Below are 139161 nucleotides of genomic sequence, written 5' to 3'. Positions count from 1 at the left end.
CTATACTGTATAGTTATCGTTCTTAGTGTAAACAGGCCTAAACTGGCAATATTGCATCTAAAATGTAAGTTACTCTTTATTATCTTGTTTTTAGTGAACTGTTATTGAATGCACAATATTACAATAAATATAAAATATAGTAATAACTATATGTATAATGGTATTGAACTGAAATTTATTTGAAAAATTGCCCAATCCAATCCTATTAGGGAGCCACGGTCCAATAATACATTTAGTCTTACCTCCTTCACAGCTAAAAACATGAGAGATGAGTGACCTTTCCTATAAAAAAAGGAAAAAGGATCTCTAGAGTCGCAATATGACCCACAGATGAATAGTGGTTTGCTGTAATCTGGCCAAATGTATTAGAAAAACTGTGTGTGGGGGGACGTGTTTGTCCTGTCCTGTCTCTCATTGGTTGAGATAATGTTTTATCAGGTAACTGTCAGCCGTGAAGCTTGAGCATTAATGTTATCTGAGACAGCAGTTTATTTCCTCATCCCTGTTATCCTCCCCCATTCGGCTTCACCTTGAGCTGACAGGCTCGCCGAGGAAACCTCTGTGATCTCTTTTGATGGTGGCTCCTTGGAGAGAGGTGAAATGAAAAAGTTGCACGCTCGAAGCGGCCCTGATAAGACCTAATCAGCCGTTGTGGCGACTTCCATTTAGCGCACGGTGTAACAAATCATCTGTCACTAAGCCAGTGTGCAGCTCATGTCAGTCTCCATATTCCTCCACTGAACACATCATTTCTCCGCCAGCGCTGGATTCATATCCCTCGTGAACCCTCCTGACAGGTTTGTTATCAGTCGGCCTGGCTGGTAAACCCCAGGGAGATGGAGCGTAGCTATTAAAGGACGGGAATCGGAGTGTGTAAATGTCAAGTAAGCTGTCATCGGTGGATTTCATTGCTTCCACGGAAGTCAAAAGACATCGGCTCATATTCAGGGTGTTAAACACGGTGACAGTTCTCACCTGTCATGAATAATTTGCAGACGACATTTTGTGAAGCCGATAAAATCGAGCAGACAGGGTTTCTTTTGTGAAGGACACCATCCTTGTCTGCACTGAGACGGAAATGCTGGGGCGCAACAACAGATTTCAAGAACATACGGAGGTATATTGACACACCAACCGTGACCATCAGCCTTGGAAATTCTATACTCTGTCACCGTTGTTTTTGTCTTCATCTCTCTCAGTGAGAAACCAGAGGCAATAAAGCCTTGCTTTCCACTACATTGAGCATAAGGAGCCACTGCCACCTGCCATAAAGCTGATGGATGAACTTGGCTGATTCCTGGGCACAAATAAGGGTCAATTGTTTAATAAGAGTCAAACTCCTTCTCTGACCAATTTGACCATAGTAGTCAACTAATTCCCAAAGCTATCAAAAAAAAAAAAAAACACGTGCATTGAAAGTAGTAGGTCTTTCATGTGACTTTACATAGTAGTATAATATAATATAATGTATAAATATATTTACATATACAGTGATCTTGACAACACTTGCTATTTGCTATATTACTAGATTTACTAGTGCAATGACATTCAAGCATTTTAAGTGTGACTAAAGTGTCTAAATCAATGTTTTTAGTATTATTTATATACTTTTATAATACTTATTAAAATTTTGTAGTATCTTGTATTTTTATATTTTCAGTTTTAATTAGAATTTTCATTATAAGATTAAGTAATTATGTGCTTTTGTCATTTGTATATAATTTCTATTTAGTTTAATTTTTATTTCAGTTTCAATTTTAGTCATTTTAATGCTTCAACATTTTATTTTAGTTACATAACATCCCTCGTTTTTGTTTGTTTTTCATTTAATATTTATATTTTGTTTTATTTCTGCTTTATTTAAAAAAAATAAAGTTTTAGTTTTAGTTTACAATAACAAAACTGGCCTAAACCCGCCAGTTTTTGTAGCTGTCAGCCATAAATAAACAAAAGTAACACTCCAGTGAATGATTATTGAATTATTAACTTGACTAGTAAACATTACAACATGTCAGTAAAATACCTGAAAATACTTTTTTTTTTTTTTTTTTTTGCGTTGTCTGCTGTCTTGCTTTGTAATGCAGTGTATCTGAGCACAGTGATGGGACTGCCAGATGGTAAGCATCCCAAGGACGTTAGTGAAGCCAGGACTCATGCGGAGCCATCGCAGAATACAATTTGTTTCATTGTAACAGCATGCCAAGGCAGGCTCAGCAGTGGGGTGGGGTGCTCTATGCTCTCATAAGTATGCAAGAACAGAATGAAGCGAAGCTCCATCATACATAAAGTATGCTTATGAAGACAGATCTCTGTAGTCACCATTAAGCAGCATACGCAATGACACAATAACTGATTATGAATCTTTTCCCCTACAGATTAACGGAAAGAGAGGTGGTCATCTAGGAAGGGTTGTTTTAACCTGGAAAGGTGAAGCATCTTCTTGCTTTTGCAGGTGGTAAGTGGAAACAAAGCGTTAAGTGGTATTACATGCAATACACAAAATATGAGCCATCACACTTGGAATCTAAGTAAACGAGTGCCAGAAATAATATCTTGTTTGCGCTCTCTCCACCGTTTGTAATGGAGAGCGGTGTCGTAGCAGGGGAGTAGTTACCCACAACAACCCAATTGATTCTTTCCGCTTAGAAAAGCGGAGTGCGTTGGCAGTGTTTTCCTGATCTGTCTCTGTTCTCTCCATAATGTATGAGGTGCTGGAGGAGCCCTTCATTAGTCTCTGTTGGGCCGGCTGGGCAGGCTGGTGATGGCTCCCGGGGCAGTGCTGGACAGAGCTGTAAATTGGATGGCCTGCCCCTGCTGAGCCAGCAGCCAAGACTGCGTGTGTGAATTAGGGAGTGTGTGCCAGAGAGCAGGCGGCGGTGTTTGAGCTCTGTAGGGAAGCTCATGGCTGTCAATTACTCTGCGCCAATGGAGCCCCAGTGCTGGCACGATGATGGACCAGTCCACCGCTGCCATCATTACCAGCTCCAGTGGACTCCCAGCCCTCTGCCATATGCGCCCACTCAGGGGTCTCCTTCTGTTCAGCGTGGCAGGGATCAGGGATGAGGAAGTAAATGGACCTTGAAATTGATATTGGGTGGTAGAACTCACAAGCTCCTTTATTCTCTTCCCAACATCCACAGGCGATATTCGAAACTAATTTATGGAGGATTTTTGTCATTTCTTGTATGGAAATAGCAGACTGTTATTACAGTAAATGATGCATAATAATGGATACTATTCATCAGCCGCTTGTTTCTCCTTGGTTATAAATTATCAGGGGATTCATTTTTCAAAGGCAAAGAATGACCATGCTGCTGTACCTTTAATTGTCCATTCTGTTGCATTACATGGGAGCTGCGCGCAAATAAAAGGTCTGGTCCAGCAGGTTATTAAACCATGTTATTCAATACTCACATATAATATTATATATATCATATCATATAAGTAGTAATTTAGCTTTAGCATTTAAATTTTAAATGTACAGAAAAGCATTGTACATTCAAACTAAATCTGTATTTTATATTGAGTTCACCTTCTCCACTGACACTCCATTATTGGTGCTGAAATCATAAATATGCATCATACCATATTCATAGCTAACTTTTCAACAGCACTTTTTCCAAAATATTAGATTTATTTATTTATTTATTATTATTTATTTTTTTGGTTTATTTTTTTCCGAATTGGAATAATCAGCTACTGGCATTTAAGAAAAAATAAAATATGAGAGCGTTCAAAAAAGCAAGAATGAAAAAAAGTGATTCAATCTAAATATGAATATCTGTGAAAGATTTGGAAAAGAAAGTATAATGTGTAATATATTTTTATATTCAGGATTTAAAGTCGTGTTTCTGTAGCTCAACTGGAAGAACAAGGTGTTAGCAATGCCAAGGTCATGGGTTCAGTTTCCAGGGAATGCAAGTGCTGATAAAAATTTATCCCCTGAGTGTAAGTTAGTTGCTTTTAAATAAAAATGTCTGCCAAATACATAATTTTAATAAATGTACTCTATATTAAATATATATAGAGAGATGAAATAGCTTAAAGCACAGATGGCAAAGCTCTTTGAGGTGATTATATTTAAGCATGGAGAAGACAAGGATATATTGATTAATATAACCACTAGTTATTTACAGATACAAACATAGAAAAACTGCAAAGATTAACAAAAAATATCAGAAAGAGCATCACTGCTTGCTAGCATATTGTTTTTCAATTAAAACTCAATATTTAAATAAAATACAAATGTATTTTCACAAAATGTATGTTTATGATGTATAACAATTAACTAGATTCAGATAAAAAAATATATATATAACTTTGTCTTGTTGATAAAAAAAAAGATTTTTAAAACTGAGTGATAGACTATAGAAGACAAAAAAGTTATGGAAAATAAAAAAGGTTATGACTTTTTATCTTGCAATTTAGAGTTTATCTTACAATTATATATTTTTTAAATTCAAAAAACTCAATTGCTAGATTTAAACTTGCAATTATGGCAAAAAAAAGACAAACTCAAAATTGCAAGAAAAATGTGCAATTTGTGATAATACCTTGCAGTTACCTATTATTTTTTTTATTCCATGGAATCGGGCTTCGATAATAAACAGCAAAATCTGAAGATTCCATTTCACGATTGTCTTTGTTGTGTAAATATACTAATTGCTCAAATGGGGGGAATTAAAGTGCACAACCTTTCCTGTATATTTGCTTCTGCTTGACAGCAAGCGCAAGTGAACTTTAGCATCCTGTAGGATGGTGATTTCTCAGATGGGTTTTTATCTGCGTTACACTGGGGGGCATTGTCACAGATGACATATCACCATCTCCGCACTAGCATTTTTTTTGCTAGTAATTTAAATGTGCGGAGGGGACCGTAATTTGTTCTTCATGGATAATATGACCCTTAGCGGAGCAAGATCATGGGTCGGTTGAAGTGATATTTTCTGGTAATGACGGTCATACATCATTCCTGACGGTGTGGGTTTAGAGGCTAGCACATCACTGCCACGTCCTCTGGGACTCGCTGCCATAAACAAGTAAGACATGAGCACCCTGTGGAGGGCCGTGCAATTTTTACGAGCTTATCCTGAGCCCTTGGTGGCTGGGGGCTGAGCCTCTCACTGTCATGGTGATTAATACCTCTGAAGTCCTATCATCTTTCTTCATGGTCTTCCACTACTGGGGCACTACATTAGGGCTAGATGTCCTCAAGGTGATCTGCTGCAATCACTCTCACCATGTAACAATCAAGGACAGTCTAGAGTTCTCTGAAATATAGTGCAAGCGGATATAGTGTAGACTTAAAGGTTGACAAACACCTGTTTTTGAAGGGATAGTTCACCCAAAAATGAGCATTCTGTTATCATTTACTCAACCTTAAATCGTTCCAAACCTGGATGTCTTTATTTATTCTGTGGAACACACACACACACACAAAAAGATATTTTGAAGAATGTTTCAGCTGCCTGTGCAATGAAAGTCATTAGGGTCTAAAACTAATTTTTTGGGGGGTGAACTATCTCTGGAAGTCACGACTGGCTTGCTTATTGTTCATCTAAAAACCTTTGGACTAGTAAAACCCCACAGGCAGCTAGAGAGCGTTCTTGCTAACAATACTATTAATGACATACTAATAGGGTCAAGATAAAAAAAATTTTAAAATGCAGAGACTTGTCGGGGTTTTTCACGAGCTGTGATTTACCTCCACTTTTGAACAGACCTTTATAGAGTTGACCGTTATATGGCATGAAAGAACTAGGTCAGGCTTCACAAATGAGCTTGATAAATGCATGTTTATGGGATTGATTGTCTGGCCTAAATGATTTGTTATTTCCCTTTAGACATTAACAGACTTTGTAAATTAGGTGTCAGAGTAACAACCAGCATGTAATAAAAGCTGTTCACATTATTCTTCCAAGATCGCTAATAGAGAAGGTGCATAAATCACCCCCTGCCATTTAATTTTGGAGCCAAGGAGGAAAATGATTTGACACCACAAGAAACATCCCATCTGCTTCAGTGTTGCCGTCATTTGTACAATTGTCTTGATTTGACAGAACAAATAGTCTAGAATATATAAAATCGATAAAGAATTATTTGATTAAATGACTAATGAGGATAATCTGTGTTAGGTTTTTGTTTTGTATTGACATTGAAAATTAAATAATTTAGGATAATATTGTGGAGATTATGCACAATATGTCTACCGATATAGAGATTTTTTTTTATTTATGATATCGCTCAGTATTGGATTTTTTTTATTTTTTTTTCCATGCAAATTTTCGCTATTTTTACTTTTTGATTGCCTTTGCTGCCATCTCACTTAAGGGTAATTAAATTAAATTATTTATTATTAAGTAAAAAATAAAACAATAATTATTTGATAAAACTGTTAATGCAATCTTCATTAAATATCAAAATGATTATCCATTTTTCATACTGTAGGCTACATTACAATGTCGTGATGCCTAAATTGACATGTAGTATTTAAATCGATTGACTGTAGTTTATTATTTTTGATTTATTTAAACACAAAAATTTATTTTAATATCTGTATACCATTAATTGGTTATCAGTTTTTCGGTATCAAGGCCCCTGTTTTTGCACGTGCAGCTCCCTAAATTACATGAGAATTTTGTAATAATCTTTAAAGGCTTTGGTTCTAAAGAAAGCATTGGCTTTTGAGTTCGCCTGCACATAAACAAAGCTGAAGGAATGCACTTTGCCCTGTTTGATAGCTCTTTACCCACTCTCCTCCTCCATCTGCGCTCATGACTGCAGTGGGAGCCCGGCGATTATGATGGAAATCTCACAAGCCATTACCATGAAGAGGCTGGGCCCGATGCAGACAGCTTAATGGACTCATTTGTAATTGGTAGGGGGCAATGGCTAAGCTACCGTGGCCTTTGTGTGATTGAGTATAGAGGCATGCATGCAAATGAGACAAATGAATAGGAATTGAGTCTCTCAGGTTTTGTGCGGCTTTCTCCAGCTCTCCGTTCAGCCAGAGTGACCTTGAGAGGCAGTGCAGTAGGTGTTAAGAATCGTATAAAGAGGTGTTAACACTGGGGGCAGTGAACAGAAAGGAACAATTCATGAAGTCTGAAGTGGCAAATTCATTAGCTGCCATATGAATTGGTTTGGAAGGAAGCTGTTGTGCAAAGCCGCGAGGTACACATCTGTTATGAGCACTTCATAAGTGGCATCTGAATGCTCCATGGGCCTATTTACCACCCTGCTAAGCGAGTATAAAAGGGCACTTTCTGTGCTCCCTGTATGTGCCAGTTCTGCTGAAGACCTTCAATCAAATCTCAAGACTTTTCATTCAGTGGAAAACAAGTCCTCACAGGAGATCGCTGCAGTTTTATAAGATTGAAGATGATTTTATGTGCAAGTGCATGACATATTTTAGAGGTTTTGCCTTCGTTGTTTCCCGAAGCCATCAACGTGAGCTTCATTGTCCGAGGTGTTTTTTGTGCAGCATTGGGAAGAGAGCCTGTTCGTCACAGATGTCCAGGGAAAATTACACAAGTGCCTCATTAATGAATGGCTCAACAGTCTCTGGAGGTGGTCTCAGAGGCAGCTCTTTAATGAGCTGGGAACTCAAACACTGCCAAAGTTTACCTCGACCCTGCCTCTTGCGCTCGGGTAAGTCGGAAGAGCAATTCAATTCAGGGCCACTGAAGCAGAGGGGAATGGCCTCACGCTGATTTCTCTCTTGCGGCTCCAAAGGCAGGAATAATACACTTTTGTCACACGCATCCTGGGGAATTACAGCTCCTAATTTGATTAGGGGAGATTTGATTAACTGGAAAATGGGGATTTCACTAAAACTTTCACATGCTTAATTTATCCCTTGCCGAGCAGATGCAACATTGTGTCATCCCAATGAAAGGGCATATGGGAACCCTATTCAGTGGTTAGACACTCTTTGAAATCCAAGAATATTGGTATTTCGCCTTGGCTCTCACAAGTCAAATGCCTTTGATTATCTCTCCCTAGAAATAGCAGCGGCTGTCATGTGAGTTTGCGTATGCTCGCTTGCGAAGCCTACGTTGATCTGACAGCGCGACATCGGCGGCTTCTCTCAGCATTTCTGTTTATGGACTAAAAACTCCTGCGGTGTGGAGTCGTTCCATTCCATGAACAAACGGATCGCACATCTTCCAGTACATTAAGATTATGTATTTCATTTCAAGGCCAATTGGCCCTTAGTAATAGTCTCAGAAGGAGCTTGCCATTACAGACCAGTGGTTATGGAGGACAGAAGCTCTTCCAAAGGTCAAGTATGGAGGAATCCATCCCCATTAAAAATGATCTAGTTAAATCAGCTTTCTCTCAAAGGGCCATCGGGCCAAACCTGCTCTTTGAAATTAATAGCCAGACTGGAGCTGAAGGGCTAAGGCATCAATTTACTCCTCCTTCAGACAGAAAATCAGTGAAAACAACCAGGCCAAATCTGCACTAATGACTTTGCCTTTCAGGGAAGTCTGCAAGAATCTTTCGGTGTTTGAAAAAAGACAGACGGAAAAACTTGCGTGTGCTCATTCTTCATTCCATTTCTTTGTTTTTTAGGGCCTTGGGGTGTGGCTAAAGCTGGAACAGATGTACATACGCTATCATAAACCGATTCTTTGTCATAATTATACAAAATGATTTAGAATGAGCCTACTAGAATGAGTTAATACAAACCCTCGTTCCACAGCTCATTTTCAGTAATCACATCTGACTCCGATTTTCTGCCTTTGATGAGGATGATGATACAATTTAGCAGTGATTTACTATTTTGTTAGTCGTACATGCTGTGTGTTGGTAATATATGATTATGGTTTATGGAAATTGCTTAAACTGTGATGGGACTGTTAAAATGTTCTGATCATTTAAATTTTGTCTAAATCTGATTATGATGGAAAATTGTGTGCAGTAATTCAGTGATTTATATCCACATCCTGAACAAAGTTCAGTTTGGGAGAAATTAATGTTTGATGTTGTTATTATTCGTTCATGAAAATAAAAGCTGTTAAATACTTAGATTTGGATCAAATGACCATTCCTAACTATTAGCACTAGTATTGAAAATATCAAAATTGTAGTTAAAAGTAGTACCTGTATAAGCAGCAGTATCCAAGAATCTTTTAACTTGCATGTGATACAGAAAGATCTATGAATATCAAACATTTTGAATGACATATATTAGACATCACATCGCCATAATCAGGATAATAAAGCACATCAGTAAAATCAGGCTCAGCTAGAACCAGTAGAAAGTACATTGGCTTTTATGTGGAGCTTATAAATTATGAAAAGAAACCCCCCTAATCTTCTTCTGTTTGATGATATTTGATGGCCTGCATACGATTTGGAATCTGTCGTGTAGGTCTGAATGAATTTTTCAACTCAAGCCCACACATCTGCCTCCAGACCAACAGATCGAGATGGAAAGTGTCGTTGCCACTCGCATATTCATCCTCCTAAGGGCGCCCCAGTGCGTGCAGTCAGAAGAAGGAAGCTGAAACTGTTTTTCTGGCAAGCTGAAGATCCACATCCCGCTGAGGAGTCGCAAATCACAGCTACGTCCCAGCAGGATGACCAACTTTAGCTTGAACAAGGCCTTGTTTTGTTCAGGGCCTGTGAAATGCAATTAGAGACTCCCTTAGGGCCGACAGGGGCAATGGCTGAATGAGACCTCCCTGCAGTCCTGGGAGGCCATAGACTTTGAAGTCTTCTGCTATCTCCCCAAGAGAGCCCATCCCCGGTTCAGAGAGGACACTGCATTAGCAACGGAAGACATGAGGCTGACGAGTGCAGGAGCTTTCATGTGCCTCCTCCCATGGGAGTGTTGACGCTTATAATAAATTACATGATATATCTGTTGTGATAATAACCCATCTTGTGATTTATCATCTCGCCATTGCCTTTTCCTGCTGACGTTCACAACCCTCTGTCCGACGAAGAGCTTTGCGATTGGCTGATCTCACCAAGAATTCCGCAACACGGACACATTTATGTGATGCGTTTATAATAACCTGTGACAGGTACAAATGCAACCACTGCATTAAATCATATTATCCTTTTCTCACCCTACAGTAGAAGCAGGGTGGCATACCAGCACAGAAGCATTAATTGGAGCCGACACCGTCACCCAATAAGAGTGAAGTGCCATTTCGGTGCGAGGTGGAAGTGTCTCATCAGCATTGTGAACCTGTCGCCTGTTCCCTCTGGTTATTCTGGGTCTGTAATTAAGAGGATGGCCATAATCACTAGACTGTCTGTACGCATGTGTTGAGCAGAGAGGAGGAGAGTGTTGTAATTGTTCTGTCTCCAGGGTGCCGCTCTCAGGGCTGAGGCGGCGGTGGGAGTGTCCGCTGAGGGAGGGGTCACAGGAATGCACGGTTGGCTACTGAGGGAGCATTCTTGAGCCGAGCTGAGTGAAGCCGGACACGCTCTGGAAAGGATCTCCTGCATGATCACAAACCTGCTTTGATTGGATTTGCGCTTAATCTGTTGGTGGTGAAGCAGCTCAAAGCATCACATTTGTGTTTGGAGGATTTTACTGGATACTGATTCAGTCTCTGGAAAGGATTGGCTCTGGATGGACATGTTTAACATCATGCATGCCCTGATATCCAAAGGGTAAAAATAAACGCTTTGTCAGTGCTCCTAGATTTTGGAGGGACCTATCTTTTTTGTTATACATGTAAGGAAGCAACTTCTTGACACTTCTGATACTGAAGTGTCTGAACTCTGAAAAGCGTTGGATAGTTCGGAATAAAAAAAAATTGCAGTATTTTGGATGCCACTGAGAGGGACCAGAGAGTTTATAATCCTCCTTTCATCGTATCATTGGCAAATCGAATAACATCTAATAAAAATCAAAAAACATAAAAAAATCATAAATGACTAGAAAGAAATGGATAGCTCACTCCAATAATTGTTTTAATTGTTCATTAAAAAAAAAAAGCAAAAAAATGATATAAAACATTAAATCTCATTTTATAATTTTATCCATGTGTTTGTTTCATGTTATGAAGAATGTAAAAATATTTTTTGTGCATTTCCTTTGAAAAGCATTGGGGCTTTAAAAGAGTAAATCTGCTTGTCAGGTTTTGCAGTGGTGAAACACTGTCCTCTTGTGGTTGACTTTGTGTGTTGGCTAATGGAGAATCTTTACTGAAACATTAATATTGCAGGTTGCTCTGACAAAAAATAGAGACATCCCCCATCCCTCCCTCCATTATATCTAACACATATTGATAGGTTTGATAGATAGACTTAATTAACCAATGCTAGTGTCATCACATCACTTCCTATTCCAGTGAGACAGAATCCTCTGAGAACCTCTAAATGGGCATTTTTATGTCTGCTTTGACTCTTCTTTTATATTGTGTTTAGCTCTTATGTATTGGCAATAAATCTAGTGACTAATGCAGCTTCAGTTAGACCACATGCTGTGATTTGTGGTGCATATAAAAACCTTGTCACAAGAAACATAAACAAACCTTCCGGATGTTAAAGCTTGTAATATATTTTTAGCTATTTGATAGGTACAGTTCATTACTTTTTTCTTTTTTTTTCCTAGGCTAAGAATGTTTCCACATTTAAAGGTTCACAGCATCATGACATTTCCGTTCTGTAATATGAAGAATTACAAAACAAAACAAAACATTTAAAAGACATGTTATACTTGCATTAGGCAGATGGCATGATGAGAAATCCTCTGGATTGAGTACAAGGATGTAAAACGCAATACCCTTAGAGCCAATTAGTCCTTGATAACTTAGGAGGTGGTGCACTCAGGCCAAGTACGTGCAGGTTATCGTTCCCTTAACTGGATAGATTGTCAATCACTCCACAGCCAGCCAGCCCACCCAAAACCACTTTAGCCTTGCTGATTTTTTTAACAAGACGTTCTCTGTTATGCATTTATTTTTATTGGCACACTTACACATTTTAGTCATGAAGCATTCATGAAAACCACAATTGTTTCTCCCTATGTCACTCATCATTTACTTCATGCAGCTTTTGCTTCTTAAGAGTGCTGAAATCAAATCAGAGGCACTTAAGAACTTAACCAGATTACTTTCATACAGGCCCCAGCAATAGTTAATGGAATTTATTTTTTTTAAGTCAGAGCAGCTGCTTTGGAGGCTCCTGTCTAGCACCTTTTTCAGCATGGGCCAAGGTTTGGCCACCAGTTCTGGGCTGGAGGTTTCTGGACCGATGGGTCACGGCCTCAGGTCAAACTGCTGCTGTGTACAGAGCTCCTAATGTACAATAAAGCTTTGTGTTTTAGCACTGCTTTTAAATGAAGGGAGTTTTAGACTTTTATTCAGCTATATCTGCACTATGATTGGCTGTCTAAGATAACAGAAGGATGTGAACACAAAGTCCAGCAATATTTTGAGAAGCCTATTAAACCTTTAGCCATTGAGTTAAAGGATGCTTGTCTCAATCATAGGGCGATTTGACAGCTTTCAGGGTCTGTTTTATTTCTCAGCGTTCTGCCAAATGCTTCTCTGAATTGAGTTTTTAAGTAGACGTTACTTTGAATGACACACATCATATTTCTAATCCTTTGAATGTGTGTATTTTTAGAAGCAACAATACAGTTCTGATGACATTTATAGACAGTTTGTCTGAATATGGGTGATTCTTCAGTTAGTGAAAACATTTATCATCTGGAATTTGGTATAATGTGTGATGTGTTAGCAGTTAATTAACTTAAAACAGTAAAAAAATAAAATAAAATGTTTTTAAATTAAATAATTTGCGTGAATATTAAACAATTTCATAATGATACTTATTTAAAAAATAATTAAAAAGTATTATTGACAAATTATTCATAAATTATTAACAAATGAATGAAAAAAGAAGTACCACTGTTTCCACAAAAATAACTGTTTTAAACACTTATAATAAATGTTTCTTGAGCACCAAATCAGGATATTAAAATGATTTCTGAAGGATAATGTGACAATGAATAAAGTAATAACTGCTATAATAAGAGTAATATTATTGTAATAATATTTCACAATATTTACTGTATTTTTGAACAAATTAATGCAGCATTGTTGAGCAAAACAGTTATTTTTTTTCAAAAACATTACAAAATCTCATTGACCCCAAACTTCTGAACAATAGTGTGAATTAAAAAACAAAACGTTTAAAGCAATTATAATATTCTTGATTTTTCTAAAGCATTTTTTTTCTTTAATATTATAATTTCTCCCACTGAAGAATCACCCATATGCACTCGACTATGTTTGACCTTCTGTTGTTATGGCTGTGTGTTGTAAACGCTAATATGAGCAGGATCACTGAGGAGCTGAATAATCTATTCGCCCAAAACACGGCTGTCAAAAGTTGACAGCTTCCCTCAGCACTCACAACCATAACATGTTTCTGCCAGGAATAACTGAACTGCTATTCACAGAGCTGTCTTTGCTTCAGCCCACGATTTTGGCCGATGTGTAGTGACAGGCCTGGATAGAGGGTTTTTCACGTTCCGTCGATGCTCGTTAAGGCTGTGTTAAGATTATATGCTATACAGGGTCCAGAATGCATTTCACAGCCATGATCACTTTCAAAGTAGAAGTGAAACTATTCAAGGCCATAGTATAATCTGTTCATCCCCTGTCCGTTGCAGACATAGGTATACATGTTAGTACAACGAAGTCTGTGAGACAGGCAGTCAGAACAGAGTTGGCATTGTTTGCAGGGTAACCCGAGCTGGGACAGGCCCGAGCGTCAGGGGATAGTGTATAGCCAAGATCAGCACTGCTGAGAGATCAGCAAGACAGCTGACTGTTTGGAGCTTTCAGCACAACTCAAATAAACACTTTGACTATCCAACTTTAGCATTCACTTTGCCCCCAGCTCTCACACACGTTACAGCCATGACTGACCACTGCAGTAAGACTCACAACGAGCCCTTTATCATCAGTGTAGTCGCTTTAAGAGTGTGTTATATAGCTGAAGAACCGAGTCTCTACCGTCCTCCACGACGCTGATTGTTTAACTGGCACTCCAGGGGGCTCGGTTTCTCAGAAGCGGGAGGTGCAACACATCCCACAGGCATCAGGAGACATTGTGTGCATGGCTGGCCTACATCCCCATCACTAATACCACACTGAACGAAACCTGACCGCTGAATAATGAAACAGGTCTATGCCGAGCACCGCCACCCATTGTACTGACTGTGGGAGAACACAATTTATACATGCTTAGCCTGTGTCCTGAACTGGCCTTTCTCATCATCTTTTGTGAAGGGATTACGTTATTATAACAAGAGATGACTTGCTCAAATATGGCTTGATTCTGTCATATGCTGTATATGGCTGATGAAATGCAGTTTTGGAGGAGGAATTGCACTTTTGTAAAAGCTATTTGGATATAAAGCTTTAAAACTGAAGAGAAATACAGGAGGGGGTGGAAATATTTTCTGAAAAGATGAGATTATTATACATAATTTCATGGGAACACATATTCACTAATAATTAAAAGAGTTTTAAATTTACACATTTAGCAGATGCTTTTATCCAAAGAAACTTACAGTGCAATCAGGCTATACTTTTTATTATTATTATTATTATATGTATGTGTTTTGAGTTTTCCCTCAATAAGCTCCTAATTTGCTGCTCATTAATAGTTAGTAAGGCAGTTGTTAAGTTTAGGTATGGGGTAGGATTAAGGGATCTAAAATATGTTCTTATAGTATAAGGCATTCATATGTGCGTTTTAAGTACTTATAAACAGCCAGTATGCTGGTAATATGCGAGCTTATAAGCAGCTAGTTAATAGTGAGAATTGGTCCTTAAAATGAAGTGTTACCAATTCCATTTATCCCAGAGGAAATACACTTTCATAGGTCATGAGATGTAATGAACATCTCAGTTGCATTCCATTTAATTATAAACCATTTCTTAGATGTTTATTTAAAAAATAAAATAAAATGCAAAAAAGAAATAAACTGCAAAAGAGTTTACGCTGTCATTTTCCCTAACTCAGAAAAATGGTGTTTAATCTTTGGTATCTGGCAAATTGAAATATTTTCTCAAACTCATGAAGCAAATGTGAGATTATTGAAGTCTTTTCTAAGAAGAAAAACATGAAAAGCAAGACCTAAACCTCTATGTGCACCTATTGTAATGTTTTGCTTTTTTTTTTGTTAAATAAAAATACTGTAACAAAAAAGCTGTGTAGGATCCCAGTTTCATAGCCGAAAAGCAGCCATATTATCGATTTGATCCATAAAAATCGCAGTAAGCATGAAAATCATGTGCATACCACCCAGTTGGCTTTCTGCTTTGATGTATTAACTGGAAACGAGAGACAGACAGAGAGAAAGAGAGAGAGAGAGCACCGCCATAAAGGAAGTGTTGGCTTAGTCCGTGTGATACCCAACACCACAGACTGTGATCCTGCAGACAGACTGGCAAGTTGAGAAGACAGAGAGATACTGTTCCCCTGTGTCTTATTCAAGAGCTGTTAAACGCCCGCTGAACACTGCACCAGAGACTGCTCTCTAAACCTGCCAGATTACAGCCTGGACCGACTGCAAGGACACATTTCTAGTTCATACACGATTCAGGGGTGTGGACCTATTAGAGTGCAAAAAACAGAGAGGTAGGAGCTTTTTAAGCTGTTTTCAGTTGATGACTAATCCTGAATATAGAAGTTTGAGTATTGTCTTAGCACACTTCAACGATACAAACCCACACTGATGAAATCCAACCACATAGTGGTTTCTTCTTGTCGAGATTGTTGAAGTTTCAAAGAGGTGCAGCTGAACAGATGCACCTTAGCTTCATTCACAGCGGGTTAAAAACCATGTGGGAACCTGTCAGCAAATAAGAACAACTGTTTCTCAGTTTGAGTCATTTGCCAACTGTGCCCTAGCAATAACGCACGTGGCCCTTGATGCCACCAGATGATTTATGAGACGTCTCCCGCCATCTGCAAGTGCAAACCACAGTGGGATGGCTACAGTAAACACGCTCATGATTCGAAGATTATGAGGAGTTTTTAGGAGGGCTTACCTGAGCTCCGCCTGAGTCTACTTTTGTATGCACACAAAGCTCCCTCCAAATGCTCCTTCACGAGATTTAGAGCTTTCCCCTGGCACCCTGTCAAGGACAAAATTTAAAGAACACGAGTGTTTAACCTCCAGCTAATCTTGTCTTTGTGAGAATGAAGGGATTAGACCATTCGTTTCTGCATGCCTGGAAGGGTTAGGCCAGTAATGGGCTTGATGAATGACAAAAATGGCTCGGGGAAGGGATCTGCCAACTGACACAGGAAGACAAATGCGCTGGTGGCCTGACAGCTCCGAAAAGAGGCTTAGCTTAATTCCTGACCTGCATCAAAATAGAGCATTACCGTGCCATGACACTAATTGAAAACAAGCAGTTTAAGCGAAACCAGTCTTATAAACACGAGCCAAACATTTTCATTTCTTCGTTGTTATTGCGTCATCTGATGGAAGGGGACATCAGCATGCTGTTCTTTGATTAAACAGAATGCAAATTAGATTTAAACACCAGCGCCATTATGGCCCAAGGGTCTATTAAGGACTCTCTGTGCTTATTATTTAGCTTTACTCAATTAGTCTGTAGCCAGTTGTGCCATGTGGCCACTCATTACCGACTAGTCTGTTCTCCTCTCTGGAGACTCTGGAGCAATCATCTCATTACGGATCTGGAAGTTTATGAAGTATTGCATTCTGCAAGCACCTTTAAACATTTTGGGATTCATGTTTAATGCGTTTCTCCACACTCATTTACTGTTCCCAGCGTTTGAATGACCCCTGCGGCTGTGTCATCCTGTTCAATACAAACAGCTCATCACAAGGGATTTGGAGCTCAGTTCAGGCGAATAAGTTGCTCCTTGTGTTTCCCTCCTCCGTGGACCCCTGGTGTTCGCGAAAGGCGGTCTACCCCTCGGAGAAGCTAGCAATCCATTATGGGGCTCTCAAAAGACCTTTCACTATAGATACAGCAGCAGTGGAGAAAAGGCCCAAATTGACAGCTCTACACAAAAGAGATTTACTGCTTTGCTTTATGTGCATGAGTGCTGTTCAAAAGGAGGTAATTGCAGGTTGTATAGATGGGCGAATCCTTAAGGGATTTCACCCCTTCATCACATTTGCATTCACTATTAGTGCCCCCGCCCCGGGGAGGGATCAATAAATGTCACGGTGAATCCAACATCATCTGTAGTATGGCAGTCATGAAAAGGCTAATGCTGTAAAAATAGAGATATTCTACTCTGTTTATTTATTTATTTATTTACAAGATCTGCTTTCCTCATTTTACACTGTTGTCTTTGTTTTGACACAATAACTGCAGCCTTGTGTGTGCTTGTGCTATACTGTTAATACACTCCTGTTCAAAAGTTTGGGGGCGGTAAGATTTTTTCAGATGTTCTTGAGTAAATTCTCTAATGCTCAAAGTAAAAAGAGAAATATTGTGAAATATTATTACAATTTAAAATAACTGTTTTTAAAATAACAGTATTTTATTTCTGTGATGGTAAAGCTGAATTTTAAGCATCATTACTCCAGTCTTCAGTGTCACATGATCCTTCAGAAATCATTCTATTATACTGATTTGCTGCTCAAGAAACATTTCTTATCACTGTTGAAAAAAAAGTTTTGCTACTTTTTTTCCAGAATTCTTTGATAAATATAAAGTTCAAAAGAACAGCATTTATTTAAAACAAATATTTTCTAGTATTATAAAAGTATCACTTTTGATCAATTTAATGCATCATTACTGAAAAAAAAGTATTTAAAACAATCTTACTGGCCCTAACTTTTGAGTGGAATTGCTCATTGCACATAAATGTGTGAGGTAATAGTCCAAGAATGCTTATTAATGTCGGTGTTAACTGTAACCCATTTTTCTTCTACAATGTGACATGTTACTGAAACAGGATATTCAGCAAGAAAAAAAAAGAAAGAGAGAAGTTCATTTTAATCAGGAATTGAGCACAAAAGTTGGGTACCAGATGTTAAAATTGCATTAATTTTTAATTTGTTAGTTTTTTTGGTAATTTGACTTCACAGATTGAAGTGGGCAGTGAGTTTTGCCAAGGCAAGCAATGTAATCTTGTACTCAAAGTGACTGAATCACTGTTTGGTATGATGATTCTCTAATTATCATCTGGACTAGTCTACCATGTGTTGACTCAATATTTTTTTGACCTGCAGGTCTTGCTGATGTTGCTAACACCACAAATGCGAGAGCAGAAAACAGTGAGCACAATGCCACAAGGAGAAGACATTTAGAACCCAAGAAAGACTGAAGGAAACCTGAAAGAAAAAGCTGTTTGTAGTCACTTTTGTGCACAGGTAAAGAAGAGCATTGATTCCAAACACCTCACCATGTTTGCCCCGACGACAGCACTGCCTCCTCCTCCTCCCCTCTTAACAGGAAGTACTCTGCCAGTGCCCAGTACACCATCAACAGCTCCCTACACAGGTACAGCAGCACCAATCGGACTGAAAAAATAAATCACATATTTGCTAGCTGTGTTCTGATTCGCTCTGTCATGCACCCTCTAGATCATGACCTACTGCGGCAGGAGTTAAACTCTCGGTTCCTGGCCTCCCAGACTGTCGATCGAGGAGGTGCTCCAGCTCCCCCGGCCTACCTGCGCACAGAGTTCCACCAGCACCAGCACACACACCAACACACACATCAGCACACCTTCTCTCCCTTCTCCCATTCCATCATGCCCAGCCCAGCAGCACCACTGGTGCGTACCCCTGCCAGACAAGTGAGGAGAAATACTCATAATCACTACTCAGAATAATCCATGTTTTGAGCTCAAATTCTACCAATTGCAATGTACAAAGTTCCTAAGTTAAGGTTAATATCTCTTTTCTTGCAGTTTGACAAATACCCCGCTACAGTGGACACCTTCCATAGACACAGTGTAAGTTATATATCTTGTGCACATCACGGACTGTGATTTGAGTGGCATGTTTCTTTTACTGTTTCATCTTGTTTCCGCCACGGAATTAAAAAATTAAAAAAAAAAAAACAGGTAATTGACTTTTTATCTCAATTCTGACCCTTTTTCTGATTAAAGTCCAAATTGTGAGATATAAACTTGCAATTGCAAGAAAAAAAAAGGTGGAATTGAGAGTTGCAGTTAGCTTTTTTTTTTTTATTCTGTGGAGGAAGCAAAAAAAAAAAAAAAAAAAAAAAAAAAAAGAATTGTTGGATGTAAACTGTCCGCATTGCAAGCTGTAAACTCAGAATTACAAGAAAAAAGTCAGAATTCTGAGTTTGTTTCTCGCAGTTCTAAGACGAGACAAAACCTGCAATTGTAAGAAAAGAAGAATTGTGTCACAAATTACCTTTTTAATTTTTTATTCTGTGACAGAAGCTTAAAAAAACTGTGAGATGTAAACTTGAGTTCAACAATGTGCTTTACTTAGGGTCAATTTAGATTTCACTTTAAAGGCCAGAAACAGACATTCTTTTGTGTCCTAAATTAGCATGAACAGACTTTTGTTTCCTGACATTAATGACATTTTTCCACTGTTTCGCTACAGTTGGTCCCGTCCTACCCGTCAGTAATGACTGGAATACCTCCTATGGTTCCACCTGCTGGACCATTCAGCTCTCTCCAGGGAGCTTTTCAGCCCAAGGTTTGCCTGCCACTCTGTCTCTTAGCTTTTTGTTTTGTACAAAACGCAGCATTCTTAAAAGGCCTTGACGACACTGATAGAAGACTGTGAATAACTTGATTTTTCTTGACCTCCCACAAAGAAAGAGCAAAAAAAAAAAGTAAAGGGTTGGACTAGCCACACTTATTACTTATACAAGTGAGAATGTGTACTGAGGAAGAACAGCGCATCTTGTGGATTTGTGTTGATGATAATTTAAATAAATACGGATGCAGTATTCACAAATTTTGTATTTGCAGGCTTCCAACCCTCTAGACGTGATGTCAAGACCAGGATCAGTGGCACACCAACTTTCACAGAAGGACTCCAGAGTAAGTTTCCACGGGTCAAAATCTGAGCCATACAAGTCTTGAAATATTTACAGCTGTTCTGTCTATCATTAAAGAAATGTAAGAAGGATAATTTAATGGATTTTTGTATTTTTTTGTTTTTTTAGCTTCTTGACCCCATGTGTCCTAAACCAAAGGTAAGGTTTGCATGTGATTATTCAACTCCTTTTTATTAAACTTGTAAATCAGAAACTCAATTCTTTAACCATCATTAATTGCTTTTTAAATTTTCCTCAGAAACCTGGAAAGTGGTGTGCAATGCATGTCCACATTGCATGGCAAGTTTACCATCATCAGCAAAAAATTAAGGTAAGTGCAAAAGAAATGTTCTTTTTCAAGAGGTGAAATGTATCTGGTTTTGGACAAGTTATCTGTAATTAATGTTATCCGTAACCATTTTCTATTCCTGGGGTTACAGAAGCAGATGCAGATTGAGCCACATAAGTTAGACTTTGGGTTTAAGCCTGAGTTTCTGAACCGATCGCCTGGCTCAAGCTTCATGGGACTGCAGCCACGTGATTTACCCCGCCCCTCCACCATCCTCTCTAATGCAGGTAGGATTTACAGCATGGATCAAATCCACACTAGTGACTGTAATTTAGCCAAATAGGATGTTCTTGGATCACCAAGTTGTTGGTCCTAGAACAACATCCCATCAACCAATTAGATTATATGGTTATGGCTTAACACTAGGTATATTCTTATCAACCGGCTCCATTGATTTTAAGGTAGTACAGTCCTCCTGCTAGAGGGCCAATGTCCTACAGAGTTCAGCTCCAGCCATAATTAAACATCTGAACTAACTAATCAAAGACTTCAGGATTACTTGAAGGATTGCTTCCAGGTATTTTAGGGCAGGTTGGAGCTATATTCTGCAGGACGCTGGCCCTCCAGGAACAGGACTGGGTTAGGGTTAGGTACTAATGTCAGTGTCAACATTAATGAACGCCCATGATATCATTGAGCAGTGTCCTCTGATTATATAAAACATACATTTCATAAACTTTCTAAGAGGAAGTCTGACAGAAACAAGACTGTGCTCACCAGTATTTGCATCTGTCTTGTTAGGTCCCACACACCCTTCAGTTTCGCCACCACATACTCCAAACAATCTCCACAGTGTAGTCCCCAATCATGGTAAGATTAAATCTGACTTCAGAATTCAGTTCATATTAGATCAACATTACTGCTCAAAATCTAAACTCACGTATTCCTTCTTGTTGTGTAGAGTCTCTTAATAAACCACTCACCTTTGCAGGCCTGAGTATACTGAGTACATCTGCCTTTGGAGGACTAGGAAACCCATCAATAAGTAAGGACATCATTTATCCTGTCATGAAAGGTTCTACTGTAGGTTAAAAAATGTAATCTTCCTCTGACTGACGTTAATTACATTGACAGCACCAAATGCAGCACATGGGACTAAAGATGGTAAAACAGTGCCAACTTCAAGTGGACCACTAGAGTCCTGGAACAGACTGCACCAGACACCCTCATCCTTCCCAACGCCCCCTCTATGTTCAAGGTCTTCTGAAACCGAGAGAGCTCCCTCCATACCGGACAGGGCAGCAAATAACAGAGAATCCCTAGAGAACAAAGATGACAAGGAAAGGTACGTACCAGCTATTTTGCTAGTCTGTCAAGAGCAAGAATGTACATTCAGAATGTGATACATTTACATTTCCCTTCACCTCAATGACAGTTGCTCAATCAGCATGTGCATCCTCAAAAGTCTGTGACCAGGTTGCTGCCATATTTGCTTCATGAGCACTTAGTTCTGGAAAGATTTTCAAATTGGGTACTTCCAAGGAGTCCTGCACTAGCCGAGCAACTGTTATTGAACATTTGGAAATGCTAACGGATTACTTTCTGCAATTATGCAGACCTCTTTGCACACATAACAGTTTAGCAGGGGCTAACTGCCTAAGCCAGGGGTGTCCAATCCTGCTCCTGGAGGGCCACTGTCCTGCAGAGTTTAGCTTAAGTTTTAATTAAACGCCTAAACCAGCTAATTAAGATCTTGATGATTACCTAAAGAACCTCTAGGCAGGTAAGTTTGGGGCAGGTTGGAGATAAACTCCACAGGACATTAGCTTCCATGAGCAGGACTGGAGACCCCTGGTCCTAGATAACCTACCTGATCAAGAGTTCAAATAGATGTTTTATTTCAATCATTGCAGGGAACCAAAAGAGAAATCAAATGGACGGCATTTGTCCCCCATCAGAAATAGTGCCCTGGACAACAAACAACCAACAGAGTCCTTAAAAAGTTCCTCTCCGAATGAGCCCAAGGAAGAGGACCAGGCAAGAGAGAAAACACAAGCCCAAGAGCTTTCTCAACAAACTCGAGAAACTGAGGAGCAAAAACACAAAGAGATCCAAAGTGACAAAATAGAAAAGGATGTGAAAAGTGAGCAGCATCCCACTGATGACAAGCCAGCAGGAAAAGAGAGTTCATCACCCAAGCAGCAGAGAGAGGATCTCAAGCGGCCAAACAGTGATAGCCAACCCTGGGAGCCAGCTGAGAAGAAGATTAGAGTCGAGTATGAACCCCATGCCAAAAGCAGCAAGGTGAGAGTGAAGGAGGAGAAGAGAGACGACCAGGACCGTGAGGTTACAACACACCATAAAGTTTTGGAAAAAACGTGGCAGGATCCCAGAGCCCCTGCTATTAACCCTTCACCTCTTTCAACTCTTCCTTTGCCGATAGGAATCCCAACTGGCCACCCTGGTCTTGACAGAACTAGGCTGGTCTCACCTTTTCTGGGAATGGGACCATTACCTGGTACCGAAAGGATGCCTTACTCGCCTCAACACTGGGAGTCTATGCGGAATGTTTACCGAGGTTTAGATCTTCCTCGTAGGGACTTCTTGGGCAAGGACCTCTTAATAAGAACCGACCCCCTGCAACGTGCCATGATGGGGCACCCTGCTTACCCACGAGAGCCATATCTGCAGTCCATGGTCCTGGAGCAAAGGAGTCAAATGGAGGAACGGCAACGCATGGCCTTCCTGAGAGAAGAGAGCGAGCGTTGCCGCCTACTGGCTATGCATCATACTGCACTGGATCCTCACTTACCGCCTCCAGGACTCTTCTCTGCAGCTTACCCCAGCACAGGGCTCCTACATTACAGCTCACTCAATAGGACTCTACCTGCTGCTTACGTACACACCCAACCACACCCACTTTTCCCAATGCTGGCAGCACGTTCAGGGTCTCCGAGACGGATGACCCCTCTCACAGACAGACCTGTTTCGCACCCACACAGAGACACTGAGACTCGGTGAACTGGACTTCATCAGAATCTGATGGACTCGTGTACGTCAAGCACTTCATGTGAAACAAAGTGTAGTCATGAAATGTACAGTGGTGAAAATGATTTTTTTTTTGTCCAAAAACAAAAATATTAAAATGACTTCTGAGAAAAAATGACTTTACTTGTTCTTTTTGAATGTTAACAATATATTTGAAACTAAAGGGCTTTAAAAAATACACAACTATTTACAAATATAGTAAGGAAACAATGGAACAATTATACAGCACAATATACAAAACATTCAACAAATATCAACACAAATTAATTAGATGTTAGCTATTTATGCTCAAAAACTCGTCCTATTGTTCCTGGTAATTATAAAAATAAAAGCAAAAGTCAATGTTTTAAAACAGAGCTAGAAATATCAAAGGTAAAATTTTGATAAAATTTATTAAAAAAAAAAGTTTTCAGGAAATAAATGTACAAATATGTATTAGAAACCTGAGATCATGTTAAAACCTAAAATAAAACACTTGCAAAACGCTTAAAAAAAAAAAAAAAAAAAAAATGATGGCATACAACATCCTCTAAACTTTGCATTTTAGTTTATAAAAACACAGATCTAATGAAAAATGTTTAATCTATTGAGGTTAAACAGGTTGTGTATTCTTACACAGGTTATTTCTGATGAAACTGCATTTGATAGGTATGAGATTACACCACATCCATTCCTAGACCTCTAGCCACTGCAGCCAGAGCTCTAACAGCCCCTGATGGCCCACCGGGCTGGGCCACTTCCTCTGGATCCCCACTGACCTCAGTCACAGTGTTCAACACACAATACACAGATGTTTCATCACCTTTTAATCCACTGCTGTCAGTACCCTCCAGGAGCTCTGAGGTTGAGGAAGATGAGGAAGGAGAGGAGGGTGAGGAAGAGTGTTGGGGAGTGCTATTGCCGCTGTCGGGATGCAGCATGGGTTCCTTGGAGTGATTAGTTGAACCAGAGACCTTGCGAGGGGTGCGTTTTTCAGCCATGTTTTTGATCAACTCTTCCGTAACCTCTACAGTCTCAAAACGCACCATGTTGAGCCGCAGATACCCATCCTCATCCTTCTTGTACCTGTTCAACAAGCAATATTTAGTCAACAAAGGCAAATGAATAGCTACGAATCAGCTAAATACACTTGAAGATACTATTAATTGCATACCTAAAACGGGAGTGTCCAGATGGCCATTTGAGTTGATGCTTCTTTCGAAGGTGGAGGGTGAGAGTGTAACACCAAGAGAAGGTCTTGTCACAAAGATGACACTTATACCTCGGAACCATGTTGTCCTGTTGCAGACAGATATCATACGTTATTTTAAGGTTGACCACATCAACACTAAAAAATTAAAACAAATTAATACTTTTTTATTTAAATAATAATACAAATGTATATAAATGAAAAGGTAAGCGGAAAAAAAAAAGCAGAAATGCAAAGCTTATTATTAAAGCACTAAAATTAATCAGTAGAAAAGATTTTGATTTGAGCTGTACAAGTGCATAAACTTGAAAATTAAAAAAAAATAAATAAACACCTGGTTATTTGTTACCGACACAATTCAGTCTTTGCACAAACAATGTCAGTAAACACTATGACACTAGTTTCATAGTTCGGTATGGATGTCCCAAAATGATTTCCTGTACTAATCAACATTTTGAATCAAATGCTGTCAGCATAGCTCAAAAAAGTTTTTTTAAACATGAAACATGGCTGAGGTTATAGCACCCTCTGCTGGCTGACCTCATGTACTCGTTTATAGTGCTGGCTCATGGTGTGTGCCATGCGTGAGGTGTATCCACAGCCCTCTACTGTGCAGCGGTATGCTGCTCCCTCATTGTGTGTTTCCATGTGTCTCCGCAGATCGTGCTGGTTCTTGAAGCTAAAAGTAAGGAGACAAACCATTAAATGTAAGAAATGTATTCTTCAGTACTTCACTGAGTGCATGTGGACCGTGTGCAAACTCTGGGCAGCCACCTGCTCTCACAGAAGTCACATGGGAAGGGCCTCTCATCGCAGTGACGGAATTTGATGTGGATCTTCAGGGTGGAAAGGGACGTGCATGTCATGTCACAGAGAGGACATTTTATATGATTCACTGCAAAAAAAAAAAAGGGTAGAAGAAACTGAGGTTTATATATATAACACTGCTGACAACATTGAATGTAAACAAAACTGAACTGAGCTAAATAAAGACACTATTAATACTGTTATTTTCAATTATACTCAATTCAACTGTATTTATTACTGAGGCAGTTCAGCTGTTTTGTTGTTTGTATGTTTTTTGTTTTTGCTGTTCATCTGTGCTTTTTTTCTTTCTTTCTGTCTGTGTTTTACAATACTTTAAAACCATTCATAAAATAATCAAATCAAATACTGTTATTTTCGTGTTCATAACTGTGAAGCTGCTTGAAACAATCTGTACTGAATAAAGCAGTATATAAATAAATATGACATGACATACAAAGCATCTATAAAGAACAATACTATTTTTCAGAATATGTCTATTTTTTATAAAGCATCCTAAATTTAGGGATGCATGGCATTCTGGATAATAATCATAAGCTGATAATTATTTTCATCCTATAGTTGATATTAAAATTCCATACTATTTTGCCTAAATAAATAAAGAAAATATACAGAACATTAAAACTAAACTCTATATTTTAGAATTACATTATAATGTACGATGTAAATTACATTATAATGTAATTTAAATGTAAAATCAGGAAATGTGCATGCACAATTTCATATCCAATAAATTTAAAGAGGTCATGAATTAAGAAATCTAATTTTCCTCAATCTTTTGAGGTCATTTTAGTATTAAAAAAAAAAAAAACATCCTGTAAGTTTAAGAGCTCAAAACTTCCTCGTTAGTCCAAAAACAGCTTTTATTGAAACCAAGCTCTGAAAACGACTCGTTTCAGATTTTGCCACTTTATGACGTAATAGTGCAGCGAAAGACCACCTCTGCAGAATCAGATCATTGTGCCTTTGGCGCCACCCACTGGAGTGTTAGTGAGATAAAGGAGAGAAGAGCAATGCAGGATCATCAAACTAAAAATACCATTACCTTCCAAAGAATTTTAATCATAGAAAAGTGCTTATTTATTTTCAACTGTGTGGATGTCTCAGTAGAGCATTATTTGTTTGTTTGGTACATTTCACTGTGGATTCTTTGGTAAATCAGTCACAGTTTCGGCGCAGGCTTTGCAAACACTTTTACTGTAAGACACCGATCCGACAGTATTACCACAACATGTAAGTAACTGTGTTCATTCCAACACTTAATCTGCGATCAGTGATTTCTTATATGTAATGATTCATGTACAGATGTTCTTTGTCTCAAAATCATTTAATGCTGTTTATGCATCAGCAAATCAAGCCAGTGACTGCTACACGTTGTTTCTCTTAGTAGCATGAAAATAACGTTATTTAAATTGTGATTAAATTATATACAGAAAACGATTAAAGAATGCTCCCTTTATAATAGCTGGAGCTATCAATCACAGTGCAAATTTATGATCAATTACACAGACTACACTGCACAATGAATCTCTTAATAAACATCAGGTTTGCATTGGTAGTTAAGATAAAAGCATTCGTGAAAGCGCAAAACTTGCGTTGCAATGATAAGATCACTTCATTCATGCTCTAAACAGTCTACTACAATGAACCTTTATATTTAGATCTGTGAAAGGAGTAGATCTAAATATAATGCTATAATCAACACTTTTCACGATTAGTTAATCTCAACAGCTGTAATAGTAAAAATGTAGTCTTTTAGAGAGAGTTCCACATGTACTACTTATTTTGTATGCCAGCCAATCATAGCAACGAGCGTTTCACTTGAAATCTCACAGCAGACACCCTTCCAACAGAGCGTTCAGAACAGAGGGCTAAAATCTGGGCAGAAAATGCCTTAATTTGAAAATTCAGTCAACTTTTTATGTAAAAATCATAGTAGCATTATAAGTGCACCTCTTAAAAAATGCATTAAAAAAAAAATAAGTAATGCAGTTCAGGACCCCTTTAAATCTGTCAGCCAGTAACTGATATGGTATTGATATATTGTCTATCCCTGTCTCAAAAGTTTAAATGACTTATCAAGGTTTAACTCACCATGCTGACGAACATGGTCTCTCAGCAGCCTCTCATTGGCAAATGCTTTGTCACAATGTCCACATGTAAGAGAATCTGTAATAAAACGTCTTTATAAAACAACTACAGACTTAAGTGATATTTAATGGACATTCTTAAACATCAGAGTTGCTATATGGTCAGCGAGTGAAGAGAAACTATCCTAAATAAACTGACCTTCTGGTTCTGCTTGTCTCTGGATATGATCAAAGAACTTGGTATTGCTGGAGAACATACAGCCACAGGTGGGGCAAGCGACCAGCCTCTCCTGTGTATGACTGCGCAGATGCTCACGTAGGCGGTACTTGATTTTAAAGAAAGCATCACAGCCTGTAAAAAGAGCAAAAATGTTTCACATAGGAACATTTGAAACCCTGGTGAAACATTCCTGCTTTCAGCGCCTACCTGACCAGCTGCAGAAGAGAGCCTGCTGTCGATCAGGAAGGGGCTGGAGCTCAGTGCAGTGTGCATGCATGTCAACATGACGGTAAAACCACTCAGGGTTGTTAAAGGAACTCTGATAAACCAAAATAAATAAATAATAGACAAGCTCATTATATAATGTTGAAATTAAAGGAATATTTCAACCAAAAATTTAAATTTGCTGAAAATGTAGTAAACCTCAGGCCATCCAAGATGTAGATGAGTTTGCTTCTTCATCAGAACATTTTGGAAAAATTTAGTATTATATTACTTGCTCACCAATGGATCCTTTAATGCGAATGGGTGCCGTCAAAAATAACATATTCATCTTTAACCTTAAACCATCAGTTTGGCCGAAAATACCTGTACATAATCGATAATAACATTTCATCCAGTGGAAAAAGTCCATCCCCTGTTGTCCTTTCAAATCAAAATCCACTAACATATTTGTTTAGGACTGTTTTTGTTTGTAATCAGCGCTTAAATTGTGCGTATTTCTCTAATGATTCAGACAAGACCTAATTTTTTCACTCAAGAAATCAATATTAAAGATAGAGGACTTGATGGATTGGAGTACACTTGTGGATTACTTGTGGACTATTGTGATGTTTTTATCAGCTGTTTAGACCTTCATTCTGACGGCACCCATTCACTGCAGAGGATCCATTGCTGAGCAAGTGATTTCTCCAAATCTGTTCCTATGAAAAGAAAAAAAACTTACCTACATCTTGGATGGCCTGGGTAAATTTTCAGCAAATTTTCATTTTTGGGTACACTATTCCTTTAGAGTAAAACAGATGCTGCAATACTAACATCACAGTGCTGCCACTGACAGACGAACCCCTCAGAGACATCCGGGACTAGGCTGCTGCTGTGGAGGTCCTGAGTGCAACTAGGCAGTTCGGGGTGGGATTCAAGAAGCTGAGTCCCAATGTATTTCAGCTTGCTGTGGAAGATGTGGAAATGGGCATGAGCGATCAGCTCACTCTGGCTTCCCATCGCCAGGAACTCACAGCCCCTCCACAGACATGGATAATCCTCTATAACAGACAAGATATCAGACACAGTCATCCTAAAATATATGCACTGACTACGATTTAAAAACAATTCAAATGTTTTCACAGACATTGCATTCAAGATCTGCCTTATTTGTCTACTTATGCATGCATTACAATGTCCTACCCAGTTCCTCCATTGCATCTCCTTCCCCAAGATGCTCTTTCAGATGTAGAGACATATGATCACTCAACTCCTCCATGCTTTGACTCTTGAAAGTGCATGATGCCCACTCGCACGCCACCACTATTTTAGAGACATTTCTTCTTTTTGCCATCTTAACCTTTTGAGAAAGCGAACAGCTACATCAATAAAAAAAAAATCAGAATACTAAAGATACTAGATTTGGTGATGACAGCACTCTTACCGTGCCTTTAAAACATTATAAACGTCAGCTCGTGCGATGTAAACAAACGTTTAGTTACGTTACTTGAGATGTAAACAAGGTCGAGGGCTTGTTGTTTACTTCACCCTACACAAGCTAACACATCTCAGTACAACACCGTGATAGTGCCAGAGAGGTTATGAAAGATTAAAGTCACTTACTCTGATGTTAACGAGTCACGGACTGGTTTGAGGATCAGTTGCTAGTTCAGTTTTATTAACTGGTCGAGGCTCAGAAGCGCGCGCACACATTCAGGCATCAATGTAAAGGAAAATGACATATTCTTAACATATACTGAGTAACTGGACTCTGTTCTGTAAAACTGCTTCGTTGTTTGGAAAAGTAAATCACCTAAAACTTAATGTCCGTTGGGCGGATGAGGAGACAGACAGGAACGCGGGTAATTTGTTTGTTTGAGAGGATGGTGAAGGTCGTGACGTGTGTTTCCGTGTCACTGACAAAATAAAAGCCCGCCTGAATCTTTCTGCTGACATGGGAAATTACAGAAAGATTAAAGTAAATACAGTTTTACAACTGTGCGGAAGTGCATTACAATTTATTTGGAACAGAACAAGAAGAAACATATATTATACAATTAATAGTATTAAAGGAGTATATAAATTAAAATAAAATGATCTAATTTTATTATTGGTTTCCAATTTGCAAAGTTTGTTACTGGTATTATGTTATATGCATATAATCAAAAGATGTAATTTTTATTGGTTTTATTTATGTTTCAAAATCGAAAAACAAGTGGCAGAAATGCAATCAAAATAACAGCACTCAAAATAACCACTGGAGGGCACGTGAGGACATGTTTTCATATATTAAAAAAAGGATGTTAGGGGAATTCATTACAATGTTCATTCAAATATCATCAGAAGTAATGGGATTTAAGATTGTGAAATTGTGTACATTTGATTGAGTTTTACATGAAGAGTTCAGTGGAACAGTTCCATTTATGCTTTTCACATTTTTTCTTTGAAGCTCCACTATACCACACCCAAACAGTATTTGTCCAGTGACTTGAATTAGCCAACACTATGCAGAGCCTGAGACTTGAATTATTTATTGAATTTTGTGAGGACGACTGAGCCGCTGCTTGGAGTCCTGTGCATCAATGTTTCTTTACTGACAATGGCAGCCGGCAGCACCACCATCACCATCTGTGTTTTTAAAGTGTAAGATTATTTTAGTTTTATCAATAGCATCACATAAATGAGTTTATTTTGTCTCTTTAAAAATTAAAAAAAAAAATAATAATAATTGTGGATCAGTATTCCTCTAGTATGCTTCAGTCATATGTAGAAAAGTCCTTCAAGTCAAAGAACCAGTTTTTTAAAACTAAAATAAATACAATAAAACAAATATAAAAATGAATATACGTGTGTGTGTGTGTGTGTGTATTTAAATACACACACATATGTGGACATATATATGTAGCTATATAGTATAGTATGGCATAGTATAGTATAGAGAGATATGTGTGTGTGTTTTTGAAATAATTATTTACAATTTCCTGTTTAATCAAAAGATGTGTTGATTTGTGTAAAATATATTATTTAATTTTTTTTAAATACATTTGTGGACACACATATAGATACATGTGTGTGTGTTCTAAATAAATAATTACAATTTCCTGTTCTATTAAAAGATTTATATTTCATGAGGCCATTTTCCATTAAAGCATGATGCCACAAGATTTATCAACCATGAAATTTCGAAATCACAAACCACATTGCAAATGTATTGCTTTAATGATTTTAATCTGTTTCATTCAATGCAAGCTCACAACACAAGCACATCACACTTAGAATTATCACTTGGACATCTGATGGCCCTATGTTGCTCAATATACAGGCACTACTGTTATGGAAAGCATAGCTTGAGGATAGCACCTAGAATGGTGTGCACAGCACGTGCAGGACAACCCAGGAGGAGCTCGGGACCTAGAGGCTGTAGATTTACACTGAGAGGGCTCTCACCCATCCAGACCAGATCGGGTCAGAATGATGATTAACATACAGATGACTTTGAAGGGCATGCTTCTGTCTGTCAATCACATGGACCTCAGCTGTATGCTTAACAGCATTCTTCCCAATTTAATCATCCATATTACAGCATATGCAAGAAAAGCAGGTAGTTTTAGGTTTACATCAGTAAATTCTCTTATTACATAGCATGATGCATATGAGAGCACATCTAAATGTTGCTTTATTGAGAGCAGAGCAAGCTAAGCGTAAATATGTCTCCATAGCATAATGCTCTACACTACATGGTAACAATAACACTTTAAAGGGGTACTCCACCCCAAAATGAACATTTTGTCATTAATCACTTACCCCCATGTCGTTCCAAACCCGTAAAAGCTCCGTTTGTCTTCGGAACACAAATTAAGATATTTTGGATGAAAACTGGGAGGCCTGGGACTGTCCCATAGACTGCCAAGTAAATAACAGAGTCAAGGTCCATAAAAGATATGAAAGTCATCATCAGAATACTAGCGAAGAAAACAAAAATAACGATTTTATTCAGGGATTCCTTTGTCAGCGGTCTCCTCTGTGTCTGTCCATATCACCGTATGCTGTGCATACTCTTCTGTGTCATCCACGCCACAAGGATGCACTGTTTTATTTCAAATCAAAGCTAAATAAACGTAGAAACAGCGCATCCTTGTGGTGTGGATGATACAGAAGAGCATACACAGCATACGGTGATATGGAGAGACACAGAGGAGACCGTTGACAAAGGAATTATTGAATAAAGTTGTTATTTTTGTTTTATTCGCTTACAAAAAGTGTTCCCGTCGCTTCATTTAACCCAGATTGCACGTCTGATGGCAGATGGAGTATTCTGACGACGACTTTCATACCTTTTATGGACCTTGACACTTTTATTTACTTTGGCAGTCTATGGGACAGTCACAGGCCTCCCGGTTTTCATCCAAAATATCTTAAATTGTGTTCCGAAGACAAATTGAGCTTTTACGGGTTTGGAACGACATGGGGATAAGTGATTAATGACTAAATTTTCATTTTGGGGTGAAGTATACCTTTAAGAGAGACCATGTCTCAGTTTGTTTAAAAATTACTGGCACTGTTGTCGAAAGATCTGAAATCCTCTTTTTGATGCTTAAAAGTGAAAGCTGGATTGTGTTCATTTGTTAAACGTGGTACTCTTGTTGACTTGTGAGGCTCCTAACTGCTAATTTCAGGCGTAACACAGTCACACAACCTTTAAACATGCAGTTTGAGATGTTAAGACATTCTTAGTGTTCATTGTTGATCATTTGTGAGGAATACAACATTGTTATAATCCAAATGTGTGGTGACAAAAATTACATCTTAGTGTATGAGCAATGCTATTGGTGCATCTAATTAGAGAGGTCCATATATTTCAAATGAAGTCCATAATACATTGAATTAGATTGCTTGAAAGAAAAGACCATTATTTTTGCAGTAAATATTTTTGAATGCAAGATAAAGCAAAAACCTTATCCTATATAATAAGGCATTTGGCCATTTGCTCAGAGGCAGCATGCAACAAGGATCCGTGAATCATCTTTGCCACAGAGAAAGCTATTGATGTATATGGAAAGGGAGCAGACACAGGGCAAAAGCAAAGATAGATCAATAACAGACTGGACAGTGGCCACACAGTCAAGACAAATCAAGCAGACAAGCCTTGATCCAATACAATACATAGGTAAAGACACGATCAGAGTCGGGCCATTAGAGTAAGGTCATGAACAAGGGGATGAGAGTCCTCTATTCTGTATTATAGCCTCCTCAACCCCCCCAAACACAAAAGTGCACTTAATCTTTTGCCTCGGCTAGTCTGTTGATCATTTCTTTGCTTTTCTTGGTGACCCTTCCCTCTGGCTTTGGCTCCTGGTTGCTCACTGAGGTTTTCTTCTTGGCAGCTTGACTCCCAGGGATTGGCTTCTCCTTTGATTTTTTCACTGTTTTGCTATGGCTTGTTGTCTTTTTTGGCTTGGATAGTGATATATTATGCCTCTCCACCTACAGAAACAAAAATTGAGACATTTTGATGCATTATTTCAAACTGATATATATATATATATATATATATATATATATATATATATAATATATATATAATATATATATATATATATAATGTAACTATTCCTTTTTGTTTTTAAAAATAAACATAAAAATAAATATGCTTTATTATTTTTACCATATACACTACAATTCAAAAGTTTGGGGTCTTCATCAAATAATCCTGAAAAAAAAAAACTATCAAAAAGCAAGTTGATCAGAAGTTACTTTAAAAACATTTATAATTTCACAAAAGATTTATATTTCAGTTAAACTTTCTATTCATCAAATAATCCTGAAAAAATATATCATGAAAAAATTATATCATTAGAATGATTTCTGAAGGATCATGCGACACTGAAGACTACAGTAATGGCAGCTGAAAAATTCAGCTTTGCCTTAACAGGACTAAACTGCATTTTAAATAGAAAACAGTTACTTTGAATAATAATAATAACCCACAACATGGCATTCATCAAAAATTTTGAACTACGGAGCCCCCCACATGGCATGCAGGAAAAAAATAGTAGGCTAAATCATGTGCATGATTTACTATTTCGTTCCCTCGATTTATAAATTGTGTGCATGATTTACTAATTCATTCCCTCGATGTACTAAATCTTTTTAATTGTGCGCAAAATTTAGCAAATCGAGGGAACAAATTAGCAAATTGAGGGAACGAAATAGTAACCGTGTGCACATTTTAGTACATCGAGGGAACAAATTAGTAAATTGTGCGCATGATTTATTTATTTTTTCTTGCATGTCATGTGTGGGGCTCCGTATTGAACAGTAGTGTATTGTAGTTTGTCATTTTTACCCACAAACCTTTATGGTAAGCACTCAGACCTTCTGAAGGCCATACAGTTAGGAAACAAATAAATAAACAGGAGAAATGTGTAATTTACAGTCATAACACAATCACTGGCCCTCCAGTGCACACTGTACATTTAAAATGATGTCAATAAAATAATTTTGAAAATGTGAATCATGTTTCATTTAGTACTGTGGCATCCAAGTTAGTATCTCATGACAGAAATACGTGTTAGGATGTGATTTTCCGACCATATTGAATGTGCTAGATGCAGATGACGTGTTTAAAACAAGATGTGATTTGTTCTGCATACTCAAAAAAAAGAGATGCAGTCATTTTTGATGAAAGCTTGTGTCTAAGCCAAGTCCTTTAAAGCAGCTATCAAAATTTGTCACAACAGTTATATAGCATATATAATATGTGACTAGTTTACCTTTACTTTCCAATGATGGAAGATTTCTGCTATTTTGCAAGGTTTCCATATTCTAGCAATGTTGTGCTTCATCCAAATATCTTGCACAATAGCATGATCACAGTGATCAATGTGAGCTTAGTTTTGATACTAATGGAGTGGAGCCCTATTAGTATCTCTTGGCACTCAACCACTTCTGCTCCATGTTTCTGAAGCCAGTAACCCTGCACAAATCATCTGTATTCACTTATAACGGAAACCAAATAGAGCCATTCTTGATAGTGAAGATACTATTGTTTCATGCAAAAGAAAAAAGCATAGTGTTCAGAAAATCCTCATTGTGAAGGGGATTTAATCAGAATTGGTCCCACTGAGGATCTCTGTGATGGTGCAGCTGTATGGTGAAATACTCTAGATCCATGCTATCCAAAAGAATCACTGAACACACCTGACTACAGAACAGAGCTGCTGTCACTGTCAGAACAGTCCTATAAGAGTGAGAGAGGGAGGGGCTACATCAACACATTACATGCACATCAACACTAAAAAAACGGTCCTTGTTTAACATATTTGCTTTTACATTAAAGAGGAATCTTTTGACCAAAAATTAAAATTCTGTTATTTTTATTTCCAAACTAGTATTACTTTCTTCTGTGAAAGACGACTGAAGAAATTTTGAAGAATGTACTACTCAGGACAGAAACCTTAATCTGGAAATCTTAATACTTTACGTAAAGGTGCTGTATGTAGCATTGACACCGAGTGGTTGAACTAGGAATTGCAGTCCAAATTCAAAATATTGGAGAGGCTTTTTTTCACCCGGCCCCTCCTCCTCAGACTTGAAGCAGGTTGCCAGATTAATGACACCAACAGGAACAAGCGCACTTGACGATGAATGAAATGAAATACGTTGTGTTTTCCGCCAACTGGCAACCCAGGTGCCGAAATACAATTGGGTAAACTGGCACTGGGCGGGTTTCACAAACCAAAACAGAGACCGACATTCTGGCCCCGAACACACATTTTCAAAGGAGAATGACTGTAGCATTGTTTTTCAGATAAACAAGTATGTTAACTTAGCATGTTTCTTAAATATCTGCCAACAGATTATGGTATTTTTATGTTTTAGAACACAAAAAAACTAACATACAAAAACACAAATATACGAAATCTTCTAATGAAAGAGATTCTGAGTAATAAAGCCCCCAATGTCCGATCCGTGAACAAATCGTTCTTTTAAAGAAATAGTTCACCCAAAAATGAAAATTTACTCAATCACAGGACATTCATGATTTAGACATTTTTTTTAATTGAACAGATTTGGAGAAATTTTAAAGCTTCTTACAAATGCACAGTTTCTCACTTCAAAACACATTTATGGATTGAAGTTGTGTGGATTACTGGTGGATTATTGTAATGTTTTTATCAGCTGTTGGGACTCATTCACTGCAGAGGATCCACTGATGAGCAAATGATGTAATGCTAATTTCTCCAAATCTGTTCTGATAAAGAAACAAACTTATGAATAAACAAACATCTTGGATGGCCAGAGGGTGAGTACTTTTTTAGCAAATTTTCAGTTTTGGGTGAACTATTCCTCTAACCGGATCTTGACCTAATTAGAATGATTCACGACTGATCTGGTTCTCGTATTCAACTCACAGACTCTGGTCACAGCAGTTAATAGCTCACTGTTTGGGAAGATTGTCAAATGCCACTTTTTGTATTTTTCCTCTCTTTTTTAAAATGGAAAGTCCCATACCCATAGGGGTTAAAGGCATGGCAAATAGCAACCAGTACAATTCTTTAAAACGTCTCCTAAGAAAATAAGTCATGCAGTCAGTGTTGTTATTGTTAACTAAAACTATTAAAAATGTTTTCATTAATTAAAATAAAGTTGAAATAAAACAAAATAAAATAAAATATTAGATGAAAAACTTAAATATAAACAAATGAGAAATTTTGCATCCACAACTAACTGAAATATAAGTTTAGATTGCAGTACTAAAAATACTTAAAAATAAATATTAAACAAAAATAAAAATAAAATAAAACTATATAGAAATATTGACAAAAACTAATAAAAATGACAAAAGCACATAAAATTACTTAGACTGAAATCTGAAAATCTGAAAAGAACTATAATAGTTTACAAATAATACTAAACACTGCATGGAATGTTATGAGGGTAAATAAGTGGATGAACTATCCTTTCAAGATTTCGTTTTTCTATCTCAGAACTGATACCATTAGAGTGACAGATGTTGGAGCCTCATATTAATAAAATATTTCTGAAAAATTCATAATCTTGCATTACAATTTCACCTCTCACAGTATAATTAAGTTTCTGATGATAACCCTCATATCTGAAATTACTGAGTTCATCACTATGGTAAGAAAACAGGGCACCTGAGAAAGCATCCTACCTTGCTGGAATCTTTGCTTGGTTCACTGTACAGGCTTCGTATCCGACGGCGCTCCAACAGCTTGTTGTCTGTGGCATGAGGTTTGACCTGCTCTCCTTTAAAGGTGGCACTGTAACTGGTCTCCAGGTTGGTCTTCTCCTCCACTAGGAGTTTGTACTGAGATTTCGCTTTGATGGGTTTCACTGGTTTGACATCTCTATAAGCCTTGAACTCCGTACTAGAGAAACAGAAATTTTGTAAATTAATCTTAGGTTTAAATAATTATACATATACATATCATAGCGTAATCAAAACTGGTTTATGGTTCATTGTGAGAAAACGAAAACAAATAATATGACAAAAGATAACAGATCAGCAACCATGAGTTAATGTATATGCTTTATTAAGATGCCATCTAAAATTGAGGTTCTGACCTATTTAAAGAGAGTAAAGTCAATATTCAGCATAATTACTCAACCAAAACAGATGCCTTGTAAAGAAATCAGGGCAAACTAATTGGGACATTGAGGTGTTGTATTACAGCTTTATGCAGAGTGAGTGTGCACAAAATGATCTGAAAACTCAAGAATGACTCGACATATTTTGGTGTAAAAAAAAAGCCTCAGACACCCACAGAGAGGAAATTACACTGGTGACTCGATATTTTACAAAGACTGGATCTAAATCTTTCCTTATATCTTGTGCTTAGATAAGGTAATTAGCTGCAGTGATCTGATATACTGAATCTTGGTCTAAAATAAGAAAAGGTACCCAATAATCAGATTGATGTAAAAATGAGGGGTTTTAAAATGCCAAGTTCTAAGGTTGGTTCCCCCAAAACTAGAATATACATAATTACAGCCCCCAACAAGGGAGCTGATTTTGGGTACATTATCAAATTAATCATTTCATGGTAATCAGGTAATATTTGTCTGCTAATATGTATGGGCTTTATGAGTTTTAAGAACAGCCGACACAGTTGAAAGGAGCATATATTGACTGAGTTTTTAAATGGTGATATGTAGAAAACAGAATTACAAATAATGGTGCTGATAAAATGCAGATACATAATGCAACAATTAAATGAAAGCAAAAGAATGACGCAAAACTGCTGAAATTAAAAGAAGAGTTTCATATAATATTTACTAAAAATTGATGTAAAAGTGATTAGACAATGACAGTGTTGGCAGATGCTGAAAACTAACCTTACCAGGATGTTCTGGGCAGCAAAAATTGTTAACTGGGAATGGGCCAATCCCAATAATCTCAAAACAGCTAGATATTTTCTGATTTATATTTTTCATTCTAATATCTGTTAACATTTCTCTGAATTTGTGACATGCATTTTATGTCACCAGCAGGCAATTAAAGCAGGATTACTTAACAATGACAAAGTTTATAAAAATGAAACAGATTTGTATTATATTTACCTATATGAACTTCCAGATGTGACCTCCTCCTTAATCTGCCTGTTGACAACATCTGCAGCAGACCTCCTCTTTCCCTCCACAGCAACATCTTGCTCCATTTTGATCCCCTCTGACACATGCTCTTTTTTGTCTAACTTCTTTCTCCTTTCTTTACTCTCTTTTTCGTGTTGTTTTTCTTCGATCTCACATTTTTCCACACCGGTTTCAACCTCTGAAATGGCCAACTCCTGTTTGGAGAACTTGCTCTCAGCCTTACAAGGTGCAGCAGGAGTGGGTTGTTTGGGAATCCACGGATGATCTCCTCTTTTCGGAACGGGCCATGGTTGGTAATCTTTTTGGTACTGAGTCACGTTGTTGAAAGGAGTCTTTGATGGGTGATACTCGTTTTTGGGTTTGCAGCTTCGTTCCGGACGCACACTCCAGGCTTTGAAATCCTGGCGCATCACAGAAGCGCCTGACCCGTCTTGAGGTGCTGATGCTGCGGCATCAGCAGCGGCGTGAGTCGCTCTGGTCGACGCCTCCTGATGAGCGCTATGGGCAGGCTGGGATTCTGCGATGACCGGCTTTTGTGATATTAATGGTTTGGGTTGAGGGTGCAGATGTTGCACCTCGGCCACATCTGAATACTTCGTGAAAACCAAAGGCACTGCAATGTCACCTTTGTCCAACTCACTCCAGAAGCGGTTGATGCAGCAAGCCCTGGTGATACAGGGCCATGCCATGATCGACAACGACGAGGCGAAGGCTTGGATCTTATGAGAAACGGTTCAGAAATGAGGACCACAGCGCATAAAATCTGTTTTGTTTTGTTTTTTAATCAGAACAGCGATGCTCTTTCCTTTAAATGTCCCTTCTGATAAGAGAAATCCTTCCAGATTGTAGAAATTCCCTGTGTTGTAGCGCACGCGCTTGCGCACTTCTCTCGGCGAGTAATTTCGATGTGCTTGTTTTCTCTCAGTTATAAACGTAAGATTACTTTATAGAAAAGACACCGTCCAGGCGACTCCGTTGACAGCTGTATGACAAGACACCGCCCCGGTCCCCGTGTTTCCTCGGAAAACGCTCGTGGTCTGCGGAGTGAACTATCACCTGCAGCCGACAGCGTCTGGCCAGCATCGGGTGGAGACGCCGCTCGTTTAACCATTTCAACACTGTCACACATCCACATCCACCCACTTCTTCAACCATTTCTGCCAGCGAACGCTACATGTTTCTGGGACTTGTTGATCTGAAGACTGGTTCATAACATATCACATATAAGGGTCTAAAACAGTTGTCAACTATAAAAACATAATAATACAGATACAACTGCCATATACAATATTTTAAACGTCTATTATTGATGTATTATTGAGATTCACTGTCTCATAAAATTGAGCACATATGCTAAAGGAACAACGGTCTCAGTTTGAATTAAGTACATAATGATTTTTTACAAAATTGTATTATTGAATATATTAAAAACACTTACATATACAAAATATCCCCACAGTTACATATGCAAAATATTAAAAAAAATATATACAAATTATGATACTGTATTGTTTGCAACTTTCTATTAGGAGTTATTAGCCAGTTAAACATGAAATGCATGTATGGTTTTGAGATTTGGGGTGGATATCGGACCCACCCTCCATGAATGAAGCTACATCCAATTTTCTTTTGTTCTTTTCATTCTTACATGTGTACAACATACCATCTAGTGGAGCCTGCAATGATAGCAGCATGTGCTTCGTGTGCATGTGTGTTTCCTTGTGTAACCCATGGGGTGGGGCACAGTCAGCTCAGTAGATATCCAGTGATGCTGCCAGTGCTCTGCATATAACTTACATTGCATCCACAATGCATGGCCAAACTGTAAAGTAATACCTTACCCCAATTAAAATATCATGTCAGAAATTCCAAAAGCAGACTTCAAAGTGGCAAAAGTGACAGTAAGAAAAAAAAACTGACATCAGAAACCTTAGTGCAAGCCTTTCTAATGGATTTTTTGGATAAGAGATTATTTGCACACATGCACAATCTGTTTGGCCTGCTGTTCTGTATCCTCAAATTTCCACTCTTTTGTCTTTTCCCTCTAATCAGTAGTGGGGTGAAAACTAAGTATGACAACAATGTACATTTTGCAATGTTTTTTATTTTTTATTTTTATGGTGTATGTGCTTTAAATTTACACACACATGGATACAAACCCTCTTGAAACAATACGAGACCTGCAGCAGCTCCTTGGTGATTTGAAGGTGATTTAAGGTTTGGTACGACCTCATTAACAAACCTTTGTATTGTAATTGAACCCACCCATCTATTGACACTAAAGTAGTTTAAAATGGCATAATTCTTTTAAGAAAATACATACTTGCAAATGGTGCTCTCTTGAGGACCAAAGTGGAATTGACTAAATACAAAGCAACAGATGTTATTCATGCACTATTATGTTTAACATCACTTTTCAGTTTATTTTAAGCATTTGCATTGCAAATAGGTTTTATTGCATTTACAAAATATTTACTAAACATTATTAAAGACAGTGATCTTACTAAACCTATGTTGCTCACAAAATAAAACTATTCTGGTCGCATTCATTTGTTACCAAATTGTGTAAAAAAGATACAACAGAAGGCAGAACGCTATCTGCATGAAGCAGTGCTGTGCATCTTTTGTATTTTTACGCAAAACTATTTAGTTGGAGCAAGACTAAAATTAATCTGTTTAAAAAAGGTTGTTGCATATTACCACCAATATTGATACATGAATGTCCAACCTGTTTCAGTTCCTGTTTTTCATAGGAATAAATATACCAATACATTTCCAAAGAGTAAATGGTAACGCTTAAGGTTTCATTTGTTGACACTGGATAAATACATTAGTCAGCATGAACTAGCAATGAATAACAAATGCTGTAGAAGTATTTGCCTTAACTAATGTTAATTTCAATGTTGTCTAATACATAATTATAATTAAAAGATGTATATTTTGATATATTACGGACCTATTAATATTTAATGGACCTGAAGAACTAACAAAGAACAGTTGTATTTTTATTAAATAACACTTACAAAGGTGAATAAATCCTGTAGCAAATGTTTTGCTTACTGTTATTTAATGCATTATCTAATGGGACCTTTTAGTAGCTACCAAGTAAATATATAATAGGCTAGCTGCAGTAGCGCATGTGTGAGCCTGAGCGTGTATGTCCTCAAAGCGCATGCATGCAGCTGACAGAGCATGTGTCAAGTGCGCATGCGCGGCTGAGAGTGCATCTTGTCTGCAGCCAGACTCTATTGGGGGTAGTGTATACCTGTGACAGTAGAAAGAAATGACATCCGTATAGAAGACCGCATCAAAAGTGCTTTCATTTTATTACACTTTGGACCAGTTTATACAAACACAAACTTGTCTTTAATGGTTGATTTTCAAAGTTATTTTTGTCATTTATCAGTGAAGTCAAGAAAGTCAAGCAAACAAAATGCAAGACCACTCTCCAAATTGCAGATATTTAAATGGTGAATCTTTTGAAGGTCCTCACAAATGTAAAAAAAAATTAGTACTATATTTCTCCAGGGGGAAAAGACACATGAAAATAAACAATTGGCATTGTGATGAAAAACAAAATAATTACACAACTCAAAGATTTTTGCAGTCAAAACTTGGAGAGTCTATACATACACACCTGTTAATTACTCTCACTTTCTTCTGGGTACGTTTTTAAATAACACTGAACCATTTCTTCCAGGTCTGTTTTTATATGATAATTGATGTTCAGCACAGCCAGATTCTTACATCTTTGGTTTACCGCAGTGTCTGTGAGGTAAGCTTGTAAGCGTCTTTGTGCGGTTTCACCGTGATTCCCATCTAGCTTCAACACTGGCAACGTGGCTAATATTTTCAAAAACGCATTAACATTGGGGAAGAACTTCACATCAGAGTGCTGAAGGGTTTTGTGAATGGTGCACGGCAAGCTTACTTCCTTCCCTCTGTGTTTCCATTTTATCCTCCAACAATGTAGTTCAGCAGGGAGCGTGTCTGGATGGGGCAAATCGCTCCTGTAAATGTCGGCATGGGTCTCCTCGGAGGTATTAAACCTCATATGGCCCATGACTGCGGGGACGAGAGACAAGCACTTGAGCGCCTTGAGATGATTCTCAGAGAAGACGTCCTTGACCTCCTGCATAATGTACTCCATAACTGGCAGAGTAACATACTCCTTAAAGAACGACTCCGCATGTATTTCCATGGTCTCCACTGCCTGTTGCTTCCGAAGGAACAACCTCGGGACTTTCACTGGGATCTCCATTGCAGTCGCCAAACTGACCGCCTCTTCAAACCAGAATTCATGGTATACTTCGAGATTGTCCGATACCTCGTGCAATGAATGCAGTACTGCTGTTAAGCTGTTGGCGGCGAAAAACACATCAATGGTTTCTCCTTGTAGGTTCTTACCAAAAGCTCTCGTAAAAGATAATGCGTTCTTCAAAATAACCAACGTTACAATGAACTCAAAGTCCGCCAAGGCCTCAGCAATGGCGTAAGCGTCACTGGTGATTTGGTCGTTCCATTTCAGATCCTCATTGTCGTGTATGCTGTCCATGCACAGCAGAAGCGGCTCCATCAAATCAACGGCCATCTCAAACACATTATGAAGATCAGTCCAGGTTGAACGCGAGTCCTCTTTGAGAATGTTTTCTTTTTCTATGTTTCCCTGACACAGGATGGAGATAGCATTATCAAGTTCGCTCTGCAGCAACGGAGACGCTTTAAAAAACGAATTCGTCTTCTTCAGAATGGACATCACATCTTGCACTCCAGTCAATGGCATGCCATTAGCAAGATGAACATTGAGTGCACAGGTGGAAGTGGGTGTGATCACCGCCATGGGATATTTCTCCTTGAGTTGGGCAGCGATGACCTTCATCTTGGTGCCAAGTATACCAGATCCTGCATGCGCTTGTCCTCTGCAGTGCTCCATACTCAAGCCCCATCCCTTCGTCAACTGAGTCTCCAATCTCTCAGCGACGGTGACCTCCTCTCCTTCAAATGAGAGGAACTCTATGAATTCCTCTCTAAGGCTGTTTGCCTGGTCTACAAAGCGCAGGAATATGGGAAGGTGCTCTCCTTCTGGGAGCTTTACTAACTCCCCTGTGATGATGGAAAAGAAGCGGCATTCTCGGACTTGCTGAAGGATCTCTTCACGGACGCATCTCTCGCAAACCTCCAGCAGCTGCCTCTGCTGGACGGCCGGACAATATTCCTCATTAACAGCCGCTGCCTCAAACCTCCTCCGAAGAAATTCATCACCCGCATTGATACGGTTCTCAATAAGCGCTTGAAAGTTACCTGTAGTCAAAAGCCGTTCCTCCTCCTCAGAGCGCATCTCATCTTCTCTTGCATTACAACTGAATGGAAAGTTCTGCCTTCCTATCAAAACCATGACTTCAAAGGAAGACCTTAAGAACTCTCTCAGGTCTTTTTGCTCAGGCGTCAGCTGAGGGATGTCGTCGGCTTTCTCGCTGTCATCCTGAGCATCACAGTCTTTTTTTGAGAGCAGTTGTTCAATTGAAGACTCCACTAAAGAAACAGAGCCACAAACGTTTAAAGCAATGATCACTCAGAGCTAAATTTTTAATCAGTTTAATCAATTGATCAATTTCAGCTTCCCAGATGAGCAGAGTGATACACAGTGCTGCCATTAACTGACCAATCAGAATCAAGTATTCCATAGAGCTGTGCAATAATCAACTATATCTTACTTACATCTTCTTTCTTTGATTTTCCGAACCTCTTCATCTGTCTGAGGAAAACAGGAATGGAAAGTGTCACTTTATAACATCTGTGCTGATTTATAAAGTTACATTTATTGACTTATCATTAACAATGTGAAATATGACACTTTACAGTAAAAAAATAAAATAAAGGTTAGTGTAGTTTAATAATAACTGCAATGAGAAAAAAAATTCTACCAGAACTTTGATGCGTTTGCGATGTCTACTGTGAGGATTGCCGAGGTGGCTGGTTAAATCAAAAATTGTGGGAATAGCAGTGTCCCTTAGTACTGTCCTGTAAGGGCTCTGAAAAACACAGTAACAATCCTTATGGATTTTTACAGAAATCAAGACCTTTAACTATTTAGATAATATGATAAAACATTAAGGTCCCTCTACTACGAGTAATGTTAAATGCTTATAATTTTAAGTATTAGTATTTAAGTACAGTGCATTACAGTTTTGCATATCATGGCTGGTTCAAAGTGCTTCGCACAGAGTCTGTAGTGCTTGTTCAACTGATCCGGAGTTTTCTCCTCCAGATCTGCCCGGCGACAGTTCTCCACCCACAACCTACATCTGTGCAAATAAAGTTTTAAGAAACACACAGTGACTCATTTCTTGCATAACATTTTTGTAGAAAACACTTATTCACAGGTTTAGCCAAGAAAACTGAACAACAAATAATAATAATAAAAAAACGCTGAGATTAATATGAATGTGTTTTGTTTATGCAAACTACTGTAGCAGCTATATTATGGTCTTTTTCTCTCCAATTTAAACCCTGGATTTTGATGAACAATATATTTTTGTATTATAAAATTCTAAAAAGTTAGAAGTGGTGAGAATTATTCAACACCTGCAACAAAACACTACAGTATATTACTAATATAATGTATGCAAATTGTATAATATTCAAGGTACACATTTCTAGTAATTGTGCAGTTAATTCTCATATTATATTTTCAGAAAGTTTTGAAATATTTGTCCTCTCCCCAAATTTGTCACTACCGAAACACAGTAATAATAATTTAATTTGAAAAGTTATATTGACCTATTAAGATTTTGCTTATATTAACATTGTTTATATATATATATATATATATATATATGTTGCTATTTTCAGAGGTAAATCAATAAAAATTACATTTTTTTTTAATATTTCAAGTGTAATTTAGGAGATTTGTTGTATTTTGAATCCAATTTCACACTGAAAAAAAAGTTAAGAATACAACACTTATAACAAACACAAAAACAAAAAAATCTTAATATACAATTAACAAAAAAACAATCAACTTATTATATAAACAAATTCAGTATACTTTATTTTTGAAAAAAAAAATAAAACATAACTGAACTCAAATTAATTCTATTTCATCAAAAACATCACATTACAGAATTTTAACTCACATTCTAAAACATACTAAAATAAAGCATAACTGTACTCAAATTTTGTTTATTTCCTCCAAATAAGAGGATTATGTGTTCCCTTTTGTCACTACCAAAACAATGATGACATGTTTCGGTCGTGACAATTTTATGGGATAAAAAAAACAAAAAACAAAGATGTCACTACCGAAACGCCACCAAATGTTTTGGTAGTGACAATTTTAGATTGTTTTGAAAATGTTGATCTCAAAGATGCTAATCAGCACATGGTTAGTTCTGAACAGCTGCACACACATAAAAATTTAATTATATGGAATAACTCCCAAAAAAGTGTGCTTAACTGCAGAAAGGTGTTCGGTAGTGTCATTCCTTAGAATTACAGATTTTTCAGACTTTTGAACACATCTATCTCAAAATTATGGGGTCTTTATCTACTCACCCTGTAGCTGTAAGAGACACAGACACATAAATATGTCCTGATCATAAATGTAGGGGTGTAGTTAATTTCAGTCTCAGCCAATGGACTAAAACATACACTGTTTCGGTAGTGACATGGAAAATGCAGGACACTTTTTTAACATAAAGTTTCATAATTTACAAAGAAAATATAAAATATATATATATATATTTGAACTTCACTTTTGAAAAGAATCCAAAAGATATTTTTAAAAACAACAATGGGGGAAAATGTCTGAGAAGTCTTCAGCAGCTTTAGCTTTCCTTCCTCAGGAAGCATTACTTTCATTTCGGTCGTCAGGTTTAATTAACGCCATTTAAACACAGAACGACAGTGATAATGTTATGAAGTTGTAATAATAATAATAATAATAATAATAATAATACTAATAAAAAAAAGCCATACCTCTCCGGATCCCTTGGAAACCTGAAGAAAGCTAAATCGGACTGGGTGCTTTTCCTGGTACAGTTCGGAGCGGCACAGAAATTTGGCATTGTGCATTTAATGTCTGATAAAAAAAAATATTTCAAAGCTTTCTCTTTAATTATGATGCCACTAATACAATCATCGCAACATTGCACAAATGAACAAGGCGCGCAAGTATGAAACACTAGTATTGTTGGAGTGCCAACCCACAATGCATTTCGTTTCGATCCCACAATGCACCAGAGTCGGATCTTTTCAATGATTCGGTTGAACCGGTTCTCAAAACCTGATTCGTTTGAAACGGTTCTCGAGTGAACAGCTCTTACTAATAAGCGTACTAATATCAATATACTGTAAAGTTGTGGATTAAATATATGTGCGCTAGTATTAGATTTGTAGGGTCTGCTTAAATTTTTTTACATTTTACTTTGACATGAAAACTCCTCCAAAATATGAATAAAATAATAAAAATAAGCTATTAACAATATTATTTTAAATGTTTCTTGTACCTAGTTCTGTCTGAAACACAAAATCACATTTTTATGTGTATCACATTATGATACACCTTTGTTAGTAGCTTCGATTGTTGATCAGTAACACTGTAGAAAAATATCTAGAAAAATGGAAAAGGTATAGTAAATTTTACAGGACATTATCCGTTGTAACCCGAAAACACAAAATACAATAAAATAAAAAATAACCCTGTGAATGAACATAGTAGATTGTACCCTATTATTACTTTTCTTAGATTGTAGCATGCTAACTACTAATACACTACTTAAAACTAGTCGTTTAAAAAAAAATGTTATTTCTGTTTTAATATTATTATACTAGTTTACTAGCTGATAAAACTTAAATTGCAATCGTTCAAAAATGTGTGTTCAATAATTCAATGTCGTTTAAAAAAATGTTATTTCTGTTTTAATATTATTTTATGAATTTATATTATTTTACGAACAAATCTAAATTAACATATTTTTGATGAGATTTTATGTAGTGACAATTTTGTGTCGTGATTACGTAATGACGTCATCGCGCAATGACATCACAACATCATTTAGCAAAAAAATCCACCTTCCTTTAGCAACTTCCCCTGAACATTAGTTGATTATTTCAAGCGCTCATTAAAGCCGTGAATCCTGTAGATGGCAGCATCATAGACCGGACAATTATAAGCTCCTAAAATAACTTATTCTCAATCCCAACGTTCAGTGTTCTTTGCAAGTTTGTTTGAATATTTTTATGACCTCAGCAACCTACAACGAACCAACCTGGGTGTCTCTGTGCAGGATTCAGTGCTCATTTTGTCTCCGGGTAAGATTATTTTCATCCCAGATTGTATCTACATTTGGCAAAATAGATTGTTACCGTTATGCAAATGTGTGTTAGTCGAGAACAGCCTTAATTAACACAATGACATCATTGTTTATAACACGTTATCAATTACACACTCGTACAAATACGCAACGTACCCACAACGCTAACACTAAATCACTGGTCTCCAAATCAACAACGTAGCATATGTATTAACCACCATTGTTAGAATTTAAATACTCCAGTTTTATTTAAAATGAGCTGTCAAAGGGCTCTTTAAACATGCCGCGTGATTTCATAACTACGTCATGACGTAACGAATCACTGAATCTGACAGCTATATGACACGCCTAGAGACGTTAAACTGTATTTGTATATGTTGTATCCAGAATTCAGCATGGCAGATTTACACTGAACGCTGTGAGTCTTTAAATTCTTGAAAGAAAACTAGGGCTCGTCCGGGATTTGAACCCGGGACCTCTCGCACCCGAAGCGAGAATCATACCCCTAGACCAACGAGCCGCGCAAAATACAGCCGAAATACCGCCTTATAAACTATAAAACCGACCAGTTTCCGTCAAATTACTGACTGATCTTCTAATTTCCATCGAACTTAAACATATGAACCTTTTATTCATTTAAGTGCATTATTCGATAATCTACAAAAAAACCTAATTTAACACGTTTGCCAAGTTTTTGTAAGAGCTACTGGTACAGACAGTCCTCTAAATTAGACCGAAGAAGTGTTGAAACAATAAGCCAGGGAAAAACATGAAGAAAAAAGCCAAGAGCGCATCAATTAAGTTATTTTTTATATATCATACATAAGACTGTTTGAATATAATACAAAGGGCATTTTCATTATACACAGCAAAGTCTTGACTAGATCTTACAATCTGTGGACACTTATCCTTCCCCCATGCTGTTCAGTTATATAGTGCATGTTGCATGAAAAGGGTCAAGAAAATCTGGAAAAAAAGGGCATAAGATTGTTGATTTAAAATCCACACTCTTGTGTATCTGTGACATTTACCAATAATGCATTTAAGAGAAAGGGGGTTAACAGACCTAGCAAACCATGAGCAGCAGAAAAGGTGTGGATATACATGCGTCATACCCTGTGAAAAGATTCTCTCAGTACAAGCTATAAGCCCTACCTTTAATGTTGTCCTGTTGATGTCAAATGCCTTTGACTAAAAACAGTTTTGGTCCAATGACCAAGACAAGAAGGGTTTAAAAAATAAAATAAAATAAACAGGCAAGCAAACACGTGGCAATGTAATTGACATACCAGCAGGAGCAATGTGGTGAGTTCTATACTTCCTTTATTTAAAAAAATATAAATATATACATAAATTCTATTTCAACTATTAAAAAGGGGCTTCATTTCATGAAAACTGCACTAAATCAAGTCTCATTTAGTAACAGCTGAAACAAGTGCACTGTTTAAAAGTTTCTGTAAGTTTTAGATTTAGATTTTTTTTTGGAATGTGTGTCAACTTCAGCAAACTGCACTCGAATGTTTATATATATGTAACAACATTTTGAAATCAAGCTAACAATCAGGTAAACTTTTTTTTTTTGTTGTTTTTTATTTTGATTACCACTAGCCATTGTGAGATTTGTAAATATACTAAACATGACTCTGGCTGAAAGTGATGTCTTTGTGAAAGGAAAATCTGCAAATGTGAACGCCACACACACTTTCTGGCAGGATAGTGTCCCACTGTCTGTGAAAACTGCTAGATCGAGAGCAGCAGCAAACAGGGATCCTTTGAAGAATTGAGACCTCAAGTGAGAAGCTAGGTGGTGGTGGGGGGCTCACAACCTCAGATATAAAAATCAGAGTGAGCAAAGCCATCCTTCACGTGACTGAACCGTGACTATAAACACTTATCCTCTTCAGAACATGCATGTGCCCAGTGTTTGTGTGGCAGCGCGTCACCTCTAGTTTCCCTTTGAATAGTACATCTGATGCAAGCATCCAACCAATCACTTGATAACAAATTCAACTCAGACTCAGAGGTCACAGCAGCTACAGTAGACTGCCTGAATAAATAAATTTAAGTAGCCACTTAGATTTAAAAAGGTAGAAATTAGCATGTTCATCAAATAAGGTATAAAAGGCAGCATCACTGACTGATAGACCAGGTAAATACAAAACAAAACACTTTTCTCTCCTCAGAATAATTTGTGATCTCTCAGCTACTCTGTAGCCTGCAGAGTAACCATCAGTGTCCCTTCCCTCCCCTTGACAGGAAAAACAAAGGAAAAAGGTAACAAATCGGGGAGGTTTATCCATATATTAAACCAATTTCAGTATTTTGTTAACATCAAAACATGAAGTTCATCAAAAGTTCCAGTTTGAGAGAGAGTATACAGACTAATATGGACTCTGATGAACCTTGGGCTGAAGTGGTGAACTGCTACATTATTTCTTACAGACACCTAGTGCTATAAAAAAACAACTGCTTTGGTATATATAAAAAAGAAAGACGGCAATAAAGAAAAAAAAATGTAATTTGTGTAAAATTCACAGCATAATTCAAGAGGAGAAAAAAGGCAGTCACATAAATCTCATTACATATCTTGTGTTCAACACAAAGAGGCAAATTTATGCAATGTTTTTTCAATGGGAACCACATGCTTGACGGGAAATAAAAAGAGAGAGAAAATTAAATAAAGCCAATTAATGGGAATGAATACCTTCTATGTGAAATCCAACTTCGGCAATTTTAGGAAGTCATGTTAGGGATGTTTGAGCAAGACCCTGCAATTTGGAGTCTCTTAAATGAGAAATCTTTGCTAAATAAAGGCCTCTGATTAACCATTCTCCTTCACCTTCCCCTTCTCTAACCAATTAAGGACTCTTTAAATGTTAAAAATAGAGGACAGCCATCATCTCTATTCCACAATAAAGTCCAGCTCCTTTTCAGTCAAGGTCCAAAAGTCATAAGGCCAAAGGGTTCTCGACAACAGCCCAAGATCCATCTGGATCTGGATCCGGATCTGTCCCCCTCGTCGCTCCTCAGCGCACCTCCTCCTCAAGTTGCTGTATGTAGTTGAAGCCGTCCGGTCTGCTGGAGGACTCCAGGCCTGAAGAGTACTGCACCTGCCTGTCTAACACCAGCTCCTTCTCGCCGCTTGGTCAGCGCTCGCCACTGGAGCTCCGCAGCTATGTGCCCCCTCTCGAAGAGTTACACGATACAGACAACACGAAATATCACTGCAAGTACTGCTTCCTTGACACGCTACAGGTTTAAACACACAGCTCTTTAGAGAAGTTTCACTTAAAGGCTAAATAAAAGAACGACCAGCCAAATTATAATGTCCAATGTTTCACTTGTTTGAACTAAACAAATGTTTTGCATTGCTTTACATATAAAAAGCTGTACGACAGCTCTCAGCTCTGAAATGCTCACTGTATTGAATGAAAAAAAGGGACAAATAAAAACAAAACTCCTAGTTTCCGATGTGACAGATGGTAAATAAGTACTGTATGCAGGTGAGTGAATCCGCAGATGAATGTCTCAGTTTCACCGTGGTTATTTGCAGTATCATTAACTTATCTAGAAATAGACAATGAAAAATGATGGAAATACATAGACTTTTTAAATACTCTTCAATTTGTAGCGGTTCAGTGAAATCTCCCCTCAGAAGTGAGCAGCTTTTATTCTCTATGCACCTTTTGAAAAAAAACAAAACAAAAAAAAACAGGAGAAAACGAAAACACCACCGTAAAAAAGGGGAAAACAAAATAAAAAACAAATTCACACCCATTTCAGCTAAAGTCACGAGCTTGCCATCGAGCTCTGCTGAACACAGACTCCACTCATCGGAGAATCTTCCCTATCAATGCCTTGTCTCATGCCCAGGTGTCCCTCTGCTATAAAGTGACCAGTTCCTGTGTTTGTGGCAACAGGGTACGTGGGTTGTCCGGCCATACCAGTCTCTTGGCGAGGATTTGAGAAGGCACCCAAACCCATTCTCATACTTCCATTTTGGCTAAAGTTCAGGGTGTTGGCAGGAAGCCGGCGGAGCTGGTAAGCCTGGTTGCCTTGGTTTCCTGTGGAAGAGGAAGAAGTGGAGGAAGAGGATGCCGAGGAAGACAGGGATGTCATGGACAGATGACCGTGCACCACCTCCATGGAATCCTGGGTGGAGGCGCTGTTGGTGGGCGAGTTGTAGAGACGCGGCCGTGGTCTCGTTGCTATGACCTGTCCGTGGTGGTGATGGTGGTGGTGATGGGGGTGCAATGCCTTGGGATGCTGGGGAGGCACATGAAAAGTGGTTTCCTGGACTGGATGAGTCTCTACAGTGACAGGTTCTGGACCTACGATTCCAGGCCATACTACTGGTGGATGATAAGGCGGTCTCGCCTGTACAAACAAGGAAAAACATTGTTCAGGCATGAAGGCCAAACTTTGATTTGTTTTAATAACTTGACAAGATCGACCAGGTGGGCTCACCTGAGGGCAAAGGTTGTCACAGTCTATGGGTGGCATAGCTGTGCCAAAATGCCCGCTGCTGTGCCGATGGTGATGAGTTGGATCGGATCTTGCTCTGCCACTGGTGCTTGTTCCAGACGATCCTCCTGGAGCAGAGCAAATGAACTGCATTAAGCTTTACCCAGAAACACTACTATCAAGCCAGTTACATTCAAGAGCTTAGAGAGCAGAACAGATTCAATTGTAGTAAAACCTGAGCTTGAGGATGTACTAGAAGTGGTCCCTGATGACTGTGACTGCTCAAGTGCAGGACTTGTTGACACACTACTGCTTGTATTGGTTCCTTCATCCGTGGTCTTCTTGAAGAAACTGTGCTGGAGGGCATAGTAGGGCTGAATTCGCGTCTTGGGGTCGTAGTCCAGCATTCTGAGAATAAGGTCCTTGAACTTCAAGTAGTCAGCTACTGCGTGTCCGGATTCTCCCACCCGACGACCGCCTGGTCCACCACATTCAACTCCCAAGATGGCATGGAGCTTTCGAGACGCTGGAGGTTTGTACTGCTCACAGAAAAGCAGAAAGATGTTCTAGCACAACAACAACAACAAGCATTTCCACAAAAGCTGCATAAAAACAAAATTCACACGGCAGTATAAATACTTTAAAATATCAATGACACATACCCTTTTTCCATCTTTGGTCTTCTTAATACTCCATGTCCCATCTGACAACTTCTCAAAGAACTTCCTGGCTTTTGGTGCTAGGTCCATAATGTGATTGGGTGGGATCCCAAGTACTTCAACAACTTTGTTCATTTGGTCCACCTTTCATTTAAAGAATAGGTTTTTTATTAGACTGTATTTTTTCTATAACAGTCATTTTTAATTATGCAGAATCTGACTCCTGTATTCTGTACACACATTAAACAATAACTTAGGGCAGGTGTTTTCAAACTGGGGTCCATGGCCCATAACCAGAGTGTCTGCAAAATTATTTGCTATACCATTTTTTTCCGGACTACAAGTCACATTTTTTATCATCTGAAACGTGGTATAGTTTATATTCCCAAGTGACTTATATAATGCATTTAATTTGTTTACAATATACAAAATGTAAACACTTCAGGGATGCAAATCCATCATGGGTGAAAAAGGTGACGATTTCCCCCATCCCCCAAAATAAAACCCTACTATTTTATGCCTTTATTATTAATATTTTTTCAAATATATAAGACACACATGACAATCGCATGCGATTAATTGTGCAGCCCTACTCACAACTTAAGCCTTAAACACTGTTATAATTATGCGGGGGTCCTTGAAAAATTTTCTCCCCTGTAAGGGGTCCCTGGCTCCAAATAGTTTAAAAAAACCCTGATTTAGGGGATTTATTCCCACATTTAAATGTACCGGTAGTTGTCACTCCTAAAACTATGTATTCATGGTATTTAAGGATACAGGAAACATAAAGAGCATATTAGTTCTAATCATCATCATCATCATTAATAATAATAATAAATGATACAGCTCATTACCTCATTGGCTCCACTAAATAGAGGTTCTCCTGTATGCATTTCCACCAGAATACATCCCAGAGACCACATATCTATGGCCAGGTCATATGGCATTCCCAATAACACTTCAGGGGAGCGGTAGAATCGACTCTGGATGTACTGATATATCTGAGGGAAGAGGAATACGTAATCAATAACTTTAAGCATACTGTGACAATCTCCACACTTTCCACACATACAAAAAAAATAAGAAGATTCACAATACCCTTTGTCCCAGTTGGCAGGAGCTCCCAAAGTCCACTATTTTGATGGCACTTCTCTTGGGGTTACATAGCAGGATGTTCTCTGGCTTTAGGTCACAGTGGATGATGCTGAGCTCAGGTGTAGCAAGAAACAGTAGTGCTGTACACAACTGCTGGGCAAACTTCCGTGTCAGATTTAAAGAGACGCCTCTGAAGTTCGTATTCCGTAACAAGTCATATAGGTTGTATGACAACATTTCAAATACTAAGCAAAGATGATTCCGGAACATGAAGTGCCGTTTCAAATGTACTGAGGAAAAAAAAGAAGAAAAAAAAAAAAAAATAACAATACATTAAGATTTTTAGATTTTAATTTCAAGGAATGCACTGTATGCAAAGATTTTGAAATTATATCAAAGAACTGAACAGGTTTCTTACCTATATAGTATTTCATCTCTGTGTCATGTTTGTTCATGAGCTCGAGAAGCCGTACTTCAATTTGAGCTTGATTCAGAAAGGCCTTCTTGTTCTTGATAATCTTAATTGCTACCCACTCTTGCTCAGCTCGGTCGTAAGCTTTTACAACCTAAAAAAAAAGGCATCAATTACATTCACAAGACAATATTTAAGTTTTGTTTACTTATAAGATATTAAAAATACTCTGAAATAATGATTACACAGTGCATCATTTTGGCAGCTATGGATTTTGCTTTCCAAGTCCAAAACAATAATTTAGCCTCTATTTTGTCAGGGCAAAAGCTGATAATATCCCCATTTCCTACCATTTAAAATCTTGAAATAAGTTTTCAAAATAAACTACTTAAGAGACTCTAGACGTCATACCTCACAAAATTACAAATTACCAATTAAAGAATCAAATACACAACTTCACATCCATCCATCCACCATTCCCCATTCTTGACAATGTAGTCGTAGTTCTCATCATCGTAGCCATCGTTGAAGACTTTCCTTTCTTTCTTGTGGCTGGAGTCCTCACTTTGACCCTGTTGATGCCGTCTTTTCTTTTTTGCATAATACACCTATACAAAAAAAAAAAGAGCAACCAAGCTTCACAGCATTAGACTCAATACAGAAGTCCTTGAGCATTGTTGTGCTCAGAACTTTATAATTTATAAGTGTAAAAAATATGTCTACTTATGATCAAGTATCATAATTTTGTTCTTTATTACTATTTTTAGCTTTATTTTATGCTGTACTTCTGCAAGGAAAACAAAGAAACAATACCTCATTGATGTGTTTGTAAGTTTTGATCAGGTCTATGGAGAGCTTCCTCAAAGGAGCTAAAGTGGGGTCACGAAAGCACTGGGGCATGTGCCTCTGCAATAAAAGAAGGGGAAACACATGTGGATTTAATAGGTGACATTTCTAACAAATCCACATACTTTTGACTAAGAGGTAAAATAATCAAAAGGCTAAGTGTCAAGTAACGGGAAGAATTCATTTTAAAAAGCGCAATAATTGAGTGTACTTCATCCATGTTTATTCACAATGCAAAAAAAAAAACTAAGTGCATAAACAGGAGTGGAGCATCCAGTACCTGGCTGGCAGTGAGAGCTTGTGTCTGATCACTGTATGGCAGTACAGTGACAGACTGGTCTGTACTCTGCTGTTGACAGTCACTGTACTGCTGGTGTGAATGAGGCATGGGAGCAGCCATCTGAAGACCAGCAGCATGGAAAGAAAGAGAGGGTGCAAGCCGGACAGACGAGGGTTTGCATGCTGAGGTCTCTCCCCCTAGAGAAAATTTAAGCTAAATTAGTGTGAGTGTTAGAACTAAATTCTCCTCTCTCCCTGTGATCATTTGAACTGCAAACCTCTTTCAGACTATCCTTTTCTCTCTGTTTTAGGAGAGCAAAACCATCTCTGAGATTTTAATTAGGGGTGTAACTGTACACAAACATGACAGTACTTCGGTTCTGATGTCACGGTTCGGTACAGTTTTGGTACAGCAGGGAGAAAAAACTTTGTTTACTGAGCTACTTGCTCTTTCTTTAAATAAACTCAGTTATAATTAATTTTCTTAGAGATAAAAATCTACCTCAGCTTGTGCTCTAAACTAGTGAGCCCTTTTATATTAGGCCTACTATAAGGTTACAGTTAACAACAGAGCCCAAACCTAAAATTACTATACAAAATTACAAAATAAATTACACAATTTACACAATTTAATTACTATCTATTTTTTAAATATAACAAGCTACACTCAACTTAAAAAAAAAGTATGCAAACATGTAAATTGCACATAAAGCCGTTTTTAAGTTTACTTCTAAATTATAAAAATTCTGTTAGTTGTTGAAATATATTCATTTACACAGTGCCTCTCATAACTCGTTTCAAAACAGATTTATTTAAACATTAAATAATTAAGACATCACATATGCCTATATAGTCTAATATTTCGCGAAATACTCTTCTCTGCACTTCATTAATAACGCACTAACGAGCTGTGAACACTGATGACTTCCTGATAAATGAAACACTACATGACATTTTGTTTACAAGCTGTTTTATTGTCGTCTTTCCATGGTCGAAACACGCTTCCGTGAGGTGTGAGATGTTTATTCGTGTTTATTTCGGGTTAAAACTAATCGTAAAGAGGAAGGGATGATCGTGCTCCACGCTGCAGTTTGAACTGAGGTTTACAACGATCTGTCGCAACACATCAAAGAACGCCAAAACGACATTTTTTGTTTGAATTTTCTGAAAAAAAAAAAGGACATCATTTGAAAGATGAGACTGTTTCTTATAAAATAGTAACAATATATAAAACTGGAAGTTTCCAATGAAGTTCTGCTCGTGCACTGGTTCAAACAATGCTTTATTTGTTCGGTAACATGCGTAGTGTGTACCGAACCGAATGGCCCGTATCGAAAATTTTCGGTATGAACACGTGTACAGTTACACCTCTAATTTTTATGTAACAAAAATTAAGCATATGCTTGTAGCACTAGAACTAAAACACAATAGAATAGAAAGCAAATATATATAATTAATGAAGTACAAAAATGTATGAATCTTGTTTATCAGAATATAGCAAAACATCCCTATAAGAGGAATGCCAGAAAAATAAAGGCACTAACAATTAAATAATAGCAACAACAAGACAAAATCATTAAATATAACTATACAGAAATGGGGGAATAACAGTTCTCTTTTCAATTTTTAAATAAAAAGAGAAAGGAGTACATTGCAAATTTCATGTCAAGTACAAAAATATTTGGTCAGAAATCTGTCTTTTTTAGCTGTAAATTGTGATAATTATAAGGAGCTTGCTCATATATAAGCATCTCTTGCCAGGCAACACAATGCACCACAGCCACACAGAATCCCACCACTATTCAGAATCCCAGCAACAGCACCTAATTAGCATAGCCTATCACCAAGAAGATACAGTGTGATTTGGCAAGCCCATCAATGTTCAAGCCAATCACAGAAGGGTATGCAAATAGCCTACTTTTGTTGCCAGGGCAGAGCTGCTCCCATTTTCCAATAAGAAAACAAGAAATAAACAAGAAATAAAATTGAACTTTGGCACACTTAGATGAAGCATCCACCACATTGGAGCCTGACAGCAAAATAGCAGCTCAGACCCCACTCATGGTGTAGGAGCGGAGAATGATTCAGCTGACCTAACCAAGGCAGGGCAAAGAATTCATGTGATCCACAAAATATCAGAGGATGGAAACATTTCAATAGCATCAAATACAACCATTTCGAAAGATTCAAAAGACAAAAACCTATGGAAAAAAATATTTACAGCACATTTTTACATTAATTTACCGACATAAACATTTTAAATTGATGATATAATATATAAAATACATTAAAATATTGAGATGCATGTATTTTTTATTTGTTCTGCTAAGGCGTATTTCTCAATATGGGCTTGATGATTCATGTTGTCAAGGACTTCATGCAGTTTACCAAGAGAAAAACTAATGTATGTCACAGTACAAACAGAAACAACATTACATTCTGTAGCACAGAAGACCCTCTCACTCAAACAGAGTTCTGTTTCTCTGTGATTTATAAGCAGCTTTAGAACTCAGGGGAAATTAGAATTTATAGGCCTGTATAAAAAATTATAAAGTTGGTAACATACAAAATATGTGAACAAGGCTTTGCAAATATAAAAATTAAATATGACCCTCAGAGGTGTATTTCAATATTCTGCTTGTCACTCAAATTTTACATGTCGTGTACTACTCAGATTGACATTTTATTTCTAAACTGATTAAACTACAAAAAAATGTATATTAGTTTTTTTCTGTTTACTGATCTGTGATTATCCTGTTTTCCAGTGAATGGTAATAATAATTAATTAATTATAAGATTTGTTTTTAACAACCTAAATAATTATCTTCAGGAGCTTTTGACATTTAATTCATCCTTTTCAATCAACTTTTTTCCATGGCATGTCTGGTTATTGTCAGGCCAGGTAAACAACAAACATACAACAAATTCCTTGGACTACAGTAATGGACTGTGCTTTACATCAAACATTTTCTTATCTATAATAAAGCTCAGTTACATAACATAACTGGTCCTTACTTATAGTGTAATAGTGGGTCAGCTCCCTGTAATTTATGGCTTTCAAAATGGCCAGTGACACCTTCTCAAACTGCAAAGTTAAAATGTGTTACATGTGGAAATTATTCCACTTATTTGGTGTGGACCACAAGAACAAAAAAGGTACAGCAGGTACCGAGACAAACTTCACCCAAGTTGTGACTAAGCCACAAAAAAGAAGACAACTTGTTGGTCTTTTGCTACCCACTAGATATTCAACTTCAAACTAATTTCAAAGTGACTAAATGCAGCCATGCTAAACGATGTTCAACTTTAACCATAATTTTACACAGTGACATACGAATACTGAATTAGACAAATACTAGCACAGGGATCAATAGAGTAAGATGGGCATAAATGCACAACGGTTCAGCTTCAAAACAAGAACCGATGCAAAAAAAAAAACTAACCTGGATGCATGATTTCCAATATAATTTAATTTCATCTTAATTAGTTGTAAAATGTTTTATTCACTTGCAATGAGTGTTAATAAATGCATCTCCCCACATATCAAAATCTCCTTTGAGGCCTACATGAACAGAAGGGCTGCAAACAAACTTTGATGAACAAACATCACAATAAAAGAGGAACAATTAAAAAAAAAAAAAATACGACTCATCTCAATACTGAGCATGCAGTGCATGCATTTGTAGTTTGTTTTCTGATCGCTTTTTTGTTTCAAACTTGGGTAACATTGAATAACTATTTTTACAAGCAAGTAAGTTTCCACAACTACTACCAAACTTCACCTAATTTAATCAAACATACTCAAGTGTTCAAAAAGTAATAACACCCCACCCCCCAGTTAAAATTCCCTGGGTTCCATAAAGTTATAATTAACCTAAATGTTGACTAATTTTCTAAACGGCTAATAAAAAAGAAGCCCTCAAACAACACTACAGCAGATTAGCTGGATTTCAGCACCACTGAAACTCCAAAACGATGTCATTAAGATGGAAAGAAACGGGATATTGGACTGTGCATGGTGTGTAAAGAGAGAGAGAGAAAAAAAAAAAGTGTAAGCGACAGTACAGACCCTGGTCCTTTTGTGCATGTAGGCCTATTCCTGCATATCCAGCTAAATGCATGCAACTCACTCCTATACTTTGACTGAAATAAGGTTTGTGCAAAACAACAAATAAACTGCATTACAGAAAAGAACAAAAATCTCCTGTTAAACTAGAACCACTGTCAGTCACACTTTTAGACTGCTGTAGGAGGAGGTGACATTGATCTATCTATGAACTTTCAGAATAAAGTAGGTTCAATGCATGCACCTATTTAAGAGACATTTCTCTGTGCATAATGCATCCATATCTGTATCGGCTATACTTTTATTATGTATTTAACAGTACCAAAGCTGAACCTTCGGGTGACGCTGAAGGGGGAAATCTTACAACCTGTACTGTATACCTGGTCAGAGACCATTATTCATCTGGAAAAGACGAAAGCATCCTTCTGAAAGCCTTACACCGATTAACAAATACAAATCTGAGCAGCGTGCTATCAATTTCTTCACATTAACTACAAAAAACTTAAAAGCATTGAGCACTGAGCAAACTAGCCAGAGTTATGGTGACATGTAAAGCGGACCTTACCTCTCTAGCTGGCTTAGCCAATCATCGGGCTCGATCGGACTCGTTTAAGGTTTCCATCGTCACGTTAAAGTCTAAACCCGTACTACATGACTGAGCAATGTTTGCTGGATAACTATGGTTAGGCATCACATCGCTGGCTAATGTCAGCCCCCCTCCCTCGACAGGAAACCAGCCTGATGGCTAACTGACAACATGCTAGTCATGGGGTTTCATCATCACCATCACCAGCCAAACACTCCCATCAGAGTGATGTGATGATACACTTCTGTAATCACCAGCTGGCAGACTTCTTGCGGGTTTATAAAATCGTCGGCTGAGCAGCCCCACACATACACACACATTTGCTCCGGCGGGCTGACCTAGCGGAGCTACACGGGGTTAAAGTTACCTGTTAAACGACTAATATACTGTCCTAAAACTCTAACAAATGCTCAGTACTGGGGCTTGGGGTGTAAAAACAGATGCCGATGATCGGATAAGCTATCTGGCGTATGAACAAAGATCGCTAACTAACGTAAGGAAAGTTGTTAATCGGCTAGCCATCTAACGGTAGGCCAAATCAAGCTAGCATGTAGCTTCTAGCAAACAAGCGGTTTGTAAACAAACTTACAAAGACCATACGATACACTCAGACCTCTACAAATGTCAAATACTCACCTTTGATGGTGTGATCTTCATTTAAAGTCCCAGATCCAGTAAAGTGAGGCGACTGATCCAGTTTCTCTACGCTGCTTCCGATGAGACACCCCTAATGTATTGAGCCAGACGGGGCTGAATGCATTCCTATTTCGTTTGACAGGTAAAACAGCGTCTTTCCGATGCGTTTTTGCCCATGTCAGACCTCATTTCTGTAGCAATCATGGTTTATATTTGGTGATGTGAAGGCTAGCGGCTAGTTAGCGCTCTTTCTCAATGACTTTAACGAACGCAGCTAACCAGCTAGCGCTCGGAAACGCACATTGAATATTATTCGCTTCTGGAGAGGCGGAGACGTAAATTAATTGGTTTTAAAAGGAAAATGAGTAGAAAAAATCAACGACGTGTAGATATTGTAGAAACAGCTACGCGAAAAGGTGAACAAAAAACAATAGGTTACTTGCGTAACCCCGGTTCTCTGATAGCATTAAGTGAGATGTCTCGCTATGGGATACGCCCCTTCCGCGTATTCCTCAGAAGCCCTGTTACATTACGCCTGCCCCAATTGGCTGTCAGACGTGACGTTGTGTCTGGGCGTGGCCTCCCCACCCGTTAGTGATGGGAGAAACGAACCATTTCGAAGCTTCGAATCAATTGAACCGATTGCTTCGTAAAATGATTCAAAGTTTTGAACCCGTTTTCATGCAGTCTATGGAAACACCACACGCGGGTGACGCCTGCTGGTCAAAACTGTGTAAATGCATCAAAAACACAGAGCAAAAAATGCATAAAAACTGCTTTTACAAACCCAATGAAAGCGATTTCTTGAAAGCATAATATATTAAATGCAATCAAAATAATAAAATACCATTAAAATGAAGTGTCTGTATAATAGGCCTATATCAGTCTTTAAAATAATTATTATTAATTTGCAAGGGCTTGTTTTGTTTGTTTTATGGAGAGCTTGTCTAAACAGGTCAGTAAGAGACTATTAGATAAGTTTCTAAATAACACCTATGCTCACACTAATGAAGGTGTCACATTACATCACATTACATATTTGAAAAATCAGCAAAACAATCCAAATAGAAAACAAAAAATGGAAAAAAATCAGATATCCAAAAATGACAAAAATTGGTTTGATCAGGACTGCCAAACTATTCGCAAAAAACTGAGAACACTGTCAAATCAGAAACACAGAGATCCAAATAATGCAGAGATCCGTCCTTTTTACGGATCTCTAACACTAAAACAATACAAACATACATTCAGAACCAAAAAAGCACAATACACCCCAAAACAACTCACAATAATCGAGAAGTCAGTGAACACAAACCAATTTTGGAATAACTGGAACAATCTGAAAAAAACTGATCATGAAGAATTGGCAATCCAAAAAGGAGAAATATGGTAAAGTCATTTCCAAACATTGTTTAATAAAGTACAAATAGACACAAACTGTAAACAAAACCAAACAATCAACCAACTGGGAAAACTAGAATTAGCAATCAAAGATAACCAAAATGCATTAGATTTCACAATAACTGATAAAGAACTTAAAGACAAAATCAAAAACTTCCAACTCAAAAAAGCATCTGGACCTGATGGGATATTATATGAAATGATAAAACACACAAGCAGTAAATTTCAATTGGCCATTCTAAAACTATTCAATGTGATTCTGAGTGTAGGTTACTTCCCTGACATCTGGAATCAAGGCTTGATCACACCAGTCTTTAAAAACTGAGATAAATTTGATCCTAACAACTACAGAGGCATATGTATGAGCAGTAGCCTGGGAAAGTTATTCTGTAGCATAATAAATGCTCGACTATTAGACTTCATCACCACACACAATGTACTGAGCAGAAGTCAAATTGGATTTTTACCAAATTACCGTACATCTGACCACATCTATACATTACATACTCTAATTGAAAAACATGTTAACCAAGATAAAGGTAGAATATATGCATGCTTTATTGACTTTAAAAATAATTTTGACTCAATTTGGCACCAAGGACTATTTTACAAACTTATTGAAAGTGGCATAGGAGGTAAAACCTATGACCTTATCAAATCAATGTACACTGAAAGTAAATGTGGTGTAAAAATCGGCACCAAACCTACAAGGTATCTTTCCCAAGAGCGTGGAGTGAGACAGGGCTGCTGCTTAAGCCCAACATTATCTAACATTTACATCAATGAACTGGCGAGCAGTCTGGAGTGATCCGCAGCCCCTGGCCTCACCCTACACCACTCACAGATCAAATGCCTGCTGTATGCAGACGATCTGGTTCTGCTGTCTCCCACTCAAATTGGTTTACAGCAGAACTTGGACCTGCTAGAACAATACTGCCAGACCTGGGCCCTGACAGTCAACCCGAAGAAAACCAAAATCATGATCTTTCAGAAAAGATCCAGATCCCAGGGAACACAACACACATTCACATTAGGCAATAAACATCCACAGGAACTAACACACACATCACACTACATTTCCTGGGTTTGAAAATCACATCCACAGGAAACTTTAATCATGCTGTAAATGAACTGAGAGATAAAGCACGCAGAGCCTTCTACGCCATAAAACAGCAATGTCCTATAGAAAATCCCTCTCGCACTATATTAGAATATGGTAGAATTTGGATGAAAATACTAGAATCAGTAATTGAGCCCATTGCCCTCTATATGCCACATCTCAATAAATTAGAATGTCATGGAAAAGTTCATTTATTTCAGTAATTCAACTCAAATTGTGAAACTTGTGTATTAAATATGGACTGATTCAATGCACACAGACTGAAGTAGTTTAAGTCTTTGGTTCTTTTAATTGTGATGATTTGGGCTCATATTTAACAAAAACCCACCAATTTTGAAGGCTCAGGAAACCTTTGCAGGTGTTTTGAATTGATTAGCTGATTGGCATGTCACCATATTCTAATTTGTTGAGATGAATTGGTGGGTTTTGAACATGTAGCCTAATTTGTTGAGATGAAATGTGAGCCAAAATGAAGCAGGACATCACAATTAAAAGAACCAAAGACTTACTACTTCAGTCTGTGTGAATTGAATTTATTTAATACACGAGTTTCACAATTTAAGTTGAATTACTGAAATAAATGAACTTTTCAATGACATTCTAATTTATTGAGATGCACCTGTATGTATTAATGAAAAATGGATGATAGATACGCCTTTCGTATGGAATTAAATAGCAAACACTTAGAGTGTCTTGTTCATCATATTTATTTTCATATAAAGCAACAAAACTGAAATTACATCATGTTTATCAGCAGCACAGACCACAAATGAGAAAAACGGGATATCCATCCACCTTTGATCTTGTAGGTATCTGTTCCATTTCGAGAACTGTCCGTCTTGCCTGCACTTATTTCACTCCTCCCCTCCCTGCAGCCACCTACTCTCGCCTACATTTCAGGCGAGGCAAGGCGCATCTCAAACTAGCCTATTGAAATTTCAAAATGTTTCGAAACAGTTATGACGTAACGAAGCCTTGTTTACTGAAATCACGTGCCTTTGGCATATTAGGCTTGTTTGAGATGCGCCTCTTCTAACATTTTAAAAGAGAACGCAGCATCACGGTTGTCTGAACCAATGAGCATTAAGCTGTGTTGTCAGCAAGTCTTTTCCCATCATGCTTTTGGTCAGCGCAGTCGGTGGAGAGCAACTGTGCTCAACTGCCGTCGCAAGAGTTTTTTGGCGCATGTCAGCATGACATTAGAGCAAGTCGGAGGTAATTCGAACACTTTTCTAACCAGCATGCATCTCGCGGTGATCGGTTCTGTGCAGATTTTACTTATCTCAGACAAGCCTATTAATTGATTAATTATATCAGTAGCACATGTGAAAGTGTAAATGAGTACTAGTCAGGTTAAATGACTATCATACTAATTAGATTGTAAGAGCAGACTGATTGCTATAAAAGGAGGGAAGAAACACTTCCAGTCATTGTGTTCTTGTTAGCGATGGTAACCTCCAAAGAAACACGTGCAGCCATAATCGCGTTGCATCAAAATGGGCTCACATGCAAGGAAATTGCAACAATGAATATTGCATATATAGAGAGGTTTGACTGCAGTGAAGAAGTCTTCACAACATACCAGAGTGTACAGCAAGCGCCAGGACCGTCTCTTCCTGAGGAGTCAGCTACAGAATCAAGTCACCACCAGTGCAGAGCTTCCTCAGAAATGGTAGCAGGTTGGTGTGAGAGCATCTGCACGCACAGTGACAAGACTTTTGGACAATGGCCTGGTACCAAGAAGGGCAGCAAAGAAGCCACTTCTCTCCAAGAAAAATGTCAAGGACAGACTAAAATTCTGCAGGAAGTACAAGGATTGGACAGCAGAAGACTGGTGTAAAGTTATTTTCTCTGAAGCTCCCTTCCGACTGTTTGGGACTAATCGATTGTTCAGAGAAGAAAAGTTGAATGCTACCATGAGTCCTGTGTTGTGCCAACAGTGAAGCATCCTGAGACAATCCATGTGTGGGGTTGCCTTTCAACCAAGGGAGTGGGCTTTCTCATAATTCTGCCCAAAAACACTGCCATGAATAAAGAATAGTATCAAAATGTCCTCCAAGAGCGACTTCTTCCAATGATCCATGAGCAATTTGGTGATCCGTGCATTTTCCAGCAATATGGAGCATCATGTCACAAAGCAAGAGTGATAAAAAAGTGGCTCGAAGATCATTACACTGAAAATTTGGATCTGTGGCCAGGCAACTCCCCGGATCTCAATCCCATAGAGCAGTGCTTCTTAAACCGCTCCATGAAGTACCCTCAGCACTGCACATTTTGTATGTCTCCCTATATCTGAGACACCCACTTCAGGTCTTGCAGTCTTCACTAATGAGCTGATGAGGGAGGGACGAGGGAGATGAGGGAGACATACAAAATGTGCAGGGCTGGGGTTACAGGTTTGAGAACCACTGCCATAGAGAACCTGTGGTCAGTCCTCAAAAAGCGAGTGGACAAGCAGAAGCCCACAAATTGTGATCAACTTTGAGAACTAATAAGGCAAGAATGGATCACCATCAGCCAGGATTTGGCCCAGAAGCTAATATCCAGCATGCCAGAGCGAATTGCAGAGGTTATGAAGAACATGGGTCAACACTGTAAATATTGACATTATTTTTTGGCAATAAAAACCTTTTAAAAATTTAATATCACTACCAAAACTTTTCACCATAACACAAAAACATACGAAAAAATAATCTAAAAATACTAAAGCAGCAAACTTTGCAAAACACAAAATGTATGTCAGTACCAAAACTTTTGGCCATGACTGTAGAGCCTACGAAGTTGACATTCCCCTTGTTGAGTGTGCACGTAAGCCAGGTGGGGACAAAAGGCCCTTACTGGAATATGCCAACGAAATCGCCTTCACTATCCAGTGCGATAAATGCTGCTTAGTAATCGGCTTCCCCGTACAAGGTTTCAACCAAGATATGAACACCTGATCACTCTCCCTGAACCCTCCGGTTCTTTCTGTATAAATGCGTAAAGCATGTACTGGGCACAGTGCATTTAACTTTGCTGTTCTGATGAAGCAAAAGGTGGTGGATAGAAGGATCTTAACTGTAAAGGAATGATAGCATTAACTATTTTGGGCATGAATGCAGGATTAGGTTTCAGAACTACCCCTGCATCCCCAGACATGAACTGCAAACACGCTGAATGCACTGAAAACGTGTGAATCTCGCTTACGCACTTTGCCAAAGCTAACAGCAGTGCCATCTTAAATGACAATATTTTTAAATCAACCTTGTCCAGTGGATCAAATAGGGACATGGAAAGAGCATCAAGCACCAATCCCAAATCCCATGAGGGGGAAAGCAGTTTTAAAACTGGTAAAGCACAGCACGCGCCCTTCATGAACCTGCATACTAAAGTGATGTTGCCCCAAATTTTTGTTATCAAAACCAATGTGCAAGCAGATATAACAGCCAGAAACACTTTTATGGTTGAAAATGATTTCCCTTGGTCTATCAAATCCTGAAGAAATGATAGAATGACTGCCACTGAACACTAGAAGGGAATCTCGTGTTTAGTTGTGCACCAGCGCTCAAACATGCCCCATTTGCATTCATAAAGAGACCTAGTCGATGAAGCTATAGCATTTTGTATGATTTTAATAATGCTGTCAGACTAACTGGTTGTATTTAAATTGAACCAACTCACAGGCCAGGCCCATAGTGCCAGGCAGTCTGGATGAGGATGAAAAATCTCCCCCTCTGCTTGTGACAAAAGATCTCTGCGCAGCGGGAGAGACCACGGGTCTTTGTACAGCATATGTACAATCTCTGCTAGCCAATATTTCCCTGACCACCTAGGAGCTATTAATATCAATTTCAGTCCCTCCTCCCTCACTCTGTAAAGTGTTGGGAATGTTAATGCTATTGGTCAGAACTTGTAAAGGAGAGTGCGAGTCCATTCATGCGCATCTATTGCCAGAGGTGCACTGTGATCTTTCAGAGAGACAAAACAGAGGACACTGAGTATTGTCCTGGGACATGAACAGATCCACTGTCACTCTGCCGTAGGCTATAGGCTTCAACCACTTCCCTGTTCAATTTCCACACCCTGTAAAGGGTATTGCCCCTGGACAGCAGATCCGCATCCTGGTTCATGACACCCTGTACATGCGTCACTCTCAGGGATAAATGACTGACATTGCTCCATAAAATCAGTTTGGGCGCTAATGTGTGCAAAGAAAGTGATCTGAGACCTCTCTTTCGGTTTATGTATTCTCTGACTTTGAGCCAGTTTCACTATCTAATTTAGTAAACATAGTCCAGCATTTAAAACCTACAAATTGTGCTTTAGATGTCATTCCTTCTCATCTTCTTCTTCAAATGTTTAGATGTTGTAGGCCCAAACATTGTTAATATTATTAATAGTAGCCTAGTAAATGGTATAGTTACAGCTTGCCTAAAACATGCTATAATACCACCTCTTTCTGTATTGTAGTTTGACTCCTTACCCTAAGGTTGTGGGTTCGAGTCTCGGGCCAGCAATACCATGACTGAGGTGCCCTTGAGCAAGGCACCGAACCTCCAACTGCTACCCGGGCACCGCAGCATAAATGGATGCCCACTGCTCTGAGTGTGTTCATGGTGTGTGTGTGTGTGTGTGTGTGTGTGTGTGTGTTCACTGCTGTGTGTGGGCACTTTGGATGGGTTAAATGCAGACCCCATACAGCCAAGTATGTCACGTTACTTTTTTTAGTTTTAAAGAACTATCGCCCCATTTCCAAGCTCCTTTTTTTATCCAAAATATTAGAGAAGGCTGTTTATCATCAGCTCATAAAAATTCAGTTTTGGATAAATTTCAGTCTGGTTTTAGATCAAAGTATAGTACAGAGACTGCCCTTTTAAAAGTACACAATGACTTAATGCTCGCTTCCTATTCAGGAAAGGGTGCCATTTTGATTCTTCTTGACCGTACGGCAGCATTTGACACGATTGATCATGACATCCTTTTAAATTGATTAAGTCAATGGGTGGGCATTCGGGGAAATGCTCTCAAATGGTTTTGCTCTTATTTAAAGGATAGAAGTTCCATAGTTCAGTTGGGCAATTACTTTTCTGATTCTGCAGCTTCTTTTTGTGGGGTTCCCCAAGGATCAATTTTGGGGCCAATTTTATTTTCTTTATATATGCTTCCGCTTGGTTCTATTTGTTGGAAATACAATGTTGCATACCATTTTTATGCAGATGATGCACAACTCTATCTTCCACTGAATGCAGGTTATCGTGATGAGTTAGGTGTTTGATGACTTGCTACTATGAGATTAAGTTATGAATGGCACAGAACTTTTTACAGTTAAATTAGGCTAAAACAGAATGCGTAATATTTGGCCCTATATCGTCCTCACATATGTTAACCAGTCTAGGTCTTATTGTCTCAAATCTGCATAAGCAAGTAAGAAACCTGGGAGTGGTCTTTGATTCAGAGCTTAAATTTGATAAGCAAGTGAACTCTGTGGTAAAGGCGGGATATTTTCAGTTAAGAAATACCGCAAAAATAAAAACAGTTCTGTCATTTGATGATTTGAAGTGTGTTATAAATGCTTTTATTATGTCAAGATTGGATTACTGTAATTCGTTGTATTTGGGGATTCCCACTGTTCTGTTGAATCGTCTTCAAGTATTACAAAACGCAGCAATCAGACTGCTGACTGGGACCAAGAAACAGGTCAGTGTTTCCCCAGTGCTAGCTTCGTTGTATTAGCTGCCGGTTAATTTTAGAGTTCAATTTAAGGTTTTACTTTATGTTTTTAAAGCCTTGCATGGTCTAGCACCTGAATATATTTCGGACATAATCCAGTTTTATTCTCCGACACGACCATTGAGGTCATCTCAGAAATGTTTATTAAAGGTCCCAAAATCCCACTTAAAATCAAAAGGAGATTGTGGCTTTTCGATGGCGGGACCTCGCCTCTGGAATGACCTGCCAAAACTGTCACTGTTATGAGCGTGTGACACATTATTCCGGCAGGAAGCAAATACATTTGAAAGATTAAAAAAGCAACTGACAAAATGGCAACAGCCTGGTCTGTTGCTAAGGTAACTGTCAATCAAGAAGCTGAGTGCCCGGATGTTCAAATGACAATTCGGAGGGGGGAAAAGTAAAGGTTGCTGCACGCCATGTGTCAGTCAAGTAAAACTTATAGAAACAATAATTTAATCATTTGGCAAATGGCTGAACTACTTTAGCACTGAACTGGTTTTTATTTAGCAAATTATTGACAGCTTATCAACTGTATTATGCAAAATGCTTATCAACTGTATTATGCATTCAATTGTATTATGCAAAATGCTATGCTTACACAATAATAGTGTATAAACGTTTGTTTTAGGTAAAACATGTTGCATGTGCTAAGTAAAAATGCATAACAAATGATACAAGGTTTAGGATAGGTAATGTTTTAAAACCTCAGAGGACATTGCATGTTTATCATAAATTGTTGTGTTTTGTCAGTCTTATCTGGCTGTATGTTGAAAGTATTTTAAAACTTTATGTAAGCCTACAATCTGACTTAGCAGTGTTTCTCAGGTCATGTGATTTCTTGTGTGCTTATAACACTTGTCAGGCCTATCATTTTTTTCCAGCCATTTGATTGTCTGTTGGCCATTACAGCACCATGGACAGCAACAGCTGCACTGAGGAATAAAAACAGTTGGGGGAGACTGAAGTGGTAACCATTGGAATACATTTCTACCATTCTTGAATTTATATAAAGAAACAGTATAATTTACAGTGAACTTAATCCCTAGCAGCCAGCTGTCCTTGCCAACTTGTTTTCTGTGAGCCATCAAATCATGTTTATGACAATGCCAAAGTGCCTTAACTTTTCATATGAGATTGGATTTGGATTATCTCCAGTGCTTTTTATGGGATCATTATTATGGGATGCGTATGATCCTGAGGGCATGGAACAATTCATTTAAGGTACCCAACAGTTTCTATTTCTTCTTTAACCAAGAAGTCCTTTCCTTTTTATTGTCTATTTTTTTTATTATGAATTTTGTAACAATGCACAATAAAATTAGCATGGTGTTTAATAATATATTTATCAAAATTATTAATTCTTTCACTACTTGTAGTGTTTTCAAAGACATCTACATTTTTGGATTATTACAATCATGTATGGTTAGACATTAAAAATCTTTACAGAATTTAAGAAACATTTTCTTTTACGAAGCAGCAAAATTGGTTTTCAACATCAATAATAATAAGAAATATTTCTTAAGCAACAAATCTGATTAGAATGAATTTTGAAAGATCATGTGACACTGAAGACTGGAGTAATGGCCGTTGAAAATTCAGCTTTACATCACAGGAATAAATAACATAATAATTCTATTATTTTAAAATAGAAAACAGTTATTTTAAACTGAAGCAGTATTTCACAATATTCCTATTTTTACTGCATTTTTTGATTAAATAAATGCATACTTGGTGAGCACAAACAACTTTTCAGAAACAGTGTAAAACTGCAGTATAACTGAGCACACAAAAAAAATATTTTCTAAATATGTACACTTTATTGGAACTAAGAGTACAAAACAATGTTAAGTATGTACAATACTTGCATGGCCAATCAATGCATGCAACCTCTTTGGTTTTGACAGCGGATTTTTTTTAAATGCAGGTACAATGCACCGAAGTGTGGAAATGCAGCAACCACTATGCAAACTGAAAGCTGAAAGCTTGAATTTAAAATCTGCAAGTAAATACCATTAATTGTACTGTACCATTCAACAGCAACAGAGGTATATATTCAGGAAAATTAGACTAAACCTAGCTAATGTAATGTCAAAATACTGGCATTTAGCTAAAACTCAACAATATAAATAAAACAAAAAACAATAAAAAGAAGTTTACTATATTTACAAGTAATGCTTAAACCAGATTACATACAATTCTGCAGTGAAACAATGAAATATTAAAGAACACATGAAAACAGGTGATAATCTGAGAAAAGAAGGAGTGTCAATATACATTACTGAGAGCTGATTTTGAAATCTGTATGGTAATCCAAGCAAAGGGCATAGTTTTCATTAAACAAGCACTGGTCTGCAATAACTTCTTACTTTAGAAATGACAAATTATGTCATTTGTCCTCTTTAGACATTTTAACTTCAAATAGGTTAAAGTCTTTATTAAAATGCGTGTAAGGTCTAAATTGTGTTAAATAATGGTCTTCTAAATCCCAATAAGTACAATATTGTCATAGAAATTTGCTCACTGACTGACTTTAAAACTAGCCAAGTGCTCTGTATAAACGTGAATATCATGCTTCACATCATGCCACAGATTAGGTACTATGTGTAGTTCAGTTTTTCTACCATGTCAAACTGCAAACGAAATTTGCATTAACTAAATAGCTGGGACACAAAAAATCAAACAAAACACAATAGGGCTTTTTCCAGACGGATCAAATATGAAACCCAGCAATATGAATGAACACTTTACAGACACAGGTTTCTGAACAGGCTTATTCAGAATGCAAAAGATTCACATACTTTACAACATACAATATTAATTAAATCCCTAGCATAGGGGAGGCACAGACACATTAAAAAATGATGGTGGATTTGTAACTGACACAGCTACTCGGGTCCTCCATTACAGCTTCTGATTATTTTTCACAGATTTCACAAATTTTTCACTCCTTCTCGTGGAAAAAGGGATTACATTCAAATGAATCCTAAGGAAAGACAAGACACATAACATAAAACAGTTTAGTTGAATGATAAATTGCGTATAATAAAATATTTAAAAATATATATATGACCTGAATGTCTATAAAAATTTATATACAATACTACTACTACTAAACAGTAATATTCACATTAATTCAGTTGGTTTCAGAAATCTTTTCTTGTCTCACCCTGAATGGCTCCTTTGACATTACACATCAGCTTTTTGGTTTTGACTCTCCTCTAGTTTTTTGCTCTCTTCCACTGAACCATCTTCCTTTTCTCCAGTTTTCCAGGATCCTTGCCTACATCCAGATAAAGTGTTACATAATATCCCACTTTGAACAAATCTGAATTACAGAAGCATAGTGCAAATGTGCAAAATGTGATGAATGGTATTATCTTTACTGCTTAAAGGGATACTCTACCCCAAAATGAAAATTTTGTCATTAATCACTTCATGTCGTTCCAAACCTGTAAAAGCTCCGTTCATCTTCAGAACACAATTAAGATATTTTGGAAAGGGAGGCCTGTCACACTGTTCCATCTGCCAAGTAAATAGCAGTGTCAAGGTCCATAAAAGGTATGAAAGTGTCGTCAGATACTCCATCTGCCATCAGGATGCAATCTGGGTTATATGAAGCGAAGGGCTTTTTGCAAGCGAATGCTGCCTTCTGTGTCATCCGCACCACAAGGATGCACCCTGTTTCTTTCAAATCAAAGCTTCACGTAGAAATAGTGCATCCTTGTGGCGCGGATGATTGCACATACAGTGAAATGGAGAGACACAGAGGGAGACCGTTGACAAAGGAGGAGTATTCTGTCTTTTTCGTCGTTGACTTCGATAAAAAGTGTTCCCATACCTCATATATGGCACCTTGGAAGACCTGATGACGACTGTTATACCTTTTATGGACCTTGGCACTGTTATTTACTGGCAGTCTATGGGACAGTCACAGGCCTCCCGGATTTCATCCAAAATATCTTAAGTTGGTGTTCTGAAGACGAACTAAGCTTTTACGGGTTTGGAATGACATGGGGGTAAGTGATTAATGACAAAATTTTCATTTTGGAGAGGAGTATCCCTTTAATGAGAAGTGGATATTATGTCAGTACCTGGACTTCTTCATATACAGCCAGTAGGCCAGTCCTATGGCGACAACTGCCAGCATCAGACCAACAACTATCCCAACAGCCAGCGGCGTCTGGTCACTGTACTCATCTTTTTGATCTGCTTAAGAAACACAGAGATAAAACATTCAGAATAGGACATGGACAACTGGATGAGTACTTAAATAAACCATTTAATAACTAAAACGCTAACAAGACACTGATGGCCAATTACAATACTTGTCAGGATGCTGGGCATCTCAGCACCTTTGATTTAGTTTTCTAAAAAAATACCGACATATTCTTCTATCCTGTGCACACTAAGCATTTATTAAATTGATGAGTAAAGACACTGTCCCCTCTAACTGTGTAATGCAAAGCCTTACACAGATCAGACCTGATTGTATAACAGTTCAGTGTCTTACCTTGTTTGTCCATTGTCACGTCCTCAACAACTGTAATCAGATATAAAGTCATATTAAGTTCCATTTGTTTTGAATTCTCATGGAATGAAAAGCCCATTGCATACAGAACTGGAGAAAATATATAAAAACTAATAACAAAACGGAATGATGGACACATTTGTCCAGGGTTAGCCGAAAGATTTCAGTCATGTAAAGTGAAAGCATGTGTTCAGAGTCAGAGAACAGACCAGCATCCCGACAAACAGAACAGAAGAAGAGAAGCAAAGGTGACCTCAAATAAAGGTACAAGAGTTTAATGTTGTATTGTTATGTTGTCATGTTATATTACCAAAGCTTGGAAGGTAATGCCAACCAAATCATTTAGACAAAACTTATAATTATTACTATTTTTTTTTTTAAATTGTATTAAATCTTAAATCTATTAAGGCCAACATAGCTACTGTATTATTATATTTAGTATAGTAAAAATTTACAAAAAGGTTTAATTTAACATTAGTTAGCATGATCGAACAACGATAACTAACAAACTAACAAAAATAAACCATTTATTAATCTTAAATGTTAATTTTAACATTTACTAACATATTACTAAAATTAAAAAGTATGTTTTTTATTTTAACAATTAACATTTTTTTTTATTATTATTAACTATCATCAACAAGTGTAAGTAAATACTGTAACATAAATTAGTCACTGTTGGTTCATTTTAGTTCATGCATTAACTAACAGCACCTCATTTGCAAAGTCTTACCATTATTATTTTTTGATGCAAAATAAATTTAAAACAAATAATCATGATCTTAGTGGGATGTGACTTGAATTTATATATAATATACATCTTTTCAGATGCCGACTACATTTGCAATAACAAATATTTTGTTCTGTAACAGTTTTGTCTTAATGATTTTAAACTTCTAAACAACTTAACAGAAAAATCTTGTGATGCATGAGGGTTCAGAAGTCAGATAAGAGAGTGGAAAGAAGTTACACTTACGTGCTGACACATCAATGCTCTTAATGTCAGAGCCCAAGACATTGGAGGCTGTGCAGGACACAGTGAGATTGCCATTTGGAACGATAGTGATGCTGTATGTGACTTTGCCATGCTCATAAGCACTCTCAGCCTGCAATTACAGCATGTAACATCTATTAAATGACATCAGACTTAAACAATACCAGTGTATTCATGGCAATTATGATGTGGCATATTTAAAACAATGATTTACCAAGTACAAGCTTTTTTGTAAAGGAATATAACCACCACTAGAGAGCAATATTACTCTGTGCACAAGTAAATTTTCTTTTAGAGAAGCGTGTGCTTAGAAGAGACGGCAGACTGCACACAGGCAATGAGGTAATGCACTTTTGACATCTGAGGATTTGCAATGACAGTTCAATTTGTACCAATACAAAACCACATGATACAGGAAGTATGTAAAAGCCTCATCATTTTAATAGCTTCCTCTGTACACACCCAAGCACACTAGTCGTTTGGTGTGTTTGAATGGTGACTTCATCCTAGTGCTTTAAACGATATGGGTAATATAGCTTGTTTTGTTTAACAACCTACGTGTATGTTGTCTCTGTGAGAAAATCTTTATCAGCTCAAATAATCTGCCTGCTCATTCGACAGAGTTTTACTCTATCAGGTTCTTTCACTATTGAAAGCAGCAATAAACCATGGAAGGTGAATTCAATAAGAGTTCAGATGCTCAAAAAAAATAAAATAAAAAGCTATAACAAAAGCTTTATGGAAGGCTCAGTATCAGGTTTTAATTAAAAAAATAAATAAAAAATAAAAAATACTTAAAAAGCCAAAGAAAGTCCTTTCATATTTATATGTAAAAGAGCAGACTGTTACACAATACGCTTGGTTAATACACAAAAATACTTAATTTTAAGATGTAAATCATGTTAGTTTACTTTTATCTCAGCATTACAAATCACAAGAGTACATAAATTATTCCACTCCATTTAAAAAAATAAAAATAAAAAAATACTGCCATTTTTGCTTTGTCCTCCGGTGATTTGCATTTTTGTTTTGCTTTGTCCCCAGGTGATATGCACTGAATAACATGAACACCTGGCAAATGGCCTGTTTTTTCTTTTTTTATGAACACAAAATATTACAGGTGTTTTTTTTTTTTTTTGGTCCAAACAAAACATCCTTTCTTGGGAATATCATTTTCATTGGTAAGAATTTCATAGGTTTTTCCTGTCCTTAGTTTCACTTTATATCCTATTAGTCTTTTATTAAAATCCTTTTAACTAATACAAGCCAGCTCCCTAGTGACATAATCATCATCATCCTGCTCCAGAAAGTCATTAGGTATTAGCATTGGCATGGATTTGATGAATTCTGTGATATGTGTTTTGTGGTGTATTAGGCGATTTGTTTAATTCTAAAACATTTCATTCTGTTTGATAAAATGAAAGAAATCTATGACAATAAAAATACATAAATCTCAATTTCAAAACTGTTATGTAATCATTTGAACAGGGCCGTGCACAGACATTTTAAGGGGCAGTGGCCCAAACCAAAAAAGGGGCACAAGGAGGGTGGGTGCTTGTTAATACAAATTATCCAGTTGTTACAAATATACAGTTAAAAGAGAAGACAGCTGTAATAATTGACTTTATTGTAGTTATTTTGATTAGAGTGGGCTCTCCCTCACTCTCTGAGCCTGCTTCTATCTCATCTTCAATGGAAGTAGTGGAGAGTGGGGTAAGCTGAGCCAGTGGGTAAGTTGACCCACCCCCTGCATCTTGGCATCTGTACACTTTTACCATCATGTGACCATGTATTTTGGAACCACGCATAATTTCTGCCAGACTGTGAAAAGGAGAAACACACTGGGGGAATGGAAGGCACCACGGCCGTAGCCAGGGTGTGAAAATGAGTGTGGTCTGGGTGAGAATTGTGCTATAATAATCTCACTCATTTTATACACTAAACACTTTAAAAGAGACAGATATGTAGATGTTTGTAAAATATGTTTTCTCTGTTTTGGACGAATGAGCATTGTTAAATTATATCACATTGCACCATTACTTTAGGTTAGGGGTATATAATTGTATCAGTCGTTTATTATTCATTCAGCAATACATATGCCTATTACTGTTATACATGTAGTTTTCATTAATAACCATTGCTATATAGATGATAACTTTGTCTAGTGCCCTTATGAATCTTTTTGGCACGAATTTGTGAAAATTTAACTATAATATGAAATAGCATAGACGTAACATACTTGTTCTACAGATCTCTGCACTAGTGTTAAATGCTACTGTTTTGATAGCGTTGATAGCGTTTATGACAGATAATATCATGATGTTTTTTTATAGTTTGCCTTACCGTATGTGGTATCCTGTCAGCAATAACATGTCTGTGGGCTCTTTTGATTACTATCAGTTTAAGTTCTAGCAGTGTTGCCAGATATCGCTATGAAAACATAGCAAAAAAAAAAAAAAAAAAAAAAAAAAAAAATATATATATATATATATAGTATATATATATATATATATATATATATATATATATAATATATATATAAGTATATATCCATCTGTAGTCACTAATGGCCAAAAGACTCTATTTAGTCTGTTTTTTGGAAGGCTACAACTTTGGAGTTCAACATATTGTTTCAGAGATGCAAAAAAATTAAAAAAAAAAATTTAAACTTCATTAGTTTTGTTAAATATAACTAAAAAAAAATAAAAATGACTGTCTGTAAAAATAAATTATTAAATTAGTTTGTAATTATTTTTACGAAATTATTTATTTCACATGGGTTTGAATCAGATTCAGTCAGATGGTCATTTTACACCCAGATGGTTCATCTTACCCACTGACTCGACTCGGGTCAACTTACCCCAAAACTCTGCAATCTGAGCCATGGGAACACTTTTTATAAGAAGCCATATTTTTAGAACCCTTTGTCATAGATACATTCTGATCATTTAAAATGATAAGAATACTTTCATTTGGATAAGATAGATACTTTCATTGTACCATTTTTCCATATCTCCATAACCACATAACCACAAACTGTAAGTAAAAATTGGCTAATCTTACCCCACTCTCCCCTATTAGTATTAGACATTTAATTTAATATTTTACAGCATAAATCTATATTATATACTAATAAACAAGGGGAGTGGAGTTAGGGGGTATGCCCGAGGCGTGAATCCTTGTAAGGGAAAAATGACTAAAGATTCCTAACACCATGTCTACATTGGAGGCGAGAGGTGCGGTGCGACACGACAAAATACTATATAACCACTGATCTATAATAGAGATTCATTATATATAGATCCGTCAATATAACTCAGAATAATTAGTGATGCTGTCTACACTGGATGTGACACGACACCACAAATCCCTGACAGTAAACTGCTGCCGGGTTCTATTTATGACGTGCTGACACAAATTTAAAATGATTTTCAATGGTCGCTTTGTCGCTTCCAGTGTAGACAGTCTTTAGCTGATGTGGCGCTGCACCACACAACATTCGTGTCCGGTGTAGACACGGTATAAGGAGAGATGACTAGTGATGATGGAGAATGATTTGCAGATCCTCAGTACCACTGACAAACATAAAAAATTGTGAAATGTGTGGTAAGTACTGCCGCTCCATAGTATAAAAAGAGTATGGCGATCGCAAATCTCGAAAGTGATAGTGAAACTAAAAAGCGATCATGCATTCAAAAAAAAAATAGACTGGAGTAATGACAGCTGATAATTCAGCTTTGCATCACAGGAATAGATTTTTAAAAATATATTAAAACAGAAAACAGTTATTTTAAATTGTAATAATGCTGCACAATATTACTGTTTTTACTTTACTTTTGATCAAATACATGCAGCCTTGGTGAGCATAAGAGAAATTAAAAAAGCATTAAAAATAACTTTTTAAAGGTAGAGTACTTCATAATGTTGCAGATAGTTCAGACTTACACTTGTGCCATTGACACTCCACTGTACTGTGGGTTTTGGAGAGCCTTCAGCCACACATTTCAGGACCTTGGCCATGCCTTCACCACGCTCCTTGATCAGGTTCTTAATGACTGGAGGACCTGCGAAAACACTCAAGCCATCAGCTATCAAAAATGTTTGTCCAAACCTTTTCTCAGATTTACAATGGTCTGGTCTTTTTGAACTGTGTTAAAGCAGTTAAAAATTCAACTTCATTAAATTATATACGAAATGCACTGCAAACTTACCTTCAACGACTAATTCAAATGTTCGCGTTTTCTTGAGGCCAGCCATGGAAACAACACACTCGTACATGCCTGAGTCTGAGTATGTCAACTTGTCAAACTTGGAAAGGCTATTCAGCTTGGCATTGCCCTAAAAGAGAGTTTCAGCATTTCAATAACTAGAAATTAATAAAAGGATTCATTTTTAATAGGGACGAGCAATCATGAATGCCATAGTTTTCAAATACCATATATTTTATAAAGAAACTTTTATTTTCTACCTTTTTCCAAGAAGTTTGTGCCGCTCCTGAAGCTTTAACATCTACAGTCACCTCCAAGCTCTCACCGAGTTTCTTAACAATTTTACCAGTGGTGCTAAGGACCACATCAAGATCTTTGAGGACAGAGAAAGAGAGATATTAGTCATGTAAGTAATGTCCAAAAAAAAAATCCCACTTCTGGAGTATTTCCTTACATTCCACTGTGATGGGTACAGAAGCCACAATATCCTCGTTGTCCACTAGTGAACATTTGTAATCTCCAGTGTTCTCTCGGGTGACATTGGTCAAGGTGTAGATGTTGGAGTCCACAGTCTTTTTCTCTCCCTACAGATAAAAAAGGAGAATTTAGCAGTGGTTAAAGTAGAAAAGCCGCCATCATTTCTCTGACTGAAGGCGAAGGAACGGAGAGCAAAGTGAGTTACACAGCAGACTTACGTTGATGTAGAAGCTGTAGCTAGAGGGTGGAGGGTTTCCGTCTGCTGTGCATTTGAGGGTCACATTGTCGCCTTCCTTAAAAGGACCCTGGGACACAACTTGGAGATCGACCTTCTCAGTAGGATCTGTGGAGTAAGGGTATGTGTAAAGCAGGGAGGGCAGCACAGAGAAGCCTTGCCAGAGCCCATGCAGATAAGGGCACTTCAGAAAAGCTCCTTATGAGCCAGAAGAGGCCCTTCAGCTCAAGAGTTGAAGCTTTGAGAGCGCTTTCATGGTGAGAACTGCTTTTGAGAGTTAGCAGTGGGGCTAGTACCTTCACTATAACAGCAAGAGGCAAGACAAAAACCCATTCAACATCTAAATGCCCTGCTCCTGAAAGACCAAATTACAGATCGTATTTGGACAAATTCAACGAGCCATTTGATTCTGATAAGGCCCCTTTCTCATGGCTACTTCAGATGGAAAGAGATGGAATTATTATGAATAACCCAACAAAATACCATCAACAACATAACATTAAAAAACACATTCTCTAATCAAAGTCTAGACAAGAAGAATTATGGAGGAAAGTGAAAGTGTTAGTATTCAAAACTTGCTAAAATGGCCCAAACAGGAACAAAGTTAATGTAAAGAATTTCTATAAAGCAGTATAAGAAAGAAACGTACAGTTCACAGTGAAGACAAGAGGTGAGGAATCCATGTTAGCAGACTGGATGTGTTGAACCTGACAGGTGAACTTGGCATCAATGTCTTCCTTCACTGCTGTATACTCAAGGGTTGAAGTTGTTGTGGATAGTCTTGTCTCTTTATCAACATCCACATTTGTGTTGATTTTAATGGCTGTAATCAACAGAAAAAGAAAACGAAAATAAAGGGAAATATAGTACCAAAGAATACAAATCTCTTTGATCATTTGTAACTAACTCTCACGCTGTTCCAAACCAATATGACTTTTTCTCATTGGAACACAGATGGAGAACATCTGAACCACTTTTATGATATTAATATGGTGCTTTTTCATCTTTCTGAAAGTTTTCGTTAAAGTTTTTAGCAATTTCATGGAAAAGAGCTTAGAAAGCAGTCTCCTTTTCTTTTGTCATACAGATTTGGAACGAACGGAGTGTGAGTAAATGATGGCAAATAATTGAAAGAACTATAACTTCCACTACATTTCACTTTACCTGCTCTATCAGTCATAAGAGGAGTTTTATTCTTGAACCACGTGATGTTGGCAGCTGGACTGGCACCTTCAGTACGACACTGTGCTAACTGATAAGGCAAAAAAAAAAAAAAAAAAAAAACAGTTGCAAAAAATAAATTGAATTATTAATGCAAATATTATGAGAGGAATTGGTGCATCCTATAAGAATTTGTTGAGATTTTAATGCATATTCATGCTGTAACATTTCATTCTGTTCTCCTGTTTGTGTCTATATGATATATAAACCATAAATACATTTTTACACAACCTACCATAGTCGGTTTGCCAACTGCCATTGCAGTCGTTAAGTTTGTAATCTGAGGTTGTGATGGAACCTCTATAAAAACAAAACAGAGGGAACCATTGAAGAAAGTAGTTCATAAATGCATCCAACTATGAAAACATTCTACGCTTTTGGTCAGTGCTATTGTGTACAATGCTTACTGTAAATGGTCACTTGAACAGGGTACTCTAAAATGTCATCTTTCTCCACCACCATGCAGGTGAAGGTTCTCTGGTCGGTCATGGTCACTTGTGTGATGACAAGGCTGAAATCTTTTTTAATGCTGACTCTGTTCTTGTAATTGACATCAGGTGAAATAGTGGCATTCTGATCCAGTTGTTTCACCAGTATGTTGCCACCTTCCTTTTGTGCAAAAAAAAAGCATGTTTAACAAAGACAATTACAACATTTATACAATGATATTTACATTTAAGTGTAAACACCGTGTTTCTGTTGTGCTCTCAAAACAGTTCAGCCAATTTTTTGGGGTTCTAGCCATTTAGCTAGGAATTAGAGTAGTTTGTCTGAACAATAGCAGAGGGAGAAGTGGCAGTAGTTTTGGGGAAACCTGTTTGGAAATAGTTGCAATTTTTTCAAATTCTGGTCAAATTTCACGCTGCTGGTTTAAAATGACCAAAAATAAATAAAAAGAGTGAACTTACATATTTCCATTTAACTAATGTGACATCTGTTTCCTTGAGTTGCCCTTTGTTGCATGGGATTTCAATGGTGTCTCCATACTTGCTGGTGAGAGTTTCCAAACCAATCACTAAAATGCACAATAAAAAACAATCACTGTAAATACAATGTGTTTGTGAAAACATCCTGTAAAGGTAACATGCGATAAATAGCAGACAAAACCTAAAGTAAACATTTTTGAATACGTGTGTACATATTCACAACATATTGTTATAGGTTTGTTTTTGCAATTACATTTTTGATTGAAACTTAAGAGGGTGTTTGCAGTAGCTTTTTATTCTGACCCTCAATATTTTAATATTATTTGAATTATCAATTTTGCCTGGCTGATTTGCAGGCTGATTTGATATTCAAATTCCAAGTACTCATGTTTGTTTAAGTACAAGAGTCTGTACTTTACTGATAAACAGTCACTAAATACTAAAAGAAATGTAGTATTTGTGATACAGTTTAATGTTATGGACAGGTAATGAAAATAAACTCGAGTTCATACATTTTTAATCTAGATTTTTTTAAATAGGTGCTTTTAGGGAGAAAAAAGCTACCATTTTCTGTGGCAGTCTTATTTTTGATGCTACAGCTGCGAAATGAAACTGCATTTGATGGACAAATTATTTTTATGCTTTTTCAATCATGACTCATTAGTTTGACATGAGCTTCACCTTAAAAACTAAATATTCAAATTTCAAAAAAGGCTCTCAATCCAATCTCTAGACAAACACCAAAGCCAGTTAAACTGGTTGTTGTGTCACGGCTGCACTTCTGAGAAAGGGGACGTCAACAGTTGGGAAGGATAACTCTCAATAGAATGTCTGATTATTGTAGTATGAGATAAGATTGACACACAAAACTGAATCATTTCATCAAAATTCCACCGAAACGTATCAAGAAACTTAGCCTAATGCTTGACTGAACCAACCTGTTTTGGATTTTAAAAACAGAAATCTCTGGCTGTTGTGACATGTTTAATGAAAAAAAAAAAAAAAAATTATATATATATAACTATTATATATATATAACTATAAGCTGCAAAAGAATTAGCTAGCATTTCTGTCAATGATGATTATAGAGCTATTTCTAGCATTTTGTATAAGTAAACAATAATTCTCCAAATAGTGACACAGTATATAATTTTACTATCCATTATATATTATAGTATTTAATCATATTTTGAATTAGTGGTTATATTTTCTGTTTTCATCTTAAAGGGATACTCCACCCCAAGATGAAAAAATTGACATTAATCACTTACCCCCATGTCGTTCCAGACCCGTAAAAGTTTAGTTCGTCTTCAGAACTCAATTTAAGATATTTTGGATGAAAACCTGGAGGCTTGAGACTGTCCCATAGACTGCCAAATAAATAACAGTGTCAAGGTCCATAAAAGGAATTATTGAATAAAGTCATTATTTTTGTTTTCTTCGCTTACAAAAAGTGTTCCCGTCACTTCATATAACCCAGATTGCACGTCTGATGGCAGATTAAATATTCTGACAATGACTTTCATACGTTTTATGGACTTTGACACTGCTATTTACTTGGCAGTCTATGAGACAGTCTCAAGCCTCCAGGTTTTCATCCAAAATATCTTAAATTGTGTTCCAAAGACGAACGAAGCTTTTAAGGGTTTGGAACGACATGGGGGTAAATGATTAATGACAACATTTTCATTTTTGGGTGGAGTATCCCTTTAAGTTTTAGTAAATTTTATGTTCTTGTCAATTTTTAGTAGGTTCTCTTATATTACTACTTATTTTATATCAGCTTTATTTCAATTAACAATTCAATTATTTTTAATCATTTTAGTTGTCAATAACATCACTGTTGAGGACAACAATTACATTTCTCTTTTAAAGTTTGTCCTAAACCCAAAATTAATCTGTAATAAGCAACTTGTGTTTCTTTATAATCTTCCATCTCCGGTCCAGAAAAACAAAACACATACTAAAAACACTTCTCAGTGCACAGGTTCATTAAGGGTCAGATGAGCCCACTGGGAGAGAACAGAATGTGCTCAAAGCCAAAGCTCACTGTAATCAATGAAGCATGGTCCTGTTAATATCCCTTTACCTGTAAGGACTCATAAAACTGGATTTAGTTCCTGGACATGTTTACAAAAAGGAGGACATACAAGTGCAAAGATGTAAATGTTAAAAACTGCTCATCCTCTTTGCATCACCTGGATGGTCATTTTGGAAGTTAACATACATGCTAACAATATGGATCATTACAAGTATTCTTTGGAATACATCATTCATGGCCACTAAAAGTTCACCATTGTATCTGGTAACTACTGCATCAACTTTTTTCTCCAAACAAAATAAATTTCAACTCAAAACAAGATTTTATGTCCGTTTATTTGGCAAGTAGCCATATATTAAGTGAGAACATCAAGAAATAAACCCCTTCAGAATGAAACAAGAGCTTAATGAGCCATAATTTTGTCACCAACTGGCTGTATATTATTCCTTCAATGTAACAGAATATTTCTGGACCCAACTGGATGATCTACCCCATAAGATTTCTGTCTAACAGCTGTCTGTTTTTCACATGATTCATAACATGCTGTCTTGCTGGTGACACTGGAGCAGTAGTAGTAGCAAGAAAGCACACAGACGCCGCCTGACATACTAAAAGAGAAAAGGATCGAGTGTCAGCGTGCCTTCAGAACTTCCAAACCAGCACCAGGTGAAGTAAACAAATGACACTGCCCTCCCAACCCCCTCATGCCTCTGCCTGCTCTTTGTTTCATGAACAGGTGCTGCTGCAGAAGCTTCTTCATGCACCTGTTGTTAAAACTCTCTACTGGAAACACTCTTGATGGAAAACATCCCACAGCCAGCGGCGTGGTACCAGATCATTTGTTGAAAGCATATGGACTACAGGGCTTTCAAGTGTTTTTACACTCTTAAGAGCAATGCTCAGTGAAAACAGTGCTGGCGGTCTTGTTGGGCTGAGACCACACTGAAAATTGAGAATTTAAAATCTAATTTAAACCTGTAAAAGTTTTTGGATTTTGAAAATTAAAAAAAAAATCTAACAAAAAAAATAAAAAATGTAAATCTGAAATTGAGGTTTTTACTGAGATTTTTATGGGGGAAAATAAATAAATTTAATTAATTAAATTTTAAAAATAATAATAAATATAGCTGCAAGCAGCAATTCACCTATTAGTAAGCCCTGTCCCCCTTAGTTACTGTTGCTCCCTCGGACAAACAAACGGTCTTACAATGACAGCTGTCAGTGTGAAATCCTTGTCCCACAATGTTTTTGAACATTTAGGACACAGAAGGGCCACCATTCAAGTGGGAATTAAAAATATTACATGGAGGGATATATAAAAGATTTTAAAATAAATATGGTGGGTAACTCAAAGCGAGGGTTCACACTTCACAGATCATAATGCAAGTGGGAGAAGAAGCTTCATGTTACGAAGAAGCTTCATGTTACGGTTGTCATGATCGCAGATGACAACATGCAGGATCAACACTGTCATTTTGTTTTGGAGTTATAGACATTATATATACGAGAAGAGGAAAAAATGACGGATGGCCGACTTTGTTTGCATTTTTTTGCCACTTACTATGAAAATTTTGGCAATTGGACATTAATGTTTATCCACCATGCTATGTTTTCGAAAATTTCCAATGGTGGTTTTGTGTCGATCGGAGTAACGGTTTCTAAGATATTGGCAAATGTTTTTTAAGCACTAAAATGCAACGTTGCACAAACCGTAAGGCAAAACCTGGCATGTTTGGTATCGCTAGACTCGGCAAGGATTCGGGAGTCTAAAAAGGGAAAAATAATTAGACCACACCCAAAGTTATAAGCATGTGAATTTGATTTTACCACTAGGTGGCACTGGCTTGAAACGAGCATTGTGCTGATGACCCATACTAAGTTTCGTAACGATATGCTAATGGATTCATAAAATATAGTATTTTTGTACAAATTTCAAAATGGCTGATGGGCCAAAATGGCTGATATGGGACAACTGAATATCATGTTGGCATGAATATCATCTTGGCATGTTGCCCTGAATCTACTGAGACAAAAATTGTAAAACACATCAGCAAACCCAATCTCAAGCTATAATCAACACACACCAAGTTGGTTACACAGCAGGTAGCCTCAGGTCATGCTTGTGTTAACACACACCAAGTTGGTTCTCAATATGCCAAACCATTGTGAAGATACAGCCTCACATCCATTTTTACTTGCTCTTCGTCAAATTCGTTTGCACGTTATTTGATAACGGTTAGTCTAATACGCTTAAATTCCATAACTTTTTGCCAGCATGGTCTTAAGATGATCTGAGCCAATTTTGGTGAAAATCAGACAAACTGTCTAGGACGAGTTCGAAAAAGAAGGTTTTTCAAACTATTAAAAATACTGAAAAAACTAGACCTTACGATTTTTACATTTTTGTGTCCATTTGACTCGGCATGAGCCAAGGATTTTCCAAGGATTTTTTCTTCTAGAACTTACGGTTAAAAAGTTGTTACCATAAACATGAGAGAAATTTTGGACAAGTGGTGGTGCTAAAAAGTATGAGTTAGAGACATCAAATTTGCTGTGGTTAATGATGAGTCTGTCCTCTATCAGTGTGCCAAATTTCACAATTTTCCCACAAGGGGTTCTATGGGCGGAAGAAGAAGAAGGACGGATACAATAAGTGCCTAGCAAGCTGTGGTGCTTGGCCTCTAATAATAATAATATAACCATGAAAAATTCATAATATAATTGAGGAAAAATATAATTAAATTGTAACAAATTTAATTGTGGTTTCAGACTTATGGATCTTACCTTATATCTGATGGTTTACCTGACAATTATAAAGAAATATTCAAATTTCGACTGAAAATTGTGGTAATTTTTCAACAACAACTCATTTTGTTACCAGACAAACCGAATACCACAGAGGGCTCAAAGGAATATAAAGGGTGAATTGGTTCAAAACGGCTCTCACAGGCAGAGAGGATGTTCGCAAACCATTAACCTGAGGATGAGTCGGTTAAGTGATTGTGTGACAGCCCGCCACAATGGTGAATATCCCGGAAACACAGACATCCCAGGAATTGATTTAGAGCCTGCCTTATTACACCAAATGTCCTCCTTTACTCACTCCAACCTGCAGGAGCCATTAGGTTTCCTTGAAAATGCCATAAATTAAGTCTACGACGGGTCTGAAATTGCTCTCAAAACAAAACTCATCAAGCAGGTTGGACTCATAAGTGATAAGTGCACTCAGAAATCACATCCATTAAGTTCTAAATTATGTATTTGATTGCAGGGGCCCCCGGGGACCTTAAAGAATGTCTGTGTCAGACAGCAAATCATGGCAGATTAAATACTGACACAGAGGATTCACCAACAGACCCCATTCGTGGGCAGCTATTAAACTATCAGAGAACTATAAACAAAATAGTCAAACAGTTTCAGTGGAGGTCCATTAACCCCAAAATCAATTTACTAGCTGAAGGTTTTGACAGAGTTCATTCTGCTGCAGCTGCAGAATGTAAGTCTATAAGTGTCCATAATAAAAGAAAGGCAAAATCTTTTAAAATGTAGTATAAAACATATGCAAAGTTCTTAATGTACTTTTTGTATTCATGGTGGTTTCCAAAAAAAAAAAAAAAAAAAAAAACTCCTAAATTTCATGTGGTGAAACTATTAAATAGACATCTTCCTTAGATCTTGAAAACAAAGGCACATAATTAAATCATTGTTTAAGTTTTAAAATATTTAAGTAAAAGCATTATTTAAAATATTAAATTATTAATTCATAAATAGAGTTTTATTATATGAAGTTGCACCACATGACATTTTACAATCAGAATTAACCTTGGTTTCTCATAAAAAGGTAAAATTATCTGATTATCTTTCATGTTTCGTTTTTTTCATAACTTTAATATTTTTTCAAATATTAATAATCTGTAATCAGTTAAGTATTTTCTCTAAAATATATATTTTTTAAATTACTAATTACTACAAATCTACTCTTTTATTGAGGCTTTTTTTCCTTTATTATGACATCAAAACATTTAACTGTATGCCCCCAAAATGAATTTTAATTCAGACATTAAAAACATGCCAATCATAAAAGAGGTGTCAATGTATTTTTGAATAAATTATTAGATAGCACATATAAGAAAGTTATGAGTTACAACCTGCTAACAATTAAGAAATTTAGGTCAAAACTGTTGCAGCAAGTCGCCAAGTTCATCTAGTTAACCAAGGCATAAAGGTACTTAGATATGCATGATACTCTGTGTAAAATGAACAGACACTTTAAAATGTAAAACTAATGAGCATGTTGTGGCAGTCAAAGAGTCTTGACTTCAGATCTTCACAATTTATGTTCAAGCAATTAGACTCAGAATCTTCGTGTGGTCTTTGATTAACAACACTCCTAACATCAAAGTTGTTCTGTTGAACATATATTCTCAAAGCATTTCACAAGACAGCGAGGTGTCTCATATTTTTGCATAGACAGAGACAGTGCCTTTATCTCCCTGCTCCCAGATGCCTCAGGGCTTCATGCATTTGCATTCCACAGGATCCTGCAGGGCCCCTTCTATTCATAACATCAGCGTTTGCTTGCAGCCACTGAGATACCAATCAAATTTGGTGCCAAAACACAGAGGTCAGCGAGCTTGTATTGAGAGTTAAATAAGCTCTTTCTACGGGCTTGGCTCTGAAAGGGCCACCTCCCACATTGTTAGAGGGCCCATAACAATTTGGCCCCGTATACAGACCACCTTTGGCTGTGTAAACAAAAGCAGAGCAAATATTGATTTCAGAAAGCATGGCTGGTGGGTGTGTGATATGCAATTGTTAACTCCCCTCTGCAGACAGCGGAACTTAAGGAGTACAAGCTCAAGGCCTTTTCTATCTTAGTGATTAACTCTCATGAATTATGTCAGGTTTAAAACTCTCTGACATGATAGTATATCACTACTAATTAGCCGGATCTCTATTTTTTTCTCCACTATGATGCTGTGATACAAGAGAGTACATCTGTTTCACATTCCTGTGTAGTTCAGGGACAGGCCTGGTCTGTAAAAAAGGTCACAAGGGTCCTTAACTGTCTCCTGCTTCACGATTCCTGTAGCCTAGGGGTCTACATCTGCAGAAAGCTACCTAGAGAAGAGCTTAAATGCAATTTATATGCAGCAAACTTTGAAGGAACTTCATGAAAGTAACATTTTAAACAATACATTAAATAGAATAATGGTATTTGTTGATGAACTACCAGAGCAGAGACCCTTTCTCTCTTACAATAGAGAGGACAAGATCCTATTAGCTGTTGGCATGGAAAAGACATTCTTTAGATGAAAGTCATCATCATCGTAAACGTATAACTTTAACTGACCCACATACTCAGGAAGTGGAAGCCACAATACCCTAATTAACCCCGATGCTCCTTGATGTTACTTAAACCTCAAATTTATTTAAACAATGCTGATGTTGACAACAACACTAGAAATCTGTGCCATTTTGGAAAGCCACCAGGTATGGCTCTCGTGTTGACAGAGAGCACAGACATCTGGGACAGGTGCGGTTGCGGTTCGCTGTGACTTGTGCAGGCATGCCAGCTCAAAGCAGATGACATCAAAGTTCCCACGAAAGAAAGAAAACTAAAGCTAAGTTTATTCTCCTTTTCTAAAGCCGACTTCAAAGTTACGATGTCAAAGGATTATGTGAAAGAGACAGAAGTGCAGTGAAAAGGAAACAATCAAAGCGCCAGCCTTTTTACTATCAGTATGTGTTATCCCGTGTCACGTTATAGTGGGTGTCATTAAACAACTGACTTTTGGACTGAAAGATGTTTGTTTTTAAATTCAGCGTGAATTGCTCTTTGCAACCCACTTTACTTCTGTAACCCAAATCAAACAAGAAATCTCTTAATATGAACAAACTAAGGCTTTGTCTGTGCTCTCTGAGGCAACCACTGAATTTTCATAATGATCCAAACAAAGATGAGGCATACATGTAGTTTTTAATCTAAATTAGAGTGTATAATTTAGAAATTGGAAGCACAAAACAGAATGGTCTGACTTTAGTTTTGTGAAACTATACTACATAAAACATATCTGGACGAAACAGCAGACGAGCTGAATGAGACGCAGATTCACTCTCTGACAGCAGGTGGCGCTTATGAACAGCAATGATACAGTGTTTCCTGGGTTACCGCTGTAAACAAAGCAGAGCTGCGCTTATTAACACTACTTTAAAGGTATACTCCACCCCAAAAGGAAAATTTTGTCATGTTGAATTGTTGAATAAAGTCGTTATTTTTGTTTTCTTCGTCGTTCGTCTTCGGAACACAATTTAAGATATTTTGGATGAAAACCGGGAGGCCTGTGACTGTCCCATAGACTGCCAAGTAAGTTACACTGGGACCGTTGACAAAGGAATTGTTGAATAAAGTTGCTATTTTGTTTTCTTTGTGTACAAAAAGTATTCTCGTCATTTCCTAACGTTACGGTTGAACCACTGATGGCATATGGACTATTCTGATGACGTCTTTCATACTTTTTATTGGACCTTGACAGTGTAATTTACTTGGCAGTCTATGGTACAGTCACAGGCCTCCCGTTTTTACATCCAAAATATATTAAATTGTGTTCCGAAGACGAACAAAGCTTTTAAGGATTTGGAACGACATGGGGGTAAGTGATTAATGACAACATTTTCATTTTGGGGTGGAGTAATATGCATTGTTCAGAGGCAAGATGAAAAGAAAATACCACGTAAACTTTTCTAAAGATAGTCAGTTCCCCTCAGAGATGCATTCATATAAACTCATACTCTAATTGTATCGCGATTTGTTTGCCATCTTAACTGATTTGAATCGTCACATATTTGAATCGATTTTTGACTGGCTTGCGGTTAATCGTTACATCCTAAATGAGCACCACAGTGCACACAATCTCCATTTTCACTCCACCAACATGCTATACAGAGATATCCTACTGTGGATGTCTTTGTATAATTTCTAAAGAGACAGTTATAGACTAAAGTAAACAACTCAAAATGCACACAACATCAGCATGTGAGGTACAAACTTAATTTTTTGTTGCAGAAGACCTACTGTCAAAACATCCAGCTAAGGGAGCCAAAATGAGACCCACACTTTTTCACATATATATAACATTATGGTTTAATAAAGCTACATAATTCTGCTGCTCAACATAGCAGCCGTGTCTGCTTGTTTGAAGCAGCTCTGAAAACCTGTATTTGTTCTCCTCTGGGGGCTTCATAACATTTTTGGAATTTTACAATAGTAGCACAAATTGATCTGACCTAACTACTTTCGAGGAATCAAACTAGAGGTCAAGCACAGATGGTTGCTTTTAGGTCTGGTTACATGCAGTTCCATTTAACTGATTCAGAAGTTGTGCGTTAACATCACAAAACAATGTGGATCATGTGGCTGAAACCAATGATGTTAGAGCACTTCTGCATTGTGCAATAGAAAATCAACACATTTCAATACGACTTCAATAATCTCTCAAGTTAAGCCTCAAAGGGGGTTCTTTAGATGTAAATGTGACAAAGAAACAAGCAGAAGTGAAGGGGCAGGAGTAAAAATGATTCAGAATTCTGCCTATGGCCTCACCTTACCAGAGATAATGAAAGGTGGGGGGGGGGGGGCTTTATTGTAATGGCTAGTTTCATTTCCTGACTCCCGCAAACAGTGTGGGTTTAAGAGCTTTCAATTAAACATATACAGCACAGATGCTTCCTCTCAGCTGCTACTATAAAAACAAAGCACTGCAAAAGAAGCAACAAAAGTTCTCTAACAAAATTACTCAAACTCAAAACAGAAGTTTTCAGGTTGGAGACAGCAGATAGAGGTAAATAGATATTTGCAAGTCAAATTCAGTCACACTGTCACCCTCAGTGGGGTTAACACACATCTCTTGCAATACACACAATTCAAAATTTCAGTCTCAGTGGCGCTTTTAAAAAGCATGACTGGAACAGAAGTATGTGCTGCAGTAATTCATATGGTAACACAATGTCTTTTTCAAATGCAGGGCATGTAAAGGAGTTGGGTCGAGATAACAGCCTCTCGGTGGGGAGTATACCTTTGAATTTAATTACAAATGAAGAGTCCACAGGAGATGTCGCAATCGTACATGCATTAGTTAAAGAAAACCTGCTGAACAATATAGTCAGCAGGGGTCCAGAGGAGGTCTTGGAAAAGCCACATAACAAGAGTGAAACAACCTGACTTTTTGTCCCAAAATGCATGCAGGGTAAATCCAAGCAAGTGCACTGGAGGTTACAGAGAGCCATGGGCGACTTCATGCATCTCAATGGATGCATTTCTGCAAGTCAAGAGTGCCAGTGCTAAGCACACACACGCCTATCCTGTTGTAAAACAATGTGTCTCCCCTCTCTAGACCAGACAATTGCTCTCTTGTCTTGTCTGATGACACATAAACTGGTTCCTATGAAGGCCACTGTGAAAAAGTTATGCTTCTGCAGTAAAGAAAAGAGTACAAGCTAGAGGACGACAATAGTATTTATATTTCCACAGTAGTACTTTCACCGAGGGAAGCATATTAATAAATGTTTGAATGGATAAGTCATTCTAATCTAAGCAAACAGACTTTTGTTGAGCTATATTTGCTTTCTTTTGTAATGGGACTATAAAATAGATTTAGATGGTTCAGCAGGGCAGACAGGTAACTCTAAGTGGATGATTCACATTTGAATAAAAAAACATTAATACATTTCTCTTTACATAATCTCAGTTTACTCCGTGAGTAATACCATTAGCCAATCATGATTACAAGCAAGATTTCTGGCTGTAAAATTTGAAATTGAAATTAGAAAAAAAAATTCAGTATCATCAAACATATACCCATAAAGGAGGGAATAAGAAGTGGAGCATTTCACACAATAACAAAAGTATGCTAATTACATCTGCAAACAAAAGCCATAAAAAATGCTAAGGTGCCTGGAAACATTTTTGCACTATAAAAAAAATCTGAACTCAGACTAGCATAAACAGCAATATTTGTCATCAAAGCAATGTTCATCAATGAAGGGCAGACTTCTCAAGGGGAAAAGGTGAAATAGGATTTTTTTTTTTTTTTTTTTTTGAAGCAAACCGAAAGAAACCCACCAGATAAACTAGTCATACCGGGTGTGACATTGCAGATGGTGTGTTTGGGGGGAGGGGAGGAGAGAGAACAAAAAACAGAGCAGCACTAAACACTTAACTACTAGTTGTAAACTCAGTTTGGCTCTCAAGCCAAAGACAAACAGCCACATGCACAAATGAAACATCATTACCTACTAAAAAATACATATCACAGGATAACCATGTGTGTAAATGTGACTAATTAGCAGGATAGAAAACTAGTTGCATTGAACAGTAATAAAATGTTGAAATATTTTAAAATATTAAAATACACATTTTTATTTTAATTAGTAAAATCAAGCTTGTCCAGCACTGGTTTAAAGAATTACAAGACGGTCACAAATCACAACACGTTTAAGTTTGACTTCCAACCCAACAATCTTTTCAGCACATGACACATAGCATTATGCTTCTGCTCTTCCAGCCCAAAAGGTGAATGAGTCTCTTTAAAGTTGCATTGATAGACGGGCTGGTATGAGGTTTACTAGCCCCTCTTTTGTGTCCTTTATTTTATCACCTGAATATGCTAATATTGCACTTACGATATATCGCTATGAAAACCATTTCAATCAATTCACACAGAGAGGCAGATGTAGATGTAAATCAATTATTAATTACTTTTAACAACCAAAGCATCAAGGTTTAATTTGTGCAGCACAATATCATAATTTTTTTTCTTACTAGCGAAACAGGTGCAAGTAAAAGGTATAAAAGGAGGGGTGGGGACAAAGAGCCCGTATGGAAATAAATTTTACGTTTGTACGGAGAAAACCACCGATGAGGCATATTTTGTTACTGATAAAGATAGAAAATCATAAGTCTAACAAATTAAAGGCTTTGGAAAGAATTACAACAAAAGAAGCTGCGCCCCTCTTCTCCTCTATAACATAACGTGCAACAAAACTCACAATAACTCAAAGAATATATTAATCAAAGACACATTAAACAGATCTATCTCACTGTAAATGTAAAAAGATACGATCTAAAATGATGTATGCGAACGTTCTAAAAAATATGTTATATATATATTTTCTGTTACCTTGATTCATCAGTGATACGGTGAGCAGACACATTAAAAGGAAGGTCCGGTGCATCTTTCGGCTGTCTGGATCTCAGTCTCGACAAATAATATCCTTGCTTTAGAGCGTCCTTGCTGGAAAATGTTCTGGAAAGCGCAACACACGCAGCATGTGTCAGGAAATTCAAACTTTGAGCTTGTTCCCCATGTGTTACATCTGCTGAAGCCCTGATGGGCGGTTATAGGTCTGTCCTGAAGCTCCTCCTCTGCACTGTCTAAACTAATAAAACCTGCTAGAAAACACATCCTTTATCTTATCTGTGATCTACTTTACTATACAGTATCATTCTAGTGTTGTTTGATTTGAATGTCCTGGAAAACAACATGGCTTTCATATGAAATTCTCCTTGAAAAACTAAATGCTTAGGATGTGTCCTCAGAAAGTAGGAATTATTTCCAAGGTGGCTTCAACATTGTTTGCAATTATTCAACTTAATTAAACCCACAATAAATTTGGTCTAATTGTTAAAACATGATTTGCCGTCCAACTACTGGAATTTTCTTTCCACACCCAGATTTTTCAAACTGACTGTAGAAATTTAAATATTGGCTCAAACAATGGGAACCTTGGAGTTAGAATGGTTGAAAACCTAGACTATGGATTTTAAGCAATACTAACTAGTTTTACTTCTCAAAACAGTGAGTATCCAGCTAACAAAAATGTTCTAAGAACGTTTTGCTAAAGTTCCCCGGTTCTTAAAACATTATTTCTGCATGTTCTCTTAAGTTTTTTTATGCAAACGTTAAGGGAGCATTACATTTTATCATTTTGCATTATTATAACATTATTACAGACCAGATGACTGAAAATTTGTTCATAACAAGTCAAGATTCTAAGAATGTTCCTTAATGGGTAGGTAGGTGTTATTTATTGCTTTGTAGGTGACAAACCGACAAGCACAACATAATTTCCAATGGCTATACATGCATTGACATGCTTTTTACACACTTTAGAGTTTTGTGTGTCTAAGGCTGCGATAATTCAGAACAAATAATACTCACTATGCTCATTTTATTTAACTAATCAAATAATGTGTGAACCATGCAATCAGTCAAACAGGTTAAACTGGGAATGAAAAAGCATTTAGATAAGAGAATATATTTAAAAAGCCAGATCAAATCTAGTGAACCTGGTACATGAAGAGACGTGAATAATTTGCATCTTTCCTTTTCTTCCTCCATTATCTATCCATCCTGCCTGTTATCCACCAAGACACTTTTTCTCCTCTTTTACATTTTATTGCCCAGTATTTGCTGAAATCCCCCATCTCTCTCTCTCTCTATCTCTCTCTCACGCGCACACACACACACACACATGCTCATCTCATTCTGTTTGTATTGTACTTCCTCACACCTCCTAATGGCCCTCCTGATAGATACGAGACTGAATGCATGAGGAACAAAGGCAAACCATGACGATTCTTTCTCAAAGGAGAGCCTATGACAGCTCAGAGAGAGTTCATAAACAGGGCACAGTATTTCATTAACATTCTAGGTGTTTTAGAGGTTAGTTTTGTTGTTAATATAACAGGCCTCTTAATAAGAGATATAATTACACAAATTATGTGTTTGTTTATTGCATGCATTTATCTGATATTAAAGTTATATTTTGCTGTCAAAAGCTTTGAGCATGAACTCTGTGAGGTCAAGATTTGCCTGAAGCAAATGAACAAAGCCATGAAATTTTGCATTAGACAAAGTCCTAAATCATCGTCAAAAAGATTCATAATGCTGAGTGACACCTCAGATAGAGTGAAATGATGCTGATGAGGAGCATTCGCTTGAAATTAGAACAAACCAACAACAATTAGGTTCTCAAAAACATGTGTGAGCTTCACATAAGATCATCTGCAATACAAAGGGAGAGAGAGGGACACTCATTCATCCATTCCACAAAGTGTGAATGAGAGTCTCAAAGCAGCACAGCCTCATTATATTGAATGCATTGGAGGGAGGAGGCCGAGAGTGGAGGATGACACTTTGACCCTGATGTTATCTACAAGTCTGTGGGAGGTGTGGATGCCCTTAATGACCTGCTCAGTGTCCGTCAACAGCCAAACTCAAATGCATGAATGCTTCGTTAGTTCATCTGAATGTGCTTGGCAGTGAGAACATTGAAGATTGACTTGGTCTTTACTTTGCTTTTTCTTTTAATAGCACAATTGTCAAGACTAATTTTATATTATTTTACAAATTTTAATAAAGAATTTATTTTGTGAGCAAAGAACCCCCTCCCCCTCTCTCTATATATACAACACACACACACACACACACACACACACACACACACACACACACACACACACACACACACACACACACGTACTGATTTATTTACTTACATCAGACCCTCAAAACCCTGTTTCTGAGCTTGATTATAAAGGGTATCCCTCTGAGGCTTTTGTGACACTATTCAGGTGTAACTAGTACTTGATCATTACATCATCCTGGAGAAAATGAAAAAGCCCTGAAAAAATGAAACAGATCATTTTCACAGAGCCTTTATGATCAGAAAATCGTTCACCCTTTGAGGCAGAGACATATTAAAACAAAAAAGAGTTAGAATAAATCTTACTTACATATCTTTTTTTGGGGCAGGGAGGTTTGCCACTTTTTTCCATCTTTATTTTGATGTGGTTTGAAGATTTGGAGAGCTTAAAATAATCACATTATTTCAAAGAGATGACAAATGTCAGGGTCATGAGACAGTTATATGAAATGACTTTCATGTGCAATAAGCTGTTAAATTATTCTGTTTTTATTTCTTGCTGTTGTGCTGTGAGCTCTGAGGGACAGATCCAGCACAAGATCTGGTCCAGTTGACAACCAGCAAATCTCAAAGATTAGACCCCACAGCCTTGGGCCTTCTTTGGAAGGTACTCCAGTTTCTGTGTTTTTCAGAGAGAATTCCCAGTAGCCCCTCACTGCAGAACACAAGACCCAGGGGGCGTGGTTGGATCCACATCTAGTGGGTGGAGATTGGTAGGTTTAGGGTAAGAGCTCTGGGAGTTGGGTAGGCTTAGTGGTGGAGATGGGTGGGTTTAGGTTCATGTAAGGTGGAAGGAGTTGGCTTTGGATCCAACCACGCCCCCTGGATCTTGTATTCTGCAGTGAGGACCATCTCAGAAATCCAGCGAGAATGACTCTCAGCCTCAGGCTTTGAATCACAAGATGTCTCCCCCGTGCACATGCTCCCTTTAGCAATGCCATTTTTCCAATGTATTGCTTACATAATATTTTGTTCGTTTTAATGATGAATGAGGATACTCTAACTGGGGAGGGGGGGGGGCTTGTGAAGTTGTCAACTCAACAAAACAAATACATTCATGTTTCTGAACCATCATTATTAAAATTAAAACTAGCTTAAGTAATTTAAGCTTCCTAATAAATAAATCAAAAAAACAGAAGGTGAAGGAGGGCCAGTAATTGTTGCATGTGTGCCCTTTTCAGTAGCTTAAGTAATTTAAGCTTCCTAATAATTACAGGAATCAATCAGTTTGAGGTCTGTAATGGTTGGAGACCATCTCGCAAATTGTGAGAGCTTTAGCATGACCTGGCAAATGCAAAGTGTCACATAACACAAAGCATCTGCTGAGAGCCCCCACTTTCTCATGCTCTATATATGAGTTTATAGCCCTACTTTTCCCCAGGGTTCCCTTTTCCCCTTTCTTCCCTGTTATACAGATTATAGCATATCAAACTGTGCCATTATAACATTTTCAATGAAGAAGGGCTTTTTATTGAACCACCACTTGCAATATAATTATGAGGTGTTTTCCTTTTCGGTTATTTATTTTGCATTTAAAAAATGTTGAATGATATAATGTAACTTAAAACAGATTTTTCTTTTTTTGTAAAATTGTAAAGTTTTTTTTTTTTTTTTTTCTGAGGTAATATATGAAAGCTTTTAATGAGAGGATTTTGATGGTATGGGCATGTAAATATTTGATAACTTTTAAAAGGACCTAAAAGGCAGACCACATAGAGAATCTTTGATTTCTTTGATGTTCTGATACTATGAAGACATCATTCACTGCAGTATAATCTTGCCTAGTCATAATATTAACCTTAAACTGCAGAAGATGAATATAGAAGATGAAGAATATTATATTTCACACCTTTCATGCTGTAATAAAATAAAATAAAATAAAATAAAATAAAATAAAATAAAACTCATGGTTATATCATGGATACATTATTGTTAGCCTTTTTTTAAAAATAATTTACATAATTAAACTGTTTAACTTTGTGCTATAAAATATAAATGACGTTACTTGATCATTACATCATCCTGCAGAAAATAAAAATTACCTCACATGCCCTGAAACATGAAAAAACAAAACAAAAATATAAATATATAAATAAATAAATAAAATAAAAATAAAAAACATAAAACATTGAGATTTCTGAGTTCTTTCAGCAAATGCAATTGTCCTTATTACTTGGATATTCAGTGCTAAATGGTAAATTCTACATTTCCTTCAGAATAAACTCAAAAGCAATTCAGCCAATCAATATGCAACACAAGTACATTACATTTCTCTATAACATTATCTAAAATAAAAAATAAAAAAAAATAAAAAAATAAATGTTTGCCTGTAAGGAAATAGTATCTTGCCATTTTTTACAACATGAAAATGTTTCATTTAGACCAAAAACACCCTAATAATGTAAAAACAAAAACAACAATATAAGCATAAAATAAACAACAGCAAAAAGTAAAACATTTATCAGTAACTGTATAATTTATTCATGCTGTAATGCATGCTGGGAGCTCACAAACCCTTAACAAAACAACAGTGTGTATTGAGATGACTTTCTGTTATTTTAGTTCTGCCAACATTTAGGTCAACATTACTGCCCTAATGTGCTAAAAAAAAACTCATCTCTGCCTCACTAACCATGCGTGGTAGTTAACTGCTCTCAAATAGTCTCAACATTCACACAGACTTGTCCTGAATGAATGCTTACGGCTAGCTACTTCTTCTCCACATCCAAACCAGGTTTAGCTGCAGGTAAAATGTTATCTTTTTTTTAAAGCCATATTTTGTGAGAAAACCTCAAACAGATTGTGTGGTGAGTGCTGCATCTCTGCACCGTCTTTCATATTTAGTTTTTTTTTTTTTTTTTTAAACTAAAGCTCATTTTTGAATCATTCTAATGAAACACTCAGATGACTTAGCAGTCTCCTTCATCCCACACATTTACCCTGGTTAATGTTTATCAGTTTTGTTGTGCATTAAAGTATGTGAGGGGTTTCAAATGCTCTGGTTTCCTGATAACTGGAATCCTGGAGTCTGTCAAACCAAGACCAGACGTCCAGACAAAGACCTAATATCTGAAACAAAGATCAGGATATCTGACAAAAAAACAGACCGTAGCCCAAATAAACAATGCAAAGCAGCATCAGTTGGAGGGTGTTGTTGTTGTTGTTTTTCTTTGATTAGCACCACCTTTTTTAGTGACAGAAACCAAGACCTACACAACAGAGATGACAAGCCCACTGATCACTAAGGTCTAGATATGAGAACCTCAGTATCAGTGGTAGTACTATCTATGTATATATCTAACTTTTGGGATTAATTGACAGGCTGAGGCTCATATGACAAATGCTTAGTAACTTTTAGCACTAAAATACAAGATAAAAAACCCATTATCTAACTTTTGGGATTAATTGACAGGCTGTGATACCTATTATCCCACATGCTTTTTCTACCACAATAAATGCATTACAGAAAATGCACAGCACTGAAATCCAAGATAAAAAGGCCTGAAATGCATTATTAAGTAGCTTCAGTCATAACACAAATGAAACGAGCATCTACTGTACAAAGCAAGCGAAGGAGCAACTTGTCAAACAACATGTTGTTATTCGTGTTTAATGGCATGGATTTAATCATGGTGGGAGGTTTAAGAATTTCTTAGAAAATATGAATGCTATGAATTTCCTCCTATTGAGTTAGCAAGATGCAGAACAAAATCAAAAAATGACCAAAAGCGATAAGGGATTAATTGCTACATTTTTATTTTTTTTATGATAACACTGGAATTCACTTTGTGCTTTAGATAGCAGTGACAAAGAAAATAAGCAGAGCAGAGACTGTGGAGGATCTGAGGATGTGCAATATACAGTGCTGATATTGTTAACTAAAACTATCAAACATTGTTTTGGGAAATGAAGCTGGAAAAAAAGTATTAGATGAAATCTTAAATGAAAATTTTAAATGTTGCCTTGGCAACTAACTGAAAGAAGCTGAAGTACTAAAATAACTAAAACTGAAATAAAAAATTATTAAAGTGATATAAATATTTTTATAAATAAAAATGACAGCTAAATTAAATATGGTGAAATATGAAAATATACAAATAAAAAGTAATTCAAAATATTTTACTATTACAATTAAATATGAATATAATGTAATATGGAATATAAATAACACTATTATAACAATGCATACAACTCAGCATGAAAAATGTTGTAAAGATTAAAGGAAGATGTCTATGTTGGTTCTACGGAGCATGTTTCATCCTGTTGGGTTTGTAAATCTTTGCAGGTCTCTGTTGTGGAATTATGGAAGTATGTTTGAGATCCTTTCATGCCATTGACTGAATATCACAAGCCCTCAGGCAGTTTTTCAGACCAAAAAAAAGGACGCTTTGCTCTTTCAGACATGGTCTCATTCCAAGCGTGGTCAAACCGCTGCAAATTTTGAAATCCCAAACACATCCGCAGCCAAAGATCTGCCCAGACATCATCACAATTGTCACTTGTAAGTCACGAAACACCCCTCCCTGTCTTTCACATTCACAGTGTTCCTTACAAACATTATAATTATTAAATAGCTTTCATATATCCATGTAGACAGACAATTTCCTCTTGCAGATATGTATCTAAACCTTTGTGACAACAAACAGGAGCAAAACTACAGCATCTGAAAGAAGCTCTGTAATATGGAGCACATATTTTTACTGAGTACGCTGGACAATACTGCTTTTTGTATTCTGAACTGAAATGTCTTTGCGTCTCTTGAGGCTATAAATCTTTAATGAAGTGGTTGTCAAAGTGCTCAGATCCCTTCACTCCTCAAAATAAAAGAGTGTCTAAGCTGCTTTGTGAACTGGTAAGACTTGTATTGAGTGACTCACAATGATTGCATGAGTTACTGCTCAGAACTATGTATTCTGAATGTGTAAGAGAAGGATGTTCCTGTAAAAAGAAGGAGTCAACCAGATGTAGGCCATTTTTGCCTGAAGACAGTTTTATGTTATTCTAAATTTGTTCCCAAATAAACAGTCTGTCATTATTAACTCATGTTATGCCAAGACAAATCAAGTCACATTTATTTATATAGCGCAATATACCGTACAATGCAGGTTGTTTCAAAGCAGCTTAACAGTAATAAACAAACAAACAAAAAATAGCTGTATTAATGTTGCAAAGTTGTTAAATTATGAAATAAATACAATTTCAGAAATTTCAAAAACATCTCTGACTTGTTTTTGTCTATAAAAATTAAAGGAATAGTTCACTGCTAAATGAAAATTTCCTGAAAATGTACTTAATTGCCCACCAATGGTTTCTCTGCAGGGAATGAAGAAACAAATACATCATCCATATTGAGACAGAGTTCATCCATATTGCTTTCTCCAGTGAAAAGACGACTTGTCTGAATCAGGAGAGAAATATGCACAGATCAAGCACTGTTTACAAGAGAAAACAGTGCAAAACAGTTCTAAAAAAATAAGTCTATGGACTTTTTCACTTAAGTAAGCAACTCATATTTTGGCCAGAAGTGATGGTTTAAAGTTAAAATGTATTAATGGTGGATTTATTTATTAAAAACATGCAGCTTTTCACTTCACAAGACATTCATTGATAGACTGGAGTAGTGTGGATTACTTGTGGATTATCGTGATGTTTTTATCAGCTGTTTGGACTCTCATTCTGACGGCACCCATTCACTAAAGAGGATCCATTGGTGAGCAAGTGATGTCTTGCTAAATTTCTCCAAATCTATTCTTAAGAAGAAACAAACAAATGAAAAATAAGCAAATTTTCATTTCTATTCCTTTAAAATCAAAGTTCATTGTGTGGATAAACAAAATACATGGAGACATTTTTTCTCTCATTTTTCTTTCCCACTCACTCAGTGATTCAGAGGCCAGACCGTTGTTTGGTCTGAAGCAGAGAAAATAACATATCCTTTGCTAATGCAACACTTTTTACAGCATAGGACAGGCGGTAGTAAGCCAGCATTGTGTCTCGGACCCCTGTAATGAATTATGAAAGATGAGCAGTTCCTCTACAGCTGGAGCAGGTCGGTAGACGTGTGTTCGGGGCTGGTCTGTGCTCAGCAGGGGGTCTGCTATAGAACACACTCAACCATCGCATCCCCTACTGCTGGCACGGTCTGGCGCTTCGGCTCTGGACTCTCCTTTACATCTGGGTCAGAGGGTGTAAATGGCACTGCATTCCACTGGTGCAGTTTGTCCTGTAAAACTACACTCTGCTGGTGTCTAAAATCAGAACAATCTGAGAAAAAAAAAAGAAAAAAAAAATTTGTCTGATTGCCAAAAAATCTGTGTGGCATTTCCTGTGTAATTCATGACTGTAAATGTGAATTGCTACTTTGACGATAAACATGATTTCATGTTCCAGGCAGCTTTTGAGTGTCTAAATAGAGTTACACAACTCCTTGAGCTAAGCATGTTTTTCCTAGCCAGATTGGCACATTTCTTCTTTACAGTTGTTTTTTAGTATCTGAATGTAAATGCAATATATATATATATATAAAAAAAAAGTTTTATTAGTAACCTAACCATGAAAAAAAAAAAAAAAAAAAAAAAACCTTCATAAAACATTAAAAATTTAAAGGGATAGTTCACCCAAAAATGAAAATTATGTCATTAATGACTCACCCTCATGTCGTTCCAAACCCGTGAGACCTCCGTTCATCTTCAGAACACAGTATAAGATATTTTAGATTTAGTCAGAGAGCTTTCTGTTCCTCCATTGAGAATGTATGTACGGTATCCACATCCAGAAAGGTAATAAAAACATCTTCAAAGTAGTCCATGTGACATCAGAGGGTCCGGTAGAATTTTTTGAAGCATCGAAAATACATTTTGCTCCAAAAATATCAAAGACTACGACTTTATTCAGCCTTGTCTTCTCTCCCGGAAACATGAGTCTGTTATGAGCGCGTTCACAACACTGCAGTTTAGTGATATCCGGTTCGCGAACGAATCACTCGAATGTAACTGGATCTTCTTGAACCAGTTCACCAAATCGAACTGAATCGTTTGAAATTTTCGGTTCACGTCAACAATAAGCATTAATCCACAAATGACTTAAGCTGTTAACTTTTTAAAACATGGCTGACACTCCCTCTGAGTTCAAATAACCCAATATCCCGGAGTAATTCACTCAAACAAATTGGCGTGTACTCAAACAGTACACTGACTGAACTGCTGTGAAGAGAGAATTGAAGATGAACACCGAGCCGAGCCAAATAACGAACGAAACATTGACTCGTTATTTAGGGCTCTTCATCTGGGGATTTTGCCCTTAATGGTTGGTTAAAACATATGAGTTAATTTTCCAGCAGCTGATTTTCTCATTTCCTCATACTCAGAACAAAACAACTGCCATTATCTTGCAAAAAAAAACAAAAAAAAAACAAAAAAAAAAAACAACTTAACCCAACCTCATAGCAATATTGCACAGTATCTAATAGACTGAGTGTTTCATTCAGTGCACAGTCTTCAGAGACAGACAGCAGCAGATAGGCCCATCTGTCTGGATATGGTACAGTGCATCAATGTTTCATGATTCCTTTCCTGTCTGGTAATTCCTTGCAAACTCCATCTCCCAAACTTGTCAATTTTAAATATATCTTCTCCGTTAATTAGCTTAACCCTGCCATGCAATTTAACATTACATGACATTGCATCATAGAGAATTCCATTACAACACAATAAATCACCGCTCACATATTACTTTTAGCCATTGCCATTAGCACATTGCGTTGTGGCAATGGTCATCTTTCTAACTAATAAGGTCACACCCAGTTCCTCCGAAGATCCTCTGCCCAGTCTCCTCTCAGCAGACATTCCCATTTCTCAGGTATTGCTCCTGATGAAAACCTCACTTACAAACAATTAGAGATTTACCCAGTGCGGACTGGCATATTTACTTTCATTTCATATCCCACTGTCCCTCCTCATATATTATTCTCATGCATTAACTATCCTCATCACCATATAATGAAAGTCATTTTTCTGTGCATTTATCATGACCTACTTAGCACCATGTTAATTTTTAATTTGCAGTGGTTCTAACATTACAGCAAGGCATCCTTGCTCTAATATATCTTACCGTACTAAATTAATTTGAGGAGTCATGTTGTATGAACAAACATTAGGCTAATTTACCTGTTTATCCAGAGTAAAAAGAGAGCTGGTATAGCACTGCAGGACATATTATGAAAGCAAGTTTGTTTTATAAAGTCATTTATATATATATATATATATATATATATATATATATATATATATATATAATATATATATATATATATATATATATACTATATATATATATATTTTTTTTTTTTTTTTTTTTTTCTGCAGGTTTGGTCCTTGTATAGGCGTGAATGTGTGAGGTGTCATCCTCTTAACAGTTTTTTTCCCCTGTATTAGTATTGTTTACTATATTATTTTAATTAATTGTTATAATCATAAAAAGCATTGGTTTGTAACGCAAATACTTTACTGCACTTATTAAGTCTCTCTCAATTAGCCTACAGAAAATAGCTTATTTCCGCGACAGGAAATAATTTTAACTCTTTGAATTTTGACTCTTTGGATTGGGACAGCAGTTAAATTATATAAAAATCTTTAAGACAACCATAAAGAAACACCACTTTTGCAATAAGACTAAACCAGGGTTTCTAGTCAAAGTGTGTTTTTAAAAAAACAATGGTGAGACTCCCTCTAGTGGTGCTGCGTTTTAACAGGAAATGAAATCAGACTGTTCTCACAATCCTACAAGCCTTTATTAATGACATTGCATGCAATAAAAGTACAAACTCAACAAATACAAACAAACATGTTTCACAAGACAACTGTCTGATTTTGTAACATACTGCATATGCATAAGGATGTTTATAATTCCTTTTCCAAAATGAAATGTTCCTTCCTTGATAATAACAAGTTTGCACAGTCAAAGCAAGGCTCTTCATGCAGCTGTTATAATGACTTTATGAAATGTTTTCTGTCACCTGTTCTTTTAAAGCTGTCAATCCTAAAGCCTTGGATCTTGCTTTAACGTAGCACAACTTGAGCACAGATCCTTTACAACAAATCGCAAAACAGTTTTAAATGGCTAAAATGATTTATCTGCACAAATATCCTTTTAAAACCAATGCTGCTTTTGTAATCCTCTTTCTCACACCAATTGCACTTCTGTACATGTTTGTTTTATGAAATGTAGCTCATTTAAACTTTGTGTGTTAAGTATATAAGTTATCGTATATTCAAATTTTTTAATTTTTTTTATTTTTTTGGTTGCAATATTTGCATTTCAAATGACAATCGTGTTGTCTGCTACGCCGACAAAGCTTTTTAATTTAAAAAGTCAGATATCAATAATATGGATCCCCAGTTCCCACCTCCACCAGTGCTGTTGTATTAGTCCTACATGAAAAGAGCTGTGGGATCACGGAAATTTAACGCAGCATCTTGAGTTTGCGGTAAAACGACACGGCCATGAGGGCAGCAATGGTACCCACAATGACAAGGACAGCCAGAGCGATGCCCAGTCCTACAGATGCCCCATTACCACTGTCCTTCTGTGCACTGCTCAGGGCTGTACAAGAATACAGGAGACAGCATATTATTACAAAAATGACCTGTTTTCTGACATCCTTCTGTCAATGAATCAAATTGATGAGAGATGCTTACCTGCTTCCTTAGTGCCAGGAGCTGAAAGAAAGAACAGTTTACAGTTATTTTTATTTAGTGACATTTATGTGTCTTGAAATAACTTGAAATAACTTATTGAAATAACAAGGATAGCGAGGTAGAAGAGATCCATACAGGAGTCTACTTGAGTCCTAATAGGTCCTGAGGTGATGAGGGTGGTGTCTGAGACGCCATCTTTTATTGTGGCTGTCTGTATTTCCCGTCTCCTCCTCCTGTTGCATTGCTGATCAGTGAAAATGGATGAGGGTTAAACAATAAAGCAGGACACATTTATCTGATGATTCAGTTAAGACCCCAATTTTTGTAGTCTTATAGGCCAGTTTGAAGAACATGTGGTACCTTGAACTGGGCGCAGGTGGTGGTTTCACAAAGTCTGGTGATGCAGTGGAGGTAGTAGGTGGAAATGGTCTGGTTCTGCTGCTCGACAAAGCGGAAGGCCGGGAAGCTAAAGCGAGCCTTCTGACTGTTTCCATTCTCCAACATGGTGGTCATCTGATCCTGCGAGCACCTTTAAGAAAAGGAGAAAATTTCAAGTGTGTTACAGAACTAGTTGACCAATGAATTTCCATGGCTTTGTGGCTTTGTTTCTGACTCATGTTTCTGACAATAATTGATGAAATATTATTTAAATTAATTATTTTTTATTTTAATTCAATTTTAATTATATTATTAAGTATGATAATATAAAATAAATTAGACAACCAAAGAATTTCCATAGCTTTGTACTTATGAGTATTTAAAAGAGTTTTATAGAGATCAAAACAACCATTTAAATTAATGAAATATTCTTTAAAATAATTCTTTTTTGTTATATTATTGATTTATAATATTTATTATAAATATAGGATATATAAAATAAGTTTTTAAAAATAATCTTGTAGAGACATTTCTTATTCTGATATATTCTTAATATTTTTATTCTATTAAATTCATTACACACATATATAACTATAAATATTTAATATAAATATATAAGTATAATATATAAAAAATAAGTAAAATGTAAAATAAATTATATTATATTATAAATGCTATTTTAAACATGACTTCTCTCAAAATTCCCTGACATTTCAAAACGTCCCTTTTTTTACCTTTTTTTTAGACTTACGGGACAAATAGGTTGAAAAAGGTTGAATTGGTGGGTAAGGCTGAGATAGAGGCATAGCAACGATCCAGCAGAACATGATACCTGTGAAGGAGGAGGACAGAATCAGTAAATTTTTACATTAACTAATGGAGGCATATTCTAGAAGAAACATCAGCATATGTTCCTCACTGTGAAGTCAAGTTTGCTGCAATGACTTGCACGTAGATTCTGGTTCTGAGCTCAACACCAAGAGCAGGGATAACGAGTGGAGTTGTGTAGTTTATATCCTAGAGACACAATTAAAGTATTAAGTTATGGGCACAATATGACAAAGCATAGAAAAGACTATAGATTTTGGAAAATGTTTCCCCCATTGTGTAATTACTTTGAAGAGCCGCATGCTTAAAGTGCTGATGAAGCTACCATTGTTGTCAATCACTGCGATGGAAGAGGATGACCTGAAGAGGGAGGTAAAGTTTAGCGATTACAGGTGATACATAGCTAGAGCCCTTAAAAATAATTATTCACTACTCAGTTAAGAATGTCAACAAGCTGCATGTTTAATACTGTACACTACTGTTCAAACTACTGTTTTGTTCATTTTTTTAAAAGTCTCTTATGCTCACTAGAGCTGCATCTATACGATCAAAAATACAGTAAAACAGTGATATTTGCCATTTAAAATGATCATTTTCTAATTTAATATATTTTAAAATGTAATTTATTCCTTTGTTGGCAAAGCTGAATTTTCAGCATCATTACTCCAGTTTTCAGTGTCACGTGATCCTTTAGAAATCAATCTAATACACATATCTGGTGCTCAAGAAACGTTTATTATTACCACTGAAAACAGTTTAAACAGTTTCATATTTTTGTGGAAATCGTGATACATTTTTCATTACAGACTCTTTGATGACTATAAAGTTCAAAAGTAAAGCATTTATTTGAAATAGAAATATTTTATAACAGTTTAAATGTCTTTACACTCACTTTTGACTAATTGAATGCATCCTCGTTGATTAAAAACAGTAAGCCAGAACATGGGCGAGTCCCAAAGTTCACTAAAACTCTGACTAGACTGAGAGACTAGCTAAGACCAGCTTAGGCTGGTTTAAGATCTATTTTTTATTATTATTTCAGCAGAATTAATCTAGTAAGAGAGTTAAAGGAGCTTACACATCAACTTGTGTATTGTTGATCAGGTACTCGAGTGGATATGCACAGGAGTAAAAATAGCTCAGCTCGGCGTTGTAGGTCACTGTTCCGATTGTGGGGTCGAAAGATCGGACCACCCCACTGATGTTAACCGTCTGGATGTTAGAGAAGTCCGAGAAGATGCCGGTCCCTGGAGCGCTGGTGGTCTACAAATGAAGACAATGAAATTAATTAGACTTGAAGAGAGAGTTATCAAAATACAGAGCAAATGGAGGGAACTAATTATCTATATTGACATGTTGATGTCAGTGTGTATGCAAGAGTAGCCTAACACTGACCCTTGTTGGTAACCTCGCTAGTTTGCTGGCTTTGAGCACTTTCAACTCGCCAACAAGCGAGATAAGTTTGGTTCAAGGTGTTTTTAAGTAGCCTAGAGAATACTTCATCAGTGTAAATATAGCCTAGTTTAAGATGCAGTAGCCGAATACTCACACGGAAGATGCTGCCGCAGGAGTCCAGTTGCCTCAGAGGGAAGTTGAAGCGCACGACTGGGGGATTCGCGGTCTCGTCCATCGTTCCCCGACACGACGGGTCGCTTGCGATTCGATTGAGAATCAACAAACTCGCGTTATATCCAGTGTAAATGACCGGGCAGACCTGGATGGCCAAACTTATGGACTCTGTCCCGCAATACACTGCGATGTCGGTGTAAGCTGTAAGACAAAAACAAGATCCCTGATGTCTTTCCAATATAATTGATCAGTTGTTTTAAATGCAGTTACAATAATTATTGGAGACAAAACCATGCAGGACAATAGGCCTACCTGGACGCCTGTAGGAAGTCCCACAATCATTAGGAGTAAGAGCCAGGTGGCCTTTAACCAGCACACCCAAAATCAAGAGACTAAGTAGAACCATGTTCTTCATCAATGTCCAAAAATGACAATTAAACGACTCTCAGCACCCTAGAGAAAATCTCGAAGAGCTTCTGAAGGTATCCTTGCTGTTAAAGATCCTTTATCTTCTCACAGTCACTGCTGGATTAACTCTGACAGGCTTCAGTCTGATATTTATATATGTATGTGTGTGTAGGAGAAGTTAGTTAAGAGTACTTCCGTGGGATTGGGCCAAAACAAGGTCATTTGCCATTTGGTATGGTTGCTTGAGTTCTCAAGAACAATTCACTTTTGTGGATAAGGTACCGTTACCTTGAGGCAAACTTTGAAACCTTACACATCACCTTTAATGTTAGACCATAAACAATGACCACTGTCTTTGTCACCTTATACATCCTGAAACATATTAACATGTAATTTAATAAACTAAGTACAAACTCTTTTGAAGAAGTACACGATATGTGGGAGGTCCCGTCTTCTCTTGGGACCTAAAAGTACAAGTCTGTCAGTCTGACCTCTGACCTTGGATGCCTTTTTGGAGGTTTGCTACCTTAAAATCTTGATGGTCACTGCATAAAATCTCACATGTAGTGATGGTTAGTACACACCTGGTTGGTGGTTTTGATAATGATGGCAAATGCCAAATAATGCCAAATGGATATGCTGAAGGGATTCATTGAAGAACACAAAAGAAGATATTTTGAAAATGTCTCAGCGTTTTTTGTCCATATTTTGAAAGGCAAAGGCATCCAAAACAACACTGGACTTCACTGACTTTCATTAAATGCTAAATGTTAAACTTTCAAAAAAAAAAAAAAAACACATATATTTTTAAAAACACAAGAGGGAGAAAAAGAATAATAATGACAAAAAATTGTTTATTTTTGGGTGAACTATCCATTTGAGAGTAAGCCGTAATTTTAAAGCTTATCGAATAGTAAAATTTCCATAAGAGTTTTGAATTCTTCCTGTGCTTCTTACCTACAGCATATCAACAGCTAATGAGGTGAAATCTGTAAAAATGAGGTACAAATTCACAGAAAATACCAATGGAATTTTAATATGAACCTGTCAGATGAGCTACCTGGGAAGGACAACACTTTCTAATTAGGGTCAAATCAGGGTGTTGGGTGTTGGCCTTCTTCTATTGTCAAGGACATAAAACCATGGAAAATATTATAGAACTCATCATAATATGATGCCGCCGGCCATGACGTATTCAGTTAAATATCTTAGCAAAACAACACTGCATAAGATCAAAGACCTCAGCCAACATAAAATTGAAATTGATTGTGATATGATTATGTAGATAAAGGATGCAGATTTTGGAGATCTACAGTGGCACTGTGAGATTTAAATGGGTGGTTTGTGTCTGTGTTGTATTTTCAATGTTATTTCTTGTGGCTGAATAAAAAAAGATTGTTAGAGTGTGATTTTAGGTACAAATATGGTATATGTTGAAAATGATCTATAAAACTGATACAAATGCAGACATATGAACAAAAAGTAGTGAAATGAGACATTGGTTTTGATTAATTTTTATAATAAAACATATTATGTCGAACAATGCAGCTGACAAAACACTGGGTTGTACATATTTACAATTTTAATAATAATAAAAAAAAAGTTATAATGGCACATCAAATTAATAACACTACATATGTACATCTAAAAAATATTTTACGTTTTATTTATATTTAAAACTATATCATGCAAATTAAAAACAAATTAACAAAATTGTCCAGGTTTACAGCATCTGTGGCATGCTGTTTATTACCATTGAAAATAATTGTGATTTGCCCCTACATTTGTAAAACTAAACAAAAATATATTACAAATCAATGTTAATTGGTCAGTATTTTCTGTGGTATTCAATCTAATCTGTTGCTGTCAACTAATATATAATTTGGAAGACCTCAGTTTCATTTTTGCTTTGTTTGCTTATTCTACTTCTTGCACATATACATTGCATATATACACACAGTTTAAAAGATCAACAATAATTCATCAAGCAAATAATCTGCAATCTATATGTGAACAATCTACATTTGTTTTGTGCTCTGCACTTCAAGACATAAAGGATCACAGACCCTGAAACAGATAGTAACACACTGAGGTATTTTAAAAGGGACTATTAGATTCATATAAGTTCAAATGGGAAAACTTGTTTGACAAAGCTGCCCAATGCTAATTTTGTGACATGCGAGAGCAGTATTTCAGTGCACTCTGGATTTGGACGTCATGGTCATCTGAAGCTGGGGTTCCAGACCCCTGTCACTAGAAGGGCTGGGCTTCCTGAGCAGCCTGAGGGAGAGGACGAAGAGGCCCAGGCACGTCACACCTAACACAGCCACACCTGATATCAAGGCACTGGTTACAGCATTCAGATGCTGGGAGGATCCACTTACTGCAGGGGCACAGAGAGGGGTGAGTGGAGGTGAATGGGGGACAGCAGAAGATTGTGGGGGTGAATGGGGTCAAAATCAGATAAGACAGTTCTGTAAATGGGTACCACAGTTGTCATGGATCTCATTTGCAGAACCTGACACTGTTGTCCATTGTTTCACTGTGAAAACAGAGCTGATGTCTCACAGAAAGGACACAGCGGGGTGTGGTTGGCGTATTTGGGGGGTCTACAAATGAAAAACATTTTGCAGTCTACGTAATCTTTTTTGCCCTCTTAAGAAAAAGCTTACCAAGTTGTGAGTTGTTGGTTGGAGATTCATCTGCAGAAAACAAGCAAGATGTATGCACTTTTAGAAGTTTTTGTGGTAAATACAGCGTAAATTATTTAATACTTTCTAGATTGAAATAAATCAATTACATCTCAAGCATTCAATTGAAAATATTAAGCAAATTCTACATTTTTACTCAATTCATATGAACAAATGTACAAAAGATAAAATATCTTAAAAATAAAAGGTATAACAAATACATAAAATCTCCTTAACATTACATACAGTACACTGGGGCATGAATAATTAATAAGTTTGCCTCGTTTTACTGTTTGCTTTTGCACCATGTTGTTATTGATTTTGTTGTCACGTTTAGAAAAACTAGCCATTGATTGTTATCATGATCATGCTACGTGTACCAAATGTTGAGGTCTGTCAGATCGACTACAACTCGTTTCTTAAAATATATCTTAAAAGCATATTATATATCACAGGGTGATATTGTCTCACAGAAATGAAAATATGGATTGTATGGTTGTTTAAAATATGACTATTTAACACCTGTATGTATATATACACACCTTTAAAAATTGTAGTAAGATTTTTAAAAAGAAATTCATAATTTTATTTAGCAAGGATGCATTAAATTGATCTTAGAATGTTAGAAAAGATTTCTGTTTCAAATAAATGCTGTTCTTTTGAACATTCTATTCATCAAGGAATGAAAAAATTTATTATGGTTCCCACAAAAATATTAAGCAGCACAATCAGCATATTAGAATGATTTCTGAAGGATCATTTACTTTACTACCATTATTAAATTTAACTATAAAAACAAAAAACTGTGTAACAACTTTTGAAGGAAATTCAATTTAATTTGTCTTTTTTTTCAGTGCATTTAATGGACTATAAAGCTGAGGATGGCTCTCACCACTCCTAGTGATTATGGGCCCTGCGGTTATGACGGCATCCCCTGAGGATGAACCTGATACGACATGTTCATCCACAGTGTCTCTCCTCCTGCGTTTTCCACAGATCTGCCATGAGAGATAATAGAGTCAGTTCTCTCGTTCAGTTAGTACATATATTAATAAACATAAAATATTTCAGCATTATGGCGTTTTACCGGAATTAGTATTGCGCAGTCATCTGCTCGACACAGCTTTGTGATACAGTGCAGAAACACCGTGGACATCTTCTGGTTCTTATGTTTTACAAAACGGAAAACTTCAAATGCAAAGCGGCCCATTTGACTTTTTCCGTTCTCAAATACAGTTGTCTGTGGATCTTTGTAGCACCTATTTAAAAACCCACAAAAATAAAGCCTCTTTAAATCTGCTCAAATCTACAGATAAATCGATTATCTTCAGTCATACCCAAACACAATTGCAACCGTGCACGCACACACCCGCATACACAAATGATTTCCTTTGTGCATTGTATAGTTAAGCAGGTAATGAGGACTCACCGAGTTAATGCGCACATCATTTTAGAAAATACTAAATTACCCGAAAAAAAGGTCATAGCGTATCCCATCATTAGGGTTCCCAGAGGGGGTTGCGTAACAGTGATCCATCAGAACATTCCACCTGTGGGGAAAACAGTCATTTCTGCTATTACTGGGAATCAAATCTCTAATCTCTAATAGGGGTATTTACCCAAGTAGAGGAATATTTCTCATAATTTATATTATTTATACTACTAATTTGTCACAGTTTATACTAGAAATCTGCCTTCACAAAAGATTTTGATGTAAAATACTTTTACAGAAAAATAAATGAAGTGTTTCAATAATGAGTTTATAATAAAACATCCATTTCTCTGTATGATATACACCTCCTGTCCAGATTTGTAGCCTTGACTGCAGCAAACACACGAGTCTTCAAGGACAGGCCGGACATTGGTATAGAGATCAGCTGACTGAAGGTTGAGTCCTGTTAAATATGAATGAGCTACTGTAATGGTGGTCTAAGCCAGTCTTCATTCCAACATGCCATTTTTACATTTTTATATAAGTTTGAATATCACGTACACATTTTTGTACACATCCACAATATGAAATTGATAATAGATCCTATTGAGAAATCATTTATAATTAAGTCAATAAGTCCAATTTAATGTGTAATTCTAAATGAAATAATTTCTCAAACAAATATCTAATAATAATGAATTTAAACTTAATTTTTTTATATACATTTGTATTTTAATTTTAAGAAATTGTATATATTTTTTATGAATATTGTGAATATTTTAAAAGTACTTATAATGATAATAACAACAACATGTAATAAAAAGTGGTATAGAAAATGTATGAATGTATTATATTGCTTTACACATCCATACTTTAAAATGCATTTTATTTGATGAACTACAGAGATCACTCACATTGTAAAGCACAAGACTGAGAGTGCTCAGAAACGTGCCATTATTGTCTTTCACTGATATCACAGCAGACGAGCTGGTAAAGGAGGTTGAGATTAAAACAAGATATTATGGCTGTTTATTCACAGCAGAACATATCAGTAAAGCATTGATTATTCTGATACATGCAGCCCAGTTCTTTGACTAAAATAGTTGTAGAAGTAGGTTGTTACGTCAGAAAACAGACTCACGCTGCCAGCTGGCTGTTGTTGAGCAGGTACTCCAGAGGATAACTACAGCTGAATTTATACACCAGACCTGGCAGGTAGCTGATAACAGTTGGAGGGTCTGGGGTGTCAATGTAGCCCGATATATTACCCATCTGTACCATGGAGATGTTCCCATAGGCATTAAAGCTTTGAGAAGTAGAAACCTGATTAGAGAAAAAAAAGTTTTTTTTTTTTTAAGCTAATATAATCAAATGTGTTCTTTAAAATCACATATTAGTTATGTTATGTAATACACTATTAAAGGAACAGTTCACCCAAAAATACTCACCCTCAGGCCATCCATAATGTAGATGAGTTTGTTTGCTCATCGCAACAGATTCATCCAAACAGCTGATAAAAACATCACACCAATCCACAAAAAATATGTCTGTAGATTTTGATTTGAGAGGAAACAACAGGGAATGGACTTTTTCACTGGGGGAAAAATCCATATTATAAATTATGGATTGGTATTTTAACCAGAAGCAATGGTTTAAAGTTAAAAATGTCTTATTGATGGACTTGTTTCTTACAAGCACACAGCATTTCGCTTCGCAAGATGTTAATTGATGGATTGGAGATGTGTGGGTTACTTGTGTATTATTATGATGTTTTAATCAGCTGTTTGGACTCTCATTCTGACGGCACCCATTCATTGCAGAGCATCCATTGGTGAGCAAGTGATGCAATGCTACATTTCTCTAAATCTTTTCCAATGAAAAAACAAACTCATCTACCGCTTGGATGGCCTGGAAGTAAATTTTCAGCAAACAGTGAAGCTGGTGCAAGTTCAGATATACAGTTATCATATTCATACACCATTGTATTCCCATAATCCATGTCCAACAACTATAAGAATACCATAGCACTTGTGTGTGAGTGAATGTATCCCTCACCTCCAGCGTGTTTCCACAGGCCTCCAGTGTGCTCAGGCTGATACTGAAGAGCATAGCCGTGGGGAAAGTGTTGTTGTTTATGAAGCCTCGGCACTGGACATCTCCATGACGACCGTTCAGTGCCAAGTCAGCATCAGTGTATCCAGAGTACAGCACAGGACAGAGGTTAATCTTTAGTGTGATTGTCTGAATGCCACAGTATACACTGATATCTCTCTCACCTGATGAAAAAACAAAACAAAACAAACAATACAAGTAAATGAAATCCTCCTAATATGTGTTGCAATTGGAGACAACATTTTTTACTAAACATGGGCTTACAATAAAATACAGTGGAGTCAAATAGAGGAACTGCGTCAATTTAGAATTCTTTTACACACTGTTCATTACAAATGATACTATCAATGTGATAATATAAATGCAAAGTATTACTATGAATAAAAATATTATTACTATGAATTTCAAAATGCTTTAGTCCTCCGACAACATAAACCGAGCTCCATGAACTCCATAAGCAAGAACATCTGATCTTTTGGAGCTGGAAATACTGCTTGCTCATTTACATCATAACATTTCTTTGCTTGACATTTTTTTTCAAAACCTAAAATTTTCTGTTATTTTGCAGTTTAAATGAAATTTTAAATTCTAGATTTTCAGACTTAAACTTTTGGACCCCACTATATATAATAATTTTCCATTTACATGCAAAAACAAGCATTTATAATTTTGAAAAATTAAATTTAGTAAATGATTCATTATATAAATAGATTTATTTACACTACTGTTCAAAAGTTTGGGGTTGGTAGCATTTTCGTTTATAATAAAATAAATAATAATAATAAAAAATACAGTCAAATTAATAACAATAATACAAATTCTAATAATAATAAATAGTCAGTAATATCGTGAAATATTATTACAATTTAAAATAATTGTATTATTTTAATATATTTTTACATTTCTGTGATGGCAAAGCTGAATTGTCAGCAGACATTATTTCAGTCTTCAGTGTCACTTGATCTAGAAATAATTCTAATATGCTGATTTGCTGCTCAAGAAACATATTATTAATGCTTAAAATTTTGTTGAAACCATGATACATTTTTTTTTTGCAAATAATTACATTTTTCTTTTTGCAAAAGAACAGCATTTTATTTGAAATAGAAATCTGTTTTAACATTTTGAGTGTCTTTACTGTCACAAATCAAACAAACACAAATCTTACGTACTTTAGAACTGTAATGTATTATTGTTTATTTGGCTCTTCTTACCAGGGAATCTGCTGTGGTAGTTTGGATCACAGTTGAATCCACTGAACTGTGTAAAACCTAAATGAATCCCACTGGAAAGCAGAAGGGGAACACATATCCACTCCATTTCAACACCTGGAAAGGAAGGGAAAAAAATTAAAACAAAATAAATGTAAAAAATCACACAGAATTCAAACAATGACTTGCATAACAGTAATATTTTTGACAACACAATCATATGTAAAATGTTGAGATCCCTCTCTCACCTCAGTCCCCTGATGCAGGTGAGCTGCGCTCCATGCGTTTCGGCCTGCTGCCGGTGAGTGAATGGACAGCCTGGCATCTCAACAGGGCCGCCCGCACCACGGGCCTCTACCACGGTCAAAACAATGAGCCATTTTCACTAGCCTTAAACAAAAAGAGCTGTCCAGGACAACATGGGAAAATCCATCACAATCTCAATGCGCTGAACAAATCTTTTTTATGGAGCCAGAAACATGAGCAGCTTTTACAATTTCCCACTCGTCTCCTCATAGCTTGATCTGCCTCTGTCATCGCTCAATAATGTCTGAGCTCAATGTGGGACTGAAGGTAGGAATTATGTTTTCATCGGCGGCTGAAGTGACTAAAGGGCCTATTCTCGCTGTCAGTCCATAAGGGTTGATAGTGAGTGTGCTGCTATTGTCACTGTGGCCTCCCGGTTCCTCACACTTATCTCAACCAGAAACCAGATGAAGATACAATCACAAACTGCCCGTTTTTTGGCATTAAATAGTAAAGCTAATGGATAACAGCAGATAATTGCTGCCATATCTAATACTCTGATTTAATCAGTTTATAGTAACGTGTTAATCTTACTGACCCCGAACATTTGAACAGTAGTGTATCATTGCTTTCATTCTGCAGGTTGGCAAAAATACTCTAATTATGAGTCATAAACAATATTGAATTTGTTGGGATGCTAATCAAATGGTTTATTAGGGGAGGGACTGTTGCTGCTTTTGAAGAATCTTTCATTTATAAGACTGTTGAAATCAAATATGTTGAACTTTTGACAGGGCTGCTATTGAAACTACAGTAAATAGGATCAAATAGCCTCCTTCTCCTGAAATGAATACACAATAAATCCTGAAACAACAACCATCTACTGTACTTTACAACACCCACCCATGAAATGACCCAGATGTACTGTCAGGTGGCAATGTACCCTGATTCATCCTGAAGGATTACATGACATTCATTTGTTTTTAGTGATCACTGTGCTTAGAGCAGCTGGAGAGGTCAGTATATTCTCCTTTGGAGTCTTCTAGGTTTATCTCGAGGAACAGTTTATCATACAATCACCATTTTCAGGGTTAAAACCTTAATTCTAGAGACCACTATAAAATGTAAGCATATACCATACTCCCATATAGTTCACATTTCCTCAAATGTGTTTATATAAGAGTCCAATCATGATGTCCAATCAGCATTAAAAAAGTCAATACTTATTATTGCGGTCATTAATTTTCCACACAGAGGCCTTTAATGGATCTGTGACAGACTTGACGTGAAGATGAAAGCCAGTAAGAGAGTATAGGATATGGTAGGTTAAGTTTTTAACTTTAGGTTACTTTTTCAACTTTTGAATCACTTTTATTCTGATGTTATTTGCAAGATAAGATAAATCAAGCTATGTTAACTGGCCTTTTCTTCCCACAGCATCCCTGCAGACCAGAGGGGAGAGCCGTCGTGAAGACTAAAAGTGAAAAGTGAAAAAAGTGACGTGACATACAGCCAAGTATGGTGACCCATACTCAGAATTCATGCTCTGCATTTAACCCATCCAAAGTGCACACACACAGCAGTGAACACACACCCGGAGCAGTGGGCAGCCATCTATGCTGCGGCGCCCAGGGAGCAGTTGGGGGTTCGGTGCCTTGCTCAAGGGCACCTCAGTCATTGTATTGCCGGCCCGAGACTCAAACCCACAACCTTAGGGAGGGGAGTTAAACTCTCTAACCACTAGGCCACGACTTCCCCACCAAGAGTACCAAGAGTGCCAAGAGTACCAAGAGTACCAAGAGTATGTTAAATTGGTAGGTAGGCCTATATGTTAAAACACATCGATGCACTTTTTTCATGGTTTGAAGATATTATTTTAATGGAACTTGTTCACTTTCCCAGTAAAGCTTACAGTACTCTTAAAACTACTGTACTTTACAGTAATTTTACTGTGATAAAAAATACAGCAACTACTGGATTGTTGCCAGTGTAAATTACTGTTAATTTGACAATAAACATTTTACAGTGTACGCCACTAGCAAATCAAGAAAATACTCCAATTATGACTGATTCATTTATTTAGTTTTAATATAACTTGTTTTATTGCTGACAAATATATAGTGAATAGCTCACATGGTACAGGCTATATCTATTTTTATGTAAGTTATGTACACTTACTTTGCCCATCCACCCGGTGTGAAAACTATCCGTAACAACTGATAGTAAGGGACTTTCAGCATACATGTTTTGTTTGTATGAATTATAAAACCTTTGAAATGTGACTAGAGTTTCAAAGGAGGACAAGAGATGTCAGCTAACATTTCAGGGCGCACCATCCAAATACAAGCTCTCTGATGTTGGACCCCTAACACACGTTATTATGTTTTATTTTCTAAAGCAAGAGAGAATTTTCTTTTGTTAAGCTCCAAATAAACAGAAATCATATAATATTTCTCAGTAAGAGGGGAAAATCGTGTAGGTGTGAATTTGAGCTGTTTTCATAAATGACATTTTTGAGAAATCAGAATGTGATTTTGTTTAAATTACATGTAAATTTATTGAATTACTTTAATTCTAATTAATTAATTAGATGCTCTCACCAGCTTAATGCTCAGATGGAGAGAAAATAAGAATTGTTTTGTTGTTCCCTGAGCTAGCCTATATGAGTAAATCGTATTGGTTTAGTCATTTAATTAAATTAACGTTCATTAGCTCTAGATGTTTTAAACTAATTGTTAATTAAACATAAGTATGTTTTATCTCCCACATCAAAGGGAGAGAAATTATGTTTATCTGCATCATCACAGGCGCATCTCAGTGCCATCGGCATAATAACTCGACTGCGCCCTCTAGTGTTCATATCAGGTGGAGCACAGGCGTGATGTCTGCCTTGTGTCACTGCCGTTAACTTCAAAAGTCATCATAACATTTGTTTGAAAATAATTTCTAAACTATTGTTCAGAATTGCTCTGAATTGTTATTCAGAAGATCAACTGTTGCAATTATCAGTTGAGGTGAATTTAATCAAATTTCATGAAGTCACTCCTCTTTAAACTTAATCTTTAAAAATGATCACTGTTCATTTTTCAACATTCTTTGTATTTTAACATTTTCATAATTCCTTCACTTTAATTTGTTTTTGAAAGAAGTCTCTTATGGTCGCCAAGGCTGCATTTCTTTTATATTATCAGTACTGAAAACAGTTGTGTTACATAATATTTTTCTGGAAACCATGATTTTTTTTTTAGATATCTTTGATGAACAGAAAGTTCAGAAGAACAGCATTTATTTAAAACAGACATTTTTGTATCGTTATAAATGTCTGTAACTGTAATGTCATTTTTTTATCAATTTAATGCATCCTTGCTGAATGAAAGTTACATTTCTTTAGAATAATAACCCTTAAAATAATCACTCTTCTTCAAAATAACTTTTCTTTCTTTAAGAAAGAAGGTAATATTGTAAAAAAAAATTGTTGTTGAGTTTTTACTGTATTTTAAACAAACAAATGCCTTGATGAGCATAAGAAACTATTCAACAACATGAAAAAAATCTTAATTATTCCGTTTGACCCATAGTGTACTGAGGGACAGTGGACATTAACTGTACTTAACTATGTATGAAACATAAAAACAAGACATATATCACACAGACACACACTCATATTGGTACACACTCATATTGGTACACACTCATATTGGTTCAAATATAATAATAATAATAATAAATAAATACCGTTTAGTACGTTTAAAAAGCCTGGCACAGGAAGCGTCCTCATAAACCATGTTCACGCTGTAATACCCATGTCATACACATTTGTGTCCTCATAAACCATATACAGGTCCTTCTCAAAAAATTAGCATATTGTGATAAAAGTTCATTATTTTCCATAATGTAATGATAAAAATTAAACTTTCATATATTTTAGATTCATTGCACACCAACTGAAATATTTCAGGTCTTTTATTGTTTTAATACTGATGATTTTGGCATACAGCTCATGAAAACCCAAAATTCCTATCTCAAAAAAATTAGCATATTTCATCCGACCAATAAAAGAAAAGTGTTTTTAATACAAAAAAAAGTCAACCTTCAAATAATTATGTTCAGTTATGCAATCAATACTTGGTCGGGAATCTTTTTGCAGAAATGACTGCTTCTATGCGGCGTGGCATGGAGGCAATCAGCCTGTGGCACTGCTGAGGTGTTATGGAGGCCCAGGATGCTTCGATAGCGGCCTTAAGCTCATCCAGAGTGTTGGGTCTTGCGTCTCTCAACTTTCTCTTCACAATATGCCACAGATTCTCTATGGGGTTCAGGTCAGGAGAGGTGGCAGGCCAATTGAGCACAGTAATACCATGGTCAGTAAACCATTTACCAGTGGTTTTGGCACTGTGAGCAGGTGCCAGGTCGTGCTGAAAAACGAAATCTTCATCTTCATAAAGCTTTTCAGCAGATGGAAGCATGAAGTGCTCCAAAAATCTCCTGATAGCTAGCTGCATTGACCCTGCCCTTGATAAAACACAGTGGACCAACAACAGCAGCTGACATGGCACCCCAGACCATCGCTGACTGTGGGTACTTGACACTGGACTTCAGGCATTTTTGCATTTCCTTCTCCCCAGTCTTCCTCCAGACTCTGGCACCTTGATTTCCGAATGACATGCAAAATTTGCTTTCATCCGAAAAAAATACTTTGGACCACTGAGCAACAGTCCAGTGCTGCTTCTCTGTAGCCCAGGTCAGGCGCTTCTGCCGCTGTTTCTGGTTCAAAAGCACACGCCTGTGCACGGTGGCTCTGGATGTTCCTACTCCAGACTCAGTCCACTGCTTCCGCAGGTCCCCCCAAGGTCTGGAATCGGTCCTTCTCCACAATCTTCCTCAGGGTCCGGTCACCTCTTCTCGTTGTGCAGCGTTTTTTGCCACACTTTTTCCTTCCCACAGACTTCCCACTGAGGTGCCTTGATACAGCACTCTGGGAACAGCCTATTCGTTCAGAAATTTCTTTCTGTGTCTTACCCTCTCGCTTGAGGGTGTCAATGATGGCCTTCTGGACAGCAGTCAGGTCGGCAGTCTTACCCATGATTGCGGTTTTGAGTAATGAACCAGGCTGGGAGTTTTTAAAAGCCTCAGGAATCTTTTGCAGGGTGTTTAGAGTTAATTAGTTGATTCAGATGATTAGGTTAATAGCTCGTTTAGAGAACCTTTTCATGATATGCTAATTTTTTGAGATAGGAATTTTGGGTTTTCATGAGCTGTATGCCAAAATCATCAGTATTAAAAACAATAAAAGACCTGAAATATTTCAGTTGGTGTGCAATGAATCTAAAATATATGAAAGTTTAATTTTTATCATTACATTATGGAAAATAATGAACTTTTATCACAATATGCTAATTTTTTGAGAAGGACCTGTAAACCTTTAGCTCTTCTTTTCATATTTCACATCCTATGAGTTACGTCATGATTATAGATTTGTCAGTAAATAAATATATAATGATTACTTGAGACATTATTTATGATGGTGTTCTTGACCATTTATATATATATGTGCCAATAGCACATTTAAGAACATCAAAACACCCCTTCAAAAAACATGCTGATAAATAATTGTGTAGAAGACCTGTACTGTCACTTGTAAACTGTATTTATCCAAGTATTCAGTCATGCAACACGCGGAAATATATCTGAAGCTATTCTTTATTCCAAGCGCATTTGTAATGGTGAAGGCGCGTCTGCCTGATCCAGGATCAGCAGCATCAGCGGCCAGTGTCCCATATTCCTCCAGCTCTCATGGAACAGCACAGGCCCGCCATTACACTGAATGCCTTCGCTGCTCTTCAATCCTGCGGGCTCACAGAAATAAGACGGGCGGCGTTTGAACGGCGGGATTAGTGTCGGGACACGAGAGATGAGTCACGAGCCTTTACAGCGCGCGATTAAAACCCGTAACAATGTAACAGTTCGGCGCGTGATATTCTCTAACATCATCTGTGGATTCATCATCGTCTCTCGCAGCGGATAGCTGTGCGCAAGGCTTCCCATCTGCCTCCTCTTGTCCGACCAATCTTTGTCTCCCCGTATCCTCGTATCGTACGGCAGGAGGTCGACCGGGAACTGTGAACTCTATTTAGTAGCAGCGTGAATTTCAACATTCATACGTATTATTTGCTTGTCGGGCGCTGGAAAGCTTTGAAGATGTCTGGGCAGAGCATTACAGACAGGATAACTGCTGCTCAGCATAGCGTTACTGGATCAGCCGTGTCCAAAACAGTGTGCAAGGCAACAACCCACGAAATAATGGGCCCTAAAAAGAAGCATTTGGACTGTAAGTATTATCAGCTGTGTGTTTAATATGAATTTGCGAAGATGAACGTGTGTAGAGCTGTTGCTATGATTGTTATGGCTACGATTTTAGGCTATTGTACAATGGGCAGGCCCTGGTTGTGCTAAGCTAATGTGCTTAGACAGGCTCTGTAATAATATTAGTAAGATTTTTGACCTGTATTTATGACAAAATGACATGCATCACTTTCAACTGTATGGAAGCAGGACTGTGCATGTGCAAAACTGCTATTTTTATATAAGCAAGAATGAGTGGATTGTCATTAAGTTTGATCCCATAATGTTTTTTAATGTAGTTTATGACCTCAGGTAAACCTCCTCAGCATTGCCATACTAGTAAATTCTGGTTAAATATTAATTCCTTATAATGCTCATTGGGCAGAAGCTATTATTTTTCTTAGGCTCTTGTGCATGGGTTATTGTGAGGAAGGTGTTTCGGATGTGTTTGAATAGTTAGAAGTTCGTTTTGATTTGATTCTCATGTTCATTTGGCTTCAGGCAGGTGATGTCAGTGTGCACCTTCTTTAAGAAGTGCTGGTCTAGTGCCAGTCTAGTAAGTCTGTGCTTGAGAATAGATCTCTATTTACGTCTGATTCAGCAAGGCCTGACTACTCTTTCATTAAGTTCTTACAGCGTTATAAGACAAGTTATGACATGCTTGAAGGACTATTGTTAGGATTTTTAAAAAGGAAAATAGAATGTAGAAATTGTTTTCTGGATCCTAAGAATTATATGCACCTTACACGCCCCTATTTTTGTCCTCTTAGAAAACAAAACATATAGACATATAAAAAAATAAATAAAATGACAAACACACAGCAAAATTACAATAACTTTAAAGTTAAAATGAAAACCAAAAACCCAAAATCAAAAACGAATTCAAAATATTAATAAAACCATAATAGCATTTAAAAACTGACATTTCTCTAAATATCTTCTTTTATGTTCCACAGAAGAAAGTCATACAGCTCTTACAGTTTTTGGGTTGAACCAACTCTTCAAGTTATAGTATATCACATAAATTGTGGTTACTTGTGGTTCTTTTCACCCCCAAAAAGTTGAACTGTTTTTGCCTCATATATCTGTAGCTGTAGAACAGACAAGATCTGATTATGAACATTTCCATTGACATCTTTTGTGGTGAGGGCTTTGTTTCTCAGGAGTAGGAGTGATATAACTGGATGAATCAAAGTTGGCAGTGTTCTGGAGGCAGCTGCCTTACACCAAACCAACCAACCAACCAACCAACCACACGACTGTTTCTCAGGAGTAGGAGTGATATAACTGGATGAATCAAAGTTGGCACGCCTTAACTTTAGCAAACGCGGGATACGTTGTGTTGCTGCGCTTGATGTACGTACGTAACTTGATGGTGATTGACGCGACGTAATCTCGGAATGTCTGGGACAAAATTACAATTTGAATTAAAATATATATATATATATATATATATATATATATATAATATATTATATTATAATATATATATATATAGGTATATTATAGATTATATTTTTATTTGTATCAGACTTTTCTGCAAACCCCATTTAACAAGTATTGAATTAACCCTTTCACACGTAAGTTTAAAATATTCTGGCTGACCACCCCCCAGCGTGAGTTTTTTCAAGGCGATCGTTATTAGATGTAGATGTGTCCTTTATGGTTTCACCGTCGTCATTGCTTGTCACCGTGACACACCGCAGAAACAACAGAGTGAATGAGAATGATGATCTGCTTTTATGTCATTTTTCCTTTTTTATTCAAAATATCGCACAATTTGTTAGATATGGCATGAAATAGCTGATATTCTGATTTTTCAAAATATGCAAGGAGACGTGTTTTTTGTTTAAACACCTTTATAACGATCGCGTTAGTTGAGCTGTATGCGCGACGGCGATCGTAGTTGTGCCGCAGACGCAGTTCAGTCAGAAAGCAGCACCTCACCACAAAACTCACTACAGTGTTCTGGAGGCAGCTGCCTTACACCAAACCAACCAACCAACCAACCAACCACACGACTGAAGTCAACCTCATTCATTCAGAAAGCAGCAGCTCGTCAGAAACTGCACTACACCACTGTCTATATGAAGACGACACCACTCCCATAAAGCATATTTGCAGAAGTGCAGTGAACATTTTATCTAGAAAGTCTGTTAGAAGAGTTAAGGCTTGAATACACTTCATGATTTTTGCCCCAGTTTTCTGCCGATTTACAGTTTCGTTTTACAGTTTCCGATTTACAGGTGCACGTGTCTGCGTGAGTTTGTTGTATTCAGAATAATTAAGTCTGGTAGTTTCGATCCTCAGTAGGGCTGTACGATAAATCACATGCGATTGTCATGCGCATCTCGTCAGTGAAGCCGGTTCTGTGATTAGTAGTAAATCTCCATTACATGCTTTCAGACGGAGTGGCATTTAATACACAGAGCCGTAGATCACTGACATGCTACGTAATATCACGTTCATAATCGAATGCGATTCATCTGTGATTATGAACGCGGTATTGTGTAGCTTGTCAGTGATCTACGGCTCTGCGTATTAAATGCCACTCCGTCTGAAAGCACGTGATGGAGATTTACTACTTATCACAGAACTGGCTTTACTGACGAGATGCGCATGACAATGGAATGTGATTTATGATGCAGCCCTAATCCTCAGTTATTTAGTGTATGATGGCCAGTGTTTCCTCTGTGACTATTACAAAGTTGGTAATTGTATGATGCCTAGGGTTTTAAAATCTGTTCAGATTTTCCTGTAGTATATTCCAGCCTTTAGTAATGGGCTGTTACATAATCCAGAATAAAGTGCATTTTATATGTAGCAAAGCTTATATATATATATATATATATATATATATATATATATATATATATATATATATATATATGTATATATATGTGCGCTCTCTCCATAGAGTATTATTTTTCAGTTTTATGTTATAAATGCATGATAATCCTTTGATTTATTAAATTTTAAGCTCTATGCCAGTGCAGTCTTTACATTCAGTTCTTGCCTGTTCACACAGTTATTAATGTCAGTAGTTAAAGGAAATCTCTGTTTCTGTTGTAGACCTGATACACTGTACCAATGAGATGAATGTGAACATTCCTCAGCTGGCTGACTCTTTGTTCGAGAGGACCACCAACACCAGCTGGGTGGTGATCTTTAAGTCTCTAATCACAACACATCACCTCATGGTATACGGGAATGAGGTGCGTGACTGTGGGAGAGCAGTCCACTTTTTACTATATTTTTTTTCCATGCGCTAATGAAGATCTGCAAATAAGTCTATGCATTAAACTTTTTTAAAAATGATTTTGGTTACAGCGATTTATTCAGTACTTGGCCTCCAGGAACACATTATTCAACCTCAGTAATTTCCTGGACAAAAGTGGCCTACAAGGTACAGTATTGAACTCCACACAATTACTTCAGGCTCTACAGCGGCTTCATTTTTTTTCTGTTCTCATCTTTGGATGTATTATTTAAGTAGTTGTAAAATATTTTACAACATAGTAATAGATACATAATATGTTAAAATAACATTATTTTATTTCTTAATTAATGTAATTTGTTTTATAATATTTATAACATTTACAGATTTAATTTAACATTTCAAATTCCTATTTTCTGATTGTAGCTCTTTTTTTTCTCTGTGATCCTTAAAGCAACTACTCCTTAACATTTTTATGAATAAAATCAATTATTTCTTAACTGTGATATTTATTGGTGTCTCCCTAGGTTACGATATGTCAACATTCATTCGGAGGTATAGTCGATATCTGAATGAGAAAGCAGTTTCATATCGACAGGTGGCATTTGACTTCACGAAAGTAAAGCGTGGGTAGGATATTTTTTTAATACATATTCTAAAATGACTTTGAATCTAAAGGTAGTATCTAGTTCCTGCTTTCTTTGGTGTGCTGAATTGTACATTAAGTGCATTATGTAACTCAAACAGTGATTCATTTGGCCAGCAAATTGTTCACTCGATACAAAGATTTTTTTTTTTAGCCTTACCTGTAGTTTTTGTTCTAAATCATTTGAGGGGGATTTGTGCAGCACTAGGTTTGAAGTGCTCGATCATCCACTAAACCTCCATGCACTGATCCCCCTAATGTCATTTGACCTATATTTTAAAATCTTTTCCTTAAGTGGATGGAGTGATGAGAACCATGAACACAGAGAAGCTTCTTAAGACCATCCCCATTATACAGAACCAGATGGATGCCCTTCTTGACTTCAATGTAAGTTAGAGAGCTGGCAGTTGATCTATATACATGCATGTTCACTGCTAAAAGATGACTTTATGAATATACGCAGTGAATAGATACTCTGTATAAGCAAAGCATTTGTGTCGCATATATTTCAAAATATGCTTTTTTGTGTTTGTCCAGGTCAATGCAAATGAACTCACCAATGGGGTTATCAATGCAGCCTTCATGCTTCTTTTCAAAGACTCCATCCGTCTTTTTGCAGCTTACAATGAAGGGATAATAAATTTACTGGGTAGGTCTTTCAGGATCTCAATTCTGAATAAATAAACAAAATATTGTAGAAATACACTCTCTTCACTTTAATATGAAAGATGCACAATACAGATATGAGCTAAATATTAGTTTAAGGGAATAGTTCATCCAAAAATCTACTCCCCCTTAGGCCAAATTTGGAGAAATGTAGCATTACATCACTTGCTCACCAGTGGATCCTCTGCAGTGAATGGGTGCCGTCAGAAGGAGAGTCCAAACTGCTGATAAAAACATCACAGTAATCCACAAGTAATCCACACAACTCCTGTCCAATTAACATCTTGTGAAGCAAAAAGTTGTGTGCTATTAGGAAACAAACTGATCAAGGCATTTTAACTTTAAACCGTTGCTTCTGGCCAAATTTGGAGTCTATAATCTATAATAATGCTTCCTTCTTGCTCATTGGTGAGCAAGTGATGTGATGCTAAATTTCTCTAAATCTGTTCAAAGAAACAAATTTATCTATATCTTGAGTGGCCTGAGGGTGAGTAGATTTTTAGTACATTTTCTTTAAATATTCCTACAAGCTCTTAAAATCTGACCAAAGTTTGCGACAGTGGTGCACATGCTCACAAGAAGTTGTACTCACAGTTATGCAGGTTCAAATCTGTTCTGCATTATGTCTTATTTACAGTTCTTCTCTTTTCCCATACTTTCCCCAGTCTACAAATCTCACAAAAAAAAAACCTTTCTTTGAAAATGTCAAATTCAGTAGCTATTTTTTCATCCTAGTTGCAGATTTAATTTTATGAAAAAAAAGTGATCATTTAATCTATTTAATGTATTTTAATTTAAATGCATGCAGATAACAGCACAGTGCTGATTAGTAATGGGTACTTATTCATACCTCTTACAGAAAAGTATTTTGATATGAAAAAAGTCCAGTGCAAAGAAGGTTTGGACATTTACAAGAAATTCCTTACTCGAATGACCCGGATCTCGGAGTTCCTTAAAGTGGCAGAGGTGAGATTCTCATGTGTTGTTCTGGTTAGCAAGGGACTTCATTAAAAGAGCGCTATGTAACATATTTGTTTTATTCACCTCACAGCAGGTGGGAATAGACCGCGGCGACATACCTGACCTGTCTCAGGTACGACTACACTTTCATTCTTACTATAACACCTGCACTCGTTCTGCATTATTAACTATCCTGAGTATTTTCAGAAACTGTTATGCTTTCTCTCTTACATTACTTTGCACAAATGCATTTCTAACTTAAAGATGCATGCAGATCATTAGGATGCGCATGTCACTAAAGATTTCTCAGCTTTTTTGTCTTAACTTTTCCCTGTCTACAGCAAATAAAGGTGTTATGGGCTCAGTGGAGATTTCAGAATAATACTTATAATAATAGAGATAATAGAATCATGACTTCCACAGCTATGGCAAGTATATTTACTCAGAATATGCAACAGATTCTCACTCAAAAACAGCTGTTTAAGCCATTTTGTGCCATGTGTAAATTTAAAAGAAAACTATGTGCCAATATACACTACTGTTCCAAAAAATCGGGGTCAGTAATATTTTTTAACGATTTTAAAAGAAATCTCTTATGTTAACAAGGGTGTAATTCCAATTTAAAATATCTGTTTTCTGTTTTATTTAAATGTAATTTATTCCTGTGATGGCAAAGCTGAATCTTCAGCATCATTACTCCAGTGTCACATGATCTTTCAGAAATCATTCTAATATGCTGATTTTGTTTAAGAAACATTAATCAATAGTAAGTTCAAAAGAAGTTTAGTTTCATGATTAAAGTAATAATGTTAATGCACCATTGGCATCTAAATAGTGATATGCAGAGCTCTTAACCAAGTAGCAGTATTTAACACCTTGGGAGTGAGAATGGGTTAGTGTATATATGGTAACATGAAAGTCTAAGTCATAATGGCAAATGGTAAACATGACAGATTATTATCCAATGCAAATGCCATCATAGCCTTAGATAAGAACAGATTTGAAACTCATGCATTATATTGTCTGACCAAGACCACCTTTATATTCTGTATTTCCCTTTATCTTTCCACCCTTTGTCCACCTTCAGTTTACAGTGTGTGTAAGTACTTTTCTGACTCTTTTCTGCACTCCTTTGCACTGTTTAATCCTTATTGCCAATAAGCTATTTACTGTCTTTTCACTGTTGACTTGATGCAGACAGTGCTGTATTGCTGAGTAAATGTTTGTACATTCCCTCAGGCCCCCAGCAGTCTTTTGGATGCCCTGGAGCAACACTTGGCTTCATTAGAAGGGAAGAAGGTGAAGGACTCCACCGCCGCCAGCAGGTGGGCCATTCATGTCACATTCAAAGCTGAATACAAATTAATGAGTTCTAACAGATGCATTATGTTGACAGGACCTCATGGATTCTTACTTATAAGAGCTTGTAATGCAGGAGTTCTGTATACTCTAGGTATCAATTTCTCTTTCATACTCATGGAAGCCCAATATATTTTTGTAGGGCAAGCACACTTTCCAATGCTGTGTCATCGCTGGCCAACACTGGCATGTCTTTCACTAAAGTGGATGAAAGGGAAAAGCAGGCAGCTCTGGAGGAGGAGCAGGCGCGACTGAAAGCTCTAAAGGTACATAACAGGACACATATCAGAAATAATTTCACCCACCAGAGGAAAGAATTTACAGGATTTGCTGTTCAATTTTGCTAATTCTTCTTTGGTTTATTATAGATTCCTATTTTCTAGTTATATGTGCACATATTTGGACAGTACTGTAAATACTTCTGCATGGTACATGTTTTTGTGTGTGTGCATTTGCAGTAAATTCCTGGCAAGTTGTTGTACTTTTTTAAAAATGCTGCACTTTGAAAATGGCCATGCATACATTGATTGTTGTTCCAAACCTGTAAAAGCTCCGTTCGTCTTTGGAACACAATTTAAGATATTTTAGATGAAAACTTGGAGGCTTTGTGGCACGGATGACACAGAAGAGCATACAGTGATATGAAGAGACACAGAGGAGACTAAGGAATTATTGAATAAAGTCGTTATTTTTGTTTTCTTCGCTTACAAAAAGTGTTCCCATCGCTTCATATAACCCAGATTGCACATCTGATGGCAGATGGAGTATTCTGACGATGACTTTCATACTTTTATGGACCTTGACACTGTTATTTACTTGGCAGTCTATAGGACAGTCACAAGCCTCCAGGTTTTCATCCAAAATATCTTAAATTGTGTTCTAAAGACAAACGGAGCTTTTATGGGTTTGGAACCACATGGGGATAAGTGATTAATGACAAAATTTTCATTTTGGAAGAGTATCCCTTTAAATATTGAATAATGAATATTTTGGTCCTAAAATATATTAGAGAATAATAGTCCTGGCAGTTTTTAATGTACAGTGTCCTACAAAAGCAACCACATTCTACAACCAAATTGACTTCATCATTCAGGTAGTGACAGCCTTATTTACAGAAATTCTATGCAGTATGTGTGGAAACGAACTGAACAACTAGTTGTTAATGACGTATTTAAACGTGTATCAGAGATGTGTCTCCCTTCTGTATGCGCGATGCAAGAAATCACGGTGTGATTTGACTCATTAGCGTTAACAGATCTTGCTATGGAAAATAAAAAACAGCAATTAAGAAGTGAGTGATGTGACGTGTGGCCAAGTATGGTGTTCCAAACTCAGAATTTATGCTCTTATCTGATTGGCTGGCTTTGTCTGAACAGATTTAAAAACCTGTTCCGAATGCACAGGTTTTTTAATCAAAAAGCTTTGTGTACAACTTAACGTGTTGCTACAATTCAATTGTTATAACAATTATCTGAATGATCTTGGTATCACATTTCAAATTTATCCTCTAAACATCACACTAATGAATGAAAAGTGGTCGGTAGGTCATTTTCCGTGCCAATCAGATGGCTCCTTCCTGTCTAAAAGGTTTCTTGGCTTCTTGTAAACAGGAACAGAGGCTAAAGGAGCTCTCAAAGAGGCCTTCGTTTGCCACGACTGACACTTCTCCAGTCTCCACCACAGCAGCATGCATCAGCACAGCTCCTGCCATCGACCTGTTCTCCACTCCCAGCTGCTCCAATGGGTCAGCCAATCAAATCACTTCACTGTGTGACATCTCTGGACATGCAAAACACTGCATCTTATATTACATCTACATGAAACTCTGTTGGATAAATCGGTTGTGGATTAAGACATTTTTGTTTGGTTTTCTGATCTTCAGTGCCCTGAAGATGGAGAGCGACCTCTTTGACTTGCAGACTAACTTTCAGTCAAGCATGCAGCCCGGACCCTCTGTGGCCACGGCTTGGGGAGGTGAGACCCTTTGCATGTGACCATCTCAAATTCAGCCTTCTCTGTGTTAACTTCAGTCTCGTTCTAATGTCCTCCTGTTCGATTCTTTCTCTCTCTCCTTTTGCCTGCTCAGATCCTTTCTCTTCTTCTGAAGCTGTAGATGACTCCATTCCAAACCTAAACCCTTTCCTAACCAAACTTGTTGTTGATGGTGCTCATCAACCCGTTATGTCATCAGATGGTGTTAGTTTCTCCTCTAGGACGTCAGGTCATGAGATATTTGGTTAAAAACACTCTATATTCTTCCTTCCAAAAAAACCAACCAACCAACCATAAGTGTTTTATTAGTTTGAGCTTTTCTGGTCGCTGAAAGTCCCTCGTTGTTTCGCATGCACAGTATCCCGTTGTGTCAGGAATCCTCTGATTAAGTTCAGTCACATCGTTCTTACAGTTCAGCTCGGCGTCTGAGTAAGGATGCAGTCTGTAATTGGAGAATAAATGGAGGTTAGGTGGCAGTACTAAAGACAACCCTAAAATAATGTTTGTACACATAGAGCTTTGTTTTGGTTTAGTTACAGTGGAGCTGTTTCATTAATTACAGTTTTTATCTCGATTCAAAGCTAAAATTAAAGCAGTTGTAGGTAGTGTGAGACGAAAACAACTGAAAAAAAAATACATGTTAACTGGGTGTATACAAAAACAAATACACAAGATGATGTAACTACATTCTGAATAGATTATTTTGGCCAACTTCCAACATATATATGGTAAATAAATAATATACGCCACCATTCAAAAGTCTTATGCTCAAGGCTGCATTTATGAAGAATACAGTAATATTGTGAAATATAATTATTATTACAATTTACAATTTTGATATATTTTAAAATGTAATTTATTCCTAAAATGCAAAGCTAAATTTTCATCTGCCATTACTCCAGTCTTCAGTATCACATGATCCTTCAGAAATCATTCTAATACACCGATTTGATGCTTAAGAAAGAGTTCTGTTCGAATTACAAAAGAACAGCGTTTTCTGAAATAGATTTTTTAACATTATAAATATATTTACTGACACATTTGATCAATTTAATTTATCCTAGATGAATAAAAGTATTAATTTCTTCCAGAAAAATACAAATTACAAAGCCCAGACTTTTTGAGGGTAATATGCATAAAATTAGGGCTGTCAAAGGTAATGCGTTAACACATGCGATTATTGAAATGTTAAAAATGAAAAATATTTAATGCTCTTTTTTTTTATTTTGTCTGATGCAATTTTAATAATTATCAAAGGTCAACAAGTGAAATATAAACCATGAGTGGAATCCGGCATACAAAAACAATGACAAATAAATATTTTAATCATTTGAAAGCAACTAATCATAATATATTATTTATGAAACATAATATATATATTATTTTCTGAAACATTCTGAAGCGTTCTACAAAAAAGTTTGTCAGAAACCACGCATTTCATTCCAGTTTTCACCTCAGACTATCTTTGCTTTGTGAAGGTTTAAAAAGTTAAACTATAAAGCTATAAGTGAATGATTGTTTTTCCTTTTCCACTGTAGATCAGTACAATCCCTTTATTGATTCAAGTTCATCTGTATCAAGCAATTACAAACGCACTGTGCGGATAGAGCACTTAATCTCAGGTACCATGATGCAAACCATCCCACCTATGTTTCCTCTCTGTCTGGAAACATAGGAGCACTGAAGCAGTGTACAGGGACTAAACCTGTGATGATCCCTGCTGGATGCTGTTTGCCTTCTGCACATGGCTGTCTTAATATTGCTGTTTAAATACGCTCTTTACTAATCCATTCTGAATCTCAAATGTCTTTATGTCTGTAACGCTTGCCGTGTTGGTTCTCCTTCTCCCCGCCTGCCTGTCAGACTCGTTTGGTCAACCGTCTATGGTCCAGCATCTCCCAAACCCCTCTCCCTTCCAGTCTGAGCCCTCCACTGTAGCAGGCCTATTCAGAGGTAGGGAGCCTGTGGCTGGAGGTTGCCTTGTGTGGTGCTGCACCCCATTGTGATATATGTTTCCCTTTGTCTCTAATGTTGTCTGATCTAACATGGTATAACACTATTCAAAATCAAAAACGACAATTCTGTCATCATTTATTCACATTTTGTTTTTATGGTGCTTTTTGGAGCTTGACAGCCCGAATACTCATTCATTTTCTTTATATTCTTTAAAAATTCACCTTTTATGTTCATAAGATATTTAGATATTAATATATTTAGAATAACATGAGGGTGAGTAAATGATGAGTTTTGCATTTTTGGTGAACTATCACTTTAACACAGTTGATATAAATGAGTAGTGGTTCTTTGCAGTTTTGTGCGTGACTGTAGTTTACCCTCCAATAACTTTGACATGTGACCAAACTCGTCCACTTATTGGCAGCACTTGAACTTAGTATGTTTGATACTGGCACTGTTTTAACTTGTTTATTCTTCAGACAGTGTCCTAGTCTATAATGTGAGTGCTGTAAGAGGGTTTAAATGGCTTTTTGTGCCTTTTGGGATACGGAGCTCCACAAATCCCTCCTCCACAGAGCTCAGGGGAGCTGCATGTTGACTTTGAGTCTGTTTTCGGTACTAAAGCTGCCTCGTCCAATAGCCTGGATACTGATGGTAAGGCATTTTACTCTAAATCAAATGAAAACGTGAAAAAGTAGATCAACATGTAATCAGAAGTTTCTTAATGTATTCTTAAGTATTAAATGATTTTAAACTTGCCTTTTATGTCTATATGTTTTTTATTTGCTTTATAATGCTAATGTAAAGCACTCTGAATCCCCCCTGTGTATCAATTATGCTATATAAATATTCTCACCTGTCTTATTTGTGAATGTAAAGCTGGGATTTTGAAACCCACTGTGGCCGGTTCAAATCAGTTCTCCAGTCAGCTCCCAGAGAAACTGGTGTCAGACGACCTGGATTCTTCCTTGGCCAACCTTGTTGGAAGTAAGTGTCAATGTGTTTGTCAGAACATGATGCTAAAATAAAGATCGTTAGGGGCCGTTTCACACAGAATGCATTTTTGCATGTAAAAAACGTGATGTGCAGGCCAGTTCAGTGAAGAAAACCAAAGGTCTTGATCAACGTGCTGCAAAAAAATGCAAGCATAATGGTCAGTGATGTCTGTCTAGTGCATGTTTACAGAGAAACAATGGAAAAGCAGTGTAGTGGAATGCAACAATGTGTTCTCTTGTGAATGGCCTCTAATTTTCAAACTTTGTTAAAAAATGTAAATGTACCTCTTTAAAGTCTTAATAAAATATATATTTTCTCTCTTACAGATCTGGGCATTGGAAACGATACCACTAAAAAGTAAGAATGTTGCCCTTTATGATGCTCAGTATATCCTTGATGCTCAGTAAATACATATTCTGGTTTGGTGTTAATATTAGCCAACTGTTTTCACAGTGATATCCACTGGAACCAACCAGGAGAGAAAAAATTAACCGGTGGAATGAACTGGCAACCCAAAACTGCTCCATCTACCACATGGAATCCTGTCTCTATGGTACAACTGTACTTTATATTGATAAAATTGCTCCAAAATCCAGTGAGATGCCTAGATAGACAGATAACCTCTTAAGGCTGGAAAACACCACATGACCACATGAATCTGAACAGATTTGAAAATACTAGGCATCACACTCTTGCCAAGAAAACTGGGCATTATTCACTAAATGAGCGCATCATTTCTAGGTAACTAGTGACAAATGCAAACAATTTGTTTAGAAATCAACTCAAATGATCAAACATGTTTGAGTGGATGGAGTCGGTCTGAACCTAAAAAATTGAATAAATCTGTGCCCATCATACACTATGCGATTTTCTGCAAAATTGTCAACTCTGAACAAAATCTGCAGACTGGCTCTTACTTATGGTTACAAGTACATATCTTACCATATGAACTTGATGTCTCATTAGTCTTTCTTTGTTTTATAGCCACCATCTATCATGTCTTTCCCTGCTACAACACCTACAGGAATGATGGGATATGGCATGGTCAGTACTTCTGGGAAAATGTCTTAAGTATCACTTGAGATACTATTACAGGTTTTTTAGATTTTTAATTTGTTTTTAGTTTTATATTTTCCTTTTTAGTTATTTTTCTTTAGCTTTTAATGTCTATATAGTTTTTATTTTTTATTTGAGTTATATTTTAGTACATCAAGTTAAAGTAAATGAAGATGAGAAATGTTGCTTTAACAACAAGCTGCAATGTGTTTTTTATGGTTTTAGTTAACTTTGATAACCCTGCTGTGAAACCAGCTACTAGAATTGAGGTTGTTGAAATTGTGACCAGAGTGATTCTTCATGGTTGTATTTTTTTAGCCTCCACAGATGCCCTCTATGAGCATGATGACACAGCCCACAATGATGTACACACAGCCGGTCATGAGGCCATCCAATCCATTCGGATCAGTGTCCAGCGCACAGGTACAGTCCCTCCATACTTTCATGTATGTTATGTTGTTCTTGTGATGAATGTAGATTTGTATTATTAACACTCTTAATAATCATGGTCCATTGTGTTCTGATGGGCCATGAGACAGAGAACTCCCTCCCAAACTACAGCTCATTCCTCTCCTCTTCCACATGTGCTTCTCCCTGTCACTCCAAGCTCTTTCCTTTCTCTCTCTGTGTTGTTCTCTCTGCATTAGCCCTCCGCTGCCTCTAGCCCTTCCAGTCAGAGTCCTCTCAGAGCCCCAGGACAAGACCCCTTTGCACAGCTCTCTCTCAAGGATTTCTTGTAGAGCTTCGTCTTTTGTCTAGGTACCGCATGTGTTTGTGCTCACCGATGGTCTTGCATGCACTCATGTTCAGTTTCATCTCGTTTTATTAACAGAAAATTGACAGTTTACTTTCTTAATACATATTCCTGATTGTAAATTATTTTAAACATATTTCATGTTACTATTAATTTAATTAATAATAATAATAATAATAAAAACAACAAGGTCACCTTTGGAACCTGTGATATTCATGCCTGAAGATTTCTTTAGGGGATATATATATTTTTTTTTTTTCTCGAGTTAAACAGATGTTTTAAGATATTTCATCACTTTTTAAAAGTATTTAAATGTTAAAATATTTAATACAACTAAAACTGATACTATTCTTTCTGAATATGTTTAATTTTAATTATATAGTAGACTTTTAATTTTATTTTTCAACAATTGATTTAATTATATGTAAAATAACAGTAGCAATAAATGACTGAATTCACCTTTAAAACCTGATAATATATTTTCAAAAGTCATTGAGATTTCTATATGGATTATAGTTTTTCTAGTTATGCACAGATATTTCAAGATATTTCATCACTTCTTCAATTTCTGTGAGAACAGTCTGTATAAAATGATTTTTCAAATACTTATCCAGTAACCTCAAACTTTAAAAGTCTTGAAGTAGAAACCCTGCAACTTTCTGTAACACCTCTAAAATGTCTTTCCTTTTCGGTTGACATCAAACCCTCCTCTTCCCCAACCTGTCATACGGAGACTATTCACAATCCAATCAGTTCCCAGTCCCCGTCTACACTGGTTTCATTCATACTGTAACATGGGTCACAAACGCTGTTTCTTGTAGACTTAACACACTGTTGTGTGTAAAGTACCTTTTTAATTGTACATTTAATTGTTGCTTTTTCCAGATGCAGTTTATGTAACACAAAATGAAGTTGCTCCCTGATGTCAAACCATTAAGCTCCGTCCTCTGTGCCGGGATGCTCTTCAGAGGACAGCTCCCACAACATACTCGACGTCAAAACGACGTGTTGAAAGACTGGGAGCATACTGCAATCATTTCGTAATTTGTTTAAGATGTCAAGTGATGCTGCTGTTCAACCCATAAAGGGATTCCTCATACATTTTATAATCTGTTAAGGTAGGTAAGGGCATTGAGAGACTTGGATATTTTGTGTTCTGAAAAGCTATAGTTTGATTTTCCTGCTAGGTTGTTTTTTTCCTTCAACCGGGAGCTTCTGATGAGAGGTCTTGTGGCGAACGTCGAGCTAAATCGCAGTATGACTCAGCATCTGATATAGTATGTGTTATGAAATAGTAACAGTAACTTTGTTTTCATGTTATCTTTTAGTTTCGACTTTAATTGTATTCACCAGTAGACCTTTCTTGCGTGTCGTTTGTATTTATTTATGATTAATGCCTAAAAAATAAAACGGGAGAGTTTACGAAGTACATCGGCGGGGGGAAATATAAATAATAATTCAACATTATTCATGGGTGTTGGATTGTATGATAAAGGTTTAGACTTTTAAAATAGATATTATGTGAAAAATACACCTGTAAGCTAAAAGATAGAGCACTAACTATTCTCTAAGTTTTATGTCTAGAACAACTTCCCGTAGATGAAATGTTTGCAGCCCAAGGCTATTGGGAGGGTGATCATTAGTGAATGGTTTGTTATACGGTTTAGGGGTTTTGCAATGAGATATTTGTTGGAGCAGAAAAGCACTTCCTCCATGACTGTGAAGTGTTGCACTTGCGAAGGAAGGTGTTCTGCATTATGCATGGCATGCCATCATTTTCACACGGACCGTTAGATCTGGATGCCCCTGATCTGAATGTTAAGAGTTGCCCTCATGTTTCAGACTTCTCGTCAAGTTAAGCACCCTGCTCTCTAAAAGTCCAGGAATACTGAACGGGAGCTGGACGCTCCTCTAGCTATTGGTCACGGACGGGTTTATTGACATCACTGTAAATTTCTAATGTAAAATATAAGAAATGCTGACTGGGGAGACGGTTTGAGCACTGTTGATCGGTGCTTTTGTGTATATATACATATAGCATGTCGGCAGTTTGTCCAGGGGTTGGCTAAGGATGGTTTGAAATATGAAAGCAATTCAATCAAATAGTTTTACTGAATAATTTCTGTTGTCCTCACAGATCATTTTTTGTTTATGTATTTAAAAGATGTAAGAACAATTAGTGAACTCTTTCTTTTTCAAATAAAGTGCAGCTTCCACAAATCTTGAGCATGTTTGTTTTATTGTCAGCATTAGTTGTTCAGCCCGACATGGTGGTTAATCATGTACTAGTCTTACAGTAAATACAAATACACTCAAGTGTAGCTTATCTACCAATAGGAACCTGCAAATTATCATTTGTATTCAATTAAACTAAACAGTACCGTTCACTCAAAAGTCATTGATTCAAAACTTTGAAGCTTAACGGATGTATAAAAATGTTTGATAGATTGG

At 36.9% G+C, this 139161-nt stretch overlaps 8 protein-coding genes, 1 non-coding gene and 1 pseudogene across 18 annotated transcripts; 2 read left to right on the top strand and 8 right to left on the bottom strand.

The window, feature by feature from the left end:
* Positions 1-14673: 14673 nt before the first annotated feature.
* Positions 14674-23461, top strand: LOC109088006 (autism susceptibility gene 2 protein homolog). 4 transcript variants are annotated; one of them, XM_042771093.1, is made up of 13 exons: positions 14674-15627; positions 18212-18482; positions 18566-18759; positions 18895-18939; positions 19565-19660; positions 19939-20010; positions 20136-20165; positions 20266-20337; positions 20447-20582; positions 21097-21165; positions 21257-21340; positions 21430-21640; positions 22209-23461. In XM_042771093.1, exons 2-13 carry the CDS (start codon positions 18386-18388, stop codon positions 23314-23316), a joined length of 2214 nt encoding a protein of 737 aa, XP_042627027.1. In that variant the 5' UTR covers positions 14674-15627; positions 18212-18385; the 3' UTR covers positions 23317-23461. The 4 variants fall into 4 exon arrangements, with proteins under 4 accessions (XP_042627027.1, XP_018957726.2, XP_042627029.1 ...); XM_019102181.2 differs by having other exon boundaries at positions 14678-15627; positions 18566-18780; XM_042771094.1 differs by having other exon boundaries at positions 14679-15627; positions 18566-18780; positions 21287-21340.
* Positions 23462-23473: 12 nt separating this feature from the next.
* Positions 23474-29783, bottom strand: LOC109078494 (histone H4 transcription factor-like). The gene is made up of 10 exons (XM_019093768.2): positions 29495-29783; positions 29075-29231; positions 28706-28932; positions 27875-27986; positions 27647-27799; positions 27452-27526; positions 25307-25427; positions 25073-25211; positions 24497-24621; positions 23474-24408 (listed from the first exon to the last, which is right to left on the bottom strand). The coding sequence occupies exons 2-10, from the start codon at positions 29223-29225 to the stop codon at positions 24000-24002; spliced, it is 1512 nt and encodes a 503-aa protein (XP_018949313.2). The 5' UTR covers positions 29226-29231; positions 29495-29783; the 3' UTR covers positions 23474-23999.
* A 2838-nt stretch (positions 29784-32621) lies between these two features.
* LOC109078490 (microtubule-associated protein 6-like) lies at positions 32622-39771 on the bottom strand. 2 transcript variants are annotated; one of them, XM_042771102.1, is made up of 4 exons: positions 38459-39771; positions 37050-37266; positions 35072-35111; positions 33295-33355 (listed from the first exon to the last, which is right to left on the bottom strand). In XM_042771102.1, exons 1-3 carry the CDS (start codon positions 39178-39180, stop codon positions 35076-35078), a joined length of 975 nt encoding a protein of 324 aa, XP_042627036.1. In that variant the 5' UTR covers positions 39181-39771; the 3' UTR covers positions 33295-33355; positions 35072-35075. The 2 variants fall into 2 exon arrangements, with proteins under 2 accessions (XP_042627035.1, XP_042627036.1); XM_042771101.1 differs by lacking the exon at positions 35072-35111 and having other exon boundaries at positions 32622-33355; positions 38459-39761.
* Positions 39772-41792: 2021 nt separating this feature from the next.
* LOC109088008 (52 kDa repressor of the inhibitor of the protein kinase-like) lies at positions 41793-46730 on the bottom strand. The gene is made up of 5 exons (XM_042771092.1): positions 46469-46730; positions 44676-44796; positions 44416-44523; positions 44210-44246; positions 41793-44023 (listed from the first exon to the last, which is right to left on the bottom strand). The coding sequence occupies exons 1-5, from the start codon at positions 46555-46557 to the stop codon at positions 42132-42134; spliced, it is 2247 nt and encodes a 748-aa protein (XP_042627026.1). The 5' UTR covers positions 46558-46730; the 3' UTR covers positions 41793-42131.
* A 1523-nt stretch (positions 46731-48253) lies between these two features.
* Positions 48254-48325, bottom strand: trnap-cgg. The gene has a single exon. It is a non-coding gene; the product is annotated as a tRNA-Pro (tRNA).
* Positions 48326-51125: 2800 nt separating this feature from the next.
* LOC109078492 lies at positions 51126-55755 on the bottom strand (annotated as a pseudogene).
* A 15232-nt stretch (positions 55756-70987) lies between these two features.
* Positions 70988-94101, bottom strand: LOC109112445 (CD166 antigen homolog A-like). Of its 2 annotated transcripts, none has more exons than XM_042771098.1 (16): positions 93890-94101; positions 81653-81759; positions 81152-81353; positions 80980-81044; positions 80688-80775; positions 80173-80346; positions 79507-79631; positions 79266-79395; positions 79072-79184; positions 78815-78941; positions 78549-78667; positions 74586-74715; positions 73592-73621; positions 73173-73290; positions 72248-72361; positions 70988-72064 (listed from the first exon to the last, which is right to left on the bottom strand). In XM_042771098.1, exons 1-15 carry the CDS (start codon positions 93942-93944, stop codon positions 72268-72270), a joined length of 1677 nt encoding a protein of 558 aa, XP_042627032.1. In that variant the 5' UTR covers positions 93945-94101; the 3' UTR covers positions 70988-72064; positions 72248-72267. The 2 variants fall into 2 exon arrangements, with proteins under 2 accessions (XP_042627032.1, XP_042627034.1); XM_042771100.1 differs by having other exon boundaries at positions 73173-73287.
* Positions 94102-104966: 10865 nt separating this feature from the next.
* Positions 104967-109206, bottom strand: LOC109086144 (zona pellucida-like domain-containing protein 1). Its single transcript, XM_019100632.2, has 10 exons — positions 108980-109206; positions 108648-108868; positions 108177-108361; positions 107386-107458; positions 107190-107287; positions 107022-107102; positions 106253-106421; positions 106028-106136; positions 105893-105913; positions 104967-105797 (listed from the first exon to the last, which is right to left on the bottom strand). The coding sequence occupies exons 1-10, from the start codon at positions 109080-109082 to the stop codon at positions 105658-105660; spliced, it is 1200 nt and encodes a 399-aa protein (XP_018956177.2). The 5' UTR covers positions 109083-109206; the 3' UTR covers positions 104967-105657.
* Positions 109207-110696: 1490 nt separating this feature from the next.
* LOC109086146 (zona pellucida-like domain-containing protein 1) lies at positions 110697-116632 on the bottom strand. Its single transcript, XM_019100635.2, has 10 exons — positions 116524-116632; positions 115253-115473; positions 114339-114520; positions 114112-114184; positions 113563-113660; positions 113235-113315; positions 112853-113024; positions 112658-112763; positions 111748-111777; positions 110697-111458 (listed from the first exon to the last, which is right to left on the bottom strand). The coding sequence occupies exons 1-10, from the start codon at positions 116627-116629 to the stop codon at positions 111268-111270; spliced, it is 1260 nt and encodes a 419-aa protein (XP_018956180.2). The 5' UTR covers positions 116630-116632; the 3' UTR covers positions 110697-111267.
* Positions 116633-122522: 5890 nt separating this feature from the next.
* On the top strand, positions 122523-138930 carry LOC109086143 (phosphatidylinositol-binding clathrin assembly protein-like). 5 transcript variants are annotated; one of them, XM_042771081.1, is made up of 24 exons: positions 122523-123094; positions 126181-126323; positions 126439-126514; positions 126853-126956; positions 127266-127358; positions 127509-127620; positions 128497-128603; positions 128689-128730; positions 129685-129696; positions 129837-129922; positions 130099-130222; positions 131567-131700; positions 131839-131930; positions 132043-132192; positions 133487-133570; positions 133812-133901; positions 134448-134558; positions 134784-134891; positions 135227-135257; positions 135354-135453; positions 135885-135944; positions 136275-136379; positions 136604-136715; positions 137596-138930. In XM_042771081.1, the coding sequence occupies exons 1-23, from the start codon at positions 122965-122967 to the stop codon at positions 136694-136696; spliced, it is 2187 nt and encodes a 728-aa protein (XP_042627015.1). In that variant the 5' UTR covers positions 122523-122964; the 3' UTR covers positions 136697-136715; positions 137596-138930. The 5 variants fall into 5 exon arrangements, with proteins under 5 accessions (XP_042627015.1, XP_042627013.1, XP_042627011.1 ...); XM_042771077.1 differs by lacking the exons at positions 132043-132192; positions 133487-133570 and having other exon boundaries at positions 122524-123094; XM_042771079.1 differs by lacking the exons at positions 132043-132192; positions 133487-133570; positions 136604-136715.
* Positions 138931-139161: the final 231 nt, after the last annotated feature.

The sequence above is a fragment of the Cyprinus carpio genome, chromosome A15 (assembly GCF_018340385.1).
Source record: "Cyprinus carpio isolate SPL01 chromosome A15, ASM1834038v1, whole genome shotgun sequence".
Classification (NCBI taxonomy): domain Eukaryota; kingdom Metazoa; phylum Chordata; class Actinopteri; order Cypriniformes; family Cyprinidae; genus Cyprinus; species Cyprinus carpio.
Note: the sequence above shows the minus strand (reverse complement) of the source record. Positions and strands in the feature narration are given on the sequence as shown.

Coding starts and splice junctions, on each gene's coding strand:
- LOC109088006 (XM_019102181.2), top strand. CDS start 18,386: ATGTTTGCCCCGACGACAGCACTGCCTCCTCCTCCTCCCCTCTTAACA. Junction 18,483..18,565: donor ATCAACAGCTCCCTACACAG/GTACAGCAGCAC, acceptor TGCACCCTCTAG/ATCATGACCTACTGCGGCAG. Junction 19,661..19,938: donor AGGGAGCTTTTCAGCCCAAG/GTTTGCCTGCCA, acceptor TTGTATTTGCAG/GCTTCCAACCCTCTAGACGT.
- LOC109078494 (XM_019093768.2), bottom strand. CDS start 29,225: ATGGCAAAAAGAAGAAATGTCTCTAAAATAGTGGTGGCGTGCGAGTGG. Junction 28,933..29,074: donor AGATGCAATGGAGGAACTGG/GTAGGACATTGT, acceptor TGTCTGTTATAG/AGGATTATCCATGTCTGTGG. Junction 24,622..25,072: donor ACTATAAACGAGTACATGAG/GTCAGCCAGCAG, acceptor TGTCTGCAACAG/GACAACATGGTTCCGAGGTA.
- LOC109078490 (XM_042771101.1), bottom strand. CDS start 39,180: ATGGCATGGCCCTGTATCACCAGGGCTTGCTGCATCAACCGCTTCTGG. Junction 37,267..38,458: donor ACATCTGGAAGTTCATATAG/GTAAATATAATA, acceptor CTGTTTCTCTAG/TACGGAGTTCAAGGCTTATA. Junction 33,356..37,049: donor CAAGCAAAGATTCCAGCAAG/GTAGGATGCTTT, acceptor TTGTTTCTGTAG/GTGGAGAGGCATAATATATC.
- LOC109088008 (XM_042771092.1), bottom strand. CDS start 46,557: ATGCCAAATTTCTGTGCCGCTCCGAACTGTACCAGGAAAAGCACCCAG. Junction 44,247..44,415: donor GCAAACGCATCAAAGTTCTG/GTAGAATTTTTT, acceptor TGTTTTCCTCAG/ACAGATGAAGAGGTTCGGAA. Junction 44,024..44,209: donor GAAAATCAAAGAAAGAAGAT/GTAAGTAAGATA, acceptor CTGTTTCTTTAG/TGGAGTCTTCAATTGAACAA.
- LOC109112445 (XM_042771098.1), bottom strand. CDS start 93,944: ATGCACCGGACCTTCCTTTTAATGTGTCTGCTCACCGTATCACTGATG. Junction 80,776..80,979: donor CAGTTGGCAAACCGACTATG/GTAGGTTGTGTA, acceptor TTGCCTTATCAG/TTAGCACAGTGTCGTACTGA. Junction 80,347..80,687: donor TCTTATGACTGATAGAGCAG/GTAAAGTGAAAT, acceptor TGTTGATTACAG/CCATTAAAATCAACACAAAT.
- LOC109086144 (XM_019100632.2), bottom strand. CDS start 109,082: ATGAAGAACATGGTTCTACTTAGTCTCTTGATTTTGGGTGTGCTGGTT. Junction 107,459..108,176: donor AACAATACACAAGTTGATGT/GTAAGCTCCTTT, acceptor CTCCCTCTTCAG/GTCATCCTCTTCCATCGCAG. Junction 105,914..106,027: donor TAGGACTCAAGTAGACTCCT/GTATGGATCTCT, acceptor TCTTTCTTTCAG/CTCCTGGCACTAAGGAAGCA.
- LOC109086146 (XM_019100635.2), bottom strand. CDS start 116,629: ATGGAGTGGATATGTGTTCCCCTTCTGCTTTCCAGTGGGATTCATTTA. Junction 114,521..115,252: donor CCTGTGGAAACACGCTGGAG/GTGAGGGATACA, acceptor TTCTCTAATCAG/GTTTCTACTTCTCAAAGCTT. Junction 111,778..112,657: donor GCCCATAATCACTAGGAGTG/GTGAGAGCCATC, acceptor TGTTTTCTGCAG/ATGAATCTCCAACCAACAAC.
- LOC109086143 (XM_042771081.1), top strand. CDS start 122,965: ATGTCTGGGCAGAGCATTACAGACAGGATAACTGCTGCTCAGCATAGC. Junction 126,515..126,852: donor GGACAAAAGTGGCCTACAAG/GTACAGTATTGA, acceptor GTGTCTCCCTAG/GTTACGATATGTCAACATTC. Junction 135,258..135,353: donor GGAAACGATACCACTAAAAA/GTAAGAATGTTG, acceptor CTGTTTTCACAG/TGATATCCACTGGAACCAAC.